Genomic DNA, 144,179 nt, shown 5'->3' on the forward strand with positions numbered 1-144,179 from the left:
AACAACAAAAAGACAATACTTACTATCTCCACTATAAATGAATGATCTCCAGCTTCTGAGCCTTCTCAGCTTACTTATATAGCAAGAGGGAGGTCTCAGGAGTGGTGGACTCCACTCACGAATAACAAGAAACAGCTGAATATTTAAAGAGACAACATAATTAAGCACACAATAGAAAAGACATAAAACATGCTACATTATAACTCCAAAACAAAAAACACAATAAAATACAGAAACTCACGTATCTTCGTAACAAAATGACAAAATATGTTCTAGTAGATAATAACTATGGAGGAGTGCAGACTATCTTGGTAGTACTGAGCACAAGATGGAAAACTGCCCCGCACAGGCCCATCAATCTATCAGAGGACCCACTCTCTCACATACACACACACACCCACACTGTGCCAGTATGAAATAGCGTAACATAATATTCTTAAATGCTGATGATCGACTTCAACACCCCGAGGGCTATCCCAGCAGCAGTAAGCACAAGGCAAGAATGAATGACAGCACCTGTAATGCACAGGAGCCACCCAGAAAAAAACAAAGCTGCACAACATAATGCAGCAAAACATTCTCAAATTTGCTTAATGCAATTCAGGGAGGCTGACCATAGCAGGGTCCACTGACATATAAGCCCACGTTCACACATGGCCTCTCTAAATAAGAATGTGTTAATCTACAATCTGGTCACTCTTAACTTCAGAAGTCCTCTGAAAAAAATGAAGGAAAATGTGAATCAATATATATGAGTTGATTTTAATTGTACTGCAGTGGGCTGGCACCCTGCCCGGGGTTTGTTTCCTGCCTTGCGCCCTGTGTTGGCTGGGATTGGCTCCAGCAGAACCCCGTGACCCTGTAGTTAGGATATAGCAGGTTGGATAATGGATGGATTTTAATTGTATATATAAATCAGCTGAGTGGCATGGTGGCACAATGGTAGCACTGCTGCTGTGCAGTAAGGAGACCAGGGTTCACTTCCTTTCATGGAGTTTGAATGTTCTCCCCATGTCTGTGTGGGTTTCCTCCAGGTTCTCTGGTTTCCTCCCACATTCCAAAGATGTACAAGTTAGGTGGATTAGCAATGTTAAATTGGATCTAGTGTGTGTATTTGTGTGTGTCATTGTTCGCCCTGCAATAGAATGGTGGCCTCTCCATGGGTTGTTCTGGCATTGCTCTCTATTCTTGCTCCAGCTGCACCACAGTCCTGCTCAGGATGAAGCAGGTTAGAAAATGGATGGACGGATGGATATACTTCATCTTCCAGTAGCATCACAAGACACACGGAAAGTCACAATGTTAAAAGTAGCATTTCAACTGTCATTTCAACATTACTGGTGTCAGCCAAGAGCTCTTCATAAGAAGAACTTGACAAGAGTCCAGCAGCACTGGAAGAGTCCACAACTGTGAATCTGAAATTCTGAGGGGAGGCTTTTATCTGCTGTTCCTATACATGATAAATGCTTATTTCAACCATCTCTTATTTATGCAGTGTTCACTCTATGTAAGATTGGAAAGATTGTGACTTTAGAGATCTCCATATTCATAAAATATTTGCATCTTTTGAATCTATGATGCTCCCGTTTTAATCTTTCAGAGATGTATTAAAATATGCCAAATAGAAGTTTCACTAAAAGCTACCTGTCTGTCTTCACTTCCCTCATCTTTCTCCAAGGCGATGGCGGCCAGTGTGGATGAGGATTTAGACAACACTTCCAGACTATATAAAAGCATATTAAAAGAATGTTCCTCTCAAAGACCTGCCTGATTGGTCAAGAGCCCTGTCTTCAATTAAAAAGCTCAAATTCACTTGAATGCACTCACTTTTGTGCATAATTCTCATTTTCCAGAGATACTTATTTAACAATACTTTATAAAAAAAATAATGCATGTGCTTTGAATGTTATGAGCATACGACTGAATAGCTGAACTGTATATGAGTAACTTGATTTTTTTTTCATTGACATTTTAATATTGTTTTCTGTTGTTCAGCATTTGCCCCTGCTGGTCTCCACTGAAGCTCAGTATATCTGAAATTTTATGATCTCCATTCTCAATGAAAACTTGAAAATTGTCATTTTTTTTTCTCAGCACTGTAAACAACATAGAATAAGTAAAAGATAAAAAATACCATTATTGGGTGGAGTATTCTTTGATTTTTTAATAAATTTGCAGACCTTTCTGGAAACATGGTTTCACTTTGTCATTATGGGTTATTGAACGTGGAATGATGGGCAAAAATGGCAAAAATATCTATTTTAAATTAAATCTACTAAACAATAAATTGGGCAGAAAGTGAAAAGGGTCTGAATACTTTCTGTATCCATTAATCACCAATACAGCCATTAAAAATGGAATTGCACAAGCAGAGCACCACAACAGGCCTCTTGGAGCTACATGTGGGAGTTGTTTTATCTATCAGAGAGCTTTATTTAAACAAAAAATGGTTCATGTTTGAGGAAGACATGTGGAATTAGTGCATGAAAATTCATGAATGTAAGAGTGTGAAAACCACACATCGAAGCACAAAAAATACACAGAAAGTGCACTTGAGTTAACACCATTTCTGCACGTACACTGTAGGTATGACCAGGCCTAAAGGGTGATTGCAGGGTAAACCCTAACTGAAAGCAAGCCAGCTGAGTTGAACATTCCATTTATGTATCATGCAATGGTATTCAAAAAATGCATATAGAAAATGAATTAAATAAAACAAAAAGACACACTCGCATCCTCCAAACTACAAATTCAATTTGAGATAGTCAGGCACCTTCCTCGGTGCGTCATGTTCTGGGAATGTTCGACATTTCCATTTTACTAGCTGTGTAAACGTGTGCTGTAAAAAGCCCGGACTCCTAGAAACCATGGATTCTGAAACTTCAATCAATCAATCGCATAAGTTGTGTATTAGCGGCTAAGTGCGTGTTTCTTTTCTCTGCAGTTTCACTTTGGCGACAGTGTGGCTTTCTTTGAGCTTCATGCTGTATGCCATGGATTTCTGGGCCAGACAGACAGATGCGCACATTTCCATGTGTAGACATTTATATATAAGTTAGGATAAATTTTGTATTTATATCCATTGTGTAATCCAGCCACATGAAGTGCAAAAAATGGGAGTAGGCCACCAAAAATTCACACACGTAAGTCCAGATCACGTCTCATTTATAATGGATTAGAGCATCAAAATATATGTACGCCAAAAAACAGGAAAATGTATACGCCAGAAGAAAAAAAATCAGATTTTTAAAACCTAGCATGCACACGTTTGCATGCAATTTACCCTTTATAAATCACAATCACATGCCTATAATTGCCGCCCTGAAACAACCAAAATTGTACTAATCAAGCTTGTGTATTCATAATGCTGCAGACCTTCAAATACCCATTTACAAATCCACCCAAAATTCTCTTTAAATAGAACTATAAATATTACTCACAACATATAATACAAATAATCAATAATAATAGCAAAACAATGAATCTCTGGAACCAACAAAATGTTTTAAATGGATACAGTCCTTATTGATGTCACCACAGAAAAATCTCTGATTTAAGAATAGTGAGTGTTAGAAAGGGTGACAAAGAGCGCTCCCCAAACTCTTAAACACAGCTCGAACGTAGCTCACCTACCAGTAGATATCTTCAGGCACTGTCCAAGCCTATTACCAGCACTGTTTCCTTTTAGATAAACTTACAGATTGGGGTTCACCATGATGTCCTAAATAATGAGGAGGTCATCAAGGCAATGCTCCACATCTCTTACTCTTCTTCCTTTAAATTATTGCCAACATCTTTTTACAAGAAGTCTTTGCAGGTAAACTCAACCCTTCCTATTGTTGACCATTTCCATTGGACCCTTTTCATATCTGTCACACCTCTTTTGTATTACCTGTATGTATTTGTTTGTACAACATCTTTGATCACATCCATCTTTTGCATCACATCTACCTGCATTAATTTTTGCATCACATGCATGAATTCTTACCTAATAATAATAATAATAATAATAATAATAATAATAATAATTCTTTACATTTATATAGCGCTTGTCTAACTACTCAAAGCACTCTCCATACTTATTCAGAAAGTGATAGTGTTACAGAAACAGATAAACAAAATGGATGCAGACAATCCAGGCTCATTACAATGGATTGGGGCAGGGGTATAAGGTTAATGTTGAGTGTTGATAACAGAACCTAAACACATCTTTGTTCTTGCATTAATGGCATTAATGTTTCTGGACACTTAACACCAACATTTTTTGCTTTCACTTCAAATGCAATTTTGCACGAATTGCTATAGACAATAATCCCTAAAGCCACTTGAGCACTATTCAGAGTAACTCAGAAAAAACTTTACTGCTTAATAAATGATCTACTAGGATAATTTACACTTCACTGTTGGCATGTCATCTTACCTTACAAGTGAATAGAAATATAAATGTAACTTGGAATGGGGATCCAAGTCAGAACACCTCATTTATTGCCAGGAGGGCATGTGAAGTCACCTAAAATGAGGAATGCCAGTGCTCTAGCTACACTAGTGTGTCTTAGGCACTGAATGGTTACAAATCTCCTGGGCTTATTAATCCTGGAGACTGGAAGAGGAAGAGTTTCAAGCAAGTCAAAACAGGACTTCTTCTGGGCTGTGGTGCTCCTTGCTGCAAAGGAAGAAAAGAAATAGTTGGTGTAACCTCAATTGCTTTCCTTATTGATATCAGCCCAGTGTATGCTCTTCAACAAATGGACATACGTGACAGTGGACTATAATTTAGTAAGAAAATCATGTCTTGTTTCATTTAAAATTAGACAAAATCTATTTCAAATTACAAGGGACCATCTAAAACTTTGTTTTGAATTTGACAGGTATTTAATAATTTCCTTCATGACCTAAGCCTGCCGAGCCTTACAAATGCCTCTGTACGTTTAATTGATAACTTCATATTAGGTTTTCTGACTTTTTCCCCTTTGGATAAGTAGGTGATAAGATGTTAGATTTTATTTTATTGTGAAATAGCATTGAACTGGTAATTCATTCAATGAAATTGATTCATTTAAAAAAATTTAAAAGAGAATCACTTGCTTTTTCTGAGCTTGGTTGAGCAGTTCAACTTTATGTTACTTATCTTTGGTATGGTACTTACTCGAGATTTTTAAGGAAGCCATATGCGATTGTAAATCTAATTTTCATTTAAACCAGCAGTCTTTCCTAAACTATGTTTGTGAAAGTAAAATCCTAGGGGCCACTGCACTGAATTGGGTGCCCCATCTGGGATGTATCCTCGGCAATGTCACAAACAAAATGCTAAGATAGGGTCCAGAATATCTAAGTAAGGCTTGGAGAGCTGGGCTAGAGCAACCACCGATCTTTGAAATAAGAACTCAACAGCAGGCTGATGTTGGCATGCTTCTGAATTCTACTGGGGCTACTTGGAAGATGTAGCTCTGGATGGCAGCCCTGGTGGTAGGAATACCTGGGCTTATCTGAGCCAGTTCCTGGGCTTTCAGCTCACTGGAAGTGCTGCTTGGAGACATCATTTTGATGTGGGAAGTAGTCCATGGCCAGGATTTAAGACAGCCTCAGCTCCTTTGTCCAGGAGAATCAGGAGTGAAGCAAGGACTAGGACTTTGTGTGTTATAACTGATGGTGGATGCCAGATCTGGTACTGACTATGGCGATTGGTCAGTGTCATTTCTATTACCAGCAGCCATGGCTAGTTGGTCACCACTGTCAGAATCAGATTTAGGAATGGTCTGACTCTGTCTTATTAGTGAAGCAAGTGATGTTTGGAGTCTTATTAATGTTTCTCCGCTGGTAAAGGGGATAAGAAACAATTAAGGGTATTAATTCTGCCATCCACACTACTACATTTTCATTGGAAAATGCAGATATTTGTGTCCATTTTAAACTTTCATCCACTCTATCCTGGAGTTTTAAACTCATGAAAATTCATAACTTTGAAAAAGCTCTCTAGAGCCACGTACTTCTGAAAATGTTGGTTTGGAAAGGCAAAAACAAAGACTTTTAAAAATTTTAATTGCATTCTGACTGATGTGGACACTGATGTGGGGCACCAATACAAGCAGGCTTGGACACAAATTTAAAATGAAGAAAGAGTTTCTAGTCATGGGAAACTCTTCTTAGGCAAGTGTTTCCCACCATAGCCACAAGTACAAGTAAGCACAGACACAGCTCTTTGTCTTCTTCCTCTCTGTGCCACTGGTCATTTCATTCCTCCACTCCTCCTCACAAGCTTCATTCACCTTACTCCTAACTCTGGCTTTCAGAACTGAGGCAGGCAGCTCCTTTTATCTATCACCCAGAAGTACTTCTGATGTTCCATACATGTGGTCTGAAAGCACTTCCAGGTGAGATTGAAGCCCCATGGTGGTACTGCTGGAATCCAACAGGGCTGAGTCAAAATCTCCATAATCCATGATGCCCTGTGGGAATCTAAGGCACTGCTGCAACCCAGGGGGGCTGCCATCTAGCCATACAGGGGAGATAATGCCCTGTGCACACTCTCTACCCTGGTCCTTCCAGCTTGAGAGAGTCCCAGCCAGTAGGGACATTGGCCATGCCGCACATTGGTTTCTTTTCTTTACGTTGCATTTCTCTGGTTGGATCCTGCTCATTGCAAAGTCTCATTCTCTAATTTGTCAGCTTTCACAGAAGTTAACTAGTAAACTATTTCCAACATAACAGGCTTAGAAGAGTTGCTTTCAATGGTATTTGTTGTGTTACTTATCTAAATGCTTCAAAATTGCGTTTTGTATAGTTTGAATACTGCAAACATATAATGTACTGGTTACCTGGTTACTACAGTTTTGCAATAAATCATGTGACTGGTGGCATTACCACTCCTTCAAGGATACCCAGCAGATGTGAACATCTACGTAATATGCATTTTCAGTTGTTTTAGTGTGGATGGAGATAAGCACTTTGTTAAATAATGTGAAAACTATAGTTTTGTTTTACAAACATTATTTATAAATGAAAATGTTGTAGTGTGGATACAGCCTTAGAATGCTGATCAAACAAATTTAAGGCAACAGACTTGTGTGCCATTAGCGCCATAATTGTTCAGCACTTAAGAAAATGACTGCAGACATGCCGCCATGCCGCCCTTCTGCATGTGAGCTAGATACCCATGTTCTTCTGTGATGCAGAGGTGTACTCCATTTCTTGTTTATATCAGCTGGTGACCTTCAAGCAAGTAAACAAGCAGATTGGGAACTGTTTTGCAATCTCCTTTCATTAATATTCTAACATTCGTAAGCCTTTACACTTGTTTGGCACATAATGTGGTGCCAATTTTTGCACCATGGATGCATCAGATCTTCATGATCCATTTTACATCACACATTATTATCCAGTTTTTGACTGCTTGTAAAATGAAAGAACTTCACACAGATGTTGAGTGATTGTTAATTTGTGAGAAGCACTTGGTACAAAAAGCCCATTAAGTATATTGCAGTGCAAATTTAGATCAGCATATCTATCCATCCATTTTCTGTATAAGATCCAATTCTGAGTCACTGGGAACCACATGCTCAACTTATTATTATTATCGATCCATCATCTGTGCACATTTAGTCAAATTCTACGGCTGTATTGGCTGTCCCAATACAGTTGGTTCATCATGTGGTGGGTGTGGCAACGGACTGTATCAGCGCATGCTCGCAACCAACCTAGGTTGCAGGAGTTGGTGAGCTTGCTTAAATATGATTGGATGCAAGGCAGTGAGCAACCCTGGACGAGGTGCCAGCCAGTCCATTACTTATCACATACCCATGTCCACGCACACCAAGCACTTTGGAGTCCCCAATCTGAATAGGTGAAACCAGACTAACACCTAAAGTTCCTAAAGGTACAAAATACTCCTACACGCAAGGCTAACGAACTGTTGCAGGAATAATAGAAGATACCTGCTTTCCTACCCTCGATCGTGATGTGTGATCCTTCTGTCTTCATGCAACAGTTCGTTAGCCTTGCCAATGTTGACATCTGTAACCGCGGTGAATGTTCCTCCCCGAATGCTCTTCGTCATTCACTCGCACGTTACTGATTTTAAATTGCTTCCACCACCGAAATACAGCTGCACGGCTAATCGTTTCATCCCCGATGTTTGCCGTAACATTTCAAGAGTTTCATTTCCGCTCTTCCGAAGCTTAATGCAACATTCAATCACACATCCCTGTCGTATTCTGACAGGAACGTCTTCTTCCTCTGCCACGACTACACGTACGAGATGCTTCCATTAGCGATGAGAGAACGCTGAAGAATACAAGTGCAGGTCCACACACGTCGATGTATGCCATTCACAAACACTTACACAGTATTCTCATGTCTACCTCACTGAAAGGGAACAGAGACAATCTCATATACTTTTCGATCAGCCTTCGTATTTACAATAGTTGTACATGTTCCTCATATGGTGCGTTTGTCTTGCTTTAACGTGTATAGGTACAGAACAACTGTAAATTTGTTCAGGTTACTGCAGGAGGAAGTCAAACATACAACCATATAATGTTTTGTTTGAGTAGAGGTTATTACTAAAATGATAAAATAGTAAATAATTAAATAATAAATAAGACTGATCGTGTACCATATTTTACTACTGAATATTTGTTGTTAGTTTGCTGTTTTTGGGACTAAAAGTGAAAGTAAAGTTTCACTTGAGTGGTTGCAATGGTAGCATTTTAACCAAAATATCACCACCCACGTCAAAATTTCAGATGCCCCCCTGCTGATTTTACCCTGGCGCTGATTCTGCCTGTGCTGCTTATTGCTAATCGTCTGCATCTGGAGACAATTAAGGGATAGGACTCCACACGAAAGGGTAAGTTAAACTTCTTTGAAACAAAAGCATTTACAACTATGGCAAAGAATACACACATTTCTTAGAAAGATTTGTAAATCCAGATGATTAAAAAAACAACATCAATTAAAAGTAAGTGTGACGCATTGATTATGAAATTAACGGATACAAAAAAACTTCACCCGTTCGGTCACCAAGGACTGAACTTGAAAACCAAAGGACTGCTGGATTAACGTGTGTCATGTGACATGAGAGGTACGTATAGCGCATTTGTAAGATGAATGAAAGTAACTGTGTGAGTTCCTTTACAGTTTGGTTTATACTATATGTTTACGTTATACTGACGTAGTGAGTTATACTTTTCTGAAAGTGTTCATCTCGTTTTGAATTATTCTGTATAGTTTTAGGAAGTTTAATACCACAGTTACTGCCAGGAATCTACTATCAAGAAAATTGAACTGAAGGATATGGTCAGAAGAAACAGGAAATATTTAAAATTAGGGTTGAGAGCTTAAACAATCCTAAGGCAAAGTGCTGAATGTCTTATTTTATATTTTGTTATACTGAAAGTACAAGCAGTTATTCGCTCCATATGATTCAAATGATTTTGAAGCAAATGTGTTTTGATGCTTGGGTGAGCAGATATTTGTAAAGATCACCCATGAAGAAGCACAAGTTCAACTATGGGAGATCTGTCAGTGTCATTTTCTGAAAAGAAAAGAAAAGCCATCAGTGTAGTTTACATGTCTTCTCAGACTTAACATTAAGATGAAGAAAGAAGCTCCCAGTTACACCACAAAGAGTTCTTAAATCCAGACTAAATAAACCTACTACCTTGCATTTTATACTTATGTTTTTCAGAGATACCACCCTCACTATTGATGACCCAGCTCCAGGGAGGTTGTAGCACTGTCTGTCCGGCTGAGTGACTGGCTCATGGGCTATGGCAGTAACCTTAGGCCTTGGCACAGGAATATACTGACTGAGTGTCAGCATGAATAACTCATTTGCAGGCAAAAAGAGAGAAGCAAACACTTGTCAGTTGGCCCTCGGTCACCTATGAAGTGTATGTGTCTCAAACAGCAGAGCCACAGTGAGTTACAGCTCAGCAATTTTAATTATATCCAGTGGCATTTCTGTATTAAGGGTCAGCAGGGCACAGCTTACCAGTTGATGTGCAAAATATGTAATAAGCTGCCTTCTGTAATTTAATTTATTAAAATGTTTAGGCGGACTTTTTGGCACAGAGGTAGAGCTGCTGTCTTGCAACAACAAGGAGACCAGGTTATGCGTCCTTGGTGCTTCCTGGGTACAGTTTGCATCTGCAGTTGTCTGTGTGGGTCTGCTCCAGTTTCCTCCCACATTCCAAAGACATACAGCTTAGGTAGACTGGTGTTGCTAAATTGGCCCAAATGTATGTGTGTGTTCACCCTGCAATGGATTGGCACCTTGCGCAGGTGTTGTTCCTGCCTTATGCCAAATGACTGATGGGATAAGCTCCAGCTACCCTGTGACCCTGCCCTGGATAAGTGCCTTCATAAGCAATTTGTTTTCCAGTTTCCTATTATATGACCAATGTAATTTCCTATCTAAAAAATTATTGGTGTTATAGTACTGTCTGGCACTCCGGTTTCCTCCCACAGTCCAAAGACATGCAGGTTAGGTGGATTGGCAATTCTAAATTGACCCTAGTGTGCGCTTGGTGTTTGTGTGTGTCCTGCGGTGGGTTGGCACCCTGCCCGGGATTGGATTCCTGTCTTGTGCCCTGTGTTGGCTGGGATTGGCTCCAGCAGACCCCCGTGACCCTGTGTTTGGATTCAGCGGGTTGGAAAATGGATGGATGGATAGTACTGTCTCTGCTAGGGGGGCTAGCTCTATTGACCCTGAAGTGCTCTTGGTTTACCAATGCGTGTTTGTAAACACTTGTCGCCTCAACTTTTTTGTTTAGAGTGGGCGCTTGAAGGCTAGGACCCTTGACATTTAAATGAGCACTGTCTTTCTTTTTCTATTTTAATAACTTATTTGCACTTACAGTTCAACCTGTTTTCAGCTAAGGCTATGAGGTGCAAGCCAGCAAAGAGACACAAAATGTCCAGTACAGTTTACTCCTTTAAAGGTAGCCACAGAAATCTGAAAAAAAAGAAAGCTCAATATCAGGAATGCATTAAACACAAGATAGTACAGTGCATCCAGAAAGTATTCATAGCGCATCACTTTTTCCACATTTTGTTATGTTACAGCCTTATTCCAAAATGGATTAAATTCATTTTCTTCCTCAGAATTCTACACATAATGACAATAGGAAAAAGTTTACTTGAGATTTTTGCAAATTTATTAAAAATAAAAAAATTGAGAAAGCACATATACATAAGAATTCACAGCCTTTGCCATGAAGCTCAAAATTGAGCTCAGGTGCATCCTGTTTCTCCTGATCATCCTTGAGTTGTTTCTGCAGCTTAATTGGAGTCCACCTGTGGTAAATTCAGTTGATCGGACATGATTTGGAAAGGCACACATCTGTCTATATAAGGTCCCACAGTTGACAGTTTGTGTCAGAGCACAAACCAAGCATGAAGTCAAAGGAATTGTCTGTAGACCTCCGAGACAGGATTGTCTCTTTGCACAAATCTGGGGAAGGTTACAGAAAAATTTCTGCTGCTTTGAAGGTCCCAATGAGCACAGTGGCCTCCATCATCCGTAAGTGGAATAAGTTCGAAACCACCAGGACTCTTCCTACAGCTGGCTGGCCATCTAAACTGAGCGATCGGGGGAGAAGGGCCTTAGTCAGGGAGGTGACCAAGAACCCGATGGTCACTCTGTCAGACCTCCAGAGGTCCTCTGTGGAGAGAGGAGAACCTTCCAGAAGGACAACCATCTCTGCAGCAATCCACCAATCAGGCCTGTATGGTAGAGTGGCCAGACGGAAGCCACTCCTAAGTAAAAGGCACATGGCAGCCCACCAGGAGTTTGCCAAAAGGCACCTGAAGGACTCTCAGACCATGAGAAACAAAATTCTATGGTCTGATGAGACAAAGATTGAACTCTTTGGTGTGAATGCCAGGCGTCACGTTTGGAGGAAACCAGTCACCGCTCATCACCAGGCCAATACCATCCCTACAGTGAAGCATGGTGGTGGCAGCATTATGCTGTGGGGATGTTTTTCAGCAGCAGAAACTGGGAGATTAGTCAGGATAAAGGGAAAGATGACTGCAGCAATGTACAGAGACATCCTGGATGAAAACCTGCTCCAGAGCGCTCTTGACCTCAGACTGGGGTGACGGTTCATCTTTCAGCAGGACAACGACCCTAAGAAAGATATCAAAGGAGTGGCTTCAGGACAACTCTGTGAATGTCCTTGAGTGGCCCAGCCAGAGCCCAGACTTGAATCCGATTGAACATCTCTGGAGAGATCTTAAAATGGCTGTGCACTGACACTTCACATCCGTTCTGATGGAGCTTGAGAGGTGCTACAAAGAGAAATGGGCGAAACTGGCCAAGGATAGGTGTGCCAAGCTTGTGGCATCATATTTAAAAAGACTTGAGGCTGTAATTGCTGCCAAAGGTGCATCGACAAAGTATTGAGCAAATTATTTTTAATAAATTTGCAAAAACCTCAAGAAAACTTTTTTCACATCATTATTGGGTGTTGTTTGTAGAATTCTGAGGGAAAAAAATGAATTTAATCCATTTTGGAATAAGGCTGTAACATAACAAAATGTGGAAAAAGTGATGCACTGTGAATACTTTCTGGATGCACTGTATGTTGATGGGGCTGATTGACATTTTGATCTTCACCTAACGCTGAGACAGACTGCTTAACAGTATTAAAATTCAAAAGGTCGACCACAAGAAAGCCTTACATTGCTCCTTCCACTTCAGCAGTACAAAGTCTTTGTTTTAAAAAAAACACTGAGTTGTGGTGTGAAAATAACAGGTATGTAGTGTGTTGAGAACTGAGATGAGACCAGATGAAGTGTTAGGATCTTCTAGAGATTCCCATTTAATAGCAATAATGCTAAGTAAAATTAAATAGAAAGTAAAAGGGAGGGACTGAAAATAAAGCTATTCCATGGTCTTTAGAATGAGGGCTTCTGCGGGTTAGCATGGCTCCAGTAGATGTAACCCTGACAATGAATGCCAACTTTTGGTAGTCTCATTTCATTTCTTATATAGTGTGCCTGGGTGCAGGAATGACAGGTCGTGGAATGGATGAATAGTCGGGACACCAACTGGGTCATCCCATTTAATTGAATAATGTCCAACAAAAAAACATGGCTCTTGGCATCAATACAAGCAGCCCCTTGGGCAGATAACAACAAAAGTATTCAGCTCTTCGCCACAGAATTGAGGTCCATTTACTGGAGCTCCTCTGGCAGGTTGCTCTGATTGCAAAAGATGCCTCCTTCCAGACAGCTGGGTTTCTTATATCACATAAACCAGAAGGGGCAGGGCTAAGTGCCCTCACAGGGCTGTTTCTCTGAACTGTGGGGCGAGAAGGACAAGAGAATGTTAGTGACAGCATCTCCTCTTGCCCTAGTGGGTTATCACATACCTCAATCGAGCGCATAACAAGATCCTCCAAATTGTTTGCATGACAATAGGGAATGGACCAGAGGGCATGGGACTTCAGAAATGGCCCAGAAGTGAGGTCAGTGCTTTTCTGTGGGCTTCTACCCATTCTAGGGCTGGAAGAGAGGTTAGTAACTAAGCTTCATTCAAATCCACCCACTACTGCACAGAGTTTCCAACACACTCCAACAGCACACATGACAGTAGAAAATGTTTTTCCTTTTTTGTTTCTAGCTTCGTGCTGTCTGGTGAAAAACTTGTGTTTCATTCGCACAGTGTTGTGTAGTTTGTGTATTCTTTCTATGGTATCATGCCTTGTACTTTTTTGCCTCAAAGCTGTTTGATTCTAAACTTTAGGTGTTGCTCTTCCATTTTAGGCAGTTCCTAACCAATGGATTCTCCAGAGAAGTGATTGGTTACCAGGCTCTCACTTTACTTAATATGACTATGTATTGTCAGGTGACATCATAGTGATCATCAAAGTGATCTGATGCCATTTGAGACACACCAAGCACTAGCATCCCTTTGATTGATTTTTTGTGATGTGAAAGGTACATGAACTTTCACACTACACTAGTAGCAAAAAAGGGACAGATATTGTTATTTAGGTAAATTAATATTTCTGTTTTAGTAGTTTGCACACAAATAGGAAAATTCTGGTAAGGCCACACCAGAAATGTCATGCCATAAACACCACTGTATATATTTTAAAGTGGGAGGACATGCTTTCCATGTAATCTGTGAATGTCACTCATACCCAAGTTGTTACTAATCCAGCCAGATCTGCAGAAGGAAAAGTTTCTAGTAACGCCATGGTGAGGTCAGCTCATTAAGTCTGGCTAGAAAATTATAACCACTACCTTCTCCTTTAAAAGTCAAAATAAGTTCTGGAGCAGTCCATTTTTCTGTTTGCAGCTTCAATGCCAGCCTCCCGCAATGGAGGCCCAGCTGAGTCTGACCTGGGAGCTGCTTGCCTGGTAAGCAACGGTAACAAAAGCCAGACCCAGCAAGCTTTGCTCTGCATTTTTGTGTTTAGCTTACACAGACTCCTCTGTGTGTCTGTTTGGAATTACCTCTGAAATTGGACACCTTCTCTTTTTCTTCCTTCTGACTATGGCCCTCCTCCTCATGAGCCCTTCAACCCCTCCCCAGCACCACCACTCCTTCTTTCTTACTTTTTTCCTCCTTTCAGCTGGCTCACACCTCTCCAAGAGTGCTTTCTAGCCATCCCAGAGGCTGTCCCTCCCTGCATGACTGCACGAGGCACAGCAACTTACGACAGGGGGTGGGACAGGACGCTGACTGGTGACTCTGAGATTTGGTGCTGGATTTTTAGGGTACTTGCCTTGGGCTCCAGATTGGAGGACGACAATCTAAAACAGGCCTCTTACTTTTTCTTCTCTTCTTATGAACTGGAATATGCAGCAGATAAAACTTTTTTACAGTAATATGCAAAAGGCTGGGATTTACGGGTGACCCACACACCAACAACGCACACATCTGTGTCTCAGGCACGCTCAGACCTGCTGGGCAGAATTACTAAGTGTTGCTGCTCTCAGTTCAGGAAGTTGGTGTTAAGAAAAGAGAGCAGACCTCCCCTGGCAACTTTGGAAACGTAAAGGACGCTTGCAAAAACAGCTCTTTGTCAAATGTGCTCCTGTCCTGAAGGAGCTAAAACCGGCCATACTTCATCTTCTCCCTTTGAACCCCCCTGCTAACCTGACGGTCTACAGCTCAGGTAGGTTTCTCCTTCCTTTTCTGCCTCCTCAAAGCAATGTGGAGTATACTCCAAAAATAGGGAAAATGTTGGAGGCCAGGCCAGAACACATAATTATTCAGAAAAGACAGACTGCCGCTATTAAACTTGTAACTACCTAATGCTGGGCCAGGATTCAGAATCAAACTCATTGAATGAACGCAGAAACAGCAATCAGGACAAAATTTGAATCCCAGTCCCTAGATCTGTGAGGCAGAAGTGTTAACTGTTGCACCAGTATTTCTCCCACTGATTATCCTCTGATCAGATTGAAATAGGGGGCTTTCCCCTTTAAATGGAATTCTAAGCACTTTAAATCCATCAGTATAAGGCACTCGTATTTATGTATCTCGATCAGCTTCCTCACTAGATAACCATACTGCCAAGGCCATTCTAAGTCACTCATTTACCAGTAGTTGTCTTCCCCTATTAGGATGAAGTCTTTCTATTTTTTAATGTCAGCTCGTTCCCAAGCACATTGAAATTCTTTGGCTTTAGTATTTATTTCCGATTAAAGATAAAAAGTGTACTTGTTCTTTTTAGCAGCATTCTAATCTCACCCAGCCTCATTCATTTCCTCTTGGATTTGAGGTCTGAGCTCCTGATAAAGCCATGGACAAAGAGAAAGGACTGAATAAGGAGGACAAAGAAAAGGAGAGAGAAGAAAAAGAAAGTGATGAATCAAAGCAGTTCACTCTGCTGGAGCAATCTGAGGATGATCTTGAGCTTCCCATCATGCAATGGGAGGAACTTGGTCGACGCATTGAAGAGTTGGAGATACAGGAGGTGGAAAGAGAGAAAAAACGGAAAACACAGAATCCACTGCTGGCTGGAATAGTAGAGGTGAGTCTAAAGGGTCCCTAATGAATTCAAGATTGTCTCAAAAGATGACAGGCATGATCTGGCCTATAAGGTTATACACACATTTTTTTGCAAACCCATTTAAACTGATACAGAATTATGGGGGATGGAGCCTATGCTAAAAGTACTTGGCACAATGAAGGAACCACCAGTGGGCAAGGTGCTAGTCCATTGCAGGGCCGACTCACACACACATACAAACAGGGACAATCGGGAGTCACCTATTAAACTAATATGCATGTGTTTACGGATATGGCAAGAAGGCAAACACAGACACAGGGATAACATGCAAACTCCACATGGACAACAAACTGGTGTCGGTTTCAAACCCAGGATACTGCATTTGTAAGACTGCAGAACTAACCACTGAATCACCCCCATAGGGTTATCCATCCATTATTCAACTCGCTATATCCTAACTACAGGGTCACAGGGGTCTGCTGGAGCCAATACCAGCCAACGCAGGGTGCAAGGCAGGAAACAAACCCCGGGCAAGGTACCAGCCCACCACAGGGCGCACACACACACACCAAGCACACACTAGGGACAATTTGGAATCGCCAATGCACCTAACCTGCATGTCTTTGGACAGTGGGAGGAAACCGGAGTACCCAGAGGAAACCCACGCAGACACGGGGAGAACATGCAAACTCCACGCAGGGAGGACCCGGGAAGCTAACTGCGAGGCAGCAGCGCTACCCACTGCGCCACCTTGCCACCCCATAGGGTTATGATACACTGAATTCATAGATGACCAGAGCGAGTGAAACTCAAAAAGCTGTCAAGTATCACTTTTAATACCTAGGAAATAATTGCACTGTAGGGTGAAAAATAAAGCAGAATGCATCATAAAGCCAATTCTCATTTTCAGGGATAAAGTAGATGTATCCTAAGGAATATAATTACTTTGGGGTGTCTGACAAAGGATCATCTGTTTGCGTAGGGTTTGAATCTGAATAACCAAATCTTGAAGAGAAATTGAGGAGGCGTAATTGGTGATAGTTCCATGGGGAGAAGCAAAATAGCCCATACTTTTAACCATTTTGGAGAACTAGAATATAAAATACAATTGGCCAATTTGGTCCTTTCTAACCTGACATTCTGCATCCTTTTTTCAGTCTTCCTCTCTGTCCATATGCTCAGTATAATTTGTGTGTGTTATATTACAAAGGATGTTATCTGCTAGGCTTTTCTTTTAGTATTGATTTTAGTATTTTACTCTGGTTTATTGTCTTTTATTCTATTTAATGTTTTGTGTGTCCTGTATTATTATTATTATTATTATTATTATTATTATGTACAGTATGTATAATTATAGAGAGAATAGAAGAATAGAATCTGGAATGTTCAAATAAATATTTCAAAATTAAAAATGTGAGTTTAATAAACTGCTTTATGTGCAGAAACTAATTAATTTGTTCTGAAAATCTAACCTAAAATATTTAAGTTTAAGACTAAGCATTCACTATTTTTTTAATTATACAGTAACCCGTTTATATATTTTCTAAGAACACTTTATTTTATTTATTGAGTTTCAGATTGCTGGATTTTATTGATCACAAAAAGAAATTATGATATGCCTAATGTCAGCTTCTGCACTGATGCAGATTTGGTACACATCCTTCATGTGGTATGTTTTGAAGCAGTCACAAAGCATGGCATTGCAATCAATACATTAGAAACATATTTCTTTTCACATTATTCCTATAATATATTTTTTCTGCAAGAGAGGGTAGAATGTCAATGCCTGATCTGCATGATCAATGCACCCCTTGTGTTACTGTAGGCTGTCCCAGCAGAAAACTTAGTGACATCCACATTTCCATTGACATGAACAACAGCTGCTGCGTTGTCAACAGTATGCTTCATTTTCACTATCCATGTCAACGTCTGAAGGCCAATTTTCACATTCTCATCACTCTCTCTTGATTAAACTAATGGTTCAGTTTTAGTTTGTACTAAAACTGGCTTTACTGCTTCTTGTTTGCACACCATTGTGTTTTGGTTGAAGACTCCATCCCATTCCTGAATACTGATGAGTTACCTTAGGGTACCAAAATGCACAGAATTGTTCATGTTTTCTTTTTGCAGCGTAAGCAGCCAAAAGAAGAAGAAGAATCTTATTTTGTCCACTAGATGGAAGCAGAGTACAGTCCAAAGAGTTATTTGGGTTTAACAACGTAAAGTGGATTACTGCATTACAGTCGGCCGAGTGCAACTGCAGCCAACAGCATCTGTGAGGGCAGTCACATAACACCCCCACATCATGAAATGCCCATCGCAGACCCAGTTACACCTCGGCTAAGATGTAAAGGTTATCAAACTCAAAGGGAATTTTGTGATTAATGCTGTGGGCATTAAGTGAACCTACATCATAGGTACTGCAGGCTGAAGTTAGACCCATTTCTCCCAGTTCTGACTCAAGCTTAACCGAAATTACATTGAAGTTCGAGGCTGAGTCATGACCAAGGTTAATGTTAAGGGGGTTAATAATACAAAGAAATGTTTTTCGTGTCTCAACATGTCTGTTATAAATGTCTGTTATTAAGATGGGCAGGATCAGAATGATCATTGTAAAGTCTAACGATTGCAACCAAAAAAAGAAACTCAGTAGTTCCTCTTCCCAAACCATGGTGAAATGAGCTGGTGACTAAAGTTGTTCCAGAACAATATGTCATAGAGTTGATGAGCAGTATTACTCATAATGGCTTTTGATTTTTCTATCATTCTCTTTTTTGCAACTGCCTCCAGCCCAGTAACACTGTTCTTCCTGATCAATGTATTCATTTTCTGACCGTGTTTTATTTTTACATCACTAGCAATGGGGTTGCATATATCAAAGGGCCTCTTCAAAAAGAAAAAGCCTGCTGTGGCTCATTTTGTACAGTACTTTGTTCACCTAACCCAGTCTGCTATTCAGAATAACTTCTGGGGATTTATGCACTACCACATAATATGTTGATTTATCTTCGAGGCTCCCTGGCACACTGGGAGTCCACCGTGAACAATGTTACCTTGATTAAGTTGAATTAAAGGTGGTTCACTCTGCACTGCACTTTATAAAGTCCTCCACCACATGTCTATGCTACTCCTCATTCCGATTGTCAATGCAGCCTACAAATGCAGGAGTCATCTATGTATGACATACATTGAACTTGTACTTAAAAACTGGGATATATACAAAGAAAAATGATGTTTCTAAGTAAACAGAAAGAGTAGAGTTTTAACTAAAATATACTTGAGATTGATCAAATCAAAGCAATACTTAGAAAGACCATTTAAAATTTTAGTTATGATATGGTTAATTAGCAAAAAAGCAAAAATCTGATTTCTTGTTTTTCAGACTGCAGGAGGGCATGACAGGCAGAGCATAAGGGCATCCTATGATGATGGTGATGATGAGTCAACAAGACATGTGATCGCCTTGACATCTCGGTAAATTAACATTCAGTCTGCTCCTACCAGTTCATATTATTGTGCTCCAGTAAGAAAACGGCACTGTCTTTATGAAGTTGCTTGTGATAATGCACACTGTGACATGCTGAGTTTAGTAGATATTGATTGATTTGCTGCTCTCATGGTAGTGACATAACTCCATACTGAGCAGAATCTGGATCCCTGAACATTTTGGCTTTAATTGGTGTTTAGAAAGTGGATCCCTGGTGGAGTGAAGTAAACTGTGTTCTACTGAGACGCCAGTTTTCTCAGAGGCCTAATATAAGTGCCAGGCAGCAAAATATGCACACCCACACTCTAGATAAAAACTGTAAACATGAGTGACAAGCTGGCACAGTGCAGAATGATATTACAGAGTCACACCATCACTATCATACATTAAAAACACAGAACTGTACAAGTCTCAAAACAGTCAACAGTCATTTCAAATGTAAACATTACAGAAAAGGCCAGACAAGTACATCATAATGATTCACATCATATGCTCTTTAGATACAGTGCTATCGCCTTTGTCCATCTCCAGGGTTGCCAACAAACATGGACACAGCATAACATTTTCCCATAACTGAAGTGCAAGAAACAAAGATTCACATAGATTAACAGCACACCTACCTGTCAATTTTCTTTAATTTCTTTTTTTGTTCTTCTGCCCTTTCTTACCATGAAGTCTTCAAAGTCGGATGAACTTGCAGTTGTGTTTTATTAATAACAGCGAAAGTGAAGATGAGGAGGAGGAAGAACAAAGCAAACAGGTATGGACTAGTGAAACTGGATTTAAGTGAAAAGGAGTCTGTAAACATTAGATTGAGTGGGATGGAGTGAAACATGGTGTATCCTGCCCATTATGTTCACTAGAGTGTGGCTCCTTGCTATTTATGATCGAATGCCTATATTTAATTTCAATTAAGGGAGATAACATCCCACTTCTTCAAAACACAGGTTAAGGTGATTGGCACGGGGCATATGTAAAACACTGTACTACTTTTAGATGTGATTTTTGACTCTATAAACTATAGTTAAAATATAATGGGGTTAAGAGGGAGAGATAGAGAGGTCAGGAGCGAGAGCTGATACAGCACATAGCCACACCCACCATATGACAAACCAACTCAGGATCCCAGATTAAGACACAAGTGCAGCCGTGCAACGGGTGACACCTCCGCACTACACTAGTTCAGATGGAATGGAACAGTGTGTTTTTTTTATGGTTGCTGGGGTGCCAATTCTGCCAACAACCCCCAGGTTTTTCCCTGCAGTTTCTAGGGCCTACATGAAGGGCTGGATGCAGATTAATGTCATACCCAGGACGTTGGGTATTAAGACAAAGATATGGGTTTGAGATAAATATAAAGAAGTATTCAGGTCCATAAAACACCATTTGGATTATTCATATTTCAATTCTTGATAACACGCTTTCACATAATAGGCTGCAATATTAAGTAATGGGCACAGAAAAGGTTCAGCTCCCTTAGTCTTTCCTCATAGCTCATAACCCTTAGTCCTGGAATCAGTCTTGTTGCTCTCCTCTGGACTTTCTCTAGTGCTGTTATGTCTTTTTTTGTAATAGAGAAAACAAAATTAAGCACAGTACCCCTAGTGAGGACCATACTAATCTACTGTATACTAATAAAAGGCAAAGCCCTCACTGACTGACTGACTGACTGACTGACTGACTCACTCACTCACTCACTCACTCATCACTAATTCTCCAACTTCCCGTGTAGGTAGAAGGCTGACATTTGGCAGGCTCATTCCTTACAGCTTACTTACAAAAGTTGGGCAGGTTTCATTTCGAAATTCTACACGTAATGGTCATAACTGGAACCTATTTTTCTCCATATACTGTAATGGACTTCAGCTCGATGGCCGCGGGGGGCGAAGTTGCGTCTCACATCATCACGCCTCCCACGTAATCCCGTAAACTGACTGTGAACGCAGTACGTAGAAAGTGCAGCTACTGCGGAAACAAAGCACGGTGTAAACTGTACGTTTAAATTAAGTTTATGGACACGCTCCCGCTGCCGTTTGTCATGCCTTCGTCGAATACTTTATTCGCGAGATACAAGTTTAATGAGAAGACACGAGGTATAAACAAGACTTTGGATCACTTTGTAACGGAGTTAAAATTGCTGTAGCGAGAAACTTTTAAGTGCCGGGTCTTAGCTAACATTAAATAAAGGCGTGGACATCGCAACATCACACAAGAGAGCAGCTCACATAAACTGACTTAACGCAGTACGAGTGATCACTTCCATGCACCAAACCTGTTCAAAAAATGCATTACACAATTGACAAGGTAGGAAAAAAATATGCTCCGAGCTGAGCTCCACAGCTAATGCGGTCTTGCGGAAGCAACTTCGTCACGCTGCCACCAAATACTCACAGAAAAATCCACAAGTTAATACACACGCTGTCTCTACACTCTAGAGTTTCTCCACACTCAATGTATTCCTCACATCCCCGTTATACCCTCTAATCTCCCATTTCAATTCAAATGCCTCCAATTTCCAGTAAGGCTCTGCTTCACGATGACAAGTAATAAGTCTTGGGACAGACAGGGACAGACCCTACAAAAGGTTGCCATTGATTTCAGGCAAGATTGCTTTTTCCTGAACTATACGTTGCATTCTCAAGAGTGAGCTCGCGCAGCTTCGTCATATTACAACCGGAGTGCTGAACTGACAACATGCTATATAAAGAGAACTATAACAATTGTAATAAACGAACAATAAAACAGTGGAGAACCCGTGGATTAAATAAAAAGGCAGCTTCCTTGGCGAAGCAAGGAAAAAGGATGGCCTTATATGTCGTTCGTTTATAAAACAGTGGAGAAGCTGTGTAAAGGCTGCTTCACAAAAAAACAGCGGCGCACTTTATATGAGCAGGCAGTCAGCTAAAGAAGGGAATCAATAAATATAATCGTAATAAACAAACAAAAAATAGCGTACAAGCCACGGATTAAATAAAGGAAATGGGTACCTGAAAAGTAAAGTAAGTCTCAAATAGCTACACAATAACTATAACAATCGTAATAAACGAACAATAAAACAGTACAAAACCGCGAAGCAAGGAGAAACATCAGTCTTATATGGCATTCGTTTATAAAGCAGCGGAGAGGCTGTGTGAAGGCAGCTACACAAAAAAACAGCACAGCGCCACACTCTGAATGTATTCCTTGCATCACCGTTATACCCTCTGATCTCCCATTTCAATTCAAATGCCTCCAATTTCCAGTAAGGCTCTGCTTCGATGACAATTAATAAGTCTCAGGGACAGACTCTACAAAAGGTTGCCATTGATTTGAGGCAACATTGCTTTTCTCCTGGACAACTATACGTTACATTCTCAAGAGTAAGCTCAGTGCACAGCTTGGTCATATTACAACCGGAGTGCTGAACTGACAACGTGGTATACAAAGAGATCCTTAACAGATAGTTATTGGTATATTTTTCCTCAGTTTAAAAAGGTTTTCTTTTCTTCTTAATAAAAATTTAAAAGCAGTACTTCGTCTCTGCGAAGCGCGGGGATTTTGCTATATACAATATATATATATATGTAGATATGTATATATGTAGATATGTATATATATATATATATATATATATATGTATGTATGTATGTATGTATGTATGTATGTATGTGTGTGTGTTTATATATGTATATATGTATATATATGTATATATATATGTGGATATGTATATATATGTGTGTGTATATATGTATATATATATATATATATGTATGTGTATGTGTGTATATATATACTCAGCAAAAAAAGAAACGTCCTCTGACTTTCAACTGTTTTTACTTTCAGTAAACTTAATGTGTAAATATTTCTATGAACAGTAAAAGAGTCAACACCATAAGACCTAAACTAAAAATGTTTCACAATGTGTCCCTGAATGAAGGGAGGCTCAAATTCAAAAGTACCAGTCAGTATCTGGTGTGGCCACCAGCTGCTTGAAGTACTGCAGTGCATCTCCTCCTCATGGACTGGACCAGATTTGTCAGTTCTTGCTGTGAGATGTTACCCCAGTCTTCCATCAAGGCACCTGCAAGTTCCTGGACATTTCTGGGGGGAATGGCCCTAGCCCTCACCCTGCGATCCAACAGGTCCCAGACGTGCTCAATGGGATTGAGATCCGGGCTCTTCCACTGCGAGGATGATCAGCTGTCCTTCCTGTCCCCCTGTAGCGCTGTCTTAGGCATCTCACAGTGCGGACATGGCAATTTATTGCCCTAGCCACATCAGCAGTCCTCATGCCTCCCTGCAGCATGCCTAATGCACGTTCACGCAGACCCTGGGCATCTTTCTTTGGGTGTTTTTCACAGTCGGTAGACAAGTCTCTTTAGTGTCCTGCGTTTTTAGAACTGTGACCTTAAATGCCTACTTTCTGTAAGCTGTTAAGGTCTTAACGACCATTCCACAGGTGCATGTTAATTAATTGATTATGGTTAATTGAACATGCATGGAAAACATTGTTTAAACCCTTTACAATGAAGATCTGTAAAGTTATTTGGATTTTTAAAATATTATTGTTGAAATGCACAGTCCTGAAAAAGGGGCGTTTCTTTTATTGCTGAGTATATATGTATATTTATCTGTATATATGTTAATATGTGTATATATACTGCTCAAAAGAATTAAAGGAACACTTTTTAAACAGAGTATAGCATAAAGTCAATTAAACTTATGGGATATTAATCTGGTCAGTTAAGTAGCAGAGGGGGTTGTTAATCAGTTTCAGCTGCTGTGGTGTTAATGAAATTAACAACAGATGCACTAGAGGGGCAACAATGAGATGACCCCCAAAACAGGAATGGTTTAACAGGTGGAGGCACTTCCCTCCTCATCTTTTCTGACTGTTTCTTCGCTAGTTTTGCATTTGGCTACAGTCAGTGTCACTACTGGTAGCATGAGGCGATACCTGGACCCTACAGAGGTTGCACAGGTAGTCCAACTTCTCCAGGATGGCACATCAATAGTGTCATTGCCAGAAGGTTTGCTGTGTCTCCCTGCACAGTCTCAAGGGCATGGAGGAGATTCTAGGAGACAAGCAGTTACTCTAGGAGAGCTGGAGAGGGCCATAGAAGGTCCATAACCCATCAGCAGGACCAGTATCTGCTCCTTTGGGCAAGGAGGAACAGGATGAGCACTGCCAGAGCCCTACAAAATGACCTCCAGCAGGCCACTGGTGTGAATGTCTCTGACCAAACAACCAGAAAGACTTCATGAGGGTGACCCAAGGGCCCCATGTCCTCTAATGGGCCCTGAGCTCACTGCCCAGCAGCATGCAGCTCGATTGGCATTCGCCATAGAATACCAGAATTGGCAGATGCACCACTGGTGCCCTGTGCTTTTACAGATGAGAGCAGGTTCACCCTGAGCACGTGACAGAAGTGAAAGGGTCTGGAGAAGCCATGGAGAACATTATGCTGCCTGTAACATCATTCAGCATGAGCAGTTTGGTGGTGGGTTAATGATTGTCTGGGGAGGCATATCCATGGAGGGTCACACAGACCGCTACAGGCTTGACAAAGGCACCTTGGCTGCCATTAGGTATCAGGATGAAATCCTTGGACCCATTGTCAGACCCTATGCTGGTACAGTGGCTCCTGGTGCACGACAATTCCTGGCCTCATGTGGTGAGAGTATGCAGGCAGTTCCTGGAGGATGAAGGAATTGATACCATTGACTGGCCACCACACTTTCCTGACCTAAATCCAATAGAACACCTCTGGGACATTATGTTTTGGTCCATCCAATGCCACCAGGTTGCACCTCAGACTGTCCAGGAGCTCAGTGATGCCCTGGTCCAGATCTGGGAGGAGATCCCCCACAACACCATCTGTCATCTCATTAGAAGCATGCACCGATGTTGTCAGGCATGTATACAAGAACACAGGGTCCATACAAAGTGCTGCATAATTTTGAGTTGCTGCAATTAAATTTTGGCAAAATGGACTAGCCTGCCACATAATTTTTTCACTCTGATTTTTGGGGTGTCTTTGAATTCAGGGCTCTGTAGGTTGATCATTTTCATTTCCATCAAACGATGTGGCATCCTTTCGTTCCTAACACATTACCCAGTCTATATCAGTATAGATATCCAGGAGGATTTCTTTTTCCCATTGAGATCTGATGTGTTTTCAAAGTGTTCCTTTAATTTTTTTGAGCAGTTTATATGTATATATATGTAGATGTGTATATGTATATATATATATATAGATATGTGTATATGTAGATATGTGTATATGTAGATATGTATATGTATATATGTTTATATGTGTGTGTGTGTGTGTTTGTGTGTGTGTGTGTGTGTGTGTGTGTATATATATATATGACAGCAACACTCATAACAGTGACAAAACAATTACATTGACAATCATGGTACGTTATTTTTAAAATGTTTCCTTTTCTTTTACATAACTTCTTTAACGCACTACTTCTCCACTGCGAAGCGCGGGTATTTTGCTAGTATGTTATATAACTTAAGCTAGTTGCTCTCCTCTGGAGTTTCTCTAGTGCTGCCATGTCTTTTTTGTAATATGGAGACCAAACCTGAACAGACTATTCCAGGTGAAACCTCACTAGTATATGACTTAAACATAACATCCTTTAACTTGCACTCCATATATCCTAATATTCTATTAGTCTTGTCTTCACTGTCTGGATGTACAGTTGATAGTGATGAGTTCATTGTGACTTCTTGGTCAACAAAAACAACAACAACATTTATTTATATAGCACATTTTCATACAAATAATGTAGCTCAAAGTACTTTATATGATGGAGAAAAAGAAAAAAAGACAAAGTATGAATTAAAATCAGAGAACACTAATTAACATAGAATAAAAGTAAGGTCCAATGGCCAGGGAGGACAGAAAAAACAAAAAAACTCCAGACGGCTGGAGGAAAAATAAAATCTGCAGGGGTTCCAGGCCATGAGACCGCCCAGCCCCCTCTAGGCATTCTACCTCTCAATAGGTTTCAGACCTCCTATTGTGTATTTAAATCTAACATTTTTATGTCTACATGCAATACTCTAAATTTATATATATTAAACTTCATCAGCCATAAATCTGGCCTATTGTGTGTTGTTCAGGTTCCTCTACATCTGGGATCTCCAACACGTTGCTCGCAAGCTACTGGTGTCTCACAGCCCCTTTCCAAGTAGCTTGCCAAAGGGTTAATGAATCCTACATAAATTTGAAAACTTGATTAGTCAACTTAGGGGAGGGAAATCTTTCCAAAAAATCATATCACAATTCTTTTAACACAAAATCACGATCCTCAATCTGAATTGTAATCTATCTTTTCAATGTGGCATACACTTATGAGAATATCCAGACTCAAACTCATCAAGGCCTAAGTAATAATTTATTTTAAATATCAAACAAAGTAGAATTCAATTTGTGTCTTGTTCACTAGCTAAGCAGAGTTAAGGAACACACCTCTGTGAGTCTGCCTTTTCTAACATGAAAGTCATGAAATCAAAGTTCAGAACAAGATTTAAATGACTCCTTAAGAGTGAACCTTAGTGGCTACACTCCACGATAAACCTCTTTTGTTGAGTCCACACAGTGCCAGTCATCTCACTAACTAAAAAACACATCGCACATGCAACTGGACATGTGAATACTCTTGTGAAGTGAAACAGTAACATGTTACAAAATAACAAATGAATAAGTAATATCTGTGTATTTGTAATTGCATTGTTTTGTTTTGACAGCATGCATGTTTTAATCCAATAGTGTGAGATACACTTGAAAATGCATACAGTGGCCCCAGCACTGATTCCCAAGGGACACTACGTTTAATATAACCAACGCTGAAAAAGCTGCTCTCATTATAAACATTTGTTCCCTGTGTATGATCTGATTTTGCACCCATCTATACACATTGCCCTACATTCCCACTTCTTTTACTTTTAATTACTTGCCTGTCATGCAATATCTTGCCAAACACTTGCTGAAAATCAAGATAAATAATGTAATATACATTACATAATGTAATATGATCTCTTATTGTATGTAGTTGCTGGTTCTTCATAGAATTTCAGCAGATTAGTGAAACTCAACCTCCCCCATCTGAACCCATGCTGCTGCTCACTGACACTTCTGTTCTTAACATGTGATGCTCAGTCTTTTCCTTAACAATTGCCTCCACTAATTGGCACATGATACATGTTACACTTACTTGCCTATAGTTACTTGGATGATCCCTATCCACCTTTATAGATAGATAGATAGATAGATAGATAGATACTTTATTAATCCTCAAGGCGAAATTCACATACTCCAGCAGCAGCATACTGATAAAAACAATATTAATTAATTAAAGAGTAATAAAAACACAATGCAAGTTAAAAAATGCAAGGAAAGAGTGCGAGGCAGATATAACAGTCTATAATCTTGTATAGTGTTAATGTTTACCCCCCAGGTGGAACTGAAGAGTCACATAGTGTAGGGGAGGAACGATCTACTCAGTCTGTCAGTGGAGCAGAACATTGACAGCAGTCTGTCACTGAAGCTGCTCCTCTGTCTGGGGATGATATTGTTCAGTGGATGCAGTGGATTCTCCATGATTGACAGGAGCCTGCTCAGTGCCCATCGCTCCGCCACAGATGTCAAACTTTCCCGCTCCATGCCTACAATAGAGCCTGCCTTCCTCACCAGTTTGCTCAGGCGTGAGGCAGCCCTCTTCTTTATGCTGCCTCCCCAGCACACCACCGCATAGATGAGGGTGCTCGCCACAACCATCTGATAGAACATCTGCAGCATCTTATTGCAGATGTTGAAGGACACCAGCCTTCTAAGGAAGTACAGTTGGCTCTATCCTCTCTTGCACAGTGCATCAGTATTGGCAGTCCAGTCCAGTTTATCATCCAGTTGCACTCCCAGGTATTTATAGGTCTGTACCCTCAGCACACAGTCACCTCTGATGATCACAGGGTCCGAGAGGGGCCTGGGCCTCCTAAAATCCACCATCTTGGTTTTGCTGGTGTTCAGGTGTAGGTGGTTTGAGTCATACCATTTAACAAAGTCCTTGATTAGGTTCCTATAATCCTCCTCCTGCCCACTCCTGATGCAGCCCACGATAGCAGTGTCGTCAGCGAACTTTTCCACGTGGCAGGACTCCAAGTTGTATTGGAAGTCCAATGTATATAGCCTGAACAGGACCAGAGAAAGCTCTGTCCCCTGCGGCGCTCCTGTGCTGCTGACCACAATGCCAGACCTGCAGTGCCCGAGACACACATACTGAGGTCTGTAAGATAGTCCACGATCCATGCCACCATGTATGAATCTACTCCCATCTCTGTCAGCTTGTCCCTAAGGAGCCAAGGTTGGATGGTGTTGAAGGCATTAAAGAAGTCCAGAAACATAATTCTTACTGCACCACTGACTCTGTCCAAGTGGGAGAGGGATCGGTGTAGCATATAGATCATGGCATACTCCACTCCCACCTTCTCCTGGTATGCGAACTGCAGAGGGTCAAGGGCTTTGCGGACCTGTGGCCTCTGGTGGTGAAGCAGTAGCCGCTCCATGGTCTTAATCACATGTGACATCAGAGCAACAGGCCGGAAGTCATTCAGCTCACCAGGATGTGATACCTTTTGGACTGGGGTGATGCAAGATGTTTTCCAAAACCTTGGGACTCTCCCCTGTTCCAGGCTCAGGTTGAAGATGTGCTGTAGAGCAGGCATGTCAAACTCACTACCATTGGTGGGCCGCTTTGACTGCTATATGTGCGTCAGCAGGCTGCACTGTAACAAATACTGTTATACAAAGTTACTGTAGCTTTCTTTCCAATACTGAAAACTTTAACACTTAAAGTTTAAAGAAAAGCTATTTATTTCCATACAATCTCCGTACAACAGTGTACAATTACAGTTTTAGCCTTATAGCTAGATCCTTATATAGGAGTCTTACAGTCTGAGACTTATTTCTTTTGTCCCGACACTTGGCATCTCTTGTTAGTAACCAGTTTGTCAATATCAGGCTTGAAATCTTGTGCAGCTGCAACTTTTATGAGGGATGAAAGGTGCTCGACAGTAAGTCTTGAGCGATATGGGGTTCTGGTAGCTTTCATTAACGAAAACAATTGTCATAAAGGCAAGTGCTTCCGAACATAGACAGTACTCTCGATGCCAACTTATGGATCTGCACATATGAGGGTGGCAGGTAAGCATACATTCCATTTGGATATTCTCAGGCGTATTCTCAACGTTGTAAAAGTTTGGTGACGTAAACAGCGCAAAGTCCTGTTCATGTAAACTGAATGCTCACTGAATTCATTACTCAGTAATTCAAGTTGGAAAGCAAATCCTCCAAAAATCTAATTTAAATTTACTAAGTTTACTTCAAAGTTTATATTGTAAAATAAGCCGATATGCAAAAAGCCCCCTGACCTACACTAATTTTACAAACTTAAAATCACAAAAAAATTTTTATAAGCAAGTCACTAGCTTCTCGCATCCACTTCAGATCTTCAGCTGTAGTCTGCACTAACTGTTCGTTACAATACAGTACTAGCACAAAATTACATACAACTAGAGTAAAAAAACATCCATCCTCTTCCGCTTATCCGAGATCGGGTTGCGGGGGCAACAGCTTGAGCAGAGATGCCCAGACTTCCCTCTCCCTGGCCATTTCTACTAGCTCTCCCGGGGGAATCCCGAGGCGTTGCCAGGACAGCCAAGAGACATAGTCCCTCCAGCGCGTCCAGGAGGCATCCTGATCCGATGCCTGAGTCACCTCATCTGAATCCTCTCAATGCGGAGGAGCAGTTCCTCTTGGATGACTGAGCTTGTCACCCTATCTTTAAGGGTGTAGCGACACCAGCTGAGTGATGGTCAACTCTCAGACTGATGGTTTATGAATTTTATTATCATTTCTGTGACATTGTTCCATAAACGCAAAATAAAAAGCATGTAAATAACTTAACATAAACATTCACAACCTTTGTTTTACATATAACACAGAGAAATTAATATCTTGTTCACTTTTCAGCGAGGTGCTTGATTGTTAACCCCATATGTCGCCATTTTCCTTTCCTATTCTTGGCAAAACTGCACAATTAATTATGCAAACTAAAGACACCCAATAACTTGTCAAAATAAAAGTCACACAAACGTTGTGATTCAAGCCGTGCTGAAGCATCATATGTCTTTTACAAAGGGAAAGCCCAGACACTCTGCAGAGGAAACTTATTTCAGCCGCTTGTATTCGCGATCTCGTTCTTTCGGTCACTTCCCACAGCTCATGACCATAGTTCCGTTTTCACCACGAAGGACCGGTGCAGAGCCCGCATCACTGCATACGCCGCACCGATCCGCCTGACGATCTCCCCTCCATTACATGAAAATATGCAAGCTATTACTACTTGTGATGGTCAGTTCTGCCGAGTTGCCAGTCTCAGCAGCCAAGCCAGTAGTGTAGCCCGTCAGGCTGCTGCAGCCTAGCACTTCAGTTGTGACATCGCGGCTAAATTAGCTTTGGTCAAGGGGGGGCAGTGTCATGCCTAGGATATCGAGGAGCTGACGTCGCAGCTGCAACTATACAGTACTAGCAGATAACGTTTCTGGTACCGTAATGCCATGGGAAAATGCGCTTTGTCAGAAGGCAGAAGAAAGAAAAGTCAATAAGTAACGCCGAAGATGCCGAATGATTCAATCACAAACGATAGTAATCATTTTGTACAAGTTTAGTGCTAACTAGGATCTGTCATGCGGGCTGCACAGATTTCTGTTGAGGGCCGCGTGTTTGACATGCCTGCTGTAGAGGACTCCCCAGCCCCAACGCACAGGCCTTCAACAGTCGTGGCGATACTCCATCTGGACCCACTGCTTTGCTGGCACGAAGTTTCCTCAGTTCTCTGCTTACCTGGGCTGTTGTAATTGTGGGTGGGGTGAAACTCTCTCCTATGCTGGTATCAGCAGAAGGATGGGTGGAGGATGCAGTACTCTGAGGTGAGAGTGGGTTAGGGTGGTCAAACTTGTTAAAGAAGTTGTTCATCAGGTTTTCTCTCTCTACGTCTCTCTCGATGGTGGCAACCCGCTTCGAGCTGCAGCCAGTTATGATCTTCATCTCATCCCACACTTCCTTCATGCTGTTATTCTGTAACTTCTGCTCCAGCTTTCTCCTGTACTGCTCCTTCGCCACCCTGAGCTGGACTTGAAGTTCCTTCTGCACACGCTTGAGCTCATGCTGATCATCGCCTTTAAAAGTCCTCTTTTTCTGGTTCAAAAGGCCCTTGATGTCACTTATAATTTATGGCTTGTTGTTAGCATAGCAGCGTACTGTTCTTACTGGAACTACAATGTCCACACAGAAGTTGATGTAGTCAGTAGTGCAGTCAACAACCTCCTCAATGTTCTCACTATGTGACTCCTGCAGGATATCCCAGTCCGTAGTTCCAATGCAGTCTCTCAGAGCCTGCTCTGCCTCAGGGGATATATATAATGAGTTTATATTTGTTGTCTTTTAGTCCTTTGGAATTTCATCAGTGTTCTTCAAAAAATAATCATCAATGGTTTCTATGTACTGACTAACTTACTTAAGCTTTCCAATATAAATGCTATTTTCTTAGATTGCAGCCTATTTAATCCAAGCAGTACATTTCCTCTATAATTTCCAAGTCACAAAGTACCTCTTTAGAGGTCCCTGTTACTCGTGGGAGGTTATTGAATTCTTCATATATAAATTTCAGAGCATTCACTCATTTACTGTTTGTATATTTTAGTTCACTGTTACCTTTCCAAGTACATCCTTTACTGTTCTTTTACTATTACAATATTGAAAGAAACTTTTTTGATCATATTTCGCCTTTTCTGCAGCATATTTCTCCAAGAGTCTTTTAGCTTTCCTCATATCCATTTCAATGGTTTCTCTCATAAGCCTTCCATTTATCACAGAAGATATTAGTCTCACGTGCATTATATACCGTATATACTTGCGTATAAGTCAGGTCTTGAAACCCGAAAAATCGATCATAAAATCAGACCCCGACTTATACGCCCGTTCAAAAATGTAACACTTAATTTTTTTTTTTACATCTTCTTGCTTCCTCCAAATCTCACACCAGTTTCTCAGATACATCAAATTTTGTTGCAGCAGCGCAGTTACCAATTTCTTTCACCACTTCAACGACTTTTAATTTAAAACCAGCTTCATATTTTCTTCTGATCGAACGCTCCATCGTAGATAAGGGATGCTCTTACGACAAAGGTGCATGAGAGTGTGAGATACACAAAACACAAAACAGTGCAAATGTCACTTCGGAATGGTACGGGTATTACCGTGTGGTCACGTAGGCACAATACATAGAAAAAAAAGGCAGTATTCTCCGTGGTTACTCTCTTAGGTGGGCGTTAGTATATCATAATCTTTTGGACCAATAGCGCAAGTTTTCCGCATTCTACGTATACGACTGACATTATAAAATACAGGAAATTATATGGTAAAATCAAACCCCGACTTATTCGTGGGAGAACTTAAACATGAGTATATACAGCAGCATTTTTATCTCCAAAACTTCTTTTTAAGCTTCTTGCATGTAGAACACTCTTAAACCTGCTGCACAACAACACTGTTCACACTTAAAAGCTCATTACAATGTATCATATTTAGGCTTTTGCTGTATCTGCTGAATTTTTTTCCTATTAAAATCAAACTTCACTGTTGTAATCTTTGAATACGCACACTACCAAAAAACTTTGAAATGTATTATAATATGGTCAATAGATCCTAATAGCTCAGTATCATAATACTACATCTAGACAATCTTCCCGATCATTAAGACTAAAACTGAAAATGTTGGAACTGATAACATCATCATTGTGCAATACCGAAATGTTAAAAATTAATAATAATAATAATTAGCTTAAGACGATCAAAATATTTTGATCCTCAATTAAATCATGACAATCTCATTCACTTAACTGAGTCATTACTGTATATTGCTATGCTCATGATATTCACATTTTCTGTTATCATTTAGTATGTTTGTTATTTTGAGATTTATTGAAGAGTTTTGATCAGAGAATTAATTATTTTGTGCTATGTGCAGTAGGTTTTTGTTAAAATATTTTTTTCATCTTATTGGTAAGCCATATTGCTTTCCATATGGACATTGTCATTTCGTTAGAGTTGCCACTGCGTTGCTACTCTCAGGTAGCCAGAATTACATGCTGGTTTAAAGGTCTGCACCATGTACTTCCTGAAGATCCAAGATAATTAAAAACATTTTTTTTCATTGTTGTGTGATAGGCTTTAAGTGGTCTGGTATTAGACCCCTTGCTTTGTTTCTCCATTTCTGAATGAAGACAAAAGTAGGATTGACTTCCCCTTAACAAATTTTGACTTGGTTTATACTGGTCACTAGACTACAGTCGACTCTTCCTCCTTGTTGCAGCGGAAGTGTGCTCTGTTTATGTTTTTACTTGCTTCTTTTATTATAACACTGGATCACTTGACTATTAAGGTTTTGCATTACAAAAAGTGTTTTCAACTGCTAACTCAAAAATGCAGTCAGGTGTGACTGCTTTTGGCTCAAAGTGATTTCTGTTCAATTTCTATTTTAGCTGACAATAACTGTGCTCAGGAAGGAGACAACTATATGGTGTGAAGTACTTGGAAAGAAAATTATAAAATCATACTTTTACATAAATAGGGGCCATTTAAACCATATTTACCTAACATCCTCAAGCTGGAATGGTACTGCTGGCTAACACACTACTGTATTGTTCTCAAAATGAGGGAAAACTTTCCAGCATCTGTATTAAATTCACAAATACCCACATCCATCAGCGACCTCTGTGGTAATTCTAACATAATCTTGAGCAATTCTGTGGTGTAACGTCTTAATCGAAATTTTTAGGACCATCGGAGAGGGTAAAGGAGACAAAGCAGCTTCTGCACAGCCTGTGCTCGTATGTCAGGGAGTACTTTATACTAACTTATTAAGTAATTTAGGAATTTTATGTGTGCATGTAATGGAGGGGTTGCAAGGATACTTGGTGTCCAGCTGATTGAGGTTTTATCCCAGCTCATTCTTTATTGGCTGTATTGGTTTCTTTTATTTGTAATATTTTTCGCAACTGTGATGGTTTGTTCTCAGACACTGGAAACATGCCCCTGTGTCAGTCCTTTTATTATTTAATATATTCTATTTGTATATTGAGTAATGGATGTATGAAAATAATGTATGATGTAATTATTTCTGTTATGGCATTATAGCTATAAATGTGTGCACTCCTTCTGGGCCTGTACTCAGAAAAGAATGCTGCACAAAATAAACTCAAATTAAAAAGTGAAATTAAAGAGTTGAAATATAAAGCCAGCAGTTACACATTCAGATCCACCAGTATGATCTTGGGTAACTCAAAGAATACTCCTGTCTTGTAAAATGTCATGCTGATCATTATAAAAGGTTCTGTTTAAGAACACTAGGTTCTTAATTATGTTGTACTCTATAACAGCATAAGTGTGGATTTGACATTTGCCTCTGTCTCTGTATTGTTTTCTTTTAAGAAACATTATTATGACACCCAACCGGAAGAGTTCTCCCCACCCCCAGTAGCCCAAAGAAATACAGCAGAGCGACCAGAAGAGTTGCAAAACCAGTCATATGTGGCAGCTGGACCTAAAGAAGGTGCTGCGAAGGAGGGGCAAAGAGAAGACAAGGTGATTAAATAAGGAAAAAAGAAGGAAACTAGGAGACAGTAAAGTTAATACTGGGTGTTAAAAAAAAATCCAGGTTCAAATGTATCTGTTTGTTTATCCAATGATCTTCTTCATTAACAGCAAAGTAAAAGCCCAAGGGAACTGCCTAGAAGACTTAAAAGAGTAGATCTGCAGAAACTTTCAGTGCAGAAATTAGAGTCTCTGAGAGCATCGTTGATGCAGGCTGTCCAGGGTGAGTTAGAAATTCTGGGTGTGGTGTTCAAATGTATGTGTACAATGACTGTATGTCTACAGGTACTATGTTTATTGTAGTGGTTGAGAACTGGACAAAACAATTTGTGAGTAATACAATTGCTTACTACCCATCTTTATTTTAACTCTTACACACGCCTATTATCTGAACCCATTTCTCCTATTTAGGAACCATCAACTGTCGCAATACTGGAACAAAACCTTGACTAAGCCTCAGTCCATTGGACATTGAACATCAAGCCATAAGATTGCTAGTTCATTTCTCTCTATTGCCTGCACTCCAATTGTACAAAATCCATGCAAACAACTATAAGATGTCCTGAAGCCACATTTGATGAAAGTCTTAGCAAAATTTACAATAATAACAATAATAATAATAATGATTCCTGTCTTCAACTTCCCCAGCACTGTATTGGAAAGTGTTTAGAAATGGCTTGTTTCATGCTTTATTTCTAGAGTCAACGTTTTCAGCACCTAGCTGTTTATGTCATGATAATGGATTCAATTGATCCATAGCTAACCCATATAATGTCTACTATCACATGCACCATCCCTGTTTGATTTCACATTACTATTTGCTCCTTGGTAGCAATATTTTCCTCGTTATCAGTGTAGAAGACCAGCCATAAATAGACTGAATTAAAATAATTAGTATTTGTTTTGAACAAGCTTTTTTGTAAACCATCCTGTATTTCAAAATATATAATTGTCTACAGCATGCATCTGCACATACAGGCCATATGATAGAGTGGAGGTCGAATATCTTATTGTTGGATGATTCAATCCAACCTACCAGAATTTGTTTAATATCTGTTTTTAAAAACAAGGCTTCATTCACCCTTGCTGGTGTTTGCCCACACTAAGAGGCTGACCAAATATTATTTTATTTAATCTGACCTTCCAAATTATATCTGACTCTCTAAGTACCCTTAGCATGTGGCCATTTAAATCACAAACATGGGATGTTAGGTTTTTTCTTAGAATGCTAGCCCCCATGACAGATGTTTTGAGGCTTCTTTACTTTTTGAAACTAACTTGATATTACATTGTCCCAAAGCAATGAGTTCTGCACAATCAAATTACAGGTTAGCAAGACATACTATAATAAATATATTTTAAGAGCAGAATTAAATATATTATTTTTGAAATGAGTAAAAATGAGTAAAAATGGCCTAATAGACTGAACTGGAACAATCCAGCATAAAACTCAATTGAAGTTCTTCAGACATTTTTACTTGGACTAAAAGAGATCAAAAAGTAAAACACTTAATGGGAGCAGATGAGTGACTGTAGGAATGCTGCTGAATCTGTGACTCTTGCCCACAGATCTGAGCTCGGAGCTGGTATGTCTGCTACTGTGCCGGGACAAGCTGCAAATTGAAAGGGACGCCATCCTGACCGAGGTGGAAGACCTGACAGTGTAAGTGTTTACTCTTTCTTTTTAGAACCATGGTTACTTTACTTTTAAGTACCAGTTTGAAAGAAAAGTAAACATTATTTATTTTTTTGCTCCTGGTTAGAAAATGCATGTCCTGCTGACAAGAGCTTTGGGATTTGCCCAAGATCGGTAGCCATAGAGTAACACTACAAAAATATGCAATTTATACCACCTAACTTATTTTTATTATGGAATTCAGATACACACTCAATTGACATAATAATGGAAACATAGTTTAAAATACTGATCAAAATTTCTTGAGCCTGAAATATTAAAGAGAAACACCATTGCTATGCAATCCCTGGTCCTGGTAGAGAGTAACTAGGCGTTAATGAATCTGTGAAGGATTATTGTTTAATGATAACATGATACTTGATTTTGTGGTTTTCAGAAACCTTTTTTTCCTAGGTTCTGAAAAATCAAACACAAACTACAAACTGCACATTTTAGAAACCTACAATTCACATGTTTTAGTACACAGAAATTACAAAATCAAGAATACCTTGTTTAGGTCCACCCTCAAAATATTTTGATCCGGCAGGCCACTGGTGTGAATGTCTCTGACCAAACAATCAGAAACAGACTTCATGATGGTGGCCTGAGGGCCCGATGTCCTCTTGTGGGCCCTATGCTCACTGCCCTGCACCATCGAGCTTGATTGGCATTTGCCATAGAATACCAGAATTGGCAGGTCCACCACTGGTGCCCTGTGCTTTTCACAGATGAGAGCAGGTTCACCCAGAGCAATTGACAGACATGAAAGGGTCTGGAGAAGCCGTGGAGAACGTTATGCTGCCTGTAACATCGTTCAGCATGACCAGTTTGGTGGTGGGTGAGTAATAGTCTGGGGAGGCATATCCATGGAGTGATGCACAGACCTCTACAGGGTAGACAACGGCACCTTGACTGCCATTAGGTATCGGGATGAAATCCTTGGACCCATTATCAGACCCTGTGCTTGTGCAGTGGGTCCTGGGTTCCGCCTGGTGCATGAAAATGCCCGGCCTCATATGGTGAGAGTATGCAGGCAGTTCCCGGAGGATGAAGGAATTGATACCATTGACTGGCTGTGGTGTTATGGGTCCACAGCTCGTTGAGAAAAGGCCATTTGTAATAAATAATTGATGTGCTCGCGGCTTATCGAGGGGACGTTGGGCCATAGTGAGCCGCGGGACGATCCGTAGGGTGTGGGCGTTTCTCACCTAGTGCACAGGTGAGGAACTGCCCACATTCATGATTGTCCCGCGGCTAATGCTGCAGCTGCTGTGGCCCTCGTCATTTTAAAAAGAAGCGCGAGTCGGTTTTAGAGGAAGAAAGAAACATTCGGAGGGAAAAAGAAATGGCGAGAGAAAGAAGGAAAGGAGAGGACGGAGGTTACCGGGAGCAGGAGAGGAAGCAGACGGTGCGTGAGTGTGGTGAGCGCGATCGGCGCCGTGGACAGCTGCATGGAAGCTGGGTGTTAGGCCGACACCCTCGTGTTGGTGTTGATGTCGCTCCCGCTGAGCGATCAGGTAGCGGGAGTGACCAGGGAAGGCGACTGGCCGCGGAGAGGCCATGGAAAGGCAGCGGAAGTCGGGAGACTTGGTGGTGGGAATCCCCAACGTGAGCGACCTGGCCGTTGTGGGAAACCAAGTTCTCCGGGACTGGGATGAGTGCCATACCGAAGCCAGGGATCGGGAGGTCTCCAGTCTCGTGCGTGTGTTTCAGGAGGGCAGCTGCAGAGAGCGTCTTGCCTGCTGCGATGCCCAAACGGGATTAGCAGGTGAGACGCATACAGAAAATAGGCACCGGATTTTGTTAGTGTTTTAAGACTGCTTCCAAGAGAAGATTTTAACCTCACGATTTTAAGGATTGCTTTTTCTATTTATTGATTTTTAACCTCCACGTGTTCTTTTTATGGATTATTTATTTAATGAACATTGAAGTACTGCACTATTTATGAACACTTGTTTTGTTGGGTTTTTAATAAAAGCACTGTTACACTTTCTACCTTCCCCTTGCTCAGTAATTTGCCTCCATTGACTAGCTCACTCGGCAACATTATCGACGGTGTTGGGTTCAAGTGCTTCCAATAGCAATGGGAGTGTGGAGCCAGAACCCACATTGTCACACTGGCCCCCATGCTTGCCTGACCTAAATCCAAAAGAACACCTCTGGGACATTATGTTTTGGTCCATCCGACACCGGCAGGTTGCACCTCAGACTGTCCAGGAGCTCAGTGATGCCCTGGTCCAGATATGGGAGGAGATCCACCAGGACACCATTAGGAGCATGCCCCGACATTGTCAGGCATGCATACAAGCATGTGGGGGGCCATATAAACTACTGAGTACGATTTTGAGTTGGTGCAATGAAAATGGACTCGCCTGCCACATCATTTTTTCACTTTGATTTTTGGGGTGTCTTTGAATTCAGCCCTCTGTAGGTTGATAATTTTCATTTCCATCAAGCTATGTGGCACGCTTTCATTCCTAACACATTACCCAGTCCATAGCAGTATAGATATCCAGCATGATTTTTCCCATTGAGATCTGATGTGTTTTCAAAGTGTTCCTTTCATTTTTTTGAGCAGTTAATTTATCTGCCAACTAAAGGAATATTCCTCCTAAATATTTTGTTTTTGTGTGGTATGTTTTGTTATATGTTACTTGCCTCATGTAGTAGACAACCAAAGAAAAAATGTGTAATCTTTCTTTTCATGGAGAATGAACATAAAAAGTGTATGACATAATACCAGCTAATGTTGGAAAATATTGTATAACGGCAAACAATATGAAAAACATTCATGGGCAAAAAAAATAGTCACATAGCTTGTTTCCCATAATCCACATGTCAATTATCCAGTCTTTTGCTACGCAAAAGCACGTGCATTTTTCCCAGGAAACTTCGCTAACATCATAAACAAAAAACACATTCATGTAATACAGGGCTTTTAAAATGAAGACCCTCCTTTCCCCCTAATCCATTGGACAAGGGTCCTGAAAACAGAAACAGAATCCCCTCTGTGATATCTCTAATGGTCTTTTTTTATTAAACTTCTTGCACCACTGGCATTTGAAGTCAAATAAAGTTAACTCACAATTATTATGGTAAACAAGTTTGTGCTTCTAAAATTGGTCTTCCCTAGTTGACGATTAATTTTTTTCCAACTGTCATGCCAATATCATTTTAACTGCTGCATTACAGAAAACCGCAACACACTTTCAACTATAAGTAGCACTCTCAAGCCATACTAAGACCCAATAAGATGCAGAGATTTAATACTTTTTGATGCTCATGCTTTGCCTTATCTGTTGTGATTTTCTGTTAATATGAAAAGATGTCCAAACTGAAAGTCCTGGCTTCATCTTTACATTATTATCTCACCATTTATCCTTTTTTCATTTTATGTTTCCAGTATAGCTGAGAACAAGCAAACCAGGTTTGATCGGACCAGGCGACCATACCGCCAGCGTGAATGAACATGTGAACCTGAAATTGGCAACAGAAGAATGTTTATTCTAATTTTTAATACATTTCATCCAGAATCTCCACGTTACTAGAAGCAGACAGCTTTCAAATTTAGATGTCTCTTGTTGGAGGTCATGGTATTTCTGGAACTGGGCAGGAAAAAGCCGTGAAGATCTTAGCTAACTTTTGCTGCTGGCTGCTGAATCTGTGATAAGGATGAATTTCTCACACTAGTGGAATAAATCTGCAAGGATGCTAGGCTAAGCATCCTCAGGCTGAAATGCATACACAGTAGGATTCCAAATATGATTCCAAAAACTATGGTCTTGTTTTCAGACACACAGGCTTATCCCTTGGGGTGTCAGTACTATACTTTAACCATCTTACCTCTGAGCTCCTGAACAATTCTTTTATTTTAATAAATGTGAGAAGTGCTATAAACGAGGAAACAAAGGGGTTATTCACCTTTTATTAAAGGAGCTCTAAAGTATATAATGTCAAACAGACCACCCAGTATTTTTCTGTAAGATAACTAAAGTCATTCCAAATACCACAGATGAGATGCTTGAAGACAAAAACATTCTTTTTTACTGTTACAAGGAAAAAAGCTTTTCAGGAAGGAATTTCACAAAAATCTTTGACTCCAACCTGACCTCTTCACAAAGTCAACAAACTGCTTTCCATTAACTTCATTCTATTGCAAGCATTTGTGCTATTTTGTAGAGCAACATTGTGAAAGACCAATATGGATTGTTTTGCTGCTATCTGTCACTCTATTTTATTTGATGCCATCCACAAAAATATGGCAATTTATGGAGCAAACATGACAATACAGTAGCAAACCTGAAACTCTTGAGTCTATTACAAAAAAATTAAAAATTGTGAATAAAATAGTAAATAAATAAAAAACAAGTCATTAATACAAACCCCAATACTATGTGCTTGATGGGAAAATATCACATTCAGCCAGCAGAATCAAGATCTCTTTTACACATAAAACCATCATGTAGGCATGGCCAGACAAGGGAGAAAATGTGGTAATGTGTACTACATTATGTTCTCTTTCACATCCTCGATTGTGTCTGGCTGCTTACATTTGTCTCTGTTAAAGTTGATGAGTTTAAGTGTGGAGATGGTGGTGTGTCTGTGTGTTCATGTGGACATGGTGGCCAGTGATCCGTGAGATCTCCAGAAGGAGTGGGAGGGGGTGTGCATGCAGGAGCTGGAAACATGCTGAAGAGGCCACAGACGCTCAGGTACATTTTGTGCAGTTGTTCAGCAGCAGAGGCAGCAGTGCATGTAAGAGGAGCTGAAATTGAGATTCAAATGGCTTCCTGGATGGCAATGTAGTGTACAACAGTGAAACTGTCACTTGGAATAAGCAGGTAACATCAAGAAGGCAAGTCTGCATTGGGGTTCACTCTCACATGTGGAAGCAAACAGCAGGAATAGAGCAATGTGAAGTGGTGGAACTGGAGGTTGTCGCTAAGGTCCAAGCAGCTGGAACTGTATCACTCCAAGGAACAACAATCTCTTTATCCAGAACCTTAAGTGGTGGGATGATAAGGCTCCAGGAATAACCAAGGTAATTTTCCAAAGGGCAGCAAAGCAAATCAAAAAGATTTTTTAAGAGCTTGGGAGAGGGTTTAAGCACAGAGTACACATAGTACACGTTACGACACACTACAGGAGTTTACAGTAATTACTGCTAAAATGGGTATTAATTGATATTAACCGGTATTACCTGATAATGGATAAAACAATTGTGTATTATTTGTGACAAATAACAAGGAGTTTTAGAAAAATTACAAGAGATTCAGGGTAGTCAAAAGCACCAATGTGCCATGTGAGAGGAGGCTCTGTTACTCATTGTGGGAGTAATGGAGCACGGCACCTGAGTCAGCGTCTGTATGTAAACCCTGAACAGCTTGGAAAGGGTAAAATGGTGAAGTTTGCGCAACATGGAGGAAAACAGGAAATGAATACTGGCGATCATCCACCCGGACAGTATTCTATATATTCACAGGTCAAGTCAAGTCATGACGCTTTATTGTCATACAATCCATCCATATGCAGTATTGCAGTATACAGTGCCATAAAATAACATTACTCAGGACCGCAGTGCAACATATACATAAACACAGGACAAGTGCAAGACAGGTAAAGAACTGTACTGTACTATGAATAGATAAATATATAATTAAATAAATAGGTAAGTGAATAGATAGTAATATTTTAAATAAATATCAATAAATAAATAATAACAACTATAAATATAAAACTACAGTAGTAACAAGTGTTACAAATATGCTACATATAAACAAGTTACTAGGAGCAGTTCTGAGGGCACGGGGGCAACACAGAGTTAAGTGTCCAGGCAGCTGAGGGATAAAAGCTGCTACAGAACCTCGCAGAGCTAGTCTGGATGCTATAGTACCTTCTGCTAGATGGAAATGGGACACTTTCACAATTCTATAGGCTTTACGCTTGGGGGTGCATTTACAATTCTATACGCTTTGTGTCTGGTGGCACGAAGATAAACACATTTTTTCTGCTTTTAGAATTCTTTATCCCACTTGGTATCCAGTCACAATTTTATATAACGCCTTTCACAGTGCACCTCCAAACAAAATTTTAGAATAATACATCTACCCATTTTCCAAGCCCTTTTATTCTAGTACAGGGTTGTGAGATAAGAGAATACAGGTTTATACAATCTGAACACTTTCTGTAAATTGCCTTGCTCAGCATCACTTGGGGATTCCACAGGTTTGATACTAATGGCCATTCACTTCTGGGTGTTAAATTGTTTGGTTATGTGGCTTAAAACGGGCTATGCAATCCAAAAACTAGAGGGTCTAAATGGAGGATATCACAGACACACAAAACCGCATTGAATAAATATTACATTTACTTATTTGGCTGATGCCTTTATCCAAGGCGACTTACCACATTTATGATGCAGTTGATTACATTTTATTTTGGTTTTTTTTCTGAATTGGAGTACAGGCAGATCAAGTGACTTGCTCATCGTCACACAGTGTCAGAAGTGGGATTTAAGCCCACAACCTCCGTGTCTGAAGTTCAAAACCTTAACCACTACACCACTCTGCCTGCACTGCTTAACCTTTACCCACAGCCAGAAGTTTGTTTACTGTTTCTCATACAACTTTGAATCCAGTGAATCAAACAAATAAACAGAGACAAGGTATGGACAGAAGATTTGTAGAAAATGAGGGGACAATTTGATCATTTTAAAGTATGACAATCAAACTGATTTCTCTAAGATTTTTATTATCATAATTAAGTACTATCCAGCAAAACTACATTTCCAATGGTCCTTCGTTATATCCACAGTTAGATTTCACAAATTTGAATCTTGCATGTATATTCCAAAGAAGCATATAGGAGAAACCACAAAGTACAATGTAGTTTATTATTACATGCATAAAAAATACAGTCCAACAGATGGCTTATTGCAAACAGGATGAAGCTGCCAAATGGACAGACATCTACTTATACGTAAAGTATATCCTTATATCTATGTATGGCTCACCGATTACATTTTAGATTTTACAATTTTGAATCTTGGGCATATACTCACAAGCAGGGTATAGGTTAAAGATATGCAACACCTGTAAATGAATGTAGTGAAAGAGGCTGGAATCACTAATACAGATTATAAGGCTTATGCAGATATGTGTGTTTATAAGCAGGATACTGCATTCATTTTCGTGCTATATTTCAGCGTGCAAGCACATGTGCCATTCTCTCCATCTCAGCTGCTCAGCAAAATAAAGATATTTTTTGCACAATATCAATATATTTTTTTGCACAAGGCCAAGCATATGTTACTTGGTCTAGACCAACCACAGGAGCAAATGGTAAAGATTCTTGATACAAAAAAGCAAAGAAAAATAATTCTCAATGAAGACAGAGCATTTGATCCATCCATTAATTTTACAAAAGCCACTTCATCCTGAGCAGGGTTGTGGGGAAGCTGGAGCTTGTCCTGGCAAGCATTGGGCACAAGGCAAGAACAATCCATGGACAGGCAGCCAGTCCATCAAAGGATGAACATTCACTCACACCTTCAGTGGGGCCAAATTAGCATCACCAATAGACCTAACCTGCAGATCATTGGAATGGGGAAGGAAATATAAGGAGGTATTTACATCTTAAATATGTTAGCTGTTCAATAAGTAGATACATAAGCATAAAACGTTTATATACAACATGTATTTGAACATACAAACTAAATGTATACACAGAGTCATGTTAGCGTACAAGTAATTTATGCATTTTCTTATCCTTCTTAACTGCTGTGCATCTGTCTAATATTATAGACTTCTTTCCATGGATGGCAGGAGGCGTTGTTATAGCTAGTTTATTTATTAATCACATCCCTCAAACATTCTCTTTGCTTACGTATCCTGTTGACAAAGTCCATCATTAACCCATTTTCTGAATTAACCTTTTCTAGCTCTTCGGAAGTATACTGGAAGCACCCATGACTTGGCAGTCATTAGCTCATGATCGGATACCAATCCATCGCAGGGGTACAGACTAGACACTCATGCAAAAAGGAACAATTTACAGTTGCCAGTCAGCCTAAACTGTACATCTTTCCTATGTGGGAGAAAACCTTTATATGCAGAGAAAACTCTTTTGGGCACATAACAAACAGATGGTCTTAATATAACTGTGCTTTCAAGGAATGTGCATTCCCATAATTCAACAAACTATTGCATAGGCTACTGAGACTCACTCCATACTTGGAAGGTCAATCTATCTTAATTTTAAAATATATCTAGAATTTCTAATCAATGTTAAAGTATAGTTATGTCATCCAAAGCTTCAACAAAAAAGTATGCCAGACTGTCATTTATATACCATGTATACTTGTTGAGCAGGGCACTAAAAATGTGCAGTTTATTTCAGCTTACATGAATACACCATTTTACCCTTCCTTTTTACCAGCAATAACCATATATTCTCTGTTATTTGTTATATAATCAAATGCTCTAAGTTTAGATAATTCTTTTTCTTCTAGCACCCTCCTTGTGCATATCTTTCCTTATTGTTGGCACTGCATAATTATGTTAAACTACAATCGAGCTATGTATACTACTGTCAGAGATATGTCTTTTGTTTCTCACACCAGTAAAACCCAATGACATGCTGATCTCCCATTCCTCTTTAGCATGTGATATCCATTTTGTTTTTTCTATGATCTCTGATCATTAAGCTTGTCTGATTAAAGTCAATCTACCGCTACTTATTCCCATGCTTCCATGCGGAACTTCAGTATAGTGATGCTAAAAGACAAAGTTTTCTCTAAGAAGTATAACGGTGAATTAATTTTTGCAGCTCAACCAGGTTCAGTTTCTGAGCTTGCAAGTCTTTGAGCAACCATAACAGCTTTATTAGGAAAAATCCCATGACTTTTGAATCTCATAAAAATCAGTAGAGACTTAGTAAAATAGCTAACTGAAAACTAAAGAATTTAGGAAAGAACAATCATACTAATATTCTTAACCAGTAATATGAAATTCAAATCTCAACATTAAGAACTAAGGCCCTTATTATTTTAGCACATAGAGTTCTAAACACATCATTTACATGCTCATTATTATAGTAATGGAAGAAAGCCAGGTAAACTGTTAGCTATGTGCCTGTAGAAAAACTAATCATTCACATTAACTGATAAATCTAAGTGTCGTACTGTAATTACTGGATGGGTAAGTAGTGCCATAACTGACGCTCCCTCACAATGCAGGTAATGTGCCTCATTTGAGCATCCACAAGCAACCACTCATTTGACACAAAGTCAAACCAATGGTACCCAAGGATTTTCCAGAGAGACACAGAACCAAACGAGTCCAGTCTTCATCTCAGGTCACTGGATAGCGTCCATGTCTCGCGACCATATAACAAGACAGGAAGCACTAAGACTTGAACCTTCGTTCCTGTTGCATAGATATTAGGAGCGCCAGACACCCTTTTCCAGCAACCTTATGACAACCCATGCTCTCCCAATCTGTCTACTGACTTTATAGGAAGAGTCACCAGAGACATGAATGTCACTGCCAAGTTAAGTAAATCTCTCAACAAGGTCAACACTGTCTCCACAAACAGACACACTGCTGATGGCTGTGCCCAAGAGGTCATTAAAGGCCTGGATCTTGGTTTTTATCCAGGACACCCGCAAGCCCAGACACTCAGACTCCTCACTCAGTCTCTCGAGCGCCCTGATCAGAGCCTCCAAGACTCAACATTTGTACTTCACTTTGCACATTGCATAACCAGTTCTTTGCAGAAAATCGACAGATGTTAAGAAGGCTATTGAACTCTCATTTTTGGTGTGGATAGCACCTATTACAAATGAATATGATCCCACAGTTTACTTTGTTCATTCAATGATTCCTCTTTCCTCTCCTACCTAATGTTGGGTTTTATCAGATCTCTGCCTTCAAAATGTATATATTTAAAGGGTAATAAACCATGGCATAAACATAATTTTCTTATGCAATCCAGGGACAAGACCAGTTTAACTTTGCCTGACTAAGAGTTTTATCATTGCATTTGTTTTCCATCTTGTCATACTTATGGGTAATGCTTCTCCTCAATCTGTGCCTGGAAATGGCAATTTTTGTGGCCTCACTCTGTCTCCTCCATTGGCTGCTTCCTGTTAAGTTAAATCACAAGTCTTGCAGATTTGAAATAAGACCAATTATTTGACATGTTCTCTTGATTTGACAAGTTGGATACAACCACAAGTGGCATAGTTTTACTCCATTTTATAATAATATAAACTTACTAATTAGAGGTTAACCATGCAAATGTTCCTTCTGAACAAACAGTGGGATTCATAAGTTGGGTGACTGATTGGAAGTGGGCATTGGGTTGAACACATCTCAGGAAAAGAAATACTTATATAATTATCTCTTCTGCTTTATATGTCTTTTGTCGTATAGTTGTGTTCTGCTCTAAAATGCTTCATGTTCTATTTAACTTTTCATCTTATGTTTATTCTCAGTTTCAGATCTTTAGCACTCTATGCTCATTTGGAAAAGGAGTAGTCTCCTTATTGTGCTTACTCCTTTAAGAATACAATTATAATGAGCTAAGTACCCATCAAATCGGGTCCTTACCTTACCTCTGAAAGTGCCCATTACTCCTATGTTACATATCATATTTAATATTGCCTAGTTATGCTCAAGAATCCCTAACATAAGTGGTTACATAAACTCTATCATACACCACCAAAAATTTTCATTATGATGCTTTCTCTGGGACAAATAGGGACACTTATATGCATCACTGTACTCTGTTCACGTGAAAGTGATGACCCTATAAACATATGATTACCACACCACACACATTTTTCTCTTAACAATTATCATTAAATAGAATCTGCACCATAATCCTAACACTGTAACACCACTTGAGATTTTTGCAGAAGACTACTTTTATTGGGTACAACTTCTAATAACATCTTACTGGACATCCCAGGATCACATAGCTCTCAGGCACTTGTACACCCAATTTTATAACTGACAGTAGCTCATTTGTAGTTAACCTCCAAGACAATTAATGATGCCTCTAAGCATCATTTAAACAGGTGGCAATCAGCACAAAAATTCTTGAAAGAATTTTATTTTTAATTTTTTATAGCAGAAATGTATCTTTTAATATTGTGCATCTTCAGGGTGGGGATATTGAACAGAGTTAGGGAGAAGAAGGTAGGAGTGGTTTTTATATGCATCTATTATGCTTTCAAATTTTTTAAAATCACTGTTTTGTCTACACTTGATGGTTAACTATTACCTTTTTACTGTGGTAAATAAAGAAACAAATATGATATTAAAACATTTAGCAGGTCCCTGGAGCAATGAAAAAGATGCACTGAGTACTGTGTGATTGAGCCAAAATCAACAAGCATCTGTAAACTGTACTATGAAGTAAAACTCCCATCTAGGTTACTGCCATTGAGTAAGGGTCAAATAGTAAATCAACTAAACAAGCTATCATTTTCCCCTAGTCACTCCAGATGCTACTGATGGGATAGCATCATCAGATTAAATATTAGGATTTACATGGCTCATTCCATATATTCCTGAACCAAGGCCTGTAACCTCATTTCAATACAACTTGTATTTAGTCTCTTAATTTCATATTTGTTTTTCTTCTTTACAGTGCTCCTGGCATTTAATACGCTGTCCATATTTCTATCTGGTTTGCTGTCAATGATGAGTACAGAAACTCTATCTCTTGGCTAACATCCTTGAAACCCAGCTGTAATGGATGGAGATGTGAATCCAGATACCACTGACAAAGAAGCTAGCAGCATTTCGGAAAGCCTGAGGTTAAGTGGCACCAGGAACCTAAGCTTTCTCCCTGTTTTATATGCTAACTTATCAGCGTCCTGCAGTATAGATGAAAGTTACAAATATGTGTTCCTTCCACTCTGCTACTCCTTTACCTTTGTTTTCAGTCTCAGCCTCAATGCAGTCATTCTTCATCGCTCTTTCAGAAGGACAAAGCGCTGGAACCCTTCACTCATCTACATGGTTAACTTGGCCTCCACCGATTTCATGTATGGCCTGTCACTGCCCTTTCTGGTTGCCAGTTATGTCATGAAAGACTGCTGGGTCTTTGGTGATTTCATGTGTCGCTTAGTACGCTTTTTGTTTTATTTCAACCTGTACTGCAGCATCTTCTTCCTCACATGCATCTCTTTTCACCGCTATCTTGGCATCTGCCACCCAATGAAGACAATCACCTTGGAAACGAAACGCACCGTCAAGGGTATCTGCATTTTAGTGTGGGCAGTTGTCTTTGCCTTCACTAGTCCTATATTTCGTTTTGCTAAGACTGGCCAAGTACAAAAGGGCACGGTAAACTGCTGGGATGATGCCATGGAGCATGACTTGCCCCACTATGTGCCCTATGGGATTCTGCTACATATCCTTGGCTTTTTCATTCCCTTCTCCATTATAGGCTGGTGTTACTCTAGAGTAGTCAGTACAATCTTTCAAACTTTGCGCTCCCAGCAACAGTTACAAGCTGGTGCACTTTCAGCTATGACCACTCCCGGATTTCACAAACGCCGCAAGTCTATTAAAACCATCATTACTATCACCTTCCTTTTTGCACTGTGCTTCTTTCCATTTCATGTGACCCGTACCATCTTCTTACTCCTGAAAGTATCCTCTGGCATTGACTGCAGATCCATGCGACTAGTGTCCATCTGTTATAAAGTGACCAGGCCACTGGCTTCTTTTAATGCCTGGTTAAATGCTCTGCTCTATTTCTTGACTAAGGAGAAGTGTGCTCAAGGATGTCTGAAAAGTAGCAAGAAGAAGCAGGAGAGCCTTAATCATGATTCAAAGTCTTCAGGAAATATCTTTAAGACTTTACCCTGAATAAACTTAACAGGCTACAGTTAATTAATGAGCTTGGCTTGACATCCTGATGGGAGCGTAAGAAGTTCATATTTTGACTCCAGGAGTCACAATGTTGTGATGTTTGGTGCAACTAGATATTTAGTGGATAATTCTTGGACTCAATGATGGAGCCCTTTTGGTGATTGTGACAAAAGTAAGAAATAAAAAGAAAATGATTGTCTCAATTCAAGGTCTATTCTATTTGAATGCTTGCATATTTATTCTGGTCACTACTGTAGATGGATTATAGATTATAATTTATAATAATTTGTTTTACTCACCCCACATTGCATGCAGTGATGGCTGAGAAAAACTGTTAATCTAATGTTTTCATTAGATGCTTCAATAGGCATCCGTACTGAACAATAGCACACAGTGGCAAAATTCCCATAAAAATCTCAAACTACTTGTGCTGCATAACCCAGATGCCAACTATCTAATCATATGCTCAAAACATTTTATGTGTGAGTGAGGTGTGCACAAGATGATTGAGCTTTTGAATTGAGGACTTGTCTCCATCCTCATTTATTGGCCAAAAGTCCTGCCCAGTAATAGCTTATTCAATGATTACCTTGGTGCTTCACATAATATTGATACTGCAGAGTGAGGTGGAACAGAGGTGTACAGTTCTACTGTACATTAAAAGTTTTTTAAAAAAAGCAACTGAAAACATTAACAAGTGAAAAGTATGCCTCAGTATGCATAATAAGATGCTTCAACAAGCAGAAGATCAATTCACAAATGCAGCTTCACAAATTGTCATTGAAGTACTGCAGTTGTAGTTTGCTGCTATGAGTGCATGTTTAACGGCCAATGAAAGACTGAAAGGTGAGACTTTTGGTGAGAAAAATGCATTTTTAGGATGCTGGTGGCATATGGCTGAATACCTGACATAATGATTATGCAATCCAAGTAACAAGATTTTTTAATGGATGTTTTGAAAACATTCCTGTTGTTCATTTTGGGTGCAATGTCAAGACCACTGTATGAGGAATTTTATTTCTACTTTCAATAAAAACATAATATTTAAAAAATTTCTCAACCATTACTACAAACAAGGTGGAAAAAGATACAAAATTTTATCAGTTTTTGGTTACGGACTCTCTTAAAATCATCTCCCATCTTTCAACTGCAGGTGGGAAGCTCACAAGACACCTCCACAAAACCATATCAGGCCATAGATTAGCTGGGTTATATTGCTGACCTGATTACAAAATGCTTACAAAATAACTGCAAACGCAGGCCTGGAATTCAGCAAGACTCTTCTTTTCCTAATTGAATGCACATGGATTTGGGGGTATCTATTTGTCTTTGTGCTTTTATCTCACTACCATCTTAGTAGTGGAGGTTGTCAATGGCTGTTTATCTTGACAGGTTCCCAAACCTAAGGTAAACCCTGTGGCAGTTCACCAACCTGGTTGATGTGGAGAGGACTTATTACTATGTATTCCTGAATGACTTCTGCAAGGTGTTGCAGGAATATAAAGTGATGGGACTCCTGATGACACTTAGTATTTGAACAATTGATTTTTGTATTGACTGATGAAATGCATTCATGGCTGGATTTTACCTTCTTACTGGTATAGCTCTGAACTCTGACACTGAAAAGGATTAAGCAGGATCAACAAAGAATGAATTCGGTCATTAAGGAAACTCGTATTTTCAGGTTGAAGGTACCAGGATAAGACATGTTAAGAATAATCAAACCAAGTTTGAATGCCAAGTAACCCAAATGATCTGATCTCATGTACAAAACAAAATCTTAAAACAAGTATAATAAATGAAGCTCTAAGGGGTTTTTTACAGGTATTACCAATCAAAAGTAATCACACAATATAACTTTCAAAGGATTATCCGCATCCTTTATACTGACATTCTTATGGTGCTACGTGAATTACCCCCAGTTGTCTTCACATAAGTATGCTAGAGCAACCACTAAGAACATAAGTCAGAAAATTACAGCACCACAGAAGCTGCAATAATATTTTAATACCTTCCAAACAAAGTTATAAGTAAAAAACAAAGAAAATGGCTTCAGCATGTTTAATAAAGTAAGAAAAAGGACTAGAAAAACATACAAGAATGTACAGAAATATTCTAAAACAAAAATAATTCATAACAGAATAGGTTTGTGGAGGAGCATATTAGCAGTGGTAGCGCTACTGTCTCGCAGTTAGGAGACCTGGGTTCGCTTCCTGGGTCCTCCCTGCATGGAGTTTGCATGTTCTCCCCATGTCTGCATGGGTTTCCTCCCACAGTCCAAAGACATGCAGGTTAGGTGCATTGGCGATCCTAAATTGTCACTAGTGTGTGGGTGTGTGCCCTGCAGTGGGCTGACGCCCTGCCCAGTGTATGTTTCCTGCATTGCAACCTGTGTTGGCTGGGATTGGCTCCAGAATACCCTTGTGGCCCTGTAGTTAGGTTGCAAGGCAGGAAACAAACTGCAGGGCACACATCCACTCACACACTAGGGACAACTTAGAATCTCCAGTGCACCTAACCTGCATGTCTTTGGGAAGAAACCGGAGTACCTGGAGGAAGCCCACACAGACACGGGGAGAACATGCAACCTCCATGCAGGGAGGACCCGGGAAGCGAACCTGGGTCTCTTAACTGCGAGGCAGCAGCGCTACCACTGCGTCTCCATGCCACCCCAAAATTAATATATGGAAACAAATTTTATTAGTATATTGTTTTTTCGCTATGTTCTTATTGTCACTTAACTTCCACTAGCAGATACAACATCTACAAAGTCAAGAAATCTTTAGATGCACTTTTATGTGTATACTATAGAAAGGAAATGTGTGGGGTACAATAGGTGTGACTATAGTGCAATTCAAAAAATCCATTTCAGATGGCAAATAATGGTGTCAAAAATTTCAAGTAATTCAGTCATCATAAAGTAGATTTAAACACAACTTATGACAAGAATGCTATCTGACAAAACAAAAGCGTAAAAAGAGGAGCAAGCTACAATGAGGGAAATCCTAATAGTTATGCAAATGTAAGACATCACTCCATCCCAAGGATACACTCATTTAATTAATTGAGAATCAATCACAGTTTTGAAAGATTTTCCATTTGCAAATGTTCTTTTATGTTTGAGGACCACCTTATGAATAACCGAGCACTTCAGTTAAGTGCCAAGACAGTTATGGTGCTTAGCCTGTAAATACAAAGTTGCAGGTTTTAAGAAAAAGCAATTCATTCAACCTGAATGTACTCTGAGTAAACACTTCTCTATATTTACTTGTGCTGCATATTTAAAATGTCTTGGTATTTTGCTCGCCATTAATGGAACAGCATACAGACTGTCTGACTAGCACATGTTTTTTGAATCTTGGCTGTAAGTTATATCAATCAATCTTTATTATTTTATCACAAAAACCCTGCATAGCAAATAATAATGCATTGCAAAAAGTATGTAACAACCAATAATGAAGCAGTTCTTTATTTAGCTGATGCCCTTATTCAAAGAGACTTGCACATTACATGTGCGATACATTTGTATTTGTATTTTTACAACTGGAATACTGCTAAGTTAAGTGACTTGCTCAAGGTAACACAGTGGCAGAGAACTAAACTGAAAACCTTGTTCTTTGCTGTACACATTCCAGTCAGACGGCCACCATAAAACAAAGGTTAAATAAATAAAATAAATAATACAGCTTGACACTAAATAATCGCAGTATCACAGAACATGTAGTTCTGTAGGCTGGAAACAATTTTTGGAACTAAAGTAACAACATATACCCAAAAAATCTGGCAGCTGTAACTGGTCCCGAAAATAACAAGTTGAGGGGTCAAGATGAAAATTGACTAAATTGTTTGCTACAGTATACGCCAGGAGTGCAGTAGCTGGGATTCTGGTAATACTTTACACAAGATCAGTATGATTAATGAAATTCACTGTCAGCTAGGCATAAAATATGGGACGTCTGTGTGGAAGTTTGTTTTAAGATCCAGAGTTGAAACACTGGGCTAACTTGTGATCTGTAGGGCAAACACAGTTTAGCTTTACTGTTAACTGGATGGTTAATGATCATAAGGTCACTTCTTTGTAGATCCCAAAGTTCAAACAGTGCTTGTCACCTGTTAATATTTACTTATCATGGTTCTAGGAGCCTCACAGTCTCTCATCTCTGTGGGGTCAATAAGCACACTAAAAGCTTATGTGGCATGCTTGTCTCACATCTTCAGCCATTCATTTGTAACCTGGACAAACCCATTAAAAAGGGTGCTACTTAAAGAAAACAATTGCTTTAAGCCTGCATTTCTACTGCTGAAAATAACAAAAGTATATTCACCAATTTATTTCCTAAACCTTTATAATCCAATATAGGGTTGCCAAGACTGATCCTTGTCCAAAATAAGTGATTTTTCAAGATTACGTTGTGCTACCAATATTAGTACAAAATGGCACAGTGGTGTTACAGCTATCTCACAGCTACAAGACACTGTATTTGAATCCTAGTCTGGTCACTCATTGTGTGAAGTTCACATGTTCTCCGTAGGTTCACTTGTGTTTCTCTCTAAGTATTCTGTCCCTAATAATAAGACTGACTTTATGTGACAGTGAAATATGGATGGATGAATATCACCACTATTAAGATTACTTCTACTATTACTACATCTAACTGCTAGCATGTCTGAAAGGTATACGTTAACACTGCAGAGTTTGATTCTTGTCAATTCTCCCAGTATTACTTAAAAACACCACTTTAATCTCTCCTTGCAGATTTCGCGGCTGTCCTACTTTCCACGTAGAGGTTTCACGGACCTGTGCTGAGATGTGGGGGACCAGTAGGGGGAGATATTTCTCTAAACGGTTCTCTACTACTGAACCAACAGTTTTTTCTTTTCATGTTTTTTTTTCTTTTTCTTTAAAAGAGTTTTTCTTAAAAGTCGCAATTACTGTATACTGTGAAGAGCCGTGACAAACACCGCGGGCAGCTTATCTGCATCTTCACAAACCTGTCGTTTGACAAACATCTGGCCCCTGCATAGATCGAGGAGCAAACAAGAAGTTGTTGCGCGGTCGTGTAAAGTTCATCGTGGAGCGGGCCTCGCCTCAGGCTTTGACGGAGTCCCGCTTCCGTCACACCAGCCAGCGTTTGCTGTCCGCTTCGGGGACTTTCGGAATTCGCGCGGCTACCCGATCGGCACTTCCCGGAATGGAGGCTGATTGACATCCTGGAAACTCCTGGCTGTGCAAGTCCCTTTCGCGAGTGGCACTGCGCCACACTTTGCTGGGTAGTGAGAGAGACACTTAGACGTGGAAAATGCGATAGGTTGATTCGGTTTCGAGGGTGGGACGGTGTTCCTGCGTTTCGGGTTCACCTGGTGCGACGTAAGGTGGTGAGGCCTGCGGGTCAGGCTTTCACCGTCCTAAAGTTGCCGAAATCTGCGGTTCTGAGGGCATAACCGAGGGACTGTCATAAGCAAACGGAGCCAACAAGACGGAATGGAGCGGATGGATATTGACCAGTGCGCAGGCGCTGCAGCTGGGAATGGAGGAGGAGCTCTGCGTCGGTCCAACAGCGCTCCTATGATCACCGGCGTCAGGTGAGGTGGCGGAATACGAGAGGGCGCCACGCTACTTGTGTGGACGTGAAATGAGAGTTGCGTGTGTGTATATGTGTGCTGTGTTAGGCCATGTGGCAGCTGGGTTGTCTGTGTTTGTATGTAAAACCTGACGTGTGTCTTTCTGTTGCGCATTACGTGGCAGCAGAAGTTGTTTATTTTTGTGTGAGACAGCATTGGCCTGAAAGCCCACGTACGCGCAAATGTGATTGGTTGTAGTGCAATTGGCGTCTGTCTCCAAGCGTCAGTATTAAAATCTGTGTTTAGTCATGGGGCAATAACGGACAATGCTGTTTACGTGTGCAAATCGCCGTGCATTATTATGGGTACTGTTTGCTTTAGTAATATGGCAGGTGTTTATGTTAGTGTATGTGCTCAGTCTTACTACGCAGTTGAGAACTGTGTGCATTTGGGATGTTAATACGTTCAGTAGTTATGTGAGCCTGTTGCATGTCTGGGTTTTGATGTATAGCACAACATCTGTAGTTTGATTAGTCCTGGTGCATGATTGTACTTCAGTTTGCACCTGACCATCATTAATTTCTGTCAATATGTGGGTGTAGTATTGCCTACCCTGAGACTGCTGCAGTACTCAACAATTCAGTGGTGTTCAGGTTCAGTCCTGGGGGTCCTCAGTGGCCGTAAGCTTTTGTTCCAAGCAAATCCTCAATCAGTCAGCTATGGTTGCCTTTAATTGATCTCATTGTTTAACTATCTAATGTGTTTTTATTATGCATTTAGAAAAGTTCAGTCGTTTCAGATTTACATTTATAGGACATTAAGACATATCCTATTTTTCTGTATATTTAAATGCTTACTTTGTTTTTTATTTTTAATTCACTTTTTCTGTGGACTTTGCATTCTTAATTGTATCTGAATATTGTCAAATAATGATGAGCAGAGCAGAAAACAGTACAAATTGCTCCCAAAGGAGCACTACTTCATTGTTACCCACTTGTGTGCTTATTAGTAAATAATCGTCAAAATAGCCAGGGGTATGTTCCAAAAATAGAGATTAGATAATCCAGGATCTGAGAACGAATTTTGACTCGTTATATCCCAATGATTTCGTATCAGCTGATTAGGATTTCAATCGGCTTTCTCAATCCTGAATAGGTCGTGTTAATTTGAGTTAAAATGTATTCATGACAAAATTTGCAAGTCTTTATGAGTTGATCATTGAACAGCTGATCAACCACAGACTACAAGATGGAGAAACCGGGAACAGCCTTAATGAAACAGAGGAAGAGGTGCTGGTGGCAGTGCATGAAGATTACTGGCACATCCGATAACAGCCAAGGAATGGGAGATGATGTTTAAGAATATCATCAACAGAGTGAATGCATAAAACGTTTAATTAGTGAAATCAGTGCAAATGTTTTGTGTAAAACTGTCACATTGTGCAAAACATACCCCGATGATATTACTCAATTTGAAAACTTATATGCCCTAAATAATCATTGTACTCCATTTTTGTAATGTCAACGAGAACAAAAAATCATTGAGACCAATGGCATTAAATGATTAGCATGCATAGAGCTGTTCTAGTCATTATTATGAGAGATGTAGTGTTATCCTGCCTGCAGTGAACACTGTATTGTCCTGAGAAACCAAAGGTTAATTACTGTTACATACAAGTCTACAACAGAGACTCATAGTGCCAACTTTTTGAATTGTTACCTGCCCTGTTCAAATGTGAAACTCCAAATATTTGGCATCAACACTTTTACAGTAATTATGTGTGTGACATCTCATAATCTTTTAAGAATGGATAAGAAGACACATTAACATTTGTACAGAGTATTTGATGTACAAACTTGCCTTCGCTTGTAAAAACTGTCAGCCAAATGTGAACTACAATACAATGCAGAAGTAATACTGTTGTCATCTTCCAATACAGAACCCCAAACTAAAACTGCATTTTTAAACATATTGGGTATAAATATCCGGCTGAAGAAGTGAGTCTTCAGATGCTTTTCTTTAAAAGGCAAGGGACTCCACAGAAGGTCTGAAGGTGTGTAGCAAGTCTATTGTCAGTTATAATTGCACATAAATGGCAAAGTTGTTTAAATTTGATTGCTATACCTGTTACTCTGTGGAATTCCTCTTTGATTGTGGTTATTTATTTTTGTCTTGGGAAGGTAGCCTTGTGTGTGTGAACAGACAACACTTCATAGTTAGGCACACTTCTGCGATTGCTTTGCCAATATGTGTGGCATGTTTAGTGTTGTAAAGAAAACTGCCCTTTACACAAAAAAGACAGGAAATTTCCATGTGTATCTGTGTCACTGAAGATGTCATATTTTAGAAGGTTTTCCTAATATATTAAAGCCTCAGATGTAAAAGTCACATTCATGCAGACTCATCTCTGGCTATACCAGAATGTCTGATCGTATTTTTCTGGACAGAATTTGGCAAATGAGTTGTGTTTCTGTGTTATTTGTTCAGGACTGAAACAATGTTTTCAATATCTCATTTGTCTTTTTATGCTTTTAAGTAGTGTAACTGGGATTAACATTTCTGACAGGACATTGATGAACTTTGATATTATGATTTAATACTCTGCTCCTAAATTATTGAGGCAGCAGTGCATTGATCCATCACATGCCATTTTTCAGGTTAGTTTTAAAGAATTGTTTACCACAGTAACTGAAATGGATTTCATCAAATGTTTCTTTCTGGAACAGGAAAGTCCTGAGCCCTTTTCAAAATGAGGGATTAGCAAATTATCTGCATCTTTGGTCACACAAATATCAAACAATTCTGGCTTAATCTGCTGCAGAAATACAGGTTTGGTTAAGTCTGGGGTTTCTTGAATAAAATTAGCCCTATTTACATGAAACACTACTTTCTTTATCTAGATTCCATACTAATCCTTCTTTCTGGAAAAGACTCCTGAACATAAAAACATAAAAAATAAAAGGAAAAAGAATGAATTCTTATCAATCTAACACATACTGTACAAATTCCTGCTTCATTTATTAAAAATATAGTATACCCAGTTTGTAATTTCTGGATAGATATAAAAAAGTAGAAACTGGGAAATAATGGCTTGCATAATTTAAGGAAAACTCCAATCAAAAATGATATTTTTTATATTTGTAGGGATTGGTTGAGATAAAAAAATAATCTCATGTTTTTGTGGAGAGATTACATGTTGTGTTTGAATTGAAGATTGAGTAGTGAATTGGTGAGAGAGGCGGACCTTTAATTGAAAAGTCACAATATTGTGGGAATTATGTCTTTCTTGTTTATATTCAGTGTAATGTTTTCTGGAAGTAACTGCTAATAAAATCTTGGCAAAAATGCACACATTCTACACATTTTGTCCATACAAATGTATGACAGACATGTGGTTTATGCAACATGAGTTATGTGATCTTTTTTTTCTTTCTTCCATGGATATTTTTCATTTTGTTTGCTGTTGTCCAGAACTGGTCACTATAGGGTTCAGTTGAGTTTAAATTGTCAATATGTTATTCTTGCCCATAATACTTATTAAAGGAGGTTATGCTGAAGTTTTATAACACACTGGTAAGGCCTTATCTGGGCTATCGTGTACAGTTTTAGTTTCTGGGCTACAAAAAACACACAGAAGCTCTAGAAAAAGTCCAGAGTAGAGTGACAAGGTTGATTCTAGAACTGCAGGGATGAGTTGTGAGTAAAGTTTAAAAGAGCTTAGGTAACCAAAATATTTCAAAATATGCTGAAGCACATAAATTCATAATTAATTACTGCAAAAAGGTGAATAAACTCAGAAGTTAATTTTTTGATTAGAATAATAACAGTTACAAAAAAATAGTAAAATCCCAGTGTGTTTAATTAGACTAAATACTCCACCCATAAATTATATATTTTGTATCTGTTACTTACCCTGAGTTGTTTGTAATGATATCCAAGAAAAATATTTACTCTTGAGCTTTCATGGAGATTGGTGGTAACAAAATTCCTGAAACAGTGGGCTTGAATGGGAAACCCAGCCTGAACAACACCAAAAAAAAAATATCAAAACAAGTAGGAAAAACTCTCAATTTACAAATGACACAATCTAAATGTCTGCTTTCCAGTCCTATGCTCACAACATCCCAAATGTGTATTTTTGTAAAAAATTATGTTAAATAAATAACTTCTAGAAAGTCCTCTCATGCAAGATTTGAATTGAAGTTTTGACTTTCTATCATTTATTGGCTGGTAAGTGTATGTTCATAGCAGTAAACCACAACTACAGTACTTCATGGTCAATCGCTAGTAATGTGTGAAGCTTAACTGGTGAATTGATTGTCTGCTTATGCATTTGTCTCAGATTTCCCTATGCAGTGTTTATAACAGGTGTAGCACCAAGGTAGCCAATGAATGAGCCGTTACTAGACTGAACTCCTCATCAATGAATGACAGGAGATATGGTATTTTCAATTTAAAAGCCCAACCTGTTTGAATGCACTTTACTATTAAGCATGAGAGGATTTTTCAGAAATGGTTTAGAAATATTTTAGAAAAAATACATGTTTGGAATGTATGAGCATATGACTGGACACCTGAGAAATGGATTATTTGACACAGGTAATTTTAGACCTTTTTATGGACATTAGGATAGTTTGCTGTTGTTCAAGATGGGTTTCCATTCAAGCCTGTTTTATCATGACTTTTACTGTCTCCATGAACGTGTAATACATTTTTGTCAGCCATCACTACAAACGGCATAGTGTGAGTATACTGTTTGTTGTCATGTGAAGACAGCAGTGCTCTGAATTTGTGTGTTTATAGCATGGATTGTGTGCATCATCATGTGACTGGGTGTTAATGTATATTGCGATTCATGTTATCACCTGACATATGATATGTATATATATATCTGTATATACTGTATAATCTGATTTATTGTAACAATAATTCTTTGTAAACATTGGTGTAGTGTAGCATGGATCTGTGTGTATGTGATGTGTCATTTCAAAGCAGTGGTACCCTGTGTTCACAATTGATAGTGAGTCTTGTGGCAGAAATGTTTTCATGTATGTGACATTGAATATGTGTGTCTAAATGTGGATAATCCTCTATGACAATAAAGCCGTGGTCAGTATCATTAATGGAATAGCACTGTGAAAAGTGTTTTCTGTCTGCAAGTGATGTAGCAGGATCATTGGTTCAGTGGTGTTTGTATGCTCAAACCCTATTGGCTATGGTGGTTATTGATGTTTAGTCTATACATCAGACATATAGATAGAGATAGATATATACTTTATTAATCCCAAGGGAAAATTCACAAAATGTATATGTATGTAGGTGTGTGTGTCTGTTGGATTTTTTTAATATGGTGATAAAATAAAACTGTTGCTGTAAAGATGCCATACATTTTGAGAAAATGAACGTGAATGACTTGAAATGAATGTGTGACTTTCCCCACAATTATGATTTATAATGATTTGTGAGTTGGAACGAACTTTTTTTAAGTTAAGAAAAGACCAAAACTACTTGTTTGCTGTAGTTATGCATGTCCTGTGGATTTATATTTGTGTATAGATAGCAGTTAAGAAATCTCAACAAATAGACCAGCACCAACTGTGCATCTGTCTATAGAGTACTGTATATAGAGATGTAATCATCCAAGAGTGTATAAGAATACATGCATCCATGCTCAAGGCAATCTGTTAATTATAAGTGTTCATTTTGTAATACTTGTTAAGTACTGTATATGTGATGATTTTTTGAAAACATTTAATTCCTAAGTAATGATGACACTTCTTTAACAGACTAGGCCAGTATGACAAGAAAGTGAAGTCATAGCCTTCTTTATAATCAAACCCTCAGCTCCCACCACAAGGACAAGTGGGACGGACACTATAAACTCCCTAGTCCTGAACACACTGTGTAGTTTACTCAACACAGCTGTAGTGGTGATGTCATGTCTGTAATGTTTGTTCTTTTTTCTTCCTTTGCATACCCTGCAGTGGCATGTGCTAAACAGTAACCACTACTGTTATTCAGAACATTGTTGCCATAATATGGTTTGTTGGTGATATTCATGGTCTGTCTCAAATATTGACGCAGATTCACAGTAGTGCTCACAGTTCACTCTCTTCTTTACAAAACTTTCCAACACTTGTAGATCACCAGACTAAATTGTCACAGGTAAAAGCAAGAATGGTTTATACTTTGTTGAATGCAGGTGTGGAGATGTCTCCACAACAAAATTTAGATGTTGACTTGATCTTGTTACAATTGTTTTACCAGTTTAATTACATGTTTACTACTACTACTAATATAGTCTGAAGTACTCTGATTTTAGTAGAGTTCAGTATAAATCTAAAATATAACTGGGTCATTACATTTCAAATCAACCATTGGCCCATGCACTTTGGATTCAAAAAAATTCTAGAAAAATTACCTGGTGTACCCATGTTAGTCAGGAGACACTTTTTTTTTTTTAAATGTAAGATACAGCCAGTTTACTGAGAGGAGGCGGGTGTCGATTTTCTTCGGCCTTATTTTTTCATCAAATACCACAGGTCCATAGCTCAAGACCTAAACCACCAGGCAAGCTCAGACTTTGCACACTGGTGCATTAATTGGTATAGTATGTGACAAAGTGAAAACATTTGGTTCAGATAACCCTGCATGGTCAAAGCAGCCCCCTGAAATTGATCAAAATTTAATTTGAGTTTTTGGCTTGGCTATGTGTAGCCGTCAGAAACACATATTTGTAACCAACATAGACTTTTGATTTTTTTCCTTATTCAGATAACTATATAGACTTTATGAAAAAGCAATAAACAGAAAAGTAAATTTTATCAGGGCTTGAACAGAAAAAAATAATTTTCCATTTCATTTTCATAGCACCTAATGGAATGTGGAAATATGCAGATAATGTTTTAAATATTTTTTATTTATTTTACATTGTCCCTTCTTTCTCAAAACACAAACCTTACTTTTCTCATGCAAATCTTTCAAGTTTATTTTCCGTCCTAAACATAGGCTGAATATGCAATGTGTTAATAATAATAATCATTGAGTTTTGAATCAGTAAGTTGTCAAACTTTTTTTCATATCAAATGACGATGTTCTAACTCATGTTGCTAAACCGAGAATGTGATTCTCCATGGCCAATACAGTACAGTACTTGGTAGTTGAGAATACCACTGTTCCATCCCTACAGAAAATGGCAAACTCAGAGTCAGCCAAGTGTCTGGTGAAGACAGTCAATTGACTTTCCAGATGTTCACCACTGAAGCAGCAGCTTAGATCCTGTTCTCTCACATTCTTGGTGGATTGGTGCTGTTATTGGATATGATGAAAAATGTGGGATTGATGTGATTCGTGACAAGAGTGAAGCGGAATTAGACATCCTGATGTTTCATGTAACTATCCTGCACAATTTTTCCATTGGCCACCTAGAAACAATTTTTTTTGAGTTCAATTACAGTGTGTCATTGCACTGCTTAGTGCACCTGCAATGGTCAATGGGAGGCAGTACCATCTTGATCTCAAAGAAGATGCCCTACACTCTGCACTTCAGTTAAAACAGAAATGAAATACAGTCATGGCCGAAATTATTGGCACCCCTGGAATTTTCCCAGAAAATGCACAATTTCTCACAGAAACTTGTTGCAATTACAAATGTTTTGGTATACACATGTTTATTTCCTTTATGTGCATTGGAACAACACAAAAAAACAGAGAAAAAAATCCAAATCTGACATCATTTCACACAAAACTCAAAAACCGGGCTGGACAAAATTATTGGCACCCTCAACTTAATATTTGGTTACACGCCCTTTGGAAAAAATAACTGAAATTAAGCTCTTCCTATAACCATCAACAAGGTTGTGACACCTTTCAACTGGAATAATGAAACTGCTCAAGGTCTCTCAGATTTGAAGGGCGCCTTCTCCCAACTGCAATTTTGAGATCTCTCCGTAAGTGTTCAATTGGATTTATATCTGGACTCATTGCTGGCCACTTCAGAACTCTTTCAGAGCTTTGTCTTCAACCATTTCTGGGTGCTTTTAGAGGTATGTTTGGGGTCATTGTCCTGCTGGAACACCCATGACCTCTGATGCAGACTCAGCTTTCTGACACTGTGCCCTACATTGCGCCCCAATACCTTTTGGTAGTCTTCAGATTTCATGATGCCTTGCACACAGTGCCAGAGGCAGCAAAACATCCCCAAAACATCTTAGACCCTCCACTATGTTTGACTGTAGGTACTGTGTTCTTTTCTTCGTAGGCCTCATTCCTTTTTCTGTAAACAGTAGAATGATGAGCTTTACCAAAAAGCTCTACCTTGGTCTCATCTGTCCACAAGATGTTCACCCAGAAGGATTTTGGCTTCCTCAAGTACATTTTGGGAAACTCCAGTCTGGCTTTTTTATGTTTCTGTGTCAGCAGTGGGGTCCTCCTGGCTCTCCTTCCATAGTGTTTCATTTCGTTCAGATGTTGACAGATAGTTCGAGCTGACACTGTTGCACCCTGAGTCTGCAGAACAGCTTAAATATGTTTTGAAGTTGATTGGGGCTGTTTATGCACCATTCATCAGGTCACATTGCTGCTGTTGCAATGCCAAGATGTTAGCATTTCATTATAACTACTGTTGTATTTAATGATAAATCAAGCAACTTCTGTTCATGTGTTGTGCTTAATGTGCCTTTGGTGATTTATTTTTTTCCATTAAAAGTATACCCAAGTTAGTTACAGTATGAAGAACTATCATTACAGACAAATGGAGAATTTAACCCATGTTTAGAGTGGAAAATAAAAATGAAAGATTCACATAAGAGAAATGCTTTGTAGAATCTTAAAAACTCATCAAACTTAAAACAGAGAAACATTCTGTGCAACTTAAAATACAAATTAGTTTGCTGTTTCAATTTTACCATGACAGTGGTTACAGCAACTTGTATATTTTACATATTTTCCGCTTTTTCACCTCTACTGATAGTAAACAGATCCCCAGTACAAGTTAATAAGACACCAGCAAACTGTGTGCATGGGTAAAAAGTTACTCATTGTCACTGGCTGTTTGTATGGGCAGCTGGGCAGGTGGTAAATTCAGCATCTGAAAATCCAATTTTGTGGGCACGTGGAAACTTTTCCGTCAGCATGTTATTTCTGCTTTTTGAAGTCTTCTCAGTCTACTCAGTGGCTTGCCTGCAAATGAAAGGAACCAGTGCACCAAAATTTCACTCCTCACAATGCTTTAAGCCGGTGTTTCCAATGGACCGGCACCACTCTGTAGATATTTTGTGCCAGTGTGCGAAAATCCAGGTATGGCAAGTACATTAACCGTACTTTTGTCTGCTGCTGGTCCGCGAAAAGCTGACCATGAATTGTCACCAATCTGTGTAGCTCCACCACTAGTACACCCTTTAGCAACACATTGTTGTATCTATTATTAATTGATCAAACCACTCAAAAACACATAGGAGACGTTTGTTCTTCGATTGAACTGCTCAAAACTCCATGGAGAACCTTTCCAGTCTTCTCAAAGATTCTCAAACTAAAAGCAGTCCATTTGTCAAAAAGGTTGAAAATCACCATAACTTAAATGATCTTAACTGTACAACTGTAAAATACAAAAATTGAAAACAAAACATTATCTAGATTTGAAATAAGTACCCCATGGTGTGACTATTTGACTGGCATTAAATTACTTGGGTGACCAGACGTCCCAGTGACATGGACAGTCATTTCAGGACATGCCTCCTGATAAATAACTGAAAAATACCCAAATTTCCAGGTTTTAACAGGCTGGCTGACTAATAAAGTTTTTCAGTGACACAAACATTGTTTTGCAAAAACAAACATTGTCTCAATATATTTACAACAGCATGCACAAAACTATAAAGTATAACTTACCCCACTTGAATAACAACTTGTGCTATAGTGCAAACAGCATTGCAATGAGGAACAAGAAGCAGGCTAAAACAGTGCACGGACTTGTATTTGTTTATACTTCAAGCACTGTGTGGAATCATTTGTGTTAATTTGTAAAAGTTTATTTTTTCCTTTCTGTGACCTGATTACTGCTGGATGATGCTGAGATAAGCAGGCATTATGAGGATAGGCTTTATGGGTGGGCTTACATGCTAAACAAGTGTCCAGTTTGGGACTTTAAAAATCTGTGCATCCTATAATTTACCACCAGAGTGCCACATTCACCTGATATCCTTAATGATCAGTCACTGTAATAAAGTTTGACTTTCATTTCATCCAGTCCCTATCATTTTTCATAATTGAATAGCTTTTAATGTTCCATTTAATGAAAATTACTATGACCAGATGTGATCAGGCATAGAAGGAATTCATTATAAATGTTTTTCTTTTATTTATATTATGTTAATTGACACTTGCATATTGTCACTGTATATAAATATACAGTCTGTGTTTATGTGCGAGTGAGAGTGGTCCATGTGATGGACTAGTGTCTTGCCTAGGCCAACCCTGAAATGAATTGAGAAGATTCTAGAACCTACCTGTTGGACTCAGTCTATTGAGGGCTACAATGCACAGCCTTCAAACACACCTGAATGTCACACCATGCATACATTTTCTTAACTTGTTCTTTTTTTGTACAACATTATTGTTCTTACTCATGTTAGAACACAGGTGACAAACCCAGATCTTGGTGGATGACAGTGACTTCAGATTTTTATTATAGCCATTTCCTTAATTAATAAGAAGTTTATTTCTGTTAATGAAAAGTAATTCTTAAACCTTCATCTCAATTGATTTGCTTTTTAAGATCTTCATCCCTTAATTGTTTATTTTTCCTTTATGTCTAGCAAGTTTAAGTCAATCCCGTTTGGACCTATGTGCCCACAGTGCTGTCTCTCGATTATAAAAAAAAAGCTTTGAAGGAGACGAGATGTGGTTTTCTTGGAGAGACACTTATACGTCACGCAAGAAAGATATTTAACCACGCCCAGGGCTGGAAATAAACGACAGAGTAGATGACAAAGTACTGTAGAACGTCGTAAAGAATTCAAAAATGTTGGTGCATGTTAGAGATAATGGAAGTACAAAAATTCCAAATTCTCAAAAAAAAGGATAGGAAAGATCGAATTAGCTCAAACAAATGGAAAGTATTACTCAGTGAAATAACGGAACAGCGAAAAGAGAATTAAAAGATTCCAAAAACGTTGGTGCGGTTTGAAGTCCCTTGAGACAGAGACTTTTAACATGAGATTCTTTCAAGTCATGCCCTACTTACAACTATTTTCAAACAAGACCATGGCCATCTAACCTCAGTCATGCAAATGCTTTTGTCAGACACAGTTACTGTGCTCTCAGCTCTTAGTCGTGTGAATACTTTTGGCAGACACACTTCCTGTGCTCTCAGCTCTTATAAATTTTATCAGGACAATAATTTTATACATTCTAGATGACACGTCAACGACAAAGCGAAGAAGAAAGAGCATGGAAAAACATTAAAGTTGTTTTATTTATTAGAGAGAAAGAAACAGGCAGTTATATGTTGTGTTGTCACGATGTAAGCTCAAAGACGGAATCAAAATTCAGTGCTTAATTCCAAATATTGTTTTTTTTACTAAATTTTAAAGTAAAAATAATGCATATGTAACAATTCCCATGAAAATAACAATCTCTTTAAATTGTATATCCGGTGTACCAAACCCTGGGTAGGACAAGCGAAGCGAGCTGGGGATGGAGTCCCCTAGTTTACATTTAAATAAATTATTTGGGAAGATAAACACATTTTGATAGTGAGCTCAGAAAGAAAAGGAATCATTAGTTTTAGAAATGTCTGATGTGACAGTAAAGAGGATACTAAGAAGACAAAAAATTTAATAAAATGTTTTATACTGGCTTAAGGAATTGGTTGGAAACTCCAGTACCTGACTTTGAGATCCTGGAGTTAGGCAGTCTTGTGCTGTCTTGTTTTAATTGTCATTATTGTTCTGCTGCTGGCTAAGGAAAAAAATAAAGATATAAAAGTTCTGAATTGTAAATAGAAGTCAATTAAAATCAAGATAAAAGAAGTCTGTTACATTAGCATCAGTAATTGGTTGCTAATTAAGAAAGTAGCAATAGTGAGAATTTTGAGCAACTGTGGCTCTCCAAGACTGGAGTTTGACACTTCTCTGCTGCTCTTGTGACTAAGATTCAATGTGGGGAGGGGATTAGGTCATAAGGGTTTGATTAAGCAATTCCTTCAGGACTTGTCATCATAGATCCAAATCTTGTATTGTGGCAAAAAGCCACCTAATCTATTATTCCATTACAGGGCAATGAGGACCAGGGACCTATGTATTTCAAAAATGTTGTGCAGAAAAAGGAACATCCTGAATTGGGCAGCATTTTCTCCATGTACACCCAAGATATCTCCTCTTGGATAATTTCAGTGTTAGCATATCACACACATATTTGGGATTTTGGAAACAATCGGCAGAAAAAACACTGATAGATGAGAATATTCAAGCACCACACTGACATTAGCAACACAAGAATCTAACAGAGTTCCTGAAACTGTGAGGCACCTGAGCTATCTAGTGATATTGGAGAGTGGTGACATGTTGCATGTTGATTAGCTGAATCTGGATTTCCCTCCAGTGGAGGACCTGCTTTTGGTTTGTCTCACTGATATCTCAACTTGGATGAAGGAATACTTTGCAATTTATTGCGCTAGTTTCTTAATAGCTAAAATAACAGTTAACGTATCTTGTATTGCTGTTTGGTTTACAGCTCTTCACTTGTGATGGTCAACACTGTAACACTTGTTTCAAATCAGTCCCCAGGCTGCTATTACTCAAATATATTTGACCTCTTTAGTAGCATACTTTGGACAAAAGCGTCTTCCAGGTGAATAAATATAACATTAGCACATGCAGGTAAGAATTTCACTGTACTCTGTACAGGTGTCCGAAAAAAAACCTGTAAACCTGTCAATCTGACATCTTTTGGGCATGGAGCACACAACACTCAGCTATTTTTTTTTTTTTTTTTAATATATATACTGTAGAATACTCATCTTCCGTCTTGCCTTGCAGGTGCCATTGTTCTTCATAGCTTTTGGGACTTGTTTGCATTGTAGTTCTGATAGAGCACTCGTTAGCTTCTATCTCTTGTTATTTACTGTGAGAAAATTAAACCAGTTTGATTTTGTCTTATTGAACTGAAGAGAGTTATAGGGACTGTTAAGAGTGGTATGACTGAATCACTGGAGGTGTCACACAACACAACTGATAGTAAATGGTGCATGCCACGATAGTCTAAACCTCACTTTGATTTTCCTTAAGATTACATAAAAGAACACAATGACTGAAAATCATAAGAGTATTTGTGAGGTGTGACGTCAGTGAAAGATGCTCACTTCTTGTTTCACAACACCTTCCTGACCCTCTTTATACATGAAAAAAAATATCCATGTTCTCCTAATTGCTAAGCTTGTAGTTGCTCATTTTGGTTTGTAGTAATGACAATGTTACATTTCAAGCATCTTAGGAGGCTGCCATCACAGAGGACTACATGCAAAATATCGGTTAGCAACTTTGACATAACTAATATGATTTAACTTCTAAAATTGATACCTTGCTTTTTGCGTTTTCAGTGACGGGACAGCCGTGTTCAGCTCAAGCAGCTCAGCACGGTTCAGGCGAAGCAGCATGTCAGTCAATCTTGGCTGTCCTGGTCTGGTCAGTACTCAGTCTGTCAGTCTATCTTTGTCTACATGTTTTGTGTTTTTCTCATCAACATGTCTGCCTTGTTTGCTGGCACTTTTATGTCCCATTCCTGCTACTTGCTGCAACTGAGGCTTACAGCATGTCTTATTTGCTGGTTTTTGTTCTGTGAAACAGTTTCAAGCTTTCATGTGTCCAGAATTGTTCAAATAAAGAATGTTTACTGCTGTTTAAGGCTCTGTCAATTAATATATTAATGAATATTTACCACGCATTAAGATTGGAGGAAAATAGCATTTGCTTAATGTGCTGACTGTAGTTGTGACTTTGTTCTAGAAGATTTTAATTTCTTTTGTCCAGCATATGTATTTGATTATATTTTCTTTGACGTGATTTGTAAATAGTTAACTGAATATTTTCATGAGATATGAATAAATGTTAGAGTAATTGACATCCAATTAAACACTGTAACAGGTAAAGGAGATACTTCTCTGCTACATCTTAGAGATATCAGATGGAAAAGGATAGAAAATGATCCCAGTTTGTTTCTAAAAGTACAAGTAAACACATTAGCTAACAGAAGAATGGGAGAAAGGAGGAAAGCCACTTCACCTTCATTTATTGCAACATTAGCCGCAGAAGAAGGGAAAAAGAAAAAACAATACTCAGCTTTACGTCCCCCACCTTTAGCATGGAGAAACATTTAAAAATTGAAAAAATACCATTTCTTCTGTGTGAACATTTTTACCATTGCAGCTATCGGAAAATTGAAAGGAAACACCTAGCCTGATGTGTTCTTGTAAGAAGTTATAGGGGAAAATCTAGGGAGCATATGCTGGTTACATCTTTACTAGAACTTTTCTGCAGCTTATGTTTTTTTGCCTTGTTTTGTTTTTCCATCACGTCAATGTGTTAACTCATTGTGGTGTGTTCTTGTTTTTGCTGTAGGCTCTGTCTCCATTTTGGCTGACAAGCAATCGCCTAGACCACCACAGACAGGTGAGCTGACAGGTTATGTACAGGTGTGTCTTCTTTATGCTTCTAACTGGCTTGGAGAGTTTGTGACACAAGTACATCAACAATGTTTTATAGGCATTTGTAAATTAACTTATGCCTAAACTAATATACAGTGGAACCTCGGTTCACTACCATAATTCGTTACAAAACTCTGGTTGTAAACCAACTTGGTCATGAATCGAAGTAATTTCCCCCATACGATTGTATGTAAATACAATTAATCAGTTCCAGACTGTTCAAACTGTATGTAAATATATTTTTTTAAAGATTTGTAAGCACAAATATAGTTAATAATACCATAGAATGCATAGCGTAATAGTAAACTAAATGTGAAAACACAACGAATTACACTGAGAACACCTTGAACAGAGAAAACTAACATTACAAGAGTTCGCGCTAGAGGGCTATGAACCGCTCGCTAAAAACACTTTTTTTTAATGAGTTTTAAGCACAGGGAAAAAATGAACATTTGCAAAAAACGTAATTTAATAAACCACCAAGAAAAGTAACATTGCAACAATGCACGCTATGAACCGATCGCTGTAAACAGAAGTCAAGTGGATGTTAAAAGAATAGATAAATAAATAGAAAAAAGTCTTCATTAAATACAACAAGGTTAAAACAATGCTCGGATCTGTCTCTTTAAAAGCAAACCCGGTGCATTCTTTAACTGCCTTCTCGGCCTTATGCATCCAGCTGTCTCTCACTCTCTCTCGCACACGTGTGTGTGTGTGTGTGTGTGTGTCTCTCTCTCTCTCTCTCTCTCGCTCACTGCACAGGGAGAGACTGCACACGTGCAGAAATCATCGGTGCGCACAAACCGAGAGGGAAACTGGCTTGTTTGTATACCAAGTGTGTGGTCGTGAACAGATGCAAAAGTTTGGCAAATTTTTTGGTCATAAACCTATTTGTACATGAACCAAGGTTCCAATGTATTTGCAATAAATTTGTAATTGGCTTAGATTTCACTAGCTGCCTACATTTGACTAATGCTTTATTTAACCTCTCTTTGGCGAGAACTTAGATTAAATGTTACATGCTTTGTAGAATGGTCAGTGTATATTCACTGCAATTATAATTACTTTGAACACCCAAAGGACATGGGAATGATTTAATTTTTTCCTGAGCAGTAAGAGATAATTTGACTTCACAATTTAAAAATATTACCCTTTTTACACTCCTGCTAAAACATTTTGTTAAAATGTGTATGCTCGTATGTTTTAAGGTTTCAAAACCATTTTAGATTCACTTGTCAATTTTATTTTATAGATTACAATAAAGTTTTTAACACTTGTTAAATTTTCTAAATCATTGCATACTGAATGTTACAAACTCTCAAAGTGTGAATGTACAAAAGCATTTCTATCAAAAAAGATTTCCCTTTAAATGGATTGCTAGAGTTTGTGTTACTCTGACACAGTTATATCTCTGACTAAGTTGCACTGGAACAAATTGAAAGTGTCTTCATTTAGATTCTGTTTATACAGTGGTATGATCCCCATGAATAGTGGCCAAATTTAATGTGAAAATATGCAAAGTTTTAGAAAATAATACGAGGATGAATTATTTTTTCAATAAACATTTATTATTTGGCAACTACCATTTTTGTTTTTTACCCGTGTTTTAAAGTTTGAGAATAGTTAAGTGATCCATTTAGCAGTCTTATGACTGTTAGAAAGTTGACTTATTAAAACTAAGGACACTTCTCCAGTTTGTTTCTCTTTATTAAATATTTTCTGTACTTCGTTGATAGGAAGAGAGTATGGAACAAAACGCCCAGGATCCACTGCACAGGGACTGGTAGGTGAGAATTGCTTGTGTGTGGCTACAGTGACACACATTTGTCGATGATACAATAATCTTGGCTTGCTGAACGAGGCCTGTTCGGTTCATCATGTGTCTGTTGATGTTACACAACTTCATTATTCTTCTGAACAACTGTAATGTTTGCCCTGGAAAACTAAATCATCTCCTTGAAGGTGAGTTGCATATCTTTTTTTTATAATCTCACAAAGTAACGGTGCCTTTCTCTTTCACTGTCCACAGCCCTGGACTGAGATCCCCCTTTGTTGAGCATGTCTGGGATGAGAACTTCTCATTGGTGAGTTTAATTTTGAACTGAGCGAGAACAATGGAATAGCAACTTTATCTGTCAGACAACAGCTACTTGTGCTTTCAAAAGACATTTTGATAAAGCAGTTTTTCTTTCTCTAATTTTTAAACTGAATTTGCTATAGTATTGGAAGTGAAACAAGCAACAGCAAGTTTAAGTAAAATAATATTGTTCTATCTTAGGAAATAACTAATTGGAAAATGTCATAGGAAAGACAAAAGAAAAGTATGGGGTATGCACTAAGGGTGTACCGAGACTCCACACTGTTTAGTATGATTCTGTTTGAGATATTGATTTGAAACAAATAGTAAGTCAAACATTGTAGACACTATACTGAAGAAAAAAGCAGGCTTTGAGTTGCTAGTTGTTCTTCATGGAACACAGCAGTGTCTTTGGGAAGATTTTGACTTTTTTGTAAGTTATGACAGGGATGGCTATCAAGTGATGGTTCGAAAAGTTACAGTGTACCAAATATGTAAAATGAGAGTAGAATACACATTTGCTAATACCACAAACATTTGCACTCATCTGCTAAAACATTACAACAGGCCATTCGCTCTAACAAACCAGTCCTTTTTATTTAATTTATCTAAAATAGCATTGATTCAAGTTTTAAAGGTCCCCAAAAGGCCTATTGCATACCCTACTACTATGAGGTAACTTATTTCACGTGTTATTATTCACTGTATGAAGAACTACATTCAAATGTTTTTTTGCAGAATATCTACCCTTGACCACTTTCCATATGTTTTTCCATGTTTTTGAAGAATTTATAATAATACTGAGACTAAAAAAGTGCACAGTACTCAAGATGAGGGCTCACAAGTTTGTTAAATAAGTTAAGGATAACATTCCTTGATTGTATTGTAAATTTTGTGATAAATAACCTTAGACTTTTTATTCTTCTTAATGGTTTCTGTACACTGTCAGGATGTAGATCAGGAAATTCATGAAAACACACCTTATGAAATGGCCCTGGTAGTTTTATCAAGTTTCCATCTTTCTAATGTGTATTTAAATCTTACATTTTTACTTTGTTCATGTAATAGTTTATATTTATTTACATTAAATTTCAATTGCCCAAGACTTATTTTGTCTAGGGCTTTTTGTAATGATTTGGCAGATTCTACATTTACTGGCCATTCCATCTAGTTTGTATCATCTGCAAACTTATTGTTATTTATACTCTTATCAAAATCATTTATATACAGTCTATTAAAAGGAGCAGCAGCCCCAGCACTGATCTTTGAGTGACACCACTTTTACCTAATTCTGAAAAAGTTACTTGTACCATAACCATTTGCTTCCAGTGCTTAAGTCAATTTTGTACCCATCTACATATATCAGTAGTCTCTAATGTCGATCCTTATCTGGAGACTTCTGAAAATCGAGATAAATAATACTATATTCCCCTGATCATATGCTTTTGTTGGTTCCTTAAAAATTCAAACATATTTGTGAAAATGATCCTCCTTGTCTAAACCCATGCTAACTATTCACTAATACACTTGTTCTAATCATTTGATATTAGATCTTTTCCTTAATAATTGCTTTGTTTAATTTACCTGTGATGCATGTTACGGTTACTAGCCTAAAGTTACTCAGATCAGCCTGATCTCTTTTTTTTTTAGTTTCAGCAGCACCTATCACCCAGAATTACTAAGACCACCTTAGTAATCTCTGTAACTGCAAGAAAGTTAGCATCTTCCTCATTAGGAAAAAGCAACACAGCAAACCATTTTGAATGGATCAGGCAAAACAATTTTTTATAGGATTAGTTGTTTTAATAAATTTAAAATGAAAAAGAAAGAGTCTCTGGACATTACTGGTGTTTGCTGTATTGAAAAATGTATTGAATCATTACAGCACTTTGTTATTAAATAATTACAGCACAGTATTGGATTGATTAAAATCATGATTTTTTTAAAATTGTTACACCTCTAGTATTTGCAAAGCTCAGTTATTATATACTATGGAAGTGTATTAGGGCCACGGTGGGGAAAAAAAAATACGGACACAGTGAACAAAAAAAAAAAGTAAATGTCGAGAATAAAGTTGACATGTTGACTTTATTCTCGCCATTCATGTCGAGATTAAAGTTAACATTTCCACTTCATTCTCGACATTTATGTCGACATTTCCACTTTATTCTCGTAGTTTATTTTGTCAGTAGAATGTCGCAAACTAAACGTCATCTCAAAATGAATGTTTCATTTACTAGATTTTCTCAAACCCCATCATAAGTTAATGTAGTACATTAAATGCTTTGTGTTAAGTGTTCCCCACCCCAGTTGTTAATCTCTATGCCCTTCTTAAACTTACTTCCTCTTGCACTGAGGAGGCGCCGGCAGTGATCGCCGCACATTGACTTCATGATATTCCTGCTCTATGAACATTCAGAATACTAAGATAAATACTTGATATCTTTTTCATGATGAAATGCATTAAAGCATGTATTAAACATGGGTGGCGGGGGCACTGTGGCGTGGCTGTAGTGTTGCTCCCTTGCATTAAGGAGTCCCCAGGTGTACGTTGAGTGTAGAGAACTTTATAACAGGTGTGACGAGGCTCCAAAAAACTGGGTATATGAATGGGTATCGCACAGGTTTAACTGAAATATTGTGTAAATGTTGGGTTCATGATGTGGTGGTTGGACACACGAACACAGAATTCAATGGATGTTCTTCTGAGCGGGCTTTATTTATTGCATGCGTGCTGTATCTATTTGACGTATAGATTTTTTCCTTTTTCTTTCTCCACATAACCAATCACCACATGATAAACATCTTTGTGAAATTAAAACTAGTTATAAACTTAGACCTTAGATTTTTCAGAACTTTAAAAAAAATCTTCGTTATACATGTTTAATTGTGCCATCCATTCAGGGTTGCGCCCATCCCAGCAAGCATCATGTGCGAGGCAGGAGCAAATCCTGAATGGGGTGCCAGCACATCGCAGGGTGAATAGGAGCAACACATACAGTAGCAGGGTCAATAATACATAACAAAACCCCACATCCTACATAACTTTGAAAGGAAACTGAAGCACGCTGAGTAAACCCACCAGAAAAAACATGCAAACTCAAGGCAGGGTACACCCGGGACCCCCTTGCTGCAAGGCAGCAGTGCTGCCACCGTGCCCCCACATGCTTTAATACATTTCATCAAGAAAATAATATCAAGTATTTATTTTAGCATTCTAAATGTTCAGAGAGCAGGAATATCATTAAGTGAATGTATTCTGTGCGGCGATCGCTGCCTGCGCCTCCTCTTAGCGCAAGAGGAAATCAGTTTAAGAAGGGTGTACCAATTAACATGGGTCATGGAACACTTAACACAAAGCATTTAATGTGCTACATAATTTATGACAGGGTTGGAGAAAATCTAGTAAATGAAACATTCATTTTAAGATGAAGTTTAGTTTCTGACATTCTACTGACAAAGTAAACTACGAGAATAAAGTGGAAATGTCAACTTTAATCTCGATGTAAATGACGAGAATAAAGTGGAAATGTCAAGAATAAAGTCAACATGTCGACTTTAATCTCCACATTTTGATTTTTTCTTCACTGTGTCTGTATTTTTTTTTTCCACCGTGGCCCTAATATGCTTCCGTAACGTACTCTACCAAAATTGACAGGAAAATCGTGTCGCACTGCTCTAAAACCAATGCTGGAATGGATCAACCACATATATTTGTGACGAGCCTAGTAGTATCTAGGCAGGAGGTAAATAGTTCTGCTCTGTAATCACTTTGTTTTAACGGTATAAGGCCTATCTTTTAAGAACAGTGGAGAGGATTCAATATTTGAACCCAAAAAGAGCAGTGCATTTAGAGATTTCCACACAAAATATATGCTTTGTTACTAGCATCTTTTTTTTAACATATGTAATAGGCCCATCACTGGTAGTTAAATAGCAGTTAGTGGTGAACACAGCTGGTTAGAACATTTGTGAAGTCTGAGAATATGATAAAATAATTTTCAGTGAAATTGATTTGATGAATTTTGCTTGTACATCTTATGGAACTGGCAGTATGCATATTTGCTCAGCTATGAATGCAAATCTAACCATATCTCATATCTTGTATATGTAAAGTTTGTTTTATTACTGTTCTCAGTTTCATCATCAAAGTTCCCTCTTACATGTGCATAACAGCCACCCATATACTACCAAGGCTTTGCTGAGGAGCATTCTTGTGTCAGCATACTGGTGCAAAATATTATGGAATTATTTTAGTCATTAGTTTAGAGGAGACCTCATCAAATTAATTGAAATTCCTAATCAAAATTTGACCTGTTTTAGCAATTCAGTCAGCATCACTGTGCACCAAATATTTGAAACAAAGTGTTCATAGTAAAGATACACCATATCAATTAAAATTGGTAGTAGTGCAAGGTTCTAGGCAGCCAGAGCCTATGGCATCAGCAATGGACACAAAGTAGAAATCATCTGTGGAAAGGCACCAGTCCACAAAAAAACACTGAACCACACATTTTCACACTCGCTCACACCAGACCAAGCAATCGTAGTCGTTCTGGTGGAATGATTAGCATAAACTGACTTCTAAATTAGTATACATATTGAGGGGCAGGTGTTCAATGGAGGCAACAATATTCCTCCATGCTCCAAGTCTGCTTTTTCTATTATAGAATAGAGGAATGAAGATGCTAATCCCTAAAGCTTTGGTCAAGGCAGGTGGCAGCTATGGATGGTTGTGATACAAGTGCATCCAATGGCTTACTTGCATACACACCTATATTCACTGTTACCTGGACCAGTTTACCTAATGCTGCTTTTCTAGTATAATTCAAATTATGTCCAGTTTGTGTTTGGTTAGGCATCAACTAAAGAGATCCTTTACTGTTTAGTACCCAAACAGAATTAACACATATTTTGCTTTAGTCCTGTCATTATTTCTTTTTTTATATATTTTTCAGCCAAACCAATCCATAGACAGCTGTGCCACTCCAAACTCATCACCCAGTCCAACTCGTAGATTTGGAAGGTAGGAATTCAGTCAATGTGTGCTGTAACTGACCTAGAATCCATCCTATAAAGATTATGTTTTATATGGTGTGTGAGCAGCTTTGCTGATAGATTTTTAGCAGTTTTCTGAATCCTGCCTTCTGTCTGTCAGCAGGGGGGGTGCAAGCCCCAGAATCCTCTCACCACCCTTGTGTACTCTGAAGAGGAAAGGTAGGTTCTGCTTTCCTTGTGCTGATGGAACAGACTGCTAAGTAATTGAAGCCCTAAACAAAAAGAAATATATTCTGATCTTAAAGGGTGTTTTGCTTTGATATTTTGTTTTTGAGTATGCTTTGAGAGGATGATGCATATAGCCACAGAACTAGCCACAAAACTAGCCAAAGTACAACTGTTAGGATAACTTGCTTATCCATTGCAGAAATCCTACATTAAGTTTTTGTTCATGCTTATTTGTAAAGTAATTTGAGAAACTGGTTTACTTTGAAGACTGAAGAAAACTTGAGTAATGGACAAGGTATACTTGTCATGTTTATTACTAAAATCACATAAGTACCTCATAATTTCCCATCTTCATTTTTACACCAAAAAATATTTCAATTTTTATCCAAATGTTATTATTACTTTTACCTTTAATATCATGTGTGGATGAAAAATGCAATACAAGACACAGCAAACAGCTGTTCATATTCAAACTTAAAGTTGCAGTATTTTCAGAAGTTCTTTGTTTTGCATATTGAAACACACTTCCAGTTAATGCTTTTAAAAATGTTACAGTGAATGGAAGCTATTTATTTCATTGAAAGAGTTATTGCATTCTGCCAGTTTTTTTTTTTTTCTTTTCAAATGAGAATCACATAATTAAATGTATATTCTACAGATTTTTTTCTTTGTTTCTAATAATTGATATGTATTTCTCTTTTCTGAAAGTAGACTGACTGATTTAAAAAATCAGTAAAAGCTCTTTGTTTTAGAACAGTGTTTCCCAAACTCGGTCCTGGGGACCCAGTGTGGCTGCATGTTTTTAATCCAACCAGCTTCTGTTTTTAATTGAACTCCTGGGCTAATTAAGTGAACTGTTATTTCCCAAGTTCATTGTTTTGGGAACAACATAGAAATTAGAAAATGTACCAAGCAGTTATATGGGAATTATGTATTGTTTGTTCTTTTTAACAATATTTACATCTCGAAATTCATTCTACTTTTTAAGGTGTTCTAATTGTTTAATTAATCCATTATTTACTAATTATTGGGTCTGATGCTAACGTACTTGCAGCCTTTGATTATTCACTGTTGTTTACCTGTGTGTCTGCTCTGCTCATTTTTGATTGTCATTAATAAGATACAACAAAGAGGGAAAACTGCACAGAGAAAAGATAAAATACAATGAAATCAACAAAAGAGAGTTAAGCATTTAAATCTTTAGAAAAAGCAGAACTATTTCTAAATGTCTTATAAATGTAAAATCACGCAGCTGTGCTTTTCTGAATGTAAAATAAGAGAAAAAAATAACAGCTAATTAAATGAGATCAGTGTTGTCAATGATTAGGAATCTGGTTGGAAAAAATAACTGCAACCACAGTAGATCCCCAGGACAGAGTTTGGGAAATACTGTTTTAGAGACTAAAATGTTATCAGATACCATGCTCTTGCCTTTCTTGAAACTAGTTTATAAAATGATTGTTATTTCACATTATAACAAAAACAAAATAAAGATTTCTAGTTTATCTAACAGTAATTTCTGTGCAGTTGATTTAACACTAGAATTACCAGAGCCTATGAGAAAGCTTCTAAATCCAGCCCACCTTAAACCCATTCTCACTTCTCCGTCAGTGTCTTTTGTCCTGTAAATGTGTCGATAAGCAGCAAGCAGCCTGTTATCCCATCCCCCCGCCCACTGCTGCAGCTCATTTCGCAAAGAAGTTTCTCAGTGCTCAGTGTTTATCTTCGAGTGAAGTGCTGGAGCTTTATAGGGTAAAATAGTATATCATCATTTGGAATACATACATTTCATGTGTGTTCCGTGTCAACAACAATCTATGTAAAATGTAGTTAACACAGAAACATTTTTCATGTTTTAGTAATAATTGAAAAAATGTAGACATGAAATGTATAAGGTGTGAAGTCTGAAATACAAATATGAAATAAAGAAAGCAGGTTATGGTAGGCGGTTGAAACGATAGCTTGCATGGTGCAAAGCTAAGAACTGCTGCCTTCCAATCAAGAGGTTGTGGTTTTGATATCAGCTGATTCCCAAATTTACCATTTTCAGTAGTGAGCTGATCTTATTGTTAATATCATACAATAAAAGCATACATTTGATTTGCGTCTGTAAATTTATAGTTAAAGTTAGCATTTTTTTTTTCAGTTTTATTCTCTCATTCACGTTCAAGCTCCCACACACCCTCCGGATCTGACGCTGTTTTCAGATAAAGACGTGGTATAATAAACAAACTTGTTTTGTTACACCAACCCCTATTTGAAAACCGTGTCAGATCTGGTGCGCAAACAGGACTGGAAAAACTGTGGAAGTGGATGTGAGTGGTGTGCTTGACTAAGAATGACTGTGGATGTCAATTTTTTTATTCAGTTTTATTCTTGAGTGCTCCTGCTCACGCTGAATTATAATGCACCTGATCCATGATATCAAAGCCGCACTGGCAAAAAAAAGAGACTTCGGTATATATGACATTTGGAATAATTCATTTTATGACCAGTATTGTACATTTCGGAAAACGTTGTTGCACTAATGCAACATTATATTCATTTGCATACCTTCATGCGGTTGTAGTTAGTGACCACGTTTGATTTTTTTGTTCTGATCTTGTTGCTCTATGATGGTATTTCTTTGAAGGACAGGTGATTGGCAGATGACGCCAGACTTCGTCCTGTATCCAAACGGTGCCATCTTTTGCCTTTACGCCTGGTGCAGCTGCGTTGTTCTTATATGTGAGTGGATGTTTCTTGCGGGGAGGGCTTCTGTTATCTTTCTCCGATCTGAGTTCACCTCTGTTATAATGTGTCTTTATTTGAAAACAGCTGTGTCAGATTGGGGTGAGCATGAATGCAACTGAGAGAATAAAACTGAATGAAAAAAAACACTAACCATTACAAGTACCATACGTTTACACCTTCTGTTACAGACTCTGATCAAATGTATGCTTTTATTGTATAATAGTAACAATAAGAACAGCTCACTACTCAAAACATTTATTTTCGGAGACATTAAGACTCGAACCCAGAACCTTTGCTGTAACCGCTGTACTACCCGAGAAGTCAGGACAACAAGCAACACTAACCTGATTTCTTTTTCTTCGGTTATAGTCTCAGAGGAGGGGGGAAAGCGCATTTGTTCTGTTAAACTTGCATCTTTTGTGAAAGTGCTTATTTGATATTTTTTTACTTCAGTCTTCACACATTATACACTTCATGTCTACATTTTGTTGTTAGTACTAAAACATGGAAAAAGTTTGTCTTTTAGGTATGTGTTCAACATTTCTGTCATCCTACACTTACACAGATCTTTGTGGACACGAAACACACGTGAAATGCATGTGTTCTGAATAACAATATATTTTTTTAGCCTAGGTACCTGACTTACTGATAAACAAGGCTTCATTTGGGAGAGGTTTTTGCAGTTTCTCTGGCAGGGTTGAATGGTATAGCAGGCTGGTTGTTGCTTGGGATTATCGACACATTTACAAGACAAAAGACGCTGAATGGAGATGTACGAGTGGATTTAAGGTGGGCCGGATTTACGAGTTTTCTCGTAAGCTTTGGTAATTCTAGTGTTAATCATACTGAAACTTTTGTGTATATAAATTAACTGCTAGGCAGGTAACTACTATATACCACAACACATTGACACTTTGTATCCCATTGTTAATATTGCAGAGTGAAAAGTAAATCCTTAGTGTGCTGTGCAGCCAACATATCAAGATGGAGTGCAGAATTCACATACCCGTTTCTAAATTTAAAGCATTCTGCCTTTGTCAAAAATCATGTTAACCTGTTTTTTAAAATAATTCTCGGACAATACGGAATAGAGTTTGCAAGAGTAACCTTGTTAGTCTGGAGGAGTAGCACGTGATTTAACCCCCATTTGCACATTGCAATGTTTTGCATATCGATTATCACATGTTGGGGATCAGTTATTATCGAAGAGGGGAGCTGTAAAATGAAAGTAGGTGAGAGAGAGAATAAAGGCAGCATGGAAGCAGTAACAGAAGATGTCAAGGGTGATATCTGATAAAAGGGTGCCAAGAAAAATAAAGGTAAAAATATTTTTAATGGTAATAAGGCTATTGTTGATAAAGAAGAATAGGAGAGTAACTTTAAGTGAGAATGCTGAGGGAGGTAATGAGAAATGAGAAGGTTTGTAGAAGGGAGGAAGTGGTAAAAAATTAGTAAGAATATTAGACAAGCTAGACTGACATGGTATGGGTAAGCGGTAAGAAGAAATGAGGGTTAAATTTAGAAAGTGTGGAGAGGAGCTGTCATAGGGAGAACTGTGTGGGAAGGGATATAGAGAGGAACTCATTGTTGGAAGATGTGGTTGTGGCAAAGATGGAGGATACTTATCAAGGTAACCTACTCCTAGCAAAGGCGTAGTAATGGGAAGAACCTTTTACAATGTCTTCCAGGTCCTTGAAATATAGCTTCCTTATTTTCACTTTTAAAATAACTCCTTTATAGGCAAACAACAATTCTTAATTGTAATAAGTGTCCAGAACACCTCTTGAATAAATCATGGTAAACAATTTTTGTGATCAAATACTGTTGAAATCCATTAAATAGAACAAAATCTAAGAAAAGGAATTCTGAACATATCATGTAATACAATTAAGTGCTATCAGTGAATCCATGTAAAACTTTACAATCAAAATTAATCTCTATTTTAATATAATAAATGCGGCACATGCCCCTCATTTTCATGTTCCCCATGTTGATTTACAAAATAAAATTACAATTGTACAATATCCTAATATATTATTTTACATATGGTAATCAGAAATATATGAATTCTGTTTACCTGTGAGTCTTGACATAACTTCTTGCCTACTGTATAATAACCCCTCACTGCCACCACTTTGTTTTCAGATGTTAAGGCTTACTGTAGCACAGTATGTTTTGTTTGCTGTTACAAAATTAAAATTTACATTTATAAAACTGCAGTAGTGTGCTTATTGGTGTTGCTTCCTTACATGTGCATAGTTGTGAGTCTGAATTCTAGCCCTGTTGCAACCAGTGTGGAATTTTATATTCTATATTCATGACATTTTCAATAGGTCCTCTGATAATCCCCCAGAAAAGACATTTATACCTGGTTAATTGACCTATCTAAAATGGCCTAGTATGAGTGTAGCCTTTCCAATATTGGTTTTGTGGTATGCAACCAGTGCTATCCCCTAAAACCTGCACTGACCTAAACCTGGCTTGAAAATGGAATGATTATTTAAAATTTTTAGATTGAACAAAAATTATAATTTTGTATCAGTGTAATGAGAAATGCACTCTTATTTTCTTTAATAAAAGGATCAAATAAACAAATTATGATTTACAGTCTTTTATCTTTCTGCAGATATTTTTCTTTTGGTAAATAAAGCTCCTGATGATTTTCATGCTCCTCATTTTAAAGAATAAATCCATTTAAAAGTGCATAAAATAAGTGAATGTGCCAGTTAACTTTGCCTAAGCTATTTCTTCATGTTCTTAAAAGAAATGCCTCAAATATTTTTCCTATTTTATAAAGCTTTTTCACACCAAAACAAAAATCACAAAATGAATTAGTGTGCTTTTCAACATAGCGTTAGAGTACTTACATTGTACTCCATTTTGAAGGAACTGCATAACAGCCTCAGTCAGGCATTATGCTTATTCTCAGTGAGCAGCGTACAAAACTAATAGGGCATATGTAGGTGTATTTTGCACACTATGTAATTCAAATTCAAGATGTAAAAGTGACTGGAAATTCCGTAATTACAGTTTGTGCCATGAAGCATACACTTCAATGAAATAGTTGCCACCAATCCTTCACATGTTTTTTATTTCCTGATAATTTATATAAATGACATGTTGTTTACAATCGATCACTGATGTACAGGAAACAAATCTCTTATGATCACCCAGGCAATGAATAAATACAGTCATTCTATTTACTTTTTTTTTCAATCCCCGTAGATTATTTCCCATATTCCTTCTTCTCTGCCCCATATAACTGAAAAGGCCAAGACATATAGTTACATAGTGCATTAATGGGGAAGTATCATGTAAATCTTCAGTAAGTACTTTCTGAGAACTTGGAATGACCACAATACAACTGCTTATTATTTATTATTCTACTTCCACTGTGCTTCGGGTAAGCAGTAGATGTATATTAACATCATGGATTTCATCTTCCTTATTTAACCATGTGCATGCCTTTTTGTCTTGGTGAGTTCTTGTTTCTGCCATTGTTCTTCTGATGGTACTTATTACAACTAGGTAAAAATGTTTTATTCCAGTTATACCTTCCAACTTATGCTCTGCTCTCTTGCAGTTTTGTTTGAAATGACAGCAGTTTCCTGGCAGCAGTTTTATACTTTGTCACTTCAGCTGTACATGTTTGGCTTGTGACCCTCATCCCCCCCACCCCTTTCCTTTGTTTATTCAAGGAGGAGCAGATCTGGATGGTCCTCCAAAGAAACTTTTCGTGGCTGGAGTGCCGGGGTTAGGAACCACTGAATCTCCTGTGAACACTGTAGACTGCACACTCAGGTACTAAACAAGTAGAGGGTATCAACAATTAATACAATATCACAGTACTGTTTACTTACATTTACTCTGTTTATTTTCAAGTGTGTCCCAGGTGACCGGAGTTGCATCAAGTGTATCAAGCTGTAGCCCACCTCATGGAAACTCACTGTCTCTTGCAGTCTCCATACCAGACTCTCATCTGCCTATGGGTTTTACACCACCTTTTGCAACTCAGCCTCCTGGAATGTAGGACATTAACCAACTTATTCCTAATGGGCTCAATGAATCAGAGAATCATGAGGTGGAAGCCAAGCAAAGCGGGGAAAAAAAGTTCCCTATAGATCAGTGACCAGGAATCCAAAGAAAAATACACAGAGCCAAAAAACAGGAAATAATAATAAGAGACCCATTATGCTGAGTATAAAGAAAATTTGGAGTCAGAGGAAGCTAGTGTTGACATATTGATGAAAACTATCATGGCACCAGTGCCCCAAAAGTTATATTTGTTTAATTCTTCAGTGAGCACTGCACTGTTTGTATATCATGTTCTGTGAATATACAAACTAGCTTGAATGAAAATGGAGATGGCATCTTGGTTTACTAGTACTGTATGAAAACAGATGAAAGGTGCTCCTTGGTGACATTTTGCAGATTGACTCCATAGTACCTGTAAATAGTGAAAGAATCTTAAAAGTCCATCATTTATCTAGGTGACCCTTATAAGCTGTAAATTGATAAACACACCATTATCTAGAACATAGATAAGTTATGCTTGTTGATGTAAATAAATACGAAAGCCATAGTGTACAGTCATATACCAAATCTCTTGTAAATAGAAAATAAACAAAAAATAAGCCTTGTGACCTGTAGATAGTAACAGAGACCAGGGCATAATAGTTATGTGTAAGTAGAAAAGAGTTGTATCAACCTTACTATGACTAAACGACCTTTGTTTCTTGTTAAGAGACATGCTGCCAAATGTCTATCATGTAAAAAAAGAAAAAATAATTCTTGTCACTTTCGCACAGACAGTTCTAGTAGGAAGCATTTAGCCATTTGACCATTGTCAACATTTGGTACACAAGAGTTTCTCATGAAACAAGTGACCACCGCTGGCCTGGCTTCTGCTCATTACAATTCTTCCTTCTTCCAGATAAACAAGTGACTTGATGTCTGGACAGTGCTGGCCACAGTAGGATTTAACATTCCAAATAAAATTCTAACTGGACTATAACGTATTGCTGTAAAGCTTAAAGTCCTAGACATTTGTCTTCTTTTGACAACATTGTAATGCAAAAGATTTTGAGGCGGAGAAACATATGGGTATACAGTATAGCAGGAAGCTAGTTTTGAATGTGCATCCAAACAGTGTAGAAAATGTTTAGAGGCTGTAAAGGGGGGCCTTACATGGGAGGCTACCAAATGAAATGATTCATGTTGCAATCAGATATATGGTGTTGTTGTTAGCCTTTACCAATTGTTGGTACACTGCCTTCAGGTTATTTAGATTTATTTATCATGTTTTGTTAAACTTTAAAAGGGATTCAAAAAGAAGGCCTTCTGGTTTGGAGCCATCTTTTTACATATTTGTTTTTAAGGTGGGATGTAACAAATACATGACCAACACGCTGTTCTGAACAAGAATGGAGTCATGTAGTACGTGCAGATGAGTAGAAAAAAAAGACTGACATGAAAGTATATTTCATAAGCATAATTTTGCACAAAGATATCTGTGGTCGAAGTAGTGATTCCAGTGTGTTAGATGTAGAACTTATTGCTTCTTTGTCAGAGGCAGTCAAAATTAAGCCCTGGAAGGCCGCAGCTTACATTCCAACCAATCTGACAATAATAAGGTACGTTATATCTATAGATGAACCATGGGTTAATTCCAGTGCTTTCTTTATGTGATTCTTTTTTACAGACTTGTTCTATTTTTGAGTTCACTGGTCTGGTATAAGTGGTTTTGCTCGTAATCAGACCACCTCTTTTAAAAGAATTGTATCGAAAGGAAAACTAACAGCATATAAGCAGATTCTGATGTGAATGACATACAGCATGTGTTAGTGTGTACCAGTCTTTTCACTCTGGTGTCCAACAGGCAGTTTTTAGCAAGTAAGTAATGTGGCTGAAACCAAGCCCATGAAATTGAGCTTTTCATCAAATATATCTGTACAGCTGTTTTGGAGAAAAATTAACATGCCAAGTTCTTTCAAACATTTTTAATTGTAAACCAGTGGTACAGTTAGATTAAAAGGTTCAGGGCAGACTCAAAGAAGCTGCTGATTTTCAGATTGTTTTCAAACAAAAACCTATTGGGCTGCAGCACTGAGTTTGCCTGCTTCTGGTTAAGGTAAAATAAAATAGCCCACTTGCATTGCTGTAGTTATATACTGTACCTTGCACTCTTCAGCGTGTCTGTGTTCAAGGCATTATTTTGGTGGTTGTTATTTCAGTTGCAGAATTAAGAAATTCACTCATTGATTCCAACTAGAATGCCAGACTTACTTCCATATTTGAAAATGTTATAAAAACTGAGGCATTTAATGTTGAAAGTATTGAACTAAAACAATTAAGAACATTGGTAAATAATTGTTACCATTTTGTTGTACATGTTCATATCAACTATTGGCAAAAGTGACTTGCAAAATAGAACCTTGAGTTCATAAATTGAAAACAAACATTCTGATTTGCCTGTACTGTTAACGTAAAAAATAGGTTGTGAAATATATATTGGCTTTTGTTTCCTTGGTACACCTTTGATGCATACTGAACTACTGGTTATAGCAGACTTTCAAATTTTTATTTTTCGCCATTTTTGTACTATTGTTTATCCAATTTTACCAGTGTTTAGTTTATGTATTTTTTAAAATTTGAACACCAATTTTTATACTCTGTTCTCTTTAGCTAGGGAAAAAGGTTAAAAAAGTAAATTCTTAATTAAATTAGGAATCATATTTTTAATAAGGAAAATGATTGGAATGATAACCCACAGCCAGTGGCATCCCCAAGGACCAAATTGGAGTTCTAAATGGCCCCGTCATTATCATGCAGAATTTAGGTTGTAACTGAGTAGGACTGTAAAGTCCACAACCAATGTTCAGTCTTTTACCTGCCATGTCCCATTTTTAAGTGTTCGGGTTGAATATACAGTATGGGTCCATGCACATACTTTGTTTTTATATCTTGCAGTATTACCTTTTTCTGTGCTCTTCCTAAATATCAGATGTTTGTGCAAATCATGCTGTGTACTCCTTTCAACTCCAGAATTGCTGAAATAAACCTGTATCCCACAACCTGTCTTGATTTCTTATTTTGGTGTGGGTGCAGCTAATGCAGTATCTGCCTGAATGTGTCTCTTTTTATTAAAGAACTTTTCTTAATCTGTAAAGAACAAAAAGTGAAAGTAGAGAACATAATTGTACTGAAAAACTGGCAGAAAAAAAGGTTGCACCCAGTAGTGGTATTGACATATTGATAACTTTTGCCAGAAAAGGTTCAATCTCTTAGATCTCTGATGAGAGACAGATAAATACCTGAAATGTTAAGTGAGTTCATACAGAACAAACTACTGAAAACAGAAGGTAGAGTTATTAGATAGTAATGAGCCTGGGTTTACTGGACATAAGAACCAGCTAATGACCTGTTATCATATAAAGGGCAAAAAAACATGATATATCCAGGGTAAGTGATTAAAAAACACATTGTGTTTCACTTTTAGATTATAATCTATACATAAAATTAACATAATATATTTAATATAAAGAAATTGTATCTTAAAATAGTAAGACTGTGTAGTAGACTGTCCATGTAAATGACTCCCAAAAAAGCACCCTTCTATAGTTTTTCAATTGAGGTTTGACACATTTAGATGTAACCAACAGTAGGCTACAATTTACATCTCATATTCTTGCATCCCTAACAAGAAGATCAAGTGAATGTAGCCAGTCCTTCGGTTTTACTACTAGTCAAATATACATTAATCGTGCTTTTTAATGCAAATCAGCCAATCACATTGCAGCAACTCAGTGTTTTTAGGCATTTCAATACAATCTGCTAAAGTTCAAACTAGGCATTACAATGGGGAAGAAAGGTGATTTAAGTGACTTTGAACGTGGGATGGTTGTTGGTGCCGGACAAGCTGGTCTGAGTATTTCAGAACCAGATGATCTACTGGAATTTTCATGCACAACCATCTCTAGGGTTTGTAAACAAAGTTCTAAAAAAAGGAAAATATCCAATGAGCGGCAGTTCTCTGGGCAGAAATGCCTTGTTGACGTCAGAGGAGAATGCCAGACTGGTTTGAGCTGATAGAAAGGCAAAAGTAACTCAAATAACCACTTGTTACAACCAAGGTATGAAGAAGAGCATCTCAGAATGCACAGCAGATGGGTTACAGCAGCTAGAGACCACACTAAGTGCCACTCCTGTCAGCTAAAAACAGACAACTGAGGCTACAATTTGCATGGGCTCACCAAAATTGGACAATAGAAGATTTGAAAAATGTTGCCTGATCTGATTAGTCTTGATTCTGCTGCTGACATTTGGATGATGGGATCAGAATTTGGCATCAACAATATGAAAGCATGGATCCATCCTGCCTTGTATTCAGGCTGCTGTTGGTTGTGTAATGGTGTGGGGGATATTTTCTTGGTACACTTTGGGCTCCTTAGCACCCATTCAGTATTGTTTAAATGCCACAGCCTACCTGAGTATTGCTGCTGACCATGTTCATCTGTTTATGAATAAAGTATACCCATCTTTAGATGGCTACTTTCAGCAAGATAACATGCTATGTCACAAAGCTCAGATCATCTCAAACTGGTTTCTTTAACATGACAATGAGTTCACTGTACTCAAAAGCCACTACAGTCACCAGATCTCAATCCAGCAGAGCATCTTTGGGATGTAGTGGAACTGGAGATAATTCACTGAATGCAGACACAACACACATATTCTTAGGTAAAATACAAGTATAGATTTCATAAATTACTAAACAAAAGAGTTATTACACATAAAGACACAGATTTGTTAAAACACAGAAAACAAACTAGAAACTGTTTTACATAAATGGAAACCAACAATATCTATTAATAAACTGATGACCTCTGACCAGCTCCTGAAATTTCATGAGGGACCTGCTCTCCCTAATTCATCAGACTTGTCTTGATGTTTTTGCAGCACTTGATGCTTCACGAGAGCTCCCAGCTCATTGTCCATGTAGTGGTACTTTGTGCCACTCAAAATTGAAGAAGTTTGTTGTAAAAGGTAGGTACCAACTTAATGTGTCACTCACATCTGCTAATCAGTACAAAAAAAGTATAGGCAACATGGTCAGTCTTGGATACCTAGACCAACTAGCCACTCAAGGCCATTCTACAACAGAGTCTAAGCTGGGCTATCCAGTTTAATGAAAGAAAGAACTTTCCATGTGATGATTCCACAGTATGTGCCATAAACAGTACACCCGGCCCCATCTTTAACACACATTAAAGAGGGGATGCCCCTAGACTAGAAAAGTTGGTGATAGTAGACCCCTGTGCATCTGACTAATTTTTGTGTATCTCCAGGAAAGCTGACACTGCACAATTTTTAATTATTGAGTGTTTTTTTGTGGACTATTCATCTAGCACCAAATGGCAGATGTGCCATATAACTTGAAATTAATTCAATATAGTGTAACTGCAGTCCACTACATGCTCACTCAAGGGTGTCATTCATGGTAATTTCCAGCAGTTTGCTGCATGCACTAGTAAAATGCAGTGCCTTTTCTATTTCAACAGATGGCATATACAGTACAACAGACACTGTAACCTAATAAAGGAAATTATAAACTGACAAAATAATAGGAAATAAAAAGTTCACAGAGAATGTACAAATCCCATTAGTTGTTGCACATAAGGAAGTAGCTGGTGGAATGTCTGCAGGTGTATTAAGCTCAGGTCCTTGGATTCCATCTCACCTTCTTTATACCTGTTCATGGAATTTTTCATTTATTTACACAACTTCTGGTTTCATTTGCTATATTAATGAGGGCAGAACACCAAATTATGTAATGGACTAAAATTAAGTTAGTTAGTATTCCTTTGACATTCTTTTTGAATTCCTGTATTTTTTTCTGTTTAAATTCTACTTTATTAAGTCTTGGTGTCAATTTGTTGCCTCAATTAAATGGCATGTGGAATTAGATTTTCAACATTGATGCTAACATTTACAGTGTACCATCTGTTGAAACAAATGCAATAAATTTTCTTACTACATACATTACTAAAACCATTCCAATAGATGACACATTCCAAATTTTAATGCTGAGTATGGCAAACAAAGTGTAACTTCTGGACAGACAGATATTGACAAACCAGTGGGTAGTGAATCTGGTCTATTTATGTTGGCTTTCCATCCTCTGTAACATTTTTACTGGACCAAAGCAGTGCTTCCATGAATGAAACAAAATGTAAATCTAGCTTAGAATTCACTTATGTCTTGTTATATTGCAGAAACAATTATCAGGATGAGATACTGGGACAATTTTACTATTACAGTAGCTAACCAAACAAGTTTGATGGACTGGATGGTGCACTCACATTTGTAAGATCTTCACAATTCTTAAACTGAGTAAGTATGGAATAAACACAACTCTTTCTAGACATGGCCACCCAACCAAACTGAGCAATCATGGGAGAAGGACTGTGGTAAAAGAGCTGTCCAAGAACTGAATTGTCACTCTGTCTGATTGCAAAAGAACCTGTTTGGAGAAGGGAGAAACTTCCAGAAGGACAATCATCACTGCAAAATTCTTTTTTTTTTTATTATTATTATTTATTTATTAATTTTATTACAATCAATACATAGCAATCAAGTTTTTACAAAAAAAAGAATTATGTTAAGAACAGATCGATCCCCACCCCTGAGAGAGAGAGCAAGCCAAATGGTGTAAAATTTAAGGCTTGTAAAAATACCTAAATTAATAAATTCTCTGTGCTTTATAAACTTATTTTAAAATATTACTGATTAGATCCTGCCATGTTTTGAAAAAGTCTGTACAGATCCTCTAACTGAGTATTTGATTTTTTCCAATTTTAAATAATATAACACATCAGTTTCCCACTGACTTAAAAGAGGAGAGTTTGGGTTCTTCCAGTTTATCAGAATAAGTCTGTGTGCCAACAGTGTAGTGAATGCAATCACAATTTGTTTGTCCTTCTCCACTTTAAGCCCCTCTGGAAGAACCCCAAACACAGCTGTTAATGGGTTAGGAGGGATTGTGAGTCCAAGGCTGTCTGAGAGGTAATTAAAATTTTTGTCCAGAATAATGTTAATTTGGTGCAGGCCCAGAACATGTAACCCAGTGAGGCTGGGGCTTGGTTGCAACGTTCGCAGGTTGGATCATGCCCTGGAAACATTTTGGAGAGTTTTAGTCGAGACAGATGTGCTCGATATATAATTTTGAGTTGTATAATTGTATGCTTTGCATATGGAGCTTGAGTGAATTCTCTGCATTGCTACTTTCCACTCCTTTTCTGATATATTAATTGAGAGGTCATTTTCCCAGTGTCCTCTTGGATCTTTGAAAGGAAGGGATTGTAAAATGATTTTATATATTGTAGAGATGGAGTCTAATTCCTCAAAATTGAGCAATATTTTTCCAGCGTGGATGAGGGTGCAAGATGAGGAAAATCTGGAAGGTTCTGTTTAACAAAGTTCCTGATTTGAAGATAGTGAAAGAAATTTGTAGCTGGAATGTTAAATTTGGAATGTAATTGTTCATAGGATGCAAAGGCGTTGTCTATATAAAGATCTCTAAGCAAGTTAATTCCAAATTTTTCCAGATATTAAAACTGCATATGTTTGTGAAGGTTGAAAGAGGTGGTTCTCTTGCAGGGTGCCACAGAAAGAAGCTTCTCCGTCTTAAAATGCTTTCTACATTGGTTCCAGATTCTAAGTGAGTGGAGCACAATTGGGTTATTAGTGTATTGCCGATAGCGTGTGTTTATTGGAGCAGAGCAGGGAATACAAAGAAGTACTGCAGGATTTTACTTCTATTGTGGTCCATGCCTGTGTATGTTCTTCTATTTGTGTCCAGGTTCTTATCGACTGTATATTTGCGCCCAGTAATAAAACTGGAAGTTAGGTAGAGCCATGCCGCCTTCTGCCTTTTGTCTTTGTAGGGTCTCTTTTGATGCGTGGATGTTTAGAATTCCAAATAAATGAGGTTATTGTTGAATCTAATTGCTTAAAGAACGATTTATTAATGTATATTGGTATGTTTTGAAATAAAAAAAGGAGCTTAGGAAGAATATTCATCTTAACAGTGTTAATTCTTCCAGCTAGTGTGAGATGAAGGGTTGACCATCTATGCAAGTCTTGTTTAATTTTTTCCATGCAGACGATGAAATTTTGTTGATATAGAGCTTTATGTTTACTTGTGATGTTTACCCCTAGGTATTTAAACTGTTCTGCAATGATAAAAGGTAGGGTGTCTAATCTAATATTATATGCTTGAGAATTCACCGGAAAGAGTACACTTTTATTCAGATTAATTCTGAGACCAGAGAGCTTTTGAAATTCTGTGAGTGCTGCTAAGACTGCAGGCACAGAATTTTCTGGGTCCGATATATACAGTACCATGTCATCTGCATATAATGAGATTTTCTGTTCCAGTCCTTCTCTGCTAATCCCCTTTATCTGATCAGTATTTCGACAATGTATTGCCAGTGGTTCAATGGCAATCGCAAACAGCAGGGTGACAAAGGGCATCCTTGTCTTGTGCCACGTTCTAGTTTAAAGTAGTCTGAGCAAATGTTATTGATGCAAACTGAAGCTTCTGGGTTAGTATACAGTAATTTAATCCATGCACAAATGTTCGGGCCAAACCCAAACTTCTCCAAAATAGTAAAAAGGTCTTTCCATTCAATCATGTCGAGTGCTTTTTCTGCATCCAATGATAATAATATTTCTGGGGTGTTTGATTTAGTTGGTGAGTATATTACATTAAACAGGCGTCGAAGATTTGAAAATAAGTGTCGGCCCCTAATAAATCCAGTTTGGTCTTGTGATATTACCGAGGGAAGCACTTTCTCCATCCTTCTAGCTATGATTTTAGAGAGTATTTTAACATCGTTATTCAGAAGTGAAATCGGTCTGTTCACTGCAAAATTCTACCATTCTGGGAAGAGTGACAGAGTGGCCAGGCAGTAGCCTCTCCTTTCCTAGAGACACGAAAAGGTCTGATTACTAACGTCAATGTGATTTTCAGTTTTTAATTTATAATAAATTCTTATTTGTCTTATCATTTAAAAACCAATTAAGTACTGAGTGTTGCTTTATCTTCTTCTTCTTTCGGCTACTCCTGTTAGGAGTTGCCACAGTGGAATATCTTCTTCCATAACTTTCTGTCCTCTGCATCTTGTTCTGTTACACCCATCACATGCACGAGGTCTCTCACCACATCCATAAACCTTCTGTTAGGCCTTCCTCTTTCCTCTCGCCTGGCAGCTCTATCCTTAGCATCCTTCTCCCAATATACAGTACTCAGCATCTCTCCACTTCACATGTCCAAACCAACGCAATCTTGCCTCTCTGACTTTGTCTCCCAACCGTCCAACTTGAGCTGACCCTCTAATGTACTAATTTCTAATCCTATTCATCCTCCTCACACCCAATGCAAGTCTTGGCATCTATAACTCTGCTACCTCTAGCTCTATCTCCTACTTTCTGGTCAATGCTACTGTCTCCAACCCATATAACATACTGTAGCTGGTCTCACTACCGTCCTGTAGACTTTTCCTTTCTATCACAAATTACTCCTGACACTCTTCTCCGCCCATTCCACCCTGCCTGCCCTCTCTTCCACAATCCCCATTATTCTGTACTGTTGATCCCAAGTGTTTAAACTCATCCAACTTCGCCAACTCTACTCCCTGCATCCTAACCATTCCACTGACCTCCCTTTCATTTACACACATGTATTCTGTCTTGTTCCTACTGACCTTCATTTCTCTCCTCTCTAGAGCATATCTCCACCTCTCCAGCATCTCCTCAACTTGATACATATTATAGCTACAGATCACAATGTCATCAGCAAACATCATAGTCCATGGGGACTCCTGTCTAATGTCATCTGTCAACCTGTCTATCACCATTGCAAATAAGAAAGGGCACAGAGCCAATCCCTGATATAATCCCACCTCCACTTTGAATGCATCTGTTACTCCTACTGCAGACCTAACCACTTTCACACTTCTCTCATACATATCCATAAGTCTTACACACTTCTCTGCCACACATGACTTCTTCATACATTACCGCAGCTCCTCTCGAGGCACCCTGTCATATGCTTTCTCCAGGTCCACAAAGACGCAATACAACTCCTTCTGGCCATCTCTATACTTCTCCATCAACATTCTCAGAGCAAATATCGCCTCTGTGGTGCTCTTTCTTGGCATGAAACCATTATGAGGGGAAAAAAATTAATTTAAATGATTCTAGCTCAATACAGTAACATAACAATATGAGAAAAAGTGAAACTGTAGTATGTTCTAAAGTTAATCCCTTTAGGAAAGTGACATAGTTTGATAAAATGCAGGTTATAAAGTAGAAGCCAAAATGTTTACAACTAGCATACTGTACATACTGTACAGCCAAATGTAAATATAATTTTTATCTTCGTTGAGGAGCTTTGTTCTTTTGACAAATTAACAAAATATTTTGTGTCAATATTTGAGTTAATGTTTTATTTTGCTATTATTAGTGATCTAATTAAAAAAAAAAAAACACATTACCAAATACTTTATCTTAGAAACATACAGCCTTCCTGAATTATCTCTATACAACTCCTCATTAGGCCCTATCACTGAGTTCCATGGCTATTCTTATCAGTGCTATGCCGGTGACATACAGTCATTCTCTCCAGAGGATGACACAGTATCAGCTATAATCTCTGCATGTCTCATTGATATTGCAACCTGAATGAAGGATCTCTAGCTCAATCTGGCAAAGACAGACTTTCTCGTTATCCCAGTTTATCTGTCTTTTCAGCATCACATCTCTGTTCAGCTTGGTTTGTTATCACTTACACCCAAGTTGGTTCACATCTTTGGGATGGTGATTGATGACCAGCAGTCCTTGAGGAACCATGTTTCTACGGTCTCTCGGTTTTTCTGATTCACTCACAAGATCAACAACATCCACAAGATCAGACCATATCTGACAGAGTATGCAGTACAATTCCCGGTCCAGGCTTTGGTCCAGTGATGTGTGGACAACTGCAGCTTTCTGCTGGCAGTAGTATTGGCATGTGTTCCCAGACTGCTGATCATTTAAAATAATGTGGCACTTCTGGTGTTCAACCAGCCAAGATGATCATATGCCACTCTTCTTTTCAAATAATTACATTGGCTTCCTGTAGCAGCACATATGAAGTTCAAATTCGTGCTGCTTGCCTACAGAGTAGTCATTGGATCAGCACCTACATACAGTATATATGTAGACACTTAAAGTCTTATGTATCCTCTTGACCATTCAGGTTCACTAATGAATAGCATCTGTTTATTCCACCTGTGCATGACATCAAATTTCAGCCCAGACTCTTTCCATGTGCGGGTTCTGGCTGCTGGAACAAGTTGCCCACCTCCATTTGAAATGCTGACTCCCTGAATGTATTTAAGAAGCATCTGAAGACTCCCTTGTATGGTAACGTTTTGTCTAAATGATATTAGCTATTAGAATGTGTAACCTAGGATTGTATTTTGTTCTGAGCTCTTCACTTGTGATTATCAATTTTGTACCCTTGTCCAATGACGCTTGTTTCTAAAAGGTTACCCAAACTGATTTTTACTCAGTTATATTGAACTCTTTTGTAAGTCACTTTAGATAAAAGTGTCTGCTAAGCAAATACATGTAAATGTAAACTACTGAGCATTGTCTTTTGTGTGTTTAATATTGCATGTTGACTGTACTATCTTTACATCTCTGTTTTTTTAAAACGTGTATAAAATGTCAAAATGTATTGTCACATCTTAACTTCCTTAGCATTAACTAGACGTGGAATTCTACATAATAATGATTAAGCCCGAGTCAGACTCTGGGTTACGTGTAATGATCCCCATTACAGTGTTAAGCCCAAAACACTCTTGGGACGGTTTTCTGCTGCCATCTAGTGAATGAAATAATGTTATGCTGGAAAAAAAATCATAAGCATTTCTATGTGTTCTGCCACATTATGTTAACTCTTCAATATCCATGAGTCTTCAAAAAAAAAATACAACAGCAAATGAAAAGCCGTAAAGCCAGTTTTAGAACAAACTGAAACTGAACCATTTCTTGAATCAAGCGATGGTGATGGGAATGTGACTTGGTCATTAGATGTTGATATGGACAGTGACACCTGTACAGTAGACTACAACTTGCGAAGTTTCAGTGATGTTCGTGTTTGGTGTCGGCTTCATACTACTGCTAACAATTCTGCACCTCCTTGTTCCCTATTTACAGGTAACCTTGGCCTTAACACACCTGTTGATCATGATTGTTTGGACTATTTACGACTTGTTGATGATAGTCTAGTAGAGAAAACAGTTGTTGAAACAAACTGCTATCCTGAGAAGTATTGGAAGTGTCACAGTAAACCATTTGCTTGTTTAGATAAAAGTGTCTGGTAAGCAAATAAATGTAAATGTAAACTACTGAGCAGCCTGTTGCTGCAGACAACATGTGCGTATTTTTTAGTCTCTTGATACTGCAGGGCATAGTTGGTAAACCAATTCAGAGATGGTTACTGGTCCACAAACTGGTAGTTGAAGATGCTCATTTTCGGCAATGTTATGAGTGAGTGTCATTTTCACTCATTATAAAATATCTGCATTTTACTAATAATGATGACTATGATTAAACTAATCACCCAGCACCACAACTGTAGAAACTGGTGTATCAGGCAATCATCAAAAATATGCAGAAGGTGTATGTTTGTGATTGTGGCATAATTGCTGACAAAAGTCTCATGGGTTACAGTTGAAGGCTGTTGTGGATACAGTACATTGGATTCATGCGGGCACAATTCGGTATCAAATGGTATATGCTGTAAGAAGTAAGTTCTGGGTACATCTGGAATATTACAAAAAAAAATCTTTCTGCATTTGCTCAAATAGTGCCTACTGTATGTGCATTGGTGACTGTTTCAAAATATATCAAATGAAGCATGTATGCTAAATCTGCATCAGTACAGCATTAGACATACCTTTTCCTACTGTGATTTTTTTGATGTTTTGGTATTTACAGGTTTCTGTTGCACATAATAACATAACAAGGCTATTAAGTCTCAGTACTAACTCATTAATGGTTCAACACACAGTGACATAACTAGATCTACATTTCAAAGGGGAAAGTTTTTGACTGATTCCCCTTCAATATTTCAAATAAGTATATACAGTTTATCAACAATCATAGAACATATATTTACCCTGCACATTTTAGCACAGCCATTGTTTTTTCAGTTCTTGGTTGATGGTGAGGACGCTTGAAAATATTAATATTAAAAACAAACAGAGAAACAAGATATATGGATATAACATTCTGAAAAGTGCTTGTACATGATGCTTAACTATCTAAAAAGAACTCTGCTTAAATTCATTGCCATCAGTACTCCAAAACAACTGTCTTTGTCTCCTCCCTCACCTCATCCTGTGAGGCAAGATTTTCTGATGTTCTCCTTTTACTCCCAAGCCTTAGTATACGACTTTTGGTGAATATTCACTTTTGTGGTTCCTATTATAGGTGACACATTTCAGTATTTTGCAGGGGTTGAAACCTGTTCTGATACCACACCTTAAAGAATATAGTTATGAGGACAAAATGCAAAGTGCACTAATATAACCAGGTCTGGGATTCAAACACTGGACACCAGATCAGTAAAGTGTCAGCACTACCCACTACCCTAGCATGGCACACAAATCACGCTACTTAATGTGACCTCAGTACTTGTAACAGCTAACTGCAGTACTATCTGGAGTGCAAGTAACATTTCTTAGTGGTCACCCTTGTATATACTATGTATATATGTGTTAAAATCTCACTATGATACATTAGCAAATGAGACACAAATATTTAGTACAGTGCTTTTATTTATTTAACTGAACAATCATCAAAGCAAAATCTTTACACTTATATGAAAGTTTCTCAATTTAATTTTAAATAGACTTTTAAAACTCTTATGGGGCGATATTAAATATATTAATTTAATTTACTTAAATTGTCTAATTTATCCCAATAGAAATCAATGCAATAAAAACACATAACCTCCATAAGAGAAGTTGTCATTTCAGTGAACGAACAAAATATGTTACTAATTTCTGTAAGTGTAGATTACATTAAACCTTGAATTGTGGTTAAAGTAATGTAACAATGTCTGCTGTAAAGTATGAAAAATCTACATTCAGAGATCAACTCTACACTGTAAATTGTGCATGTGCAATTCAGAGGGAGTATTGGACTGTTTACGTGGTATAAGAATGTGTACCTGTTCTTATGACAGGGCCAGAATTGTATGAAATTAATTGAAAACTGAGTGGCGGAGATCAATTTTTGTGTTGTTATTCAAGGAGAAACCTAAAGAGTAGTCCTTAGGGTTAGTAGTACTCGGTACATTAAAAGGCAGAATAGATCAAAAGTGTTAAAAGGACAAATAAAGTTTTTTAAAAGTGAGACCAAGATTAAATGTAGAAAACTTTCCCTAAAGTATTTTTTTTAAAAGCAAGTAAATCTGAAAGTGGAACATACCACCGCGTCATGTAGTGGAAATCTTTATAAGTTGTAAAAAGTATCTGAATGAAATATTAGGACAGCTTAACCATTATCTGATCAAACAAGGACTGATTCAGTAGAATTGTACAACTTTTTAAAAAATGTACTGATGATAGTTTGCAGTAGTAAGCGGTCAGTTCACTCTTGCTAACTAATTTTCATTATTTCTTCAGCATATTCCTTCCTTAAGTTTGCACCCACTGAAGTAGTATTAAATTCTTTAATTGTAATAGTTTATCTTAAGTTTGTACCATATTTAATTTTTTATGTCTTTTGTGTCTTAATTCTTGTAAAGCAGTGATGAATTGTGCTTACTATAAATGATAACATAACAATGTTAAACTCGCTTCAATTTTGGTCGGAGAGGGCTCTAGAGCCTTTCCTGGCAGCATCTGGTGTAAGCTGGGACACAGCCCTGGAAAACAAATCAGTCCACTGCATGGCAACTCTTGCATACACTTGTACCATACAGAGACAATTCAGAATTCCTAATCAAACTGACATGCACATCTTTGAGGATGTGGGTGGAAAACCCACCCAGAAATGTGGAGTACATGAAAATCTCCTGGACAGTGGCTGGAAATTTGATTCAAGTCCAGAACAAAGCATGCAGCAGAATCAACCACTGTGCCACAGTGAAAAATTGTAGATAGAGCAAACAAATGTAAACAATACAGCCTAAAAGTAGAAGTAAATTTTTCAAAAGTTTCTTTTGCACCTGTATGTGTGTCAGTAAGTGGCTGAAGTTGAACTGAAAAGATGGTTGAACTTTAGGTAGGCAGTGAGACCTAGATAATGTTCTGCGAACCAGAAGATTGCTGGCTTAGCACTCACCACTGATTCATATATTGAACCTCAGATAGGCATTTAATCTGCTTGTTCTTTATTTTAAGAAACATTGGAACAACTGTAGTACACTTTTGTAAAATGGATAGCACAATTATACAGTGGTTAATGCTGGTGCTAAAGAAGACTAACAATAAATACTAGCCCAGTCGCTGTCTGCATGCAGTTCACAGAATTTTAGCATGTTTGTGCACATTGTTTCTCAGTATGTGTATATATATATATATGCACTGTATATACAGTGCATCCAGAAAGTATTCACAGCACATCACATTTGTTATGCTACAACCTTATTCCAAAATGGATTAAATTCATTTTTTTCCTCAGAATTCTACACCCAACACCCCATAATGACAATGCGAAAAAAGATTACTTGAGGTTTTTGCAAATTTATTAAAAATAAAAAAACTGAGAAAGCAAATGTACATAAGTATTCACAGCCTTTGCCATGAAGCTCAAAATTGAGCTCAGGTGCATCCTGTTTCCCCTGATCATCCTTGAGATGTTTCTGCAGCTTAATTGGAGTCCACCTGTGGTAAATTCAGTTGATTGGACATGATTTGGAAAGGCGCACACCTGTCTATATAAGGTCCCACAGTTGACAGTTCATGTCGGAGCACAAACCAAGCATGAGGTCTGTAGACCTCTGAGACAGGATTGTCTCTTTGCACAAATCTGGGGAAGCTTACAGAAAAATTTCTGCTGCTTTGAAGGTCCCAATGAGCACAGTGGCCTCCATCATCCATAAGTGGAAGAACTTTGAAACCACCAGGACTCTTCCTAGAGCTGGCCGGCCATCTAAACTGAGCGATTAGGGGAGAAGGGCCTCTGTGGAGAGAGGAGAACCTTCCAGAAGGACAACCATCTCTGCAGCAATCCACCAATCAGGCCTGTATGGTAGAGTGGCCAGACGGAAACCACTCCTAAATAAAAGACACATGGCAGCCCACCTGGAGTTTGCCAAAAGGCACCTGAAGAACTCTCAGACCATGAGAAACAAAATTCTCTAGTCTGATGAGACAAAGATTGAACTATTTGGTGTGAATGCCAGGCGTCACGTTTGGAGGAAAACAGGCACCGATCATCACCAGGCCAATACCATCCCTACAGTGAAGCATGGTGGTGGCAGCATCATGCTGTGGGGATGTTTTTTAGCAGCAGGAACTGGGAGACTAGTCAGGATAAAGGGAAAGATGACTGCAGCAATGTACAGAGACATCCTGGATGAAAACCTGCTCCAGACCGCTCTTGACCTCAGACTGGGGCAACAGTTCATCTTTCAGCAGGACAATGACCCTAAGCACACAGCCAAGATATCAAAGGAGTGGCTTCAGGACAACTCTGTGAATGTCCTTGAGTAGCCCAGTGAGAGCCCAGACTTGAATCCGATTGAGATCTTAAAATGGCTATGCATCGACGCTACCCATCCAACCTGATGGAGCTTGAGAGGTGCAGCAAAAAGGAATGGGCGAAACTGGCCAAGGATAGGTGTGCCAAGCTTGTGGCATCATATTCAAAAAGACTTGAGGCTGTAATTGCTGCCAAAGGTGCATCGACAAAGTATTGAGCAAAGGCTGTGAATACTTATGTACATGTGATTTCTCAGTTTTTTTATTTTAAATAAATTTGCAAAAACCTGTTTTTCACATTGTCATTATGGGGTGTTGTGTGTAGAAGTCTGAGGAAAAAAATTAATTAATCCATTTTGGAATAAGGCTGTAACATAACAAAATGTGGAAAAAGTGATTATATATATATATATATATATATATATATATATATATATATATATATATATATATATATATATGTGTGTGTATATGTATGTAGCACTTCTGGCTATTTGTGTCTGTATAGTCTATATATATATATATATATATATATATATATATACACATTATGTTTATTCAAGAACTTTAGTTGCCCTCTAATCGTGTGTGTGACAATACATTATATATATATATATATATATATATATATATATATATATATACAGTATATATATATATATACACTGTATATATCCTTCTATATAAAAGCGGTCGGAATTGTCCTTCCGTCCCGTGAGTGCTACGCAGGCGCGGAGTTTCACACACGCCCCGTCCATTTTGCAATGCACAATGGGATTTGTAGTTTCATTTTTCCAGGTAAAAGATGATTTTCTACTCCAGACTGTGCGATATCTTCTTCTTCTTTCTTACCATATAAAAGTGGTCGGGATTGTCCTTCCGTCCCGTGAGTGGAAAGCGTAGCGGTATTCTGCTTATCACAGACTTACTACTTGCAGCTTGTGGTACGAAGCGACATGATGTGAGCAGAGTTCTGGTGCTCCCATCGTTCCCTTGCTTTTGTGCGTGATGCGCTGGAAAAATAGACAAAATTATGTCTCTGGAAATAATTCATGTTGATGGAGTACAAATGCCTCACCGTGTAGTACAGTGGTGGCGAACCTATGGCACGCGTGCCAAAGGGGGCACTCAGAGCCCTCTCAGTGGGCATGCGTGCCGTCGCCCGAGCACAGAGTTCGTTACTATAAAGCCAGAGGAATGCGGGGCCGGGCTGCTCCCCTCACCGCTCTCCCTCTTCACGCGTGCCGGAGGACGTTTCTCACATCACCCGCCCCTCTGCCCAGCAGCCCAATGGGAGCGCTTCCTTCCTCTCCTGTCTGGGGTAAGGCGGGCGGCACACATGCTGCTTGAGGGTGCGGCACGGACTGCAGCCTTTGAGCCTGTGATTCTCGTGGTGGGGTTGGAGGGGATGTGGTATAGCGGGTCCACATCTCAAAATTGAAAAGGCCAGTTTTAACAGATAATTGCCGCACTCGTGGCTTAAAGAGGGTTATGGTAGAGTGGCCGGAGCGGTTTCCGGGAGCTTTGTGATGCGGGCAGTCCTCGCTTAAGCACACAGGTGAGGAGTCGTCCGCATCTGTAATTATTGCCGGGAGTTGTTAATCGCCACACCTAATTCACAACCCCGTAATACAGTATATAATGGAAGCTTTGGGGGCGGAGCTTAATAGGGAAGACCTGCGTGAAACACTTGAGAGGATCGAAGGGATGACAAAGGATGCACGGTTAGTTATGAAAATGAAATCCTTAAAGTGTGGAATTCTCTGCCAAATAATCTTAAGTCAATGAAGGCACTTGAGATTGCTTTCCTTACTTTGTTTGGAACATCTTATGCTTGTGCGCAGCTGTTTTCAGCTTTGAATTAAATCAAATCTGACACCAGAAACAGACTAACAGATGACCTAAGTGCTGCATGTGTTGCTCTCAAGCTTACAAAGTATGAGCTAAGGTTAGACATATTATCAGCATGCATACAACAGCAAAAAGCACATTAATTGTTCAAAAGCATACAGAATGCAAACTTTTACCTTTCAACAAAAAGTTGTTTGTATCATTGAAAGCTCTGTTATTATGTTTTTCTTTTAAGACAAAAGATGTTAATGTATGAGTTTCTTTTCTAAACTAAAAGCTCAGTAGATAGATAGACAAACAGAGCATCAGTATTGGCAGTTCAGTCCAATTTATCATCCAGCTGCACTCCCAGGTATTTATAGGTCTGTACCCTCTGCACACACTCACCTCTGATGATCACGGAGTCCATGAGGGGCCTGGGCCTCCTAAAATCCACCACCAGCTCCTTGGTTATGCTGGTGTTCAGTTTTAGGTGGTATTCAGGTTAAATTGCCATGTTGGCACTTTGTGATAAATAAGTGGGTTTTGGATAGCAGTTTGGGCACTTGGTTTCTAAATGGTTCGCCATCACTGGCGTAGTAAATATCAGGGGGGTTCAAAAGGGCGACCTCAATATAGAAAAAAAGTTTAAATTTCATCACAAAAATAACAGAAACTATGAGTATTAAAGTAATACCACTCAAATGCAATATAATCAAATTAATGAGTTTGTATAAAATATCAAATTGATCTACTGTACATTATTGAATTGCCTTAAGAAGTGGTCACCTTAAAAGTCGGTCGCCTTAAAATGCGGGTCAGCCTAGTATACATATATATATATATATATATATATATATATATATATATATATATATAGACACAAATAGTGCTACATACATATAAACACACACACACACACACACATATATATATATATATATATATATATATATATATATATATATATATATATATATACTCTGTATGTATTGTCACATACACGCGATTAGGGAACAACTAAAGGGCTTGAATAAACGTAATTCCATGCCTGACCGGGGGCAGTGAAGTGCACTGATTCTCTCTCTCAATTCCTTCCATTCTTGGGAAGTCCTGCCAGGTTCTGGGGCAACCAAAGATGTCACTTTCAATTCTGGCCCTGATGACATCACTTCCTCTACTTCCATTTAAAAGCAGCCATCTTAAAGAAGTCAGTTCTGTTTTGGACTCAGTCGTGTGAACATGTCTGTTTCATTTAATCAATTTTGCAGCCGAGAAATAAACTGCTCAAAAAAATTAAAGGAACACTTTGAAAACACATCAGATCTCAATGGGAAAAAGAAATCCTCCTGGATATCTATACTTATATAGACTGGGTAATGTGTTAGGAACGAAAGGATGCCAAATCGTTTGATGGAAATGAAAATGATCAACCTACAGAGCCCTGAATTCAAAGACGCCCCAAAAATCAGAGTGAAAAAATTATGTGGCAGGCTAGTCCATTTTGCCAAAATTTAATTGCAGCAACTCAAAATTGTACGCAGCACTTTGTATGGCTCCTGTGTTCTTGTATACATGCCTGACAACATCGGTGCATGCTTCTAATGACATGACAGATGGTGTTGTGGGGGATCTCCTCCCAGATCTGGACCAGGGCATCACTGAGCTCCTGGACAGTCTGAGGTGCAACCTGGTGGCATTGGATGGACCAAAACATAATGTCCCAGAGGTGTTCTATTGGATTTAGGTCAGGAAAGTGTGGTGGCCAGTCAATGGTATCAATTCCTTCATCCTTCAGAAACTGCCTGCATACTCTCACCACATGAGGCCAGGAATTGTCGTGCACCAGGAGCCACTGTACCAGCATAGGGTCTGACAATGGGTCCAAGGATTTCATCCTAATACCTAATGGCAGCCAAGGTGCCTTTGTCAAGCCTGTAGCAGTCTGTGTGACCCTCCATGGATATGCCTCCCCAGACAATCATTAACCCACCACCAAACTGCTCATGCTGAATGATGTTACAGGCAGCATAATGTTCTCCATGGCTTCTCCAGACCCTTTCACTTCTGTCACGTGCTCAGGGTGAACCTGCTCTCATCTGTAAAAAGCACAGGGCACCAGTGGTGCATCTGCCAATTCTGGTATTTTATGGCGAATGCCAATCGAGCTGCATGCTGCTGGGCAGTGAGCTCAGGGCCCATTAGAGGACATGGGGCCCTTGGGTCACCCTCATGAAGTCTTTCTGGTTGTTTGGTCAGAGACATTCACACCAGTGGCCTGCTGGAGGTAATTTTGTAGGGCTCTGGCAGTGCTCATCCTGTTCCTCCTTGCCCAAAGGAGCAGATACTGGTCCTGCTGATGGGTTATGGACCCTCTATGGCCCTCTCCAGCTCTCCTAGAGTAACTGCTTGTCTCCTAGAATCTCCTCCATGCCCTTGAGACTGTGCAGGGAGACACAGCAAACCTTCCTGCAATGACACGTATTAATGTGCCATCCTGGAGAAGTTGGACTACCTGTGCAACCTCTGTAGGGTCCAGGTATCGCCTCATGCTACCAGTAGTGACACTGACTGTGGCCAAATGCAAAACTAGTGAAGAAACAGTCAGAAAAGATGAGAAGGGAAAAATGTCAGTGGCCTCCACCTGTTAAACCATTTGTGTTTTGGGGGTCATCTCATTGTTGCCCCTCTAGTGCATCTGTTGTTAATTTCATTAACACCACAGCAGCTGAAACTGATTAACAACCCCTCTGCTACTTAACTGACCAGATTAATATCCCATAAGTTTCATTGACTTTATGCTATACTCTGATTAAAAAGTGTTCCTTTAATTCTTTTGAGCAGTATATATATATACATATATATATATATATATATATATATATATATATATATATATATATATAGTGGACCACTGGGGTGCATACAGCTGCCCTAAACTGCCACAGACAGGCAGAGATACAAGTGCAACACAAAACAAACTTTTATTCAAGACTGGGAAAAGCACTTTTCTTTACTCCCCAGAGCACAGCACTTTACAGAGCGCCAAAGTGCATAGTTTAGAGTCCACAGTCCATTTCTCTCTCTTAAATTCTTCCACCTCCACTCCTTCCTCAAGATTTGTCTGCTTCCTCCCAAATCTGGCTCTCAGAGTAGTGACTGCTGGCTCGTTTTATAAGGCACCCGGAGGTACTCATTGACATACTTCCAGCAGCACTTCTGGGTGTAGCGGAAGTGCTGCACACAAGGGCTCAGCAGTTCTCCTGGCGCCCCCTGGCGGTGAGCACGGGCCCCAGCAGGGTTGAGCTTCCATGCTTCAAACCAGTGGCACTGCTGCACACCAAAGAGGCTGCCCTCTAGCGCACTAGGGGAGATAATGGTCTGTATATGCTCTCTCTACCCCGGACCTTCCATTATAAGGTCGTCCCTGCTGGGCAAGGACCTAGCCATCCACCACTATATATATACACACGCCGTGGCGTGTGTAAATATACTGTGTGTGTGTGTGTATATACATGTATATATATATATAATCATTTTCCTTACTCTCTTACCCAGATACTAACTAGCAATGAACCTAAAGGCAAGAACTAGTACTGGATCAGTAACACACTTGCTGGCACCCCAACTGGAAATGAACCTGGGGAAAAGGGACTGCCACTTTTCATTGCACAATTTTTACATATCTTTTTATAAGACATATTGAAATAATCTCAGCTCTGAAAAATTATTTCAGTAGTGCTGCTGAAATAAGTCAATAACAATTATCAATGAATACTATATGGAATTTTCTATATGTAAAATGTCTTTCAAATGGACTTCTGCACTAATCTTGCATGTATTCCCAGAATTTGTAGTGTGTTGTGCCCCTGTCTGTTATACATCATAGTGTTATACAAGACAGAATACCTGCTGTACTTACCTATTGATTACAATATCCCAAACTGCTTTAAATGATATGACGCAATTGTTAACAGGTGTATATTTCGTACATTTACGGCTGCAATGAAAAAACTGGATTTTAAGCCTTGCACCTTAAATAACAGATGATAAAACAGAATGAATGCATCCGTAACGTTCCTACCATGAACTTCTTTGCCGATATAAATAAGAAAGACTTTTTGTTGAATCTACGGAAAGCTTGAGAACCCCAGACAACAAACTGAGTTCTCCAGCCGAGCCCTGCAGGCTGATACGTGACGTCGCTGCACCAGCGCGTTAAGTTGTTTGGTTTCAAATGGAGACATCTCCTCCCGTGGTCCTTTGCGGCAGCTCTTTAACGGTCATTTTAATTAAACAAAAAATAAATAAAATATTGAGGAAGCAAAAATATACTTCAAAAAAGCTACAGTTCATTGAATTGCAATGCAATCGGCCGGATGCCGCTTTTCAAAAAATATATAACGCCCGTTTGGAATTTTAATTAATTTTTTTCGTGTGGCTAGCCAGGGAAGCCACTCGGCTGAGTCAGAGTGTTTGGCGCCATTTTCAAACTCGGTCAGTGCCGACTCAGGCGGATTATAAGAAAAATACTTATAAAATTATTCTACTTGAGGATTTTAATTTTTCGTGCTTAAAACTGTAAGAATGCTCACTTTAAATATTTTCCCGACTTCATGCTACGAAGACCCGAGATTTACCACTGCTTTTTAAAAAGGTAAGGCTTTTTTATTTTGAATATTACTAAAATTACGTAGGTATTATAATTTTTATAATCATTTGATTTATGGGTAAGATTGTGAGTTGTTACAATGGTTTATAGCTACGCCACCCGAAACCGTATATGAAGAGCCCAAAAGAGTGTGGCGTTCATAATGGAGACAAGCGGATGACAATGGAAGGCAGGCTAAGCAGCCCTAATCTCCAGTGCTTTGGCTCTCTGCGACTGTTACACAATGAATTGGAATACGGTGCTGATAAATAAAACAAAAAGGATATCAAGTCAGTCAGACAATAAAATTATGGGGAGAGTTAAATAAAAAGTAGTCACAAAACATGGAAGGTTCCGAAGACGAGCGCTTTCGAGCAAATGCACTGTATGCCGCCTAAAGATTGAACTGCCTTCCCGCAGGCCTTCTATGTGTGTGTGTGTGTGTGTTTTTTTTTTGGGGGGTAAAATTTCGCTGGAGAAAGTGGCCCCGTTTCCCGGCCCCCCGCCCGCCCCTGCACTTGAAACCCGAGGCCGGTGCATGTTGAGGTCGAACCGAACCGAACAGATGGAAAAATTAAATTTGTTGATATCGCCGCCAGCTCCTCCACAGTTACTCTTAACTTTCAAGTGGAATTAATTGAAAGTGAAGAGCTGGGGTATTTATTTATTTATTGACAAAACATATCATCCACCAAAGCTATCGAAACAGTACTTTTGTGAATATTTACTCTCCAAATCACGTCTTTCCCTTGTAAATATCACAGAATTTCAGCGTTTTGGCTGTAAATAGTTTATTCGTTGACCAGATCGATTATTTTTTTCGTGCGGTTTATTGTGTCCATGACTGATTAATGTGGAAAGTGTCATTTTTTTATTTAAATAGCGTTCCAAGTTAAAAATATCTGAGAAGCAGGTTATTTGTGATCGTTGTTAAAAAAGTGTGTGTGTGTATGATATATATATATAGAGAGAGAGAGAGAGAATGTTCCGTTATAACGTGTTTTCGCTTTATTTTATTTTTTATTTATTTATTTTGCAGTTTTTATTTAATGAAGTATAATATTAACGATAACGTGTCTGTACATAACTGTTCAGCACTTTCGTGTGTGTGAATATCAATGCTGTCCTGTCCAGGTAGCATCTTCCGTAAATCGGGAGCCAACCCCGGACGGGACACCATGGCAGGGTTGGGGCACACTCGCGCCCGACCCATCCCGAGGACAGGTTCATAACATAGATGTGTGTTCATTTATGAATCTATCGCTCACGTATGTTCACAAAAGTGGGTGTCTGATATGTCATCCAACGCAATTAAACACTAAAGTTGAAAGGAGAGGTGGTTGACTTTACTTTGTAATTGGTGTTCACTGGTAATGCAGCGAGTAGAAAAAGAAAACTGTAATGCTTAAAAAGTAGGGCCACAATATGCAAGTAATTTCAGGTTTTAACTGTAGGACACAAGCTAATGTGTTTGTGGTTAATCATTTGGAAGATCATATATATTACCAAGAAAAACGTTATAAAATTTACCGGCTAAGTGTACATTTAATAAACATCAAGTGGGCTGATCCAGAAGTACTGTAGGTGTATAAACTCCATGATTTTAAACATTTCTGCATTACTGATAATCCATGAATTTGCTCAATTCACTTAATTCTCGTAAAGTAAAATTCTATTCAAACGACAAACATGCAATATTCTATTGCTATACAGTAGTTATTCAACATATACATAATACTGAACTTGTGTGTGTGTGTGTGTATATATATATATATATATATATATATATATATATATACAGTAAGCAAGTGTACATGTGTGTTTGTGTATAGGTGAGTCAATAATTCTTTTACAGAAATGTACATTTTTGTAACACTAGCATATATTACTTTTTAATGACTGTTATTTAAAGTCAGTAAGCTGAATATATGCAGCTGTACATGTAGCGTAACTGTATCAATATAACAGTACGTAGTACCAAAAAGCTCAATTGTAAAACCAAGAGGAAAAAAAAAAATAGCAACACATGATATGCAAGTATGTTTCTGGTGAAGAAAGGTTGGGTGCCAGCATAAGAAATACTTTTTAATGGCTTTGGCAATACTTTGTAAAATGTTTTTCTAAATTATACACTGTTCAAGAAATTGTGTTCGATTCCCAGCCAGTATGCAGAGTTTGTGTATTCTCCCAGCATCCCAAAGATATATGATGACCTAGGCTGTATCTCATCATCTCCCCAAGTCTGTAAACTGGCAAACTGTTTCAATACATAGATTAAGTTTATATTTAGCCTTTAAGTAATATTATTAAATAGAATTAAGGACATGATGACACAAAACACTTCTGGTTAGTAGCAAGAAAAATTTTTTTAGTTGTGTATTTAATAGCTGTACACTGTTTAACTGAATTAATAGATGTAATCATTCATTAATTCAAAGTCATCATTTTCATAGTTTTGACGCAAATGGTTTTGACTCTTTTACTGTTACACAAAGCCATTTGTCAAATGATTTTTTATGTTATATGTATATCTCACATTTTAATTCTATCTATGGTATTTTTCCTCATGACATAAGCTTTTAAAGAAAAAAAAAAGGTTTTATATCTTGTCTAATCTTTCACTTTTGCTTTATAATTCTGAATTATTCGTTCTTTTCCAGTCAATATAATGAAAATAAATAAATAGAAACCCTTTCAGTGGGGCTGTGGCCTTATCTCTAAGTTAATGTTTTAAGGTATATGAACCTGGAGGATAATATAGAAATTAAATGTTCTTTCAAACTGGCCATCAACCTCCAAAATACAAAGTCTTGCATTTCAAAGCATTCCACTGTTAAGGATTTTGACTTCAAACCCTGAGGTTGTTGGTTCAAATCCCACTATTGACACCGTGTGACCATGAGCAAGTCATTTGACCTGCCTGTACTCCAAAATGAAAAAACTAAAGAAATGTAACCAAATGTATCATAAATGGTGCAAGTCACCCTGGATAAAGATGTCAGCCAAATAAATAAATGGAATTTAATGAAATAGTGCTAATGTAGAAATAAACTGGCCAAGGATTTATTTTATTTTTTAGACGGTTAGACTTTAACTGGATGGGGTCTGTGTGGAAGAGGAGTGTATCCCATCATTAAGTTAACTGTGTTTTGTTTTTATAGAAGATTATTGACCACTGTCTCTATTTAGTAGACACACTGAAACTCAGCAAAGAAAAACGTTACTTAAACAATTATTTTGTTTAGTGCTTTTTATAGTGAAAAAAATTTCTAGGTTGCTATACACATATAGCTATATATTTTTATTTTTACCCTGTGTGTGTTTTTTTGTTTTTTATTATTTCCTTCTTTTTTGTTTGCTTTTTTATTTTTTTATTTTAGAGATCAGTTGGTGGACTGGCACATTAAATGACTTGGTCAGGGTCACTTGGTAAGGATTATATGTAGAATGAACCAGCAACCTTATGTTTTAAAACCAAAATTGTGCCATCAGACTAAACATTGTTTAGCAGTTATACATTTTATAATTGCATTTTGGGGTATTTTGTTTCTGTCTAGTTCAGGGTAGGAAGGTTTGTAATTCACAGTGCAGTTCTGATTATACTGGTGATTGTTAGGTAAATGCTGCTGCTGTAAGCACGCAGCAGATTCAACAATGCTCTTTCACACTTTGCCCACCTTTCCTTGTCGTGCTTGAGTAAAAAACAAAATGTAAATTTAAAAGCACAACTAGGAAGCCATTTCAGCTAGAAATTATGATAATAAAGAATAAGGAAGTAAAAAATCTTCATGAAACTTAAGAAATATTGCACAGTGAACAAGTTTTCTGTGAAAAAATTGGCTCATTTTACAAACTGAATTGTAGCCAAACCACCCATCCCACAAAGTTGGGTTTCTTTTCTTTATATTTCACAAAAAGAAAAGGGGGAAATAAAATGTCTAATATATAGAGAAGATATGTGACACCTCCTGCTGTTGCTTGTGCTTGTAGTTAATCAAGCTGAGCTGTGGTTATCGTGCAGACTCTCCTGCCTGTTGCAGTGTCTGTGTTTTGGCAAAGACACAAGAGTCAGGCTTCACTCGCTAGCATTGGCGCAATCCAAATGCACACAGATACAAATTTTTTACTCTCTAACGGCTCAACCCACAGACCTCAAATTTCTCACACCCCTAAAGCAGTCTGAGGTGTAGCCCCTAATTTTTTTTTAGATTTTTCAAGCTGCCCTAAGAGGTGCATTTTAAGTGTAGAAAGTGATGCCGGGGGAAAAAGTTACAAGCAACCCTTTTGCCTACCAGCCCTTCGATTCTCTTCCACCACAACTGCACAGGAGAGGTTGAGAAGCACAGGAGTTTTGGAGGAGGTAGGGTGGCCTGGGGGGTAAATTTTGAGGGGTACATTTGACCTGATTAGAAGTGGAGAGGGTTCTCAAAGGCTTTGGGGACCTTGGTGCAGGCTGTTTAGACTGGGAAATTGCATTTGTGGGTAGCCTTAAATGAGAAAAGTGGCTTGATTTGTTTTTTTTTTTTTTTTCCTCCCTGTGAGCTGTCCTTTTTCTCGTGAGCTGGGCTGGTGCACATAGCTGTAGGATGGGCATTGCGTTTTTAATTCCAGATACGGCCATCCAGGCACCCCCGATTTATCTTTCTTAGCCAATTATATATATATATATATTTAGAATTATGATTAACATTTAAGGTAAGTTAAGTGTGTTTACTTTTTACTTTAGGCTTCATTTTCTCCTTCAGGATAAGATTCTAGGTTTTTTTTTCCCCCTCACCTCCTTTTTCATTATCCTTAATTTTGAGTACAAGTAGGGTAGCTCCTGTTGAGTTGTACAGACGGCCTGTGACTAGTTAGCAGGGTGTTGCTAGCTTTTAGGGAGACAGAGCTGTAAAGAGGCTGGTTTGAATATGGGCTGAGGGTGAACTGCTGACGTTCTAGTTTTCTTACTGTTTATTTAATGACTTTTTAACACTGTGGTGATTCCAAACAATTAGGAAGATTTATTTTGGGAAGTAATGGGAGGAAGGGGGGGGCTACAGAAATGTAGACTCTTTTTTGTGTTTACATTTTTTTGTTTATTAAGTACAGTATTGATATTTTGTGAATAATGTATACATTAATATGTATATATTCTGAATATATGATTTTTTTTCCTTTATCTCTAAAGGAGTTTGTGAAAAAAATGCTTCTATGCCCATTGGGTGTGGCGAATGTAGACTACCTAAAAGCTGGCAAGCTTTCGTTTGTAAAATTGTAAAGGAAAATACAGTATGTATGATAAACACTGTGATGTTTTATATATATATTATATATATATACACACACACACACACACACACACACTACACTGCAGTGTATGTTTGTTAGTGTAGAAACTTAACATTTTAGGAATGCAGTTTTATTTAAATACCAGTTTTCTGCCAAGAAAAAAAATGTTTCTTGTTGTAGTCTTTGTATGCTTTTGTTTTACTGCAAAACAATATTAAGCTTGTTTCTTATTAATTTTGGTGTGCCCTTTTTCCCCAGATTTTCTTACTGTTTACTGGGCCACCCTGGAGAGATTATCACCTTAAAGTGTGGTTGCGTTGTTGCTGCCACTTGATATTTTTTATTTTACTCTTTTACTTAAGTGGAAATATGTATATGAGAACTACTTTTTTTCTTGCTAATTATGATTGATTTGTATATTCACAAACTATTAATATACTTTTTCTTTCATGGTATCTTTAATAAATGCTGTATATCATTTTGTCATTGCACATTAAAAAGAATTTCAAAACATTTTCCCCTAGTTATAAAGTATTGTTTTTGAAAAAAATGAATAAAAAAGCCTGAAGTCCAGTGCAGATTATTTGACATTTTTCTTTTAATATAATGTTTTTTGTTTTGTCTTTTCTTAATATTAAATTGCTATAGTTCTGTTGCTGCCATCAATTTAATGACAATTGTTTGATTGTTGGCAATCTTATTAGACAGTTGTACGTATTACAATAATTTTGTTGAGCTATAATAATTCTTCTTAGTGGCGATTTTTAGAGACCATCATTAAAAAGTTATGAATTTTAAATTCACTCAATAACATCACATTAAATACATAAATAAATACAAACTATTAAAGTAATTTCTGGATATCGTCTTTAGACTTTAATATTTGAAGACTAGAAAGTTTATTTCTATTGCTATTAATTGGCACGTGTGTGTTTTTAAAAATATTGCACATTTTTTAATGGCTAAACAAGTGCTGTTTAAATAAATGTCTTACCATTCTGATATGATATGCATTGATAAGTACTATACTTTTTACACCTTAACATGAATAAATGTGCTGATTCCAGGCACAAAGATAAAATTAATGGTATATGTGTAAATTATCAATGTCTAACACACATCTTACTATTGCATTTACAATTTACATACGGGTATAGTTAAGTGTATTGCTCTTTAACATTTATAAACAAAAAAAAAAATACTTGCCAAAAATGTGTGCTCAGAATACATATTTTTTTGTAAAATATAAGCATTAAATGAAGTTTGTAGTTTTTTACACATGTAAGAAATACAACAGAAATAATCATTATTTATAACAGAATTAGGCTAAAATAATTGTTGAATTGTTTTAATAATTTAAGTCTGAAACATCCTTTGTCAGTTAAGTGGAGGTTTTACACAGGTAAGATTAACATATTCATATTTAAAGAGCTATAATGATTGTGATATGACACATTTATATGTCATGACAAAAAAAGGTACTTAAGATTTTTTTTGCTTTGCCTAAAAGGACACTTTATCACCATCCTCTGATAGCTTTCCATTTGTTGTTCTTTCTTTTAAACCTGCATTAAACAGAGACTCAGATGTACTGCCATACTTTCTTGTGTCTTTGGAGTATTATTGGGTTTGAACAGTGAAAGAACTATATACAGGAATATGAAGTGTTTGAAAATGTAGGCATAATTTAAAACCTTCTCAGATGCACTTTCTTCTCAAAACACTGCACCGGATCCTGCAAGTTTTGTTCTTTAACAGAATATCTGCATTCGCCATAGTATTATTATTATTATTATTATTATTACTATTGTTTAATGGCTTGACTGTTTAAATTACACAAAGAACAACAAACGCTAACAAAGTTTTTCAGCTCCTCTGTATTTGAAGCAGTTTTTGTTTTTTTATTTAATCACTTCTGCCACATTTACAGGATACATATCCTCCATTTTGTCTCTGTTCCTCCATCTTATGTTGCTCAAGTAAAGCTTTTGTTTAGCTTGAGGTGCTCAGCCCTCTCAGTCTAATAATTTAAAAAAAAAAAAAAAAGCTTGGTTGGTTAATTTTTTCTTTTTTTAAGCACATATATTTGCGGCAGAAGCTAGCTTACATCCTGCTGTAATATAAGACTCTTGGCTGTAGATGTTTAGATGTTCACAGTTTCCGTATTAACCACCTATACCTGTTAGGTTGTTTCTTTTTGAAGACACTATTAGGGTTGCTTGTGATCTGTACTATGGCTATGAAATGAGCAGAGCATTAATTCACAAGCATTTGTTAGTGGTAATTTGCATATTGTATTCCACCTGAAGAAGTCAAAATTGAAAAAAGCCTTTAATTCATTTGCACTTTTATGTCTTTATCATATTCATACCTGTTATTGGGAATAGGTGAACCTGAATGTAGAGAACCAGAAGAAATGTTTTTATGTCTGAAAATACTGGCTATTTGCCATCTCCAATGCTGTAGTTTGGTTTGTCCACCAAGTCTGCATGATAATAGACTTTAGTAATGTTTTACTGAATTCTCTTTACTTGAATGTATATATCCTCATATATGGTCTTCTATCTTATTAATATGTGCAAAATTGCCAAGCTATGTTGGTTGTGTTTTTTTTTTTTGTTTTTTTGTTTTTTTAGTGTTTTTTTTTTTTCTTTTCCAAAATTGAGTATATGAAATGAATCTCAAATCTAGTGACATATCAGTTCAGTAACACACATTATCTGAGTAACAGCTAATGTTTGGCAAATTGTCCTATAAGAGTTACTTTCTCAATGCTACTGACATAACAGTCATTGTGTACACCTTCACTGTTATAACATTGAAGCCTCAAGCTCCCAGTCTGCAGTAATGATAGTCTTGGCTTCCAAAGGAGTGTTCTGTTAAAAACACTTAACTGAAGTTATTCCCAATCTTCAAAGTGTGCTGTAGAATTCTTATAGTATATATAAAATAAAACACTAATTATTCAGGATCTTCTAATGATTACTTTTCATAACCTAAATTCACTACCATTTTTCCAGATGTTTAACCGCATAATTTCTGACTAACACTATATAAGATTTCTTTAGTGATATTTGTAGTACTTTTTAAATCCATAATAATTTCTAAACATCTTATAATCTTTTAATTTAACACATAATCAATAATTTCCTTTTTCTATTAATTTGTGTTAGTGACATGCTATTGTGTACAGAATCCAAGCCTTCACATCTCTGAATTGGTTTAGAATATATACTGTAATATATAAAAAATCTGACTCTTGTAAAATGCAGTAAATGCATTGTAAGAAGGTTTAAAGGATGAATGTGTAAGGTTGGTCTTCAAAATTTACTGTAGTATTCTGATATATGAATAAGATTAGCATTGGGTAAGTCCCAGAAGGCAGGAAAATATGGAGTAAAGACGGGTAAATCTAAGTAAGGGAATTATTTTTAAGTGTTTAACTCTCACCTCTGTTAATTAAAACAAATATGTTAAAGTATTACCATTGTGGGTGTGATAGGGTGGGGGGGGTCTATGGGGTTATTGGGTCATTGTCACTTGTACAGTGAAATTCTTATGAGCATGTGTATAATTCAATTTTTAATTCTGTTACATATTTTTAATAAGGTGCCCATTAGGCAGATTTAATATAGTCCTGTTGAATAAAAACTTATGAGCTATATCAGTATATATTTTATTAAATTTACCATACAGTGTTCAGTCTTTTTTTTCATTCGATATGTAAAGGTAGTGGCAGGCCAGAATTAGTATAGCAGGTGTTATGAGATGCTTTCAAGCAGGGACATGGCTGTTCAGAGTTTTGCAGTGCTGAAGGAACTGTGCCTAGTTAAGCACTTTTGAAGTTGCCTTTCCAATTCATTATAGGATTGAGTCGGGAAGATTTTGTGTCCTCATTTATGCCAATAATGGGACCAGGTTTACAATTACACCAGGATCTGCGAGGATGAGTACTAGCTTGTAACTTGTGGACCAAATATAGATATGCCTTTAATTCAGATGTAATTTTGAACGATACCAGGAAGGGAAAGTTAAAGCCATCTCCTAATCATTTTAGAACCTAGGACATTTTGAGGCAGGATGCCAGATTTCAACTGGTAAAACGAAGAGGGGTCATATACCTCGTATGTTGTCAGGGAGGTATTACAAGGAGTTTGGGTGTAAGTACTATGATGGCAGAGGAGGTAGATCAGCTACCCCACTAGACAGTTAATCTAGTATATCTTGTTCAGATATTTCCAGCAGGGAGTATGTCACTTGTTTGTTTTTACTTTGTGTTGTGCAACCCTCTTTCTTATAATTATTTTTGCATACTAAACCATTTTCTGTCTCAGCTATTTTTCCTACTTGGGTTTCATTCATCTGAACCTTTTCAAGAGAGTTCATAATGCCATGTAGTTTGAATATGACATGCTTGCATCACAATGGAGTATGATTATTGTGCTAGTTTGAGAAAAACTTAATTTCAACTCTTTTGTTTGTTGTGTTTTGAGAAAACTCTGTGATACTTTCATATGTTACTCTATTATAAGTATCATATGACACAGTGCCTTAAAGAGCCTCCTTCACCTGCCTTGTCTTCATTTGTTTAAGACTTTTCTCCAGAAAACTTCATAGGTAATTAAATAGATTTGTATTTGGAAAGTAGCATGTATTACTGTGAAATGCCCATTAGCAGTTAGTATGCCCTTAGCCAGCTTCCATTTAATAACATCTTCATTTCAGACTCTAGGTATCAATTTAGTACCAGAAACCCCATTTTCGACACAAGCAAATATGTCCAATTGCCTGCTATGCCACATAACCAACAGGTCCAAATTATACAGTACATTACTAGAAACAATCACCTGAAAAAATGTGTACTTTATATGTTGGTTAATAATTTCAAATAAAGCAGTGGGAGCACAAACGTAAACAAAAAAAGTATAATTTTTAATTTAGCACTTTGTGACAGTTAAATACTCTGTTGCACAGGGTACTCCTCTCTGTTAGAGCAATCTCCTTAAAGCATGTCTTCTGCAAATAATACAGCGGAATGGTACAAGATGTGCTGGGTACGAATTGACCAAAATATTAAGAAACAATATTTTCCATTTAAGTGGCAAGTTGAAGGACCAATTCCTGTAATATATTTGTAATTTTTATTCTTTCTTGATCAGTTGCGATATTGCATGATATAGGAGTGAAGTCCGGACACCCCAGAGACTGTGAAAAGTAATGGTAAGTTAGTCTTCTGATGATTTAGCCAATAAAAATGTATAATTGAAATATGTTTTTCTAAATACTATGAATGTAGCCTAATATTGATAACTTGTTTTTGAAGATTTTTTCCAGCTCTATTTTCATGAACTTTATTCATTAAGAAAAATACCTATAAAAATACCCAACTAGATTTTTACCTTTAAAAAGGCACAAAGTGGGAAGTGTCATGGATCAGTGAAAGAGGTGAACTTATGTATCTTGCCTGAGTGAGGATCTCCAGAGAGGTAATTGCTTATTTTGTATTGTTGGGTTCTGTTATTTTGCTACTCTAAAGGACCTAGACCTATAACAGCATTTGAGCATAAAGAAGGGATTTGTTCTGAGTCATGGCCATACTTGGAGGGAATGCTGTATATCTTGATAACTCCACAAAGGAGTATTAATGACAACTTGTTGGGAATAATCAATGAAATCTGAGTGGAAGACCAATGTAAAATTTATCTGGTTGGTGGAAAAGTGACCTTCAAGAGGGTGAGGGCATGGAGTTGAGACAAAAGTGAGGGTTTGGGAAAGTAGGAAATTGTCCAAGTTAGATAAAAGTAAGGTCCTTTTCGTTATGGTATGAAGACCATTTTGCAATGTTTTTGTATATGTTTCAGATTTTTCTTTTCTGTATAATGTAAATAAAGCTGTTTATTTTTAATATTTTCTGGTTTGGTGATATTTAATGGAAGAATATTTTGGGCAAAATTAAATAAACAAATGGAATGTGAAATGTGACCATAAATAACTAAAAGAAAAAGCTTGAATAATTACATATGTCATGGAATATGTAATTTTATTGAAATTTTGATTTATTTATTTCCTCTTTAGTTTATTTCATTAACAATTCACATAACCATAAATATGCCATGAACTGAAAACTCATTTTCACACATCAGCATACAAGGGCTTAGTAATTGGTTGAGTAATTCTTAAAGACCCATCTCTAGGAGCTATGAGTCAAATGATTCACAAGAAAAGTAAAGTTCATGGTCAAAGTTGTGACTATGCAAATCTGTGCCAGATATGTCCACAACAAAAAGGTGCCCAGAATTACTGTGCAAAGCAGAATGTTTAGTTCAGGAATCTCTGAATTCATCATCCTCCCAGGAGTCTGTGCCAAAAGTGTCTGTTGTAAATGTGGCACTTGATGGCCAAAGATCTACATCCACTCTACTGACAATTCAATAATCAACAAAAGTGTTCACTAGAGCACACCTTTTTAAATTTGACAGGTGTTGTTTACTGCTGTGTGTAAATAAAAGAAGACCTAATTAAATACATAAAGAAATTGGCAACATATTTTGTGACACATTTATGTTTACATTTTATAATATATTTTTGAGTATGTTTATTTAATTTTGTCTGAAATATCACTCTATAGTATTCATGATCAAAAATGTTAATTGAACCTGAAGGTGTCCCCATCATATTTTTGCAATTATATTTTGCTTAAAGGTAGAATTGGGGCCAGGTTTTATCTTTGACTTAGTTCCAAAATTGTCTTAAGAGCTATGCCTGCACTATATTTCCATAGTCTATACCCCAAGATGGCACATAATGTGGCTGATTGTCCTTAGAAGTTTTCATCTCTGGCTAAATATCTGGCGGATTTTACCATTCTAAGACCTTTTCTCACAGTTTGGGCCTTTCTGTAATTTCCTGGAGACCTGCTGTCTTGGTCATAGTCAAACACTCTGGTTAAGTTAACCAGTGTTAAGTTCTAGTTATTTTTGGTATGTTTTCTAGACTATCTTTCACGATTTTACTTCATCTTTGCTACTGGGAAAATTGCTAAATGTTAGAATTGTAGATTTTCTGCAGTTGCTACATTATTTTGTAACTTTGCTGCTGTATGTTGCCTTTAATCTATTTGATTACCTGAAATAAATCTATGCCATGGAGCTTTGAATGCAGTGAAGACTAGAAGAACTCAATAGCTCTCAAGGACCTAAACTCCTGACAAACATTTTTATGTACTTAGCATTATGTAGCTCTTGGACTGTGAATTCCATTAATGGTTAGCCCCATCGTTTTGCCTTATCTGTCATAGTTAAGTACGGTGTGTATGTTTACAGAATACCTGTCCAGCAAACTAAGTATGAAGGGGAACAATTTTCTTGCTATGAAAATTTTAATCATTCACTGGTTACTCACAGCAGCAGCACATCATGATTTGGAGACTGAATGTAAAATTTCAAACCATTGTGTGCTGTTACAGGGAGTACTGGGAAGACTACAGACTGGAAGATGCAACTGCAGCACAATCTGGTATTAAGCTGTTCTGGTTCTTCATTTCATTAGTTATATATTCCCTCTTAGGGGGAAGGGTATAGTAGAAAAGATGGAGTTTACAATGACAACAGTCTTTGTGTGCTGCTCTAGCAGCACTTCAATATTGGGATTATTGCTCACAGGTTGCCAGTATTGTGTGTGCTGCTCTAGCATCGCATGACACTTCATATATTACAACATCATAAGCATCATCAAAGCATTATTGAAAAAATGTAGTGGATGTAAATTTAACATTCATTCAGAAGAAATGCTTATTTGTGTAGTTTTTAATTTGTAGCTTTTAAGCATTTTTTTTAATAAAAATGATACTGTCAAATAGCATTAAAGAAGTGATCAAACATTGCATCGGTCATCCAGTGCATGTCTTAAATGTTTCAATAGTATACCATATGTTTAATGAATCGACTGCTTAACAAATAATAAACATTATGTGTTTAAACCTGTCCTCCTTGTACTTAATTTACCAGGACCCTGTTGCAATTTATGAAACCCACATTAATTTAGATGTGTGTTTGTAGTTTCAGTCTTGTCATATTATATGGGTAAGTTTGACATTTTTGAAATTAAGGTAGTTTCTAGCATTCACCTCAGACTAGCTTTATTCATTGAAATAGTCATTTAGTCATTTTCTACTACACTACCTCACCAAGAGGGCATTAAAGTGTATGGCAAATGAGCCCCAGTCCAAACACAAAAGTCTTAAAACTTGTTTGTTGTGACCGTTTTCATAAGTAGAATTCTCTTCTGTATTAATTTCTCTCGAGATGACAAATTAATCAAATAAGAGCTTATTCAAAAGGTTTTTACAAAAATATATTCTGTTTCTGAAATTCTCTACCTTTAATAAAAAAAAGTCCATCCTCAAGGGGTATGCTAATGGTAAATGGGTCCCAGAAAGCTAAAGTTACAGATTGATTTTAATGGTGGCATTCATGCTTAACCTACACTTTCATTTATTTATTTTTTTTTCCTCCCTGAATTATTTGGAAACCATAGTTATGTATATGGCTGAACATATCAGTGGTGTGATGGTGACAAAATATTTATTTTGAGTTTAACTTTTTACCCAGAACAGTTTTTGATAAGGGGGATGCCAAAAATGAATCAAGAGAGAATTAAGAAAGATGTGTAACCGTAGACGGAGAATCTTATTAACATTAAAGGCCTGTGGGTGCTTCAAGCTTATTGAAGACCATATTACATATTTGGGACATGTCGATTACTGTCTAAACCCATTTCTACAACCATCATCTGGCAAGAGTTTTTTTTCACCTGTGCAGCAGTAACCTGATGTGCTGTTGATTTGAATAAGTTTATAATTACCACAAGCAATTCTTTTGATATTTTTGAAAATAAATATGAAAAGGTAAAGAGAGCAAAATGACCAGCTTTCTCCAGAGTAAGTCCATTTGCTAATCTTTTTGATTGCCTGTTGCTTCTTGTTGTAATGTAAGGCGTATTCAATACTTTATCACAGCTGCTTGATACCAACAACTCTAACAACTTTAAGTTGTTAAGAAGCAACACCGCTAATTAGCTAAATACCCAACTTTATTTCTTACCATAGCATCATGGTCTGAGAGGTAGTAGAGGTTTAGAAAAGGGCTATTGTAGTCAATTTAAGGCACCAAGCAGTTATACTAGAGAGGTAAAAAAGCAATGCAAATAAAACCAAAACATTTTGAAAACTGAAACACTGAAGCAAAAAGTGAGACCAATTCACAAGTCTTATATTTTTAACAGAGCTAAAAATTGCACACACTTTTGGACACATATTTAAAGACCAGGAGTGCCTTTTTTATATTTAGAAAAAGAAAGATAATTCTACACTGTGAAATAATGCCTACACATTGCAGAATATCTGTGACCAGGTGGTCAACGCTGTACATGTTAAGAATTCCATCCAGTACATATGATATAGAGCTTATTAATCTGTTATGGTGCAGCTTTTCTTCTCTGTGAAGTAGAATTTAATGATAATAAAGGGTTATTTTTATTGCACCAGACTAACATGTATTTACTTGGCTTTTTAAGTATGTCTGACAACTATCTAAGTATGTCCCTCTCAGTCTGAATTTTACTTATAATTAAACATCCTTAGCTCCTTGTGTTCTAATATTTATTCATATGTACATACTATAAAATGGAACATGCAGATATTTTCAAAAGACTGTTAACTCTGTCAGAATATGGACGCTTATCTCCATTTGAAGTAGGCATGGGTAGTATTACCATTATAGCCAGTTTACACCAGTAGAAATACAATATATCACAATGTAAATTTAGTTATAGCAGTAGAAAATTAAATGCTTATATAGATGGCACCTCCACAGTTGTCACAGAATAAGGATTGAAAATTTTCATAATAAATCCATCATCGTTTAGAATTCTGATATTTTCTTAGCTCTAATTATAGCACTCTGAAAATACATAACTTTCTGATATTTGGAAGGCAGAATTATTGGTCCTTGATGGTTTAGACATTCAGCTTATGACACATCTGAGGCCACTGGGGCAATTAGAAGCACATGGTGACCCACTTCTCTTTTTCTGTGAAAACAAACTCGCTCATGCGTCTAATATTCTGCAAACAAATATGTGAACAAGTGAGGAATCTGGTATTAACAAAGAAGTAATAAGCAATTACATTGTTTGGAAACTGACTTAATCATTCTCTGCTTGATTTCCCAGTTTTATTTGCACACTTTGTCTTGTCTCTCTGACATGATGATCATCTTCCTCTGCTGTCAGAGGAGCTTCGTAAACTTCACATTTCAGTGGCGGCACTCACAGATCTGGGACTGGCCAGATCTCTGTAGGTGGGTACACCTTTTATTGGTCTGGTTGCTCTGATGGCTGTCATACTTGGGGAGTAGCTGTTGCTGTGGCGGATCAGCTCCTTGTGATGGTGTCCAGTGTCATTTCTTTCAAAGCGTGTATTATGAGACTCAGATCAAGGCGCTCTCTGGGTGCTTTCTCTGTTGTCTCAGTGTATGCTGTGACTGCGGTGAGTGATGTCTCTGTCAGGGAGTCATTTTATTCAGAACTTCACTCAGTGGTTGATGGATGCCCACGTGACGACACTTAAGTGTGACCACTGGCATTGACAGGGCTGGCTATGAGGATTGTGTCAGTCTCCATGGGTCTGGGAACTGTGGTGAAAGTGGCTCCATGTTCCTTGACTTTGCAAAAAGTCATGGGCTGCAGATCACTGGATCCTGGTTCCAGCACCCAGATCGTTGAACTTGGTACTCTAATACTGGTGGTGTGGTGAAGGAGATTGATCACATCCCTGTGGGCACACAATGGAGGGTCCTACAGAAATCCGGGTTCTACAGAAGTGCCCAGTTTGTGAATTTTGACCACAGACTAGTTGCTACTCTGAAGATCAAGCTTAGGCCCAGTAGGTTACCACCTACTAGGAGAATGAGGCTGGACCTGGCCAGACTCCAAGATCTGGCTGTTTCTAATAAGATTGCATACAGTTTGTGTGAGGAACTTGAAGACTTGGGTGCAACTGCGGATCCTAATGTGTCCTAAAGACTCATCAAGGTTGCTGAGGGTTGTGTTGCCTGTGTTCCCAGAACGAGCTGTTTCATCTCACAGGGCACTCTGAATATCATCAAGATGAGTTGCAGTACATGGCTTGATGGAACTCTGGTCTGTATTGGCAGGAGGATGGATGTTAAGGCTCTGAGGACAGATAAGGAGGTGTTTATTAGAGGAATTGGTAAGCAAGTGACACACTTATCTTTGATCTAATGACCCATGTCCTACTTATAGAAGAATTGAAGCCTTACACACATCCAAATCTGTTCCTCAGAGAGTTGCAGTCAGGGTGGGGGATGGAACGGTCTTCCCGGATGATGCTCCACCCCACCCAAAGTTGCTGGATGTCATGGCTGGCCTGACCACTGGAAGCAGAACACCTGTGATTCTGGGGTTTGTCAGGGGTGTGTTCTGGGCGGTTCGTTGGGTGCAGCATCTGTGGGGCATCTGTTGGTGAAGAAAGATTCACTGATCTTGACTTTGCTGTGATCTTTGCATAGTTAATGGAGGCTCTGATCAGGGCAATCGAGTGACAGAGTGAGGAGTCCGAGTGTCTGGGCTTGCAAGTGTCCTGGATAAAAACCAAGATCCAGGCCTTTAATGATCTCTTGGGCAGAGCCATCAGCTGTTTGTCTGCGGAGAGAATGGTGACCTCATTGAGAGTTTTACTTACCTCAGCTGCAACATTTTCGTCTCTGTCTCTTGACTTCATAGGAAGAGTCACCAAAGTGGGAGAGCATGGGGATCATAAGATCATTGGAAAGGGATGGGTTATGCTCCCAGTATCTTTGCAAAAGGACATAGGTCTAACTCTTTAGAGTCCTTGTGCTTCCTGTTTTGCTATGTGGTTGTGAGACCTGGACACTATGCAGTGAACTGAGATGAAGGCTGGACTCTTTTGGTACTGTGTCTTTTCAGAGAATCGTTGGGTATTATTGGTCTGATGTCAGATCAGCGGTTTTTCACAGAGTCACAAATGAGGCACATTATCTGCATTGTGAGGGAGCATCAGTTACGACACTACGGTCATATGGCGTGATTCCCAGAAGGCGATCCAATTCACAGAATTCTTATTGTTGAAGACCTGAGTGGCAGAACCTGGCCAAAGAGAAGCCCACGTAATGCCTGGCTGCTGCAAATAGGTGGTCTTTTTATTGGTTTGGGGAAGGAATGGACCATTGTGTGTCTGGGGAGGTTACCAAACAGGATCCTGAACTGTTTCGTCATGTGGTGGGTGCATGCTCCCCGCCAGAACTGACCTGAACAAGTCATATGTCAGTTTTAACTAGAGGTAGTACTGCTCACATACATGTTTCATCTTTAGGTAAATGAAGATGTTATAAGTATGCACTCCAAAGCATGCAGTTCAGTCTCCAAGGGTGACTGCTGTGAACAAGAAATATCTCTGCATGCCTACCACCAGTGATACCTTCTTAGAGAACATTCAGCATTAGTCGCAACATTGTGAAAGATTTGCACTAAGGCCAAACACTACTGACAAACTTGGTTTATGTTGTTACTTTAAGGCTTTTATTTAGTTTTGTGTACTTTGTTTAAAGAAGTGTTACTTTTAATTTAAAGTATTATGTATTTAAATTTTAATGTACACACATTTATTGTAAACTTTCAGTTGTGAAATATAATGTTCATAACATGTTAAACTTCTTCAGTTCAGTGTGAAATTTAAAATATTAAAATGAACTATTCCATAATTACCAGGTTTTGTACTGCTTTTAATTCTAAGAAACAAGTTACATTTCATAACATGAAATCTGATAAACGAGAGATGATAATTCAGTCCTTCAGGCATATCATTTCTGCTATTAGCTAAGCTGTCCTAATATCTCGGCCAAACTTCTTAAAAGGAGGGTGTCAATGTTTCCTCTTCAAATATATGGCTCTGTAGATTAGTTCAGATTCCCACAACTCTGAGTGAAAAAAGGCTTTAGGGCTTCAGTGCTAAATGCAATTTCCATTGGTGTCCTCGAGTATCTGAGTCACAGTTAGATGTAAGAATGCCTTTGAGAATTTTGAAGACCTGGATTATGTTCCCACTTAATCTCCTCTGTTTGAGACTAAACTGGTTTAATTTTATGGGTTTGTCAGGTTGTGACATGTCCTGGAGTCCAGGGAAACACCTGGTTGCTCTCTGCACATCTTCAAGTGCTGCTATGTCTGTCTTGTAGTGTAGCGACTAATACTACACTGGCCCACATTTGTTACACAACATTGTGGGCTCCAACCTCAAATGACAAAGGGTACAACTTTCCACAGTAACAAAAAAAATAAAAATCAAATCAGGATTTTGTGTGCAGCAGTATTCAGATTGAACGGAGAAGGCAATCCATGAATGAACTGTGAATTTCAGGAAAGAAGGAGCATGTCCACTGGTCTTGGTAGGATACAGTCTCACTGTATATCAACAAATTGACATATAATAACAGAATTTTTTTTTTCTAGCAACAAATCATTGTGCACTTTGATCTAGACTTTGTTTTATCAACAATGAGTGCAGATAATACAACATTAATCTAAACGGGGCAGTATTTTTTAAAGGTGGGTGCTCTCAATATAACTACTGCAAAAAGATCACGTCTTCAATATTGGTCATTGGCCATGTTGCTGTAAACAAAGGAGCAGGGTGCTGTGGCATTTTTGAAAGCTGCACCAGATGTGTTTCTGGTAGAAATTACACCAATAGTAAAACATTTACTGATAATTAATACATTTAAGTAAAAATGACAGTGAATGCAACATGAATAGCAGAAAATATCATAACGGGTCCACTGAGGCTGTCACATCCCCTGCAGTGCATACTATTCTGGCGCATGTGCATAATATTAACACTATTTATATAGACTATTTAACACTGTTGTACCATCAAACTGCTCTATGTAGGATTGAATGCCACCATCTGCAGTTACATTTTGGACTTCCTAAGCAGCAAACCTTAGTAAGTGTGGATTGGTATCATCAAATTCTCCATGTTGACCCTCAACACTGGTACTCTGAAGGGTAGTGTGCCGAGGTTCCTTGTGTACACCTTCATTATATTTGCTAATGATGACACCACCATCATAGGCCTGATGACCAACAATTATGAGACAGCTTAAAGAGATAAGAATTGATTACCTGCTGACTCAGTAGCATCTCGCCCATAATGTCAGCAAAACCTAGGATGCTGTTGAAACAGTGAGCAGCTTTACATACTGGAGTGACCATATCAGTGAAACTGAACTGGGAACCGCACATTTTGTCCCTTACAACTTACTGTTACAGTACCAGCTCAGCTCCAGACTGTAAAGCACCGCAGAGGATGGTGTAGGTGCATTGAATAATACAGACACCCAGCTGCCTTCTGTCCATAATGTATGCTGCCTTAATTAAACAAGATAGTTAATAGATAATTTTCACACTCCTCCCTTCTGACACACCAGTAAATTCAGGAGGTTGCTGCACAGTCATAATTCATATATTATGTGTGTGTGTGTTATAAATTGTATATATGGGCATTATTCTTAGAAAACCAATAATGAAACCTGCATCCCACCCTAACAGTTTCCCTCTTCTCCAGGTCAGCAAACAAAATGTCCCCATTTTGCAGACTGATTCTTCCACAGGAGCTCTTTTTTCCTAAACCTCTCATGGTCTCTTTCCATTGATCATCTAACCTATGCAGACTTCTCATTCATCCACACTAGGCGTGTTGAACTGTAACAGTAGCTGCTATGTCACTTGTAAATATGTCACCAAATAATACCTTTATATCTGGTCCCTCTAGTAAATTCAATATCAAATAATGGGGCTCTTGCCAGTCTAAAAATCTTTTTTACTTCATTTCTTGTAGGTTGTCTGCAGCCATCATCACAGGTGAAAGAGGGTGATGGGTAGTATACTGCTTTATTGAGCATACTCAAGCCATTACATTAAGGACCTCAGAAAGTCTATTGTAGAACACTTTATGTCATTTGATCATAACCTCACTGATCTCTCAGTTTGTGTTCTTTCACGGGGCTTGTAGTACTAGGGTGTTGTACTGTGTTATCCATTATGAATGTAGTGAGAAGTCATGCAAAACGACACCTTTTATTAGCTCACTAACAGATTACAATATGCAAGCTTTTGTGGTAACTCAGGCCCAGATGTAATACAGAAACTGGAGTTTCCTGTGTTTATATAGACACTAGGAAAAATTAATAAACCTCTTCAGGCTAAGATTCATTTTGCAAGAACAATGTATGGTCAAGACCTTTGGATAAGATAACTGTCCAACAGTCTTTTGAAGTTTCTGATGAGTTTTTCAATACAATTTGGGTCTGTAGTCAGGTTGTCTGTGTCAGTCTCAGAGATGCAAACAATCCTCATATCTGGCTATAAAACTCTTGTCTCTATTCAAGCCATGTTGTAATGTATTAAATTTTAACATGAGTTTCACTTCCCATTCTTTTCTCTCTCGCTGTGTTCTAAAGTTGCCCATAAGCACTGTGACTTTAAAGTCCCTCTCACAGTGTCCATGGCTGTTGAAGTGGGCCGCTACAGGAACATCTGTGTTGCCATGGCGGAGTGTTTGTCCAGTTTCTCTCAGATAGAGTGCAGTGTCAGGACATTTCATGCAGAAAATTATAGTAGGTAGACTACATTAGATAATCTGCAGGAAAATGATCCCTTTATGTGATGTTCTAGTCGGCAGTGTGGTATAATTACACCGTCCGTATTATAAATGTGAGCACACGTTATACATCTTTTCTGTACGGAGGGAGGTGTGCCATTTTCTGTTGATTCACTTAGGGAGTGTCGGACAATTAGTTTTTGCAGGTTTGCTGGTTGTCTGTATGCCAGAAGGGGAGATTTTGGAAATACATCCTGCTCCTTGGAAATGACAGGCAGGAGATGGTGAAGGAGCTACATCTAAATTACAAAAGACTCCAGAAACTCCTTAATGTCAACGAAAAGAAAAAGCTGCATAGACTGTGAGAGAAAGCCGGACACTTAATAGCAAAAAACAAAGAGCAACAGACCTGCATTGTTAATCTCTCCTCATATACACCAAATGAAGCAGAGATTTCAGTACTCACAAAAGGACTCTCATTGTCCTGCAAAGCCTATTGACAACAGCAGACTCTGCAGTGATATGGAAAAATTCTTCAGAAAACAGACTTAAAGAATTTTTCCACAAGAAAGAAAACAGTAACGCACAGGAACCAACAACAAGCAGTTACAACAACCCCACTAATAAATCCACATGGACACCAGAAGCTGGCAGAAACTCCACCCTGGACAATTATATGGGCTGCTTTCGACAGAGAGTGAAAAACAGGGATCTTAAACAGGCAACAAAATTAAATAGAAAACATTACTGGGAATGAGCAGAGAGCCATACATTCACTAAGGGAAAATCCAGAAATCATTATCAAAACCAGCAGACAAAGGGGGTGGTTTAGTCATCATGAATACATCAGATTATATACAGGAGGCACAAAGACAATTGCCCAATACTATGCCTTATTACCAACTACAGGAAGACCTCACATATCTCTACAAGAAGGAACTAAAAAAGATAGTAAGAAGCTTTCCTCTTGACATCAGGGATCATTTAAACAGTTTAATTCCTGAGAACCCCAAAATGGGCTACTTCAACATGCTTCCTAAAATCCACAAAGAAGGGAACCAAGGAAGGTCTATAATCTCAGGAATTGGTTCCCTTACAGAAAATGTTTCAGGTTGGGTGGAGCACATCCTTAAACCCCTCGCCCGCAATACAACCAGCTACATCCAGGACACCACTGACTTCTTAAAAAAACTGTCCGGTATAGGCCCCTTACCCGAGGGAACCTTACTGGCCACAGTGGATGTTGAGGCACTTTATAAAAACATCCCCCATTATGATGGCATATTAGCATGTGAAACGTACCTCAAACAACATGTCTTACCCACAGGGTCACTTATACAAATGATAAAATTCACTCTGACACATTTATTCTCATTTGGACAAGACTTCTACTTCCAACAAATAGCAACTGCAAAGGGCTATCAGTTTGCACCTCACTATGCAAACCTATTTATGGCAAAATTGGAAGAGGATTTTATGTCAACATAAGCATCAAGCATCTTAAAACCATGTTGTATCTCCGTTACATAGATGACTTCTTCATAATCTGGATTTCCAGTGAGAAGGACCTCCTCCATTTTCATAATGAATTTAATTCTTTTCACCCCAATATAAAGCTAAAGCTGAATTACTCAAAAACAGAAGTCAGCTTCCTTGACACCACCATTCAACTGAGAGACAACACCCTTGTAACTTCTGTTTTTCACAAACCGACAGACAGACGGACCTACCTAAGAACTGACAGCTTCCACCCCAAGCATATAAGGCGCTCCATTATTTTCAGCCCAGCAATACAATACAATCGTATTTGCTCAGACCTGACAGACTGGGATCAACAACTGCAGGAGCTCAGACAAGATTTAATCAGACAAGGTTATACACCCAATACAACAGACACTCAAATAAGAAGAGCTACTGCCATACCCAGAGACAACCTTTTGGAATATAAAAACAAAGACAACATGAACCGCATCCCCCTTGTTGTCACCTACAACCCACATCTTGTAGCACTTCGAAAAATTATAAAAGTATTTCAGCCAACGCTGAACAATGACGGAACACTGAAAAATGTATTTCCTGAACCTCCCCTCCTGGCTTAAAGACAACCACCAAACCTGCAGCACCTCATTGTCCGCAGCTTCCTAAGTGAACCAACAGAAAATGGCACATCTCCCTGCCTACAGAAAAGATGTAAAACGTGTGCCCACATTTACAATACAGATCGTGTAATTATACCACACTGCCGACTAGAACATCGCAAAAAGGGATCATTTCCTGCAGATCATCTACTGCAGTCTACCTAATTCACTGCATGAAATGTCCCGACATTGCACTTTAAGTGGGAGAAACTGGACAAACACTCCACCAGAGAATGAATTTACACAGATTCCACATTAAACGTGGCAACACAGATGTTCTTGTAGCGGCCCACTTCAACAGCCATGGACATTGTGAGAGGGACTTTAAAGTCACAGTGCTTACGGGCAACTTCAGAACACAGTGAGAGAGAAAAGAATGGGAAGTGAAACTCATGTTAAAATTTAATACATTACAACATGGCTTGAATAGAGACAAGAGTTTCATGGCCAGGTATGACGACTGTTTGCATCTCTTGGACTGACACAGACCCAAATTGTATTGAAAAACTCATCAGAAACTTCAAAAGACTTTGTTGGACAGTTACTGTATCTTATCCAACGATCTTGACTATACATTGTTCTCATGTGTTGCTAAATGAATCTCAGCCTGAAGAGGTCTATTAATCTTTTACATTTAGGATCGTTTTCCAATGTTGTTACTTGTCCTAGCGTCTATATAAACACAGGCAACTCCAGTTTCTGGATTACATCTGGTTGAAGAAGGGGCCCCGAGTTGCCTCAAAAGCTTGCATATTGTAATCTTTTTACTTAGCCAATAAAAGGAGTCATTTTGCTTGATTTCTCACTACTTTCACAGGGCTTTAAAGGCATTTTTCAAAGTAAAACAGAAGCAGCGGTGTTCATTCTCAGCATGGGATCACATATTTTTCCAGGTCTTAATCTCTAATGATAGCTTTTTTGAGATGGGTCCAGCTGCAGCTCTCCACAACTACATGGTTCTGTAGTAGATAACTCTCCCCTCCAACTCTAATCGTAAACCTAGCGTAACCAGATGTCATCACTGACATATGCAGCAATATAAAGTGACAACCCCGTCAATGGAGTGGAGCTTTAGAGTGCCACAACTAGTGTCTGTTGACTTTTTTTGCCTTCTCTCGTTTCATCTGTCTTGGCTTTGTTCTCTCCTTCCTCTTCTATACGTGTTACCGGCTCTTTCCTTTTTAGTTGCACACCTAATGAAAGTTAGACCTTTCATTGCATTGCAAAGATGCAACATTACATCTTTAACCTTCTTTACTTTTTACCCAAAACATTCTGGAAGGTAAAAAAAAAAAAAAAAGAGGTTGCTGCACCATCTGCCAAGTTTCTTACTTGTAGGCAGAAAAGTTTACTGCAATAAAAGCTTGAGTCTCGCAATCTCCTCTATTGAGAATGGCCCAGGCTACATTGTAGCCATCTTCCAAATTCATAATCAAGTGTAACTATCGTGTTTAATGGTCATTGACTAGGATGAAGAACTCCATAATGGAAAAAAGAAGAGCAGCAACATCTGCCGAGTATCAGGTGCATCATGGAAGGCGCTTAATATATGATACAGAGAAACGCATGACATCGAATAAGCCTAGCTTTGGAAAGACACATTACCATTGTGATCAATGTGAAGTTGTATTTTTTTCATAATAAAAATAAAACACTGTCATTGACAATATGGGAAAATTTCAGCTTGCTCAGTATGAACCTTTATCTGAGGACTGGTGGTCCACCCGTTTCATATTATCAATATAATGTATTTGTCTTTATATTGTATTTTTGTTAACTGTTCAGTGGAGACATGCAAGTAAGAATTTCACTTCATTGTACTACAGTACGCACACATGACACTCACATTGACTTGATCTACAGAAACTTTCAAAGTTTATAAGTAGATTAATTCCCTGTCTTCTAGATGCTGGTCATCTTCTCAGAGAATGGCACTCTTATTGTTTCACATCGATGTAAGTCCAGGAAAACCACCGGTCACCCTGGGGTCACATATCCAGCAAACCTCTTGTCCAACGGAGTACTGGTGATAATTTCAAGAACTAGAAAGGCTTCCATAACCACCTCCTTCAGTCTTAACTACAAGAATGGCCTTCTTATCTCCATTATCTATCAAGTCATTTGAAATTGTGCTGGTTCAAGTGTATGCTCAGCACAAGGTCATTGCATTTGTGGTAACAAGACTACTTCAAGCAAGCTAATAAGTCAGCCCAAAGTCCAAACTCATCTCTTCACAGCAGGCACCTCCAGCCTGACACACCAACTCAGTTAATGCTGCACATCATCTCAGACCTGCTGAGGAGAACACATGGTGATGAAGGTTAGAATTATAAAATTTACAAAAGCTTATACACAAACTGTAAAAAGCAAACTTTTTTCCAGTTGAAATAAGACTTTATGCTGTTTGCCATTATGTCATGTTATGGAATTGGTGAAAGTTAATATTATATAATGCAGCTAACTTTAAGTGAATCACTAAACATGGATATTTCCTATTATAGTTGAAGAAACTTACCTGTTTAACGGTCATTTGTAACCAATACAAAATATAGTTCCTCCATCATCAAATCTAGTTTGGGACAAAAGAAGACACAAATATTAAAGCTTTGGTGAAACTTCATTAATGTTTGTTTTAGACCGTCCTCCTCCATCTTTCTTGTTAGGCGTTTCAGACGGTCAGTTCTGCTTGGCGATGTCACTGACAGCAGTTTTACAATCAACGAGAAGTAGGGGCAACTTCAACACTCAAATCCAAACGGTGCAATGTGAACACAAAACTCCTTTAGTATACCGTAAATGAACAGGGTGGTTCTACTTCATGACTCCTCATCTACTTGAAATGCACTGAAACGTGGCAGCTCCAGAACTGGTACAAAAAAGGCTCTGTTTAATCCAAGGTGTGTCATCCTTAACTCAGAATAACTCTGGGTGAATAAAAAAGGAAACATATTAAAAATGATTTTGCCTCGAAAAGGCAAACTGCGTATTACTAAAAACAAAAATTTGAACTCAAACTGTATGCCATGTTGGATGAAAGGTGTAAATAACATTAGGAAAAAAAATCCATTTGAAAGGCTAATTCAGTGAAAGAGGAGATTTAGCCCCTCATTTGGTAACAAAATTAAAAAGAGAACATAAGTGAAGATAAAGAAAAAACACAAAGTTTAGAGATCTGATACATGAAACACACGAGGGGAGAGCAAAAATCCTCCAAATTTGTCACCAGTTAACATTACTAATTGAACCAACGTTTTATTTAATTTTACTTACTTTTTATCCCAAGTACTGATTCACTCTCACCAATGAGCGCTGGACATAAAGTGTTTCATTAACAAGGTTTGACTTCCAATTAAAAAATGGGTTGGTTTTGAAAAATGGTGGCCTTCTAGAAATGTAATTTGAGGCCCTCAGGTTGGGTGGTCATCTGTTGGCTCAATTTAGGAGGTCTGAATCTTAAAAAGCAAGTCAAATAAATTTAGCCGTGATTTCTTACTAATCAACAAAGTGGCCGGAAACAAACACATGAGAGCCACTGAAGGCACCCCCCACCCAGAGGATTAGAGTTTGACACCACTGGACTTGCACCTTCAATATCATAAAGAAGATATGCACATGACCTTACCAATAATGACTTGGACACTTTGGTGTTGGAAAAAGTGCTTCCTCTCCATCCACCCCAAACTGCTGTTGAGCCTCACCCCAGGTACAAAACTCTTCTAAACATTTGTTCGTCTCCTGTTCAACTTCTCATGAAACAAAAACTCACCTGATCCAGAATCATTCCTTATAGTGTCCACTTTTTTCACACACAATCATTACTACATTTGTATTTCTAATTCATGTCAGATTTTTAATTTTTTTTTTGTTGGTTGTTGATGGTGAAGGTTGGCCAGACCCTTTAGTCATTTCTGAGAGAGGTTGTGCTATGATGGAGATTTGCAACCCTTGAGAATGTAACACATTTAACTCCCATCTCTATTTTTGGAGCACAGTTCACAGATGTCTATATGAGCTTGTTGTATGACAATTCCTCATCTTCAACTGTTCTAAAAACAAATCCGCTATAGAAAGAGATGGGGAAAAATGCATCAACTAAGTTAAAGTGAATGGGGTAGTTTCTATGTGCCGCATGTCTGATGTCTGTTAATATGTGTAGGCTGGTGCAACACTGCATCATCACACAGGATCTCCAATGTATTAATATACAAATGGAAACGCTTTCTACATAAACTGCCCAGGACTGCACAGACCTCAAACTCTTCTGGCTACAATGTAAGAGTTCTAAAAGTGAAAATAATTAGCCTCTGATGTTTTGCTGGCATGTGTATTTATGTGTTTAAAAAAAAAAAAAAAAGCAGTAATGCACACGGTTGTGGAGAGAAAAAAAAAGTCACAATCTTTACTACATGTTCACATTAGTTAAAATTCCAACAAACAGCACACTATAAAATGGGGGCACAAGGACATCTATAAAAGATTATCACACAAGAACAGGATAAGACAGAAACAACCATGAAATGAAGTTGCAGCCCATTCCAGAACACACTCTAAAACTGCTGCTAAAAGAGTCAATATTATAGCCATCGAAAGTGATAGCATTCATGTGTCCAACAGACAGTGGGAGAGGCTCTCTTCTGGATGCTTAACGTGCTCAAATTTTTGCATAGACCCTTCACTCAGACAGTCAGGTCTTGGTTTTTGCAAGCTGTCCCTGGTGTGTTGTCCCTTGGAGTGGAGTCCCAAAATCTCAGAAAAGTGGCTGATTGTTTTGCTCTTTGACAGGACAAAGCCAACAGTTTTCTGAATGAATCCATAAAGAGCAAAAATGGTGGTGAACCCACTACCTACAAAAAGTTCAGTACTGAGAACTTGAACTGAAATCAAGTGTAAAGCCAGCAGTGGCTCAGCGAGACAGAAGTGGTAGATCACTGGAGTTCATAATGAGACTTGAGTCAAGATTCAAGCTGTCTGAAAACCAGAAAGAAAAAAAGAGCATTAGACATCAGAAGGAATGATTTACTAATATTTGAATTGCATTTGTCTGCCAGTGAAAAACTAGCTTTGGAAGCTGAACAAGTCAAAACAATTCTCTGGAAGCCATTTTATCTTCTATGATGGCCAGTGTGCTGGACTGGTAAAATCACTCCATTAGCCAATTAAAAGGGCAAGCTCAGTTATGGGACACACTCTGGACCCTCTGGAGTGCCTTTATGAACAATGCCGCACATCCTTTCTCTGACACACTAACACTTGAGTACTTTTCAGCCAATGTATTATTGAGGAATGGGGCTCCTTTATACCAACAGCAATACATCTGCATAATGTCTCACAGTGACTAGGACAGCCAAGTCAGAAGTTTCCATTCTTTTGAATTTTGTTGCTTTCTAATCATTCTGGTGTATGTTTAGACCATAGTGTGTGTATATTTAATTATGTACCTATTCATGTATTTACAGTATTTAGTAAAGAGGAAATGTAAAAAAAAAAAAGTTTTATCTACCTATATAATTTACACTGTAAGGCTTCAGGGAAAACTGTATTTAAGTCCTCAGAGAAAAATCTGCCACCATTACCTTACTTCAGCAATTAAGGTCTGCTCTTCTGATTGTGTGCCTTCTACAACAGACTTATAGCACCCTCTAACTATGCCGATCACTGTGAACACTGCGGAAGAGGCTGCAAGCCATTTTATTTGTGTCATTATTGCTCCTGCAACATTGATTGTGCTCATTTTCTGTTTTATTTCCTCAAACCTTCATTCTGTTCAAAAGAACATATTTTGCACATTAAGCATTGCTAAAAATTTAAGTGATTTAAATCAATCCATATCAGGTTAAGTGAATATGCTGACCAATTTGTTATTAGTATAGAGTTTATATTGCATTAAAAAAAAAAAAAACTTTCATGCATTCATGAAAGACAAAGTTTCTGATATAACAGGGGACTATGATGACCATCACTAGACAACAGCATCAAAATAGTCAATGAAACAAAACTCATGCTACTTGTGTCACAAAATCCATGATGTCAAGTCATCAAGTTGTTTGCTCAGAATGTCTCAATCACATATATTGTTGCTCAAATATTGTTAAATAAACCACTTCAAGAAAACTCTTTTGTGAACAAAAATGGAATATGCTCAAAGGTGAATAGCATTTGAATTAAAGACTTGCATCTCACTTCATTACATTTAATATTTGTAGTGTTGAACTACAACTAGAATACCTCATGATTAGTTAGCGGCACTGAATTGACTTTCTACTTGTTTAAGCATCTCAGATATGCTCAAGTACGAGACATATTCTCTTCCTAATAATGTTTTCACTTGCTTTTCTTTACATTTCAGTGTTTAGTTTAAGTGTCTCTCAGTGCACGTTTTTTAATGATATCACATGAAGAGCAATGTTAGCCAATGAATAAGCGGTCTCTGGGCTAGACGCCTGACCAATGAATGAGGCAGAGAGGCGGCTCTTCAGTTCAAATACTTGGCTATGTCAGAGTAGGTTGCATTTTCTTCCAAGTTTTCTAAAATGACTTGGACTTTTTGATACTGTTTGCTGTTGTTGGTCACCGTAGAACCCCGTTATGTGTCCATTCTGCACAAAAACCTTGACATTAAATTTTCTCTGCCATTACAGCACACGTTTGAGGTAAAAAACAATATTTTTTGGTGGAGTTTAAGTCTATAACTATCATTAAAGATAAAGCTCTGTAGTTGCCACTGCTCCTCTTATGCCATATCAAGTGCAGTATGTGGATTTACTTTTAGCTTTCACATTATTTAGGATTTCTTTGAACAACTCCACAATCAAGACATTCAGAAATAGAATTAAAGCAAAAAAAAAAAAGTTAGAAAAATTCAGAACAAAATTATTTTCATTACTTTTAATATAAAACACTACATTTTTGAAAGTTGACTTTACTTTATGTCCTTTGTTAAGTATATTTTGTTTGTTGCATGCTGATTATGCCCTCTGAACTGAAATCATAAGCAAAAGAACTCTTTATTCATGCACATTGTACCTCAAGCGTAAAAGGGGCTGTACTGCAGACCTACTCATTTTGGGTGAGGTGGGGCTTGGCGTTGATGCTATTAGCACTGAAGCTTTTAAACCTCCGTGCCTTTCATTCCTTACCCTGATCAAAGTTGAGCTTCTTTGCAGTGGAGCCATCCCCTAGTCCTTCTATGTCGACAAGGTCACTGTTGACATCGGAGTCGTTCAGTGCACTGAGAGTAACATCTGCTGGAACAGACAAAGTCTTCCAGTCAGCTGACAGATCTGGCACGAGAGACCTTCTGTACTCTTATAATTGGTATATTTTAGATTTTACTGGAAATGTAAATAGCTGTCTCCCTCACTGTCCCATTATTTCATAATATCATGCTATTAACTACTCAGATAAGTAAAAGTTAAAATAAAAAGAAAAATCCAGATTTAAATACATGCTTATTTATAATCCCCACAGCCATAGATGACAACATATCTAAATGACATCTTTGTTGGGAAAAAAAAAAAAAAAAAAAGAAAGATACACACACATCAATTTTAACCCAATCCTTAGAATTGACAGGCATAAAAATATAAACTTACTCCTTAGTTCATATTTAATAATGAGATAATCCTTTACTTTCTTCCCTCTGTTTCTTCACATGATTGCTGTAGAATAGTGTGCTTGTTTGTACAGGCACAAATAAAATTATATGGCTCAACCAGAATGGCTACTTGAAGTTCACTACCCTACTGCACTGTGTAAATCAGCATCATAAGAGGTTGTTGCTGCTGCTGCTGTCCAGACCATTAAACCTGAATTAACATTCAAGAGCCAGTGACCAGAGACTCCTACACTAACAGATGACAGATTTTACTTTTTATGTGTTACACTCAGCTTTGTGGAACCCAGTCTGCTGTTTTGTCTGAATGGTCACATAACATTCTCACCGATATTTTTAAGATCCAGTGCTCTTGTTTTCAAAAACGCACTCTGTAACTGCTTGAAGAAAATCAAAATTAAAGATTTAATTATTTATAATTGCTTCTTTTCACCCATATCTTTTCTATTTTCTGATGTATTGAGTATCTACATGTTTTCAAAGTATTGCTTTATTCTTGACTGCCTCTTCAATTTTATATAGTTCCTTTCAAAATGATTCCAACTGTGAAAATTATAATACATTTGTTTGAAACTAGTTTAACAATTACAGTTCCAAGATGCGACACTAATACTAGTACAGTGATCCCTCACTATATCGCGCTTTGACTTTCGCGGCTTCACTCTATCGCGATTTTTTCTCATACATGCTTACGTCACTACGCATGCGCTTTCTGAGAACTTTTATCTAAGCCACACGACGGCTCCTAAATGTGCTGCTTTTTCTAAGCCTTCTGACAATAAAACTAAGCAACGCTTGCTATCCAGGAGAAGGTGAAACTCTTGGATATGATCAAAGATGGCAATACCCTACAAAAGCCTCCTCACGCATAAGAAAAAACCACGCCAGCAACTGCCTATCAAGATGTTCTTAAGCCGTGCACCCACTGCCTACTCCTAGTACTCCTTCAGCGGTAGAAGACAACTACGTACCTGCTGAAGATACTGCACCACCTGAAGACTCTCCTACTGAGGTCATGCCTTCATAGGTTAGTGGTTGTGTGTAAGAACTGTGTGTGTGTGTGTGTGTGTGTGTGTATATATAATTAAATATACAGTAGACTGTGTTTACTACATAAAAGTGTTTGGGGATTGTCCTTCCGTCCCGTGAGTGCAAAGCGTAGCGGTATTCTGCTTATCACAGACTTCCTACTTGCAATACGAAGCGACGTGATGTGAGCAGAGTTCTGGTGCTCCTATCGCTTTCTTGCTTTTGTGCGCGATGCGCTGGAAAAATAGACAAAATTATGTCTCTGGAAATAATTAATGTTGATGGAGTACAAATGCCTCATCGTGTAGTAAATATCGGGGAGATGGTGCTTGCTTATTCTCATCTATAGCTTATTTAGTGCATGAAACTCCGTCTTTAGCGGTACAGATTTGGGCTGACATTGTACGACTTTGGACAGGCACTCCCTCGATAAAAAAAATAAACGTAGGATAAACGTTGGATAAAAAAAAAAAAACGTAGGTTTTCGGGAGATGTTATGAATGGGCACTTTGATGTTCTCATTCCCTACACTTACATGCCTGATGTACACATGGAGCGCACACAAATTGAGGATAAAAATCAGTCACCTTAAAAGGCGGGTGAGCCTAGTAATGATATTTGTAATGTCTAATATGTCTTATTTACGCTTTTTTTGTCTAATATATTGGGTAATACGAGTGTGATGGTGACTAAAGGGTGTTATTTCATGTGAGAGGGCTCTAATAATGTTAAAAACGTATTTAGAAGGTCGTAAACAGGTTTTCTATACTCTGCGAAAATATTCGATTTATAAATAAAGAATCCTACTTCGCGAAAATTCATTTATCACGGTAGAGTCTTGAACGGATTAACCGTGATAGACGAGGGTTCACGGTTTCCATTTATTTATATTAATATTTCTTGCCATGTAGCCCCTTGGGATTTTTGTGTAAAATAAGTGGATTTTGCACTGGATACAGTGTTCTATTTTCTTAAAACAAAGTTGGCAGAAAAAATAAAAACACACAAGTTTGCAAAGATCATCTACTACAATGGGAAGTTTTATTTTTTGTATATTGCGATTTTTAGATTAAAACCTTGTGTAATTAAATGTGCTTGTTGTTTAATCAGTCATAAGTTCATGTCAGTGAGAAATCACAAATTCACACAATGTTTAAATGCTTCGATTTCTAAACTGTAAGGCATTTCTTCAATTTAAAACTTGTGTTTTAACTGCATTGTTTTGCAATGTAGACTGAACTTTTTTTAACAGTTAAAAGAAAATATGGAATAAGTGAAATATGCTGTGTAAAGAACACGGACAGCCAGTGGAAAAAAAAGAAAAGAAAAAAAAAAAAAAAAAAAAAGATATGACATCTGAAAGATTGTGGTTTATCACAAATTGACAGAAAATGGAATAGTAGTTTTTATACATAGCACACACTTCTCATATAAACACAATATTTTTCTCAGACAAGCAGATGTTACTGTCTTTCTTATTCACTCATCACATGTTAACTTCATGGCAAACAGATGCCCAATGTAGGCAGAACATTTAGAAAATCCACCATTCTCAGTTTGAATTCTGTGCCTGGACATTGTCTTTGTGGCCTCCGCACACTCTTCCCCTGTGAGAATATGAGGGTGAGTATCAGCGGACCCCTATGCCTTGTCTAAGGCTATTTCCTGCCTTGTGCTCACTACTGCTGGGGTAGGCTCAGTCCTGCCACAACCCTGCACTTATAAGCTAGTTTCAAAAGAATGACAATGTTTATCAGCTATATATATATATATATATATATATATATATATATATATATATATATATATATATATATATATATATATATATATATATATATATATATATATATATATATACATAGATGTATACTTCTGTTGAAATGTTACCTTCCACAATACACACCAGCCTTAAGGAGCATGCTCAAAGAAATCAAAAAGAAATGCTGAAATTTCATGTGCAACTCTATGTGATAACAGAATATTTAAATACAGAAAATGACTAAACATATTGGCACAAAACAAAATATATAGATACAAAGATACAGTATTAGAGCGACTACAAATTTTACTCCAAAAATGAAGTGTCTTCTAAAAATAGTGTATTCAAATACCAAAGTGGTATTACATGCAAAATGGTTGTTTTTAAATGATTCAATATTTAGCTCTTTAAAAATGACATATTATAACTTTATATAATAAAAAGTAACTGTAGGGTTATACAAAATAGGAAAAAAAAACAACAGAATAGTGTGCATTATGTAGTACATATGCTTTCCACAAGAGGGCAGTATCAATTATATTTTATTTTAGAAATGGAGTTCTCAATTTCTTTTGACCAATTAAAGCAGATACCATGTTGGCAAACTTTTTGGGGATGTGGGCTTAACTTTTTCTGATTTTAAAGTGTGTACAAGTATGGCAGTTGCAAATGGAACATAATTCGATATCCATCACAGTGTGTATATGTTTGTAACTTAATTGAGGTAATCATTTTTAATATTTTATATCTGCTCCAGTTACATCAAACCTTTAGATATGGAAAGTTCAAGTAAACCTGTATAGTAAAACCAATTCTAAAAAGACATAGCCTTCTTTTATACAAAACTAGCTGAAATACTCAGCGGTGCTTGGGAGAAATTTTTTTTTTTTTTTTATTGTTTGAGAAAAATAATTTAAAAAAAAAAACTTTAAAAATAAAATTACAAAACAATGAAGACTCACTAATGTGCTTGTCTTGTGGTCTCGTATGTAATGTATGTTATCATCCAGTTGACGCAGCCAGCTATTTTTAATTTCAACAGCAACAGGGGCACGGTGGTGCTTAAACATAAAGAATGCTGGTAGTCACGTCCAGTTCGCCCGCTAGTGGTTGTTCCAAGTGTCAACTGGACGATAACAGGCATACAAGACGGCAAGATTACCCTTGCGGGTGGGTTAGGGTTGATTCCACCCTACAGTATTATTACTCAACCAATGAGAAACATGTGTACCAAGCTTCATGAAAATCAGTCCGGCCGTCCGAAAGCGATGCTGGAGCATACACACACACACATTATATAGGCATAATCAGTGCAGGATAGGATAGATAGACTGGGCAACTTTATGTCTTTATTTGTAGATCTAAAGTGGATATAAAAACTTTATATCCTTATTGAAATGTCATTTTTTTTTTTTATAAGAATTAAATAAAGATAATTGACATCACACTTTTTTCAACTTCAGTAAGCTCCTGCAACCATCAATTTTAGGTGAAAACATTTTTAGGTGAAATAATTAAAATCACGTACAAAGTCAAAATAACCATTTATGCTGGATTATATGAAAAAGTTTAGTCGTAAAGTGCAAAGATAATTCATGGCTCAAAAAATGGTCAATAAAAAAGTCTCCATGATTTTCATATACAAATTTACAGATTAGGAAAGTAGGAAATTCTGATGACACTCTTTTTTTTTTCTGTATTTCAAGGAACACTGCAAACATCAAGAAATATGGCACTACAAGGGCAGTGAATAAAATCTGGACATAAAATAATAATAAAAAATAATGAAGGGTCAAGCTGAAAGCTCATAACTGAAGTCATCAACTGTCCAACAGTAAACTTAATAAAGATTCATGAATCAAACTGTGCAAATCCTACATACTGCAAGTAATGTGCATATTTCCCATTCCCCAAAAGACTGAGGCATGGAGCTCACAGTTCTGGAATTACCTCATCCATGTGAAAATCTGTAGTATTAATCTGTGATATTTCAGCATTTGTATAGCAGCAATCATACTCACAACATATAGATCGCTAATTTATGTAGTGTTATGAATAGTTTGTATTATTGTAAAAATTATTTTAATTCAGAGAGACCAGATGAAGACCATAATTGACAAATATGCAGGTAGAAAACAAGCACATAACTCTGTTTGTATCAGTTACCTGCTGCGCTTTAAAGAATACACCATATTAGACAAGATGAAATCACAGAAAATGTCCTTTACATTCCCAAATTATTTCAGCAGATAAAAAAAAAAACAATATCTACAGGCTAATTGACAAATTCAGTAAAGAATAAAAGGGGAATATTTTGGGATGCAGAAAAGAAGTTACATGGCTTTAATAGTCAGTTACTGATTTCCCCATTAGTCATATAGTTACAAAGGCAATCATCTCCTGATTAGTAAAGCTCTAATATGTTAAAGCTTTTTCTGAAGTATAGAATTGCAACACACCATGTCTGTCAATCATCTCCAAAATAATATCTGCAGGTCAGAAACAGTTTAAGACATTAATAAAATATATTTGTACTATCAACTCAACTAACCTCTTCTTAATCTACAGAACTACTTTCTTCCATGAAAAATGTATTCATGAGACACATCAATGCCTCTCTGTCAAGCCCCACCTCCACCATTTCTCTTAGGTACAGCAGTATTTTCAACATATGAGCCACGTCTGCCAAAACCTTTCCTCCTTATGGTTGTGAAATGTAGACTGTAACTCCTACTACCATAACTGCTTCTGTCACTACTAAATCTTTTCTTAGTTGCCACTTTTAGCTTAGACATTTTTAACTGTGATTTGTTTCAACTACCAACTGTTTGAAAGAGAAACACTGAAGGGGTAGGTATTTCATAAATGCAAAAGGATTTCTTTCAGCTGCAAAAATCTGAAAAGGAAAACTAATTCTGGCACCCTGCTGAACGTTAATTGTTCTTGAATTTAACGCACCTCTAATCTAACAATGGATTTCTGTAGAAAAACTCTGTTAAGTCAATAAGAACTAATTTTATATTGCAAATGTGGCTGTACAACTTTTACACGTTTACAAAATTACCTGAAGTTTTCTGCTTTTTAATTGCTTGGGTGGCCGAAGCCTCCTGTAATCCTGTCCCCACAACCACCTGCCCCGCTGGTACTGCAATGACTGCTGGGGTTGCTGACAAGGATGCCTGCATTTTCTTCTGAACTTTCTTGGGTGATTCCGATGGGAGAGGTACGCCACTGTCTTCATAAAGCTTGCGTTTTGCTGTTGTCTTGATCTGGGCACTGCTTGGGTGAGAAGGGAACCTGTTATAGCACAACTTACAAACAAACACAAAACTACTTGAAACTTTAGAATACATTTGATGGTATCAGGTTCAGAATACAGCTAAAATAACATTACTGAAAAA

At 37.9% G+C, this 144,179-nt stretch overlaps 4 protein-coding genes and 1 long non-coding RNA gene across 16 annotated transcripts in view; 4 read left to right on the top strand and 1 right to left on the bottom strand.

Annotated features, from left to right (window-relative positions):
* The first annotated feature begins 8,770 nt into the window (after positions 1-8,770).
* si:dkey-6n21.12 (schwannomin-interacting protein 1) lies at positions 8,771-41,239 on the top strand. 4 transcript variants are annotated; one of them, XM_039747397.1, is made up of 8 exons: positions 8,771-8,845; positions 15,741-15,992; positions 19,354-19,445; positions 20,134-20,218; positions 35,001-35,153; positions 35,274-35,385; positions 36,732-36,825; positions 40,241-41,239. In XM_039747397.1, the coding sequence occupies exons 2-8, from the start codon at positions 15,762-15,764 to the stop codon at positions 40,302-40,304; spliced, it is 831 nt and encodes a 276-aa protein (XP_039603331.1). In that variant the 5' UTR covers positions 8,771-8,845; positions 15,741-15,761; the 3' UTR covers positions 40,305-41,239. The 4 variants fall into 4 exon arrangements, with proteins under 4 accessions (XP_039603331.1, XP_039603330.1, XP_039603329.1 ...); XM_039747396.1 differs by lacking the exon at positions 8,771-8,845 and adding an exon at positions 8,907-9,079; XM_039747395.1 differs by lacking the exon at positions 8,771-8,845 and adding an exon at positions 14,463-15,131 and having other exon boundaries at positions 15,693-15,992.
* A 9-nt stretch (positions 41,240-41,248) lies between these two features.
* Positions 41,249-49,886, top strand: si:dkey-6n21.13 (P2Y purinoceptor 3). Its single transcript, XM_039747393.1, has 2 exons — positions 41,249-41,878; positions 48,493-49,886. Exon 2 carries the CDS (start codon positions 48,597-48,599, stop codon positions 49,719-49,721), a length of 1,125 nt encoding a protein of 374 aa, XP_039603327.1. The 5' UTR covers positions 41,249-41,878; positions 48,493-48,596; the 3' UTR covers positions 49,722-49,886.
* A 4,023-nt stretch (positions 49,887-53,909) lies between these two features.
* Positions 53,910-87,096, top strand: LOC120525260 (protein FAM122A). 2 transcript variants are annotated; one of them, XM_039747398.1, is made up of 9 exons: positions 53,910-55,307; positions 68,884-68,968; positions 69,902-69,952; positions 71,724-71,770; positions 72,017-72,071; positions 77,023-77,090; positions 77,223-77,281; positions 83,722-83,824; positions 83,906-87,096. In XM_039747398.1, the coding sequence occupies exons 1-9, from the start codon at positions 55,207-55,209 to the stop codon at positions 84,051-84,053; spliced, it is 717 nt and encodes a 238-aa protein (XP_039603332.1). In that variant the 5' UTR covers positions 53,910-55,206; the 3' UTR covers positions 84,054-87,096. The 2 variants fall into 2 exon arrangements, with proteins under 2 accessions (XP_039603332.1, XP_039603333.1); XM_039747399.1 differs by having other exon boundaries at positions 77,226-77,281.
* A 20,010-nt stretch (positions 87,097-107,106) lies between these two features.
* Positions 107,107-118,402, top strand: LOC120525262. Its single transcript, XR_005632919.1, has 3 exons — positions 107,107-107,275; positions 117,700-117,760; positions 117,864-118,402. It is a non-coding gene; the product is annotated as an uncharacterized LOC120525262 (long non-coding RNA).
* A 16,343-nt stretch (positions 118,403-134,745) lies between these two features.
* Positions 134,746-144,179, bottom strand: part of LOC120525263 (chromatin complexes subunit BAP18-like) — a 23,948-nt gene continuing 14,514 nt past the window's right edge. For 2 of the 8 annotated variants that reach the window (XM_039747408.1, XM_039747404.1), the window contains 3 exons: positions 143,843-144,054; positions 137,512-137,616; positions 134,746-135,343 (listed from right to left, as the gene is read on the bottom strand). In XM_039747408.1, the coding sequence (XP_039603342.1) occupies positions 135,279-135,343; positions 137,512-137,616; positions 143,843-144,054 (382 nt within the window). In that variant the 3' untranslated portion in view covers positions 134,746-135,278. Of the gene's footprint in view, positions 135,344-137,511; positions 137,620-143,842; positions 144,058-144,179 lie in introns of all 8 variants that reach the window. The other 6 variants (XM_039747406.1, XM_039747401.1, XM_039747405.1 and 3 more) reach the window with 4 other exon arrangements.

Source organism: Polypterus senegalus, chromosome 3 (assembly GCF_016835505.1).
Source record: "Polypterus senegalus isolate Bchr_013 chromosome 3, ASM1683550v1, whole genome shotgun sequence".
NCBI classification, from domain to species: Eukaryota; Metazoa; Chordata; class Cladistia; order Polypteriformes; family Polypteridae; genus Polypterus; species Polypterus senegalus.

Coding starts and splice junctions, on each gene's coding strand:
- LOC120525260 (XM_039747398.1), top strand. CDS start 55,207: ATGGAGCGGATGGATATTGACCAGTGCGCAGGCGCTGCAGCTGGGAAT. Junction 77,091..77,222: donor CCAACTCGTAGATTTGGAAG/GTAGGAATTCAG, acceptor TCTGTCTGTCAG/CAGGGGGGGTGCAAGCCCCA. Junction 83,825..83,905: donor ACTGTAGACTGCACACTCAG/GTACTAAACAAG, acceptor TTTATTTTCAAG/TGTGTCCCAGGTGACCGGAG.
- si:dkey-6n21.12 (XM_039747397.1), top strand. CDS start 15,762: ATGGACAAAGAGAAAGGACTGAATAAGGAGGACAAAGAAAAGGAGAGA. Junction 19,446..20,133: donor GTGATCGCCTTGACATCTCG/GTAAATTAACAT, acceptor CTTACCATGAAG/TCTTCAAAGTCGGATGAACT. Junction 20,219..35,000: donor AGGAAGAACAAAGCAAACAG/GTATGGACTAGT, acceptor TTTTCTTTTAAG/AAACATTATTATGACACCCA.
- si:dkey-6n21.13 (XM_039747393.1), top strand. CDS start 48,597: ATGGATGGAGATGTGAATCCAGATACCACTGACAAAGAAGCTAGCAGC.